The sequence below is a fragment of the Leptonotus elevatus genome, chromosome 10 (assembly GCF_054856555.1).
Source record: "Leptonotus elevatus isolate MCC_2025b chromosome 10, RoL_Lele_1.0, whole genome shotgun sequence".
Lineage (NCBI taxonomy): Eukaryota > Metazoa > Chordata > Actinopteri > Syngnathiformes > Syngnathidae > Leptonotus > Leptonotus elevatus.
Genome location: NC_141248.1, coordinates 7,937,870 through 8,060,489, shown reverse-complemented (window position 1 = coordinate 8,060,489; position 122,620 = coordinate 7,937,870). Strand labels below are relative to the sequence as shown.

Sequence of the window (122,620 nt, the reverse complement as noted above, 5' to 3'; positions counted from 1 at the left end):
TTTTTATAAAGAGCCTGTATTTCAGCCTCCCTGCACCACTGGTCACTTGTCTTAAAACCATACTACAAGCGCATCTCAGAAAATTTTGATTTTTAGTAGAATGGGTCATTCATTTCAGAAGTTTATCCAAGTAAAAAAAACTAAAACTTACATTACTGTACAATAAAAAAAATCATTCAAGGCATAGTAAAATATTACGCATTTTTTCCAACTTCTAAGAAATTGTTATATTTAAAATCTTTTTGAAAATCATAGTAGCCCCTTCAGACCGGCATTTTTTCTGCTGGGCAAAATTTCTTTCTTTCTTTCTTTCTTTTTATTTATTTTTTGCTGATTTTGACTTTTTTCTCCACATAAGAACAACATGGAAATTTTATGTTTTTAGTTGTTATACAGTGGACGCCAGAATAATATGGCTGTAACGTGTTGTAAAATTACCAAGCTTATATGCAACATCTTAATATTCCGATTTTGATTGGTTGGTTAAGATCCAATCATGAACCAGAAGTATTGACATCATCCAAATTATGCTTTTTATTGGTTTAGACACACAAATATGTCATGTTCACTGCAACCATCTATGGGTCTGAAGGGGTTAACATTTCTTTTGTTGGTGAATTTTTGGTTCAGTTTGAAAAATAAAATTACAGAATACAATGTCACCATTCATCATTAGCTAGTGGACACCTTAAAAAGCAAAGGCTCACAGTGATTACATCTAAACCAGTCTCTCCCAATGGGACACATACAGCAGGTTTCCGCTCACCGCAAAATATTCTGTTTATTTGACCCGGAACTGATACTTTTTAGGCTGTGCCAAGGGTTAAAATCTAAGAGAGATCTCCAGGTACGAAAACTCAATTGCTGCTTCAAATTTGCCGTTTGCCAGTGAACGTTTATGTTCCTTAAATTGCTTCGGAATACTTCCTGGCAGCATCTTAACTAGCAGATTAACTCATTCACTGCCATTGATGGCTATAAACGTCAAAAATTAATTTGAACTATTTCTATTAGTTTACATTTTTTTTCCACTTTTGTTAACAAGAGTATGAAAACCTAGATTTTTTTTTATTATACATTTAGAACAGATGTAAAATTTGTGCTTAATCGTGAGTTAACTTTTGAAGTCATGCGATTAATTACAATTGTATTTTTTTTTATCGCCTGACGAGATCATTATTAAAAATTAAGGGCGTCGGTCGATTATAATTTTAATCGTAATTAATCGCATGACTTCAAAAGTTAACTCACGATTAAGCACAAATTTTATATCTGTATTCTAAATGTACATTTTTTTTTTTTAGGTTTTCATACTCTTGTTAACAAAAGTAGAAAAAAATGGTAAACTAAGAGAAATAGTTAAAATGATTTTTTGACGTTGGATCAGTGGAGTGTGCTGGTTCTGGTTTGGATGAACAGAGCTGGTATGTGTAGAAGTTTCAGCAGTGGCTTGACCTTTCTCTGGGTCTCATTAGGCTCCTTGTCTGAGACAAGGAAGCATGGAGAAGGAGGCAGAGGAAATGAAGGACACAAAGTCACCGTTGCCCTCCATCCCTTTACATTGTCACCTAGAAAGACCTCAGAGAACATGCCTGTGACATGCATGTCTGTCAAAGGGGCCCCCTAACTAGGAAATACCTATTTAAACACACCGGGGATTTCGGATTAACGGTATGAGGGCAAAGAGTCCGTTAGTCTATCAGAGTGAACGTTTCCTCTCACAGTTTGACACATGCCGAATGCAACACCTGGGTGAGGCAAAACAGACCTTGCTGCCTTTGATTTCCAGACGTAAAAACAAAGTTGTCATATTTAACTATCGGGCAATACATTTGCTCTATGTAGGTACTGCATGTGTGTATGTGTGTTTCGGCAGAACCACTGTTTTCCGTGTTCTATTGTGTTTTTCATCAACAATGACATTGTACAAGTTTGTTCAGTTTTTATCACAAATTTAGAATTTTTCGAAAAATCAAGCGCACACAGGTAAAGACTCGGTCAACATTTTCAAAAAACTTTCAGGTGAATAAGGAAATTCTTCAAGTCCAAATAGATATTCTTTATGTATTTTTATGTTTATGCCAAATTTGAATAGGTCAGCTTAGAGACATTTTGGGTGTTTACAGTTTGCATTGAGACCAAACACAAGATGAGTGTTTCTGGCAGTGCGATTCCATCTTTAGTCAATGCAGTTTGAGCGGTCGGGCGCAAAAGCATCCATGGCGGTGTGGATGACGTGCTTGGAGCAGTGTGGCGCACACCGAAATGATATATTTACTAATAATGAATATATCTGTGGAGACTGTAGTCAAGTCTTATTTTACAATTTTAACAATGTGCAGAATTTTCACGAGTTACTTCGTGTTAAAAATTAGATAGCTCTTAATATGAAAAGAAAAATGAATTAAGCTGTCACCAACGCCCTACAAATGCAACTATGCCGTTAAGTGGCAGAAAAATGATCAACACAAATCAATATCACACTCGTTTTTTGTGTGTGTGTTTTTTACAGTACAGTAGCTCTTTTTATTTTAAATCTATTTTTATGAATTATTAGGAAATTACTGTATCAATGACTAAAAGATGTAGCCATATTTCTGTTAGTTTAACATTTTTGCACTTTTATGTTAACAAGAGTATCCAAAGTATTTTTTTACATTTTATTGTACATTTAGAACAGATATAAAATTTGCGATTAATTGTGGTTTAGTCATGCGATAAATTATGATTTAAATTTTTTTTTTACTGACTGAATTCTTGCAATCACTTGATGATGCTAACTTTATTTTGATAATATTATGCTTCAGCAAAAAAGGCTTCTTTTTTTTATGTTACAATTTAGGGTGAGGTTTGTTGGACAGGTGCATAACATTACTCATTAGACACTATTAGCTCAACACACTCAAAGTAATCATCTGAGCAAAAAGCACATAACTACCTAAGAAGTTTTCTCTTTTGGGTTTCACAGTGATGAATACTGATTTTGTTGAAGGGTGAATAAATAACACCATGAGCAAGAGTTTGTATTGGAAAGTGTTGCTGCATGTGTCACTAGTCATTAGCCGCTTCCTCCTCTTTGCAACCGAAGGCCACATGACCCTCGTAAACATGACAAACAGCCTGTCTTGAGATACCTCCTCAGGTTAACTCCCAAAAACTTATATTTGCACTATAACGAATATGTTTTATTGTTGAATCAATTCAAATTGACATAGACTTACCGTAACTTCTCAAAATCATGTTACTTAACTCAGTGAAAGGACTTCCTCGTTAAATTAGTATTTAAAAGCTCTTCTGCCATCTTACAGTCATGAATTGGGTTTTTAAGACGTCTCAATGGCATAGCGGCACACCGCTTAGCAAACACATGACGTTGATTAATGCACAGCAAGGATGGTTTTACGGGGTTCACTGTAATGCCACACCAGAAGTTGGAGAGCATTAACTCTGCTTGTTTGACTTTAATGGAACCGAGGGAGAAGGGAGACTCACGGGTGCAAGCATCCACTTCTCTTCCAACATTTTTTCCCCTTCCTTACAAAAGTCGTACATTTCCCCTCCATATCCTGACTTTTATAGTTTATAGTTTAGAGTTTCCATGCATTGCTTTACACAGAAAAAAAAATCTCATTGGTACGTAGGAGTCAGTAAAGATGCATACATTTAAAGTGCATTACTTAATGCTGCCGTTATGTCTGCCGCACCTTGTACATAACCAATCATATATGGTTCAATTAGAAGATGAAGATTGATTCATAAAGGACTGCATGAAGCTGCATATCGCTGCCGTCGGCAGGAATCATCACATTCCAGGAAACAAAAAAAAAAAGTATTTCTTTGTTGGACCTTTGTTCATTGGGCCATTAACTGGGGCCTGACCAATAGTATAGGTTTGTGCAAAAATATGAAATCGACAACATTTTAACTTTAGGATGACGACGCCAGTGGTATGAATATGAATATAAATATAAAGTATTGGTTGGTTTCTTCATTGTTTTCATCCACGACTGGATGAAAAAGTTAAAACCATCATAGCAAAACATCTACTGGTAACCTAAAAAGCGCTATAAGTACATAGGCAGAATTTCAGATGATGGATGATTAATGAACATCTTTTCATCTGTAGAATGTAATTTCCCGTCTCGTCTGTCTGGTGAACTTTTGAACCCGCCACTGTGAGCTGATGATGGCTGGTCCGTTTGCAGCGCTAATAAAAAATTAGTAGATGCTTATGTTGGAGGATCAAATAATTTTTTTCTGGAATCTTTTTCGTTTCAAGTCTGTAACTCCGCTCTGCGACTGAGTTGATCTGCACACATACATTCAGTCGCTTTAACTAAAGAGCGTCTCTTATAAAGAAATTGGCACGGCTCAAGGCGTAAATGTGCGCAGAGGCGTGTTAGACCGAGTAATTTCACACACATTAGCAAGCCAAAAAACGGTGTATTGCTGTTGTGGGCTTGAACACAGCTTAGACCATCCGGTGCTCTCCTTTCCAACAAATTGTCATCTCGTCAGAACACATGCAAATCAGAATTTCCCAATGCACCATCAATGAAAATAGAGCCCATATCTTTTTTGCCCATCTGAATGCAAGACTGGATGTCTGATCTATCTTTTTCGGACGCATCTATTGCAGGGGTGTCCAAACTTTTTCCTTTGGGGGCCTTATACAGAATAATCTAAGGATGCCAGGGCCACTTTGACATTATCTGATATTATTAAACAAGCTTATACTAATTAGTCATAATAACTCAATCAATTATGTACTATAATATTTTTTTATTTTTTTTGGGATACATTTTTGATTCGGATTTTTTTTGTTATTTTTAAACAAGACAAAAAGTTTGGGATTTTCATGATTTTAGGGTGGTCAACACCACTGTATCCCACTAGAATAGATCCGCCCCAGCCCTGAGCCAATCTCCACATTCAGAATCAAAGGTAATTGGTAATAGAACAAACATTTTTAAAGCAGTGTTTACTCGAGGATCTTAATGTGATATGTCTACAAATCAGACTTTGATACAGACAGCGGAAAGTGGAGGAAAACATTTTTGCTTCTAAAACTAAAATATCTGACTTCATTAATTAAATTACGAAGATAAATATTTCTATTTTACTTTTAAATAGTTTCTTTGCATAGCTAGAAAAGCAGGTGGGCCGCAAATATGATCTACTGTATGTTTCAGAAGCTACAGCATGATGGTAGGTAGTCATTCACATCTGAATTCACTTTAATGGTAAAGTCAAATGAGTAACATATTGCTGGCGTGGGTTGAAACCTCATAAGTCAAATCTATACTTTAGGTCTGTCCATACGTGTGGGTGTTATTTTTACAAAATACTGGCCAATCGAACGGTTTGAAAATGTCTTGCTCTCTTTGATGATGCAATGTTGATCATATAACAATCATGACGTCTTTGGGGTCTCCTGAAAAATGACTATTCTGGAGGTACGAGGTTTTGGCCCGACGCCAGGGATATGCAATAAAAACAAAGTAGTAGCACTCTGACCTGATCCAGTGAGTTGTGGCAGACGCTCATTAGGGCTCACATAAGGTGCGGTGTCACTATGACTCGTAAAAAAACACGACCACAGCTGTGGTTACTGGTTGTATATACAATAGTGTTGTGCAAGGGGGTGGTTGGTGTACTGAGTTTACTAGGATTTTGGTTTGCCAGTGTAGCGTGTCCCGGTTGGGTGCCCGCTGGCAGATAAATAGATAATCAGCACTTACAGTACACTGTGATGGGAACGTACTCTAACCATCAGTTACTGTAATTTGATTATGTTTATAATGCATGATGAAAAGACTGGAGTAGCGGTAGGTGTCTCGAACATCATGACCTTTGTAAACTCTCTCCCACACACACTACATAACTACATCCACAGCATTGCTCAGCGACCACATTTTTGAAATCCTTAAAGTTTGTGGTTTCCTAACACAAATACTCCTACACTTGTTGCCGACTGAAGATTGTGACTTACACCGAGGTCCTTGTTACTCATCTGTCTCTATACTTTAGATGTGTCCAGTCAGAATTTGTACAAACTTAGTCACAGAATGATTTGTGTATCCTAAATAGTGATTCAAGGGTTGAATACAAATGGGATTTTTAGTACGATCACTACAATTGTGTTTGACACCTGAGTCATTATTTGCTGCTCATGAGTCAGCAGCTGTGACCAAATTTATACAATGTGCCTATTGTATGAACTACCTCATCTCCATGCTTTAATGAGATCTAAGAAAGTGTTGTGTGAATTATAATTATAATATGATTATTTTTACATTTGAATAACAGCGACTATGTTTTGTGGATACAGTGTGAATGCATATAATGACAACACTCAGTTGACTAATAATTATTTTAGAAATGTGAGTTATTTTTTGTACGCATGTTTTATATTTATACCAAGCGCTGAAAAAAATATTCATCACCTACAATTTAGATTAATTTTTATTCATATTATATTTATTTAGTTACACTGTCAAATAAACCGCCATATAACAGAATTTTACTTTTCTATTTGACTGTTTTTCTGTATTTAAAAAATATTTAATTTACAAAAAATTAACTGATTTGACATGTCAAATGTAAAATAACATGAAATCCCTGTAACTGTAATAACACACTATATTTCTGTTCGTAATTTTACACATTTGTCAACTTTAAAACCCTAAAAAACAAATGAAAAAAGTATCTATATTTACTGAGAAATTAACAGTAAAAATTGTAATTTTATCATAATTTTTTGTGAATTGGCTATTTTTTTAAAAGTGAAAATTACTTTAATTTCTGTAATGTCCTATAGATGGTAGCATTCATTGTGTTAACATGTATTTTGAAAGAACATCTAATGAGATATACACTGTGAAAAAATAAAATAAACGTAAAAAAACTGTAATTTTCCAGCAGTTGGGGCGCCAGAAAAATACTGTGAAAGAACAGAAAATTACTTTCTCGTAAAAAAGCAACAAAAAAACTGTGTTTTTACGAGAAAGTAATTTTCTGTTATTTCACAGTATGTTTTTGGCCGCCCCAGTTGCCGGGAAATTACCATATTTTTAAAGATTTTTTTTTACAGTGTACAAGTCATTATACTCCACTCCACTAATCCTGCCAAGTGCCATTTACCTACTCCCTGTGCTAAATAATGAAAGTCATCCCATGAGGTTTCAATTCATCTGTGTTGCATCATGCCTTGGCATCTGGGACCATTTGTTTGTGACATTTGAAGCTTTCCAATGAGCGGATGGAACCTGAGAGCCCGTTCTATTCCCATGAGTTCAGGATGTGCATCATCTCCCCTGCTCCACCATGCCGCTGTGCACAAACCAAAGCAGATGTTATTGAGTGTGCATTTGTAAATATTGTCTTTAGTGAGCAGTCTATAGATGGAGGCGCTCAGATGCACAAATATTGTTCTTTATATTAAACTGCATTTTGACCCTCCAATGCCCTCTAGAGACGCAATAAAGACAGAAGAGAAAATGCCCTCCATATCTAATTTGAAGTCAGATCTGCTGCCAAGTGATGAATAATGGGAGATGAGCAAAAACGTTTTTGGTTTGTTTTTAGCTGAAAGCTGCCTTCTTTCTAATGAAGATAAAACAGGCATGCTGACTCGAGTCTGCTCGGATGCAAATCATTACCTTAGCTAATTACTAGATTAATCAGCAAAAAGGCATACAGTACCTTCAAGGCATTTTTCTTTTTAAACTGGTAGAAGGTTAGTATAAAAATGTTGTCATGCCTGGACAGATTTTGTGTTCATTCTGGCACATTTTGTTCTTTCTTGTGCTCACACTTGTCTTAACTCAGCACACATTCATAGATGTGTTATGTTCCATTCAACTATGTCGCTCCTCTCTAATAAGTAGTAATTTATTGACTGATCATGGAGCTTTTCTTTTTCTGAGGCATGGCCAAAACACTTTTATTTATTTTTTTAGCCGATCAGGGATATGCAAAGAGCCTTGTTCAGACTGCCAGCCAAAATCCGATTTTTAGCCCACCCAGATTTAACCTGGATGGCTCTTTTGTAGTTTAAACAGTCACAAAGCACATGAAATTCAATTTTTACCACATTTGGGATGTAGTTTCATATCACCTTTGGACAGGATGCGTCTCAGTCTGAACAGCTCCAAACACACTGGTTAATTTGACTGCCCATGACGTCACTCTATGCGACGCAAGACTAAATGTACCAGATCAGAGAACGGCAATCGGACTGTGGAGTGGTACAAAATCGAGCATACCGAGGAAATTGAAAACAGCAGTATCTGGACAGAGGAGGAAAAGCATTGCCTTAACAGTCTGTGGGGAGAACAAGCACAAGGGCATGTATTGACATCTCCATGTTTGTCCTTGTTGTTGTTGCCACTGTTGCAATTATATGACGTCAAACCGTACACACGCTGGATGACGCCTCCCTCCCGACGTTGCTGCTGCAGCAACCTGTCAGATGGGTCAATAATGTGGCCCAGTCTCACCAGTGCCAGATCCCATTAGGACACTTGCTCAAAAACAGTGTGGACAGTCAGCCCTAAAATCCATCAAAGTCCAAAGTCACGCACAAACGTCCACACAGCTACACATTTTGCTAGATAGAAGAATGCGTTTGCGCCATTGTGGGATGGAACGCAGCCAACTCCTGTCCATTCGAAGCGGCTCCTCTCATTAATTCATCTAAATACAGCAAAGAGCTACACTACTGCCTATTCGACACGGCGGAAGATAAGTGAGTGGCAAGTGCATATTGCTGGCATTGGGCCAAAACTTTGTAGCTCCAAAATTGTCACTTTTCAGGGGAACCCCAAAACGGTTTGTTAAACCATTAGCATTGCATCATTAAAGAGAAAAAGCCATTTTCAACGCTTTAGATTGGTCAATAATTCACAAAAACGACACCCACATGTGTGGACTGACTAAAAGTATAGATTTGTGAGAAGAACACTAAAAAGGCTATATGAAATTGACCAAATTTGAAGAAGATTTCGAATATGAGGTGAGCTCAGCTGAGATGGTTCCTTCGCCTACATGAAGCCCCAAAGAGGAGTGAAAGATTCATTATTCATTAACGGAATCGAAACACAAGCAAGCGCAGTGATCATCTGTGTCGCAATAACAGCCCATCTACGATACAACATTTCTCATTAGCCCCCTTCCCACAGCTGGAGGAACGGACTAAAAAAGATAGTCAGCGTTCACTCTCTAATTGGTTCCTTTGGTACTCCACATTCCCTGCTTGGAATGCAGAGCTGGGCCGTAAGATCGGGGCCTTGCTTTGCTCTGCCATGCTGGGTTGGTGCGTGTTTGTGTTTGGAGATTGTGGGGTGTTGTTGATTGTACTTCTTTAATGATAAATTCCCTTTGTGGAAGCCCTTAAGTGAGGTCTGTAGCTTTTCTACATGAAATGGCCTAGTCTTTGCGTTGTCTTGAATGGACCTCAAGTTTCTGAGCCAAGCACACTCAAGTGGGGACGTCAGAGCTGGCACGGGTCCATTTTTGTTTTAAAAATAATATTGATTGATTGGTACAGATTTTAGATGTTGTGTTGGGTCAGCCCTTTCCGTTTGGGTCTTGTAGTATGCATCCGCAAGCCAACATAATCTCAGCCACCAGATCTTTTCTGTGAAAGGGCCGCCCTCAATCCTCATGGCGTCTCCCATCTCTCTGGTCTGTGTTATGCCGCATGAATCCTCACTTAAGTGACACGGGGATCCCTTTATAGCCCGACGTGCAGGCCAAGCCTCTACCTCTCATGTTACACAGGGTGGCGACTGCTCTGTCTGCGATGACCCAAGGGCAGATGCAAAGCTATGCGTTGAGTTGTGAGGGAGGTTTTGTTCCAGTTATGGCTGTTTGAAAACATTCAAAAAGAAAGAGGAGCCTTTGCAGGCACTTCCTGTTTTATATGCTTTCTGGATCCATTTCAAACAACGCTTTACTTGTATGACTTGACTACACATCTGATATGGGTGGTGATGTTTGTCCAATCTGAATTCAGCTTCTGTGTGCCGCTATTCCAATCAAATCTACCCAGAATCCATTGTGCTGGTGGACGTTACTTGTCTCTTGTGTTTGTTTACAGAGATAGTTGACTATAAACATTGTGTAGAGGCAGTTGATGTTGGATCAGATTAGGATTTACACGGTCAGGATTTTTAGTCTGATTACCGATCAGCGAGTTTGAAAAAAATGCCAACCAATCACTGATTCGAAGATATGGAGGATTATCTATTAAAACAAAACTTTTATGTTTACTGTACAATCTATCGCTGCCATTTTCAGGGGATAGGGACTGCCCCGGCCAACCAATAGCGAAAGCCCACATATCGTTGATGTCAATTGAAATACGTGGAAAAAAAATCTTCCAAAATATGTTGATTAACATTAAATATAACGTAATGTCTTATGTCATTAACCGATCGGTAAAAATGAAGACATTACAGACGATCACCGATTTTGCATAAAATGCTAAATATCCTTTGATCCCGATCCAGATCATTATAAATCAGATATCACTTTAATCATTATACGCACAACACATTCAATCACACCCCCCCCCCCCCCACAAAATCTGATAAGTGACAAGCAATTTGTGAATGAGCCAAAACCGTTACCGTTGGTGCAAAACAAACAAAATGTCAAGTGTAAAGATGACATAGTATAGTATAGCTGATATTATTTCATAAATTCACAAGCAGATAACTGAGGGACTATGAGGTTACATACTTGTGTGTGACCTGCTTGGTCAAACTGAATCCATGAGGAAGAGATAAGATTCAAACCATCCCAACAAAAGACTTTTAATAACTGAATAGCTATCTTCCAGGACCTCAGCAATAACAGTAACGCCAAGGTTAGGTCTCCAGTGTGATAGTCGGTACGCAATAGTCAATTCCTACTCAATCTGGATTTCCAATACAACTGTTCAAAAAAAGAATAATAAAAAAACGTCTTTACTATATGTGCATCAACAATTCAGATAGCAAAATTGTCTAAACTTTCATTTTTGGTTTTCATCTTACCATATGTCATAAAAAAAAAATAGAATTGTCTTGAATAACCCAAAATTTTGCAATTATTATTGAGACAAAATGCTCAAATATTCATTCTATAGCAGTGTGGTATTAAAAGAGGGACCAATCATAGCCATCTTCAGTAAATCAAATACCCCTATTCTCCATCATAGCACAACAAAGGATTTCCCAGCAGTCACTTGGTATTCTGTGCGGATAACTTGCGTGAAGACGTTGGGACCCGCAGCAAGGAGGGGGTCTTTTCATATCAGGCGTGGTTTTACATCTGTCTGCCTTTTGTTTTGAAGACCACAGATTAATCTCCACGCAGGCAGCTTTTGTCTTGAAAGCAATTAAGGCAGATAACATCAACTCATGAGATATCGGTGTTTGATGTCAGTTATAAACAGGGATATAATTGAAGTCTCCAGAGACATGCAAGTAATTAACAGGGTATAACAAGTCTAAACAACGTGTGACCGCATGGGAAACATGCTCGGATCGTGATCGGTTTTATTAACACAGGGAAAGGAATCACAAATACTTTGCTTAAGTATTGACATTTTGGTGACAGTGTCAACTTCTGGGACTAATTTTAATTTAATAAAGGAATTAGGAAATTATTTTTAGGAAATTAGCTACATGAAAAAAAAAAGCAGAATATATGCTCAAATGGAGGATTAATTGCATTCGAAGAAGGTGGGAAGATTCAATCAGTTCCAATCTCAAAGCTTTCGAGGCAAATGTAACCAACATAGAGGGCTGATTTTGATGAAATGTTTGTTGTTCTGGTTCACGCAGTCAGTACAAAGGGCATTATGTTACGTGAGGTTACTTGTTTCAAATAACAAAATTCATCTTATAATAAATAAAGAGATAAATATGTTACAATTGTGCAAATTATATTTTGCCATTCACGGTGTGTCTCTCTATTGAGTATGACCAGATTGAAGCCAGTCAGAGATCCGAGTTGCAAAATCGAAAAACCAAAAGGAACCTCGACTTCACAAACTGGCTTCAATCGGATGTCACTCGACAATGTGCAAACAATTAATCGGGATCAGCCATCTTTGTTGTTTACATTTGCCTCGAACTCTTTGCGGCCAAAACTTCCAACCTGCCTCAAATGCATTAGTCTGCCATTTGGACATATATTCCTCGGTATTGCTATACGTTGCAAGCATTATTAAGTGCTTAGTTCATTTGACATCAAATATAGGTTATTGAGTATTTTAGGGGTCCTAAAAAATGTCCGGTTGCCCGTGTGCTGAAGTATAGTGATCCGGACGTCATGTGACTATTCCCCAAGGAGGCTCAATATCAAACACTGCTGTTCACTGACATTCTGAAAGGATTTAAAAGAGGGAACTACTGTTATAGTATTCAGCCCACACTAGAAATGTTCATAAGAGCTGCTCTGATGACTGAATGATTCATCATCAAGTAATCATCAAACTAATCAACTCCAAATTTTCAAGGAACTCCAAGCAAGAGTAGCTATCAGATTGAAAACAGAGTATCTTTTGTAAAGTTGCGTATTACTTGTTGTTTTTGTTTGTTTCATCTTACATATTATTTGAAGATTATCTACACCATGCTCTTAAAGTTATTAGTGATGTAAGAAAAATAAACATAATAACAAGAGAGGTGTTCTGGATATATGGATGTTTTTCTTGTTCCTTTATGTAATAACTTAATTTTGCAATTGCAGTTCATAAGTAATAATGATAAACTGCTACCTAAATGGCAAAAGTTCAACCCATTTGTACTTTCCCGAAACTACTTTTAAATCTGGAAGCAGGAAAAAAAAGAGTCTAAAAAGCTCTTTATAATGTCTTTTGAGTGAGTTCTGAGAGTCCACTGTATTTATTTTTCCAAACCAAAATGAAATATTTGCTTCCCAAAGAACTATTTCCGGATTGAATTCGATGACTCACAGGTTGTCAAGATACAGAAATGACACAAGCGATAGTACACGGTCTTCATAGTTTGTACCCTTCTAATATGCAAATACAAAAAAGAATCAAACCAAAACCTGTCAATCACTAACAGAAGAAAACAGCTGTCACATGATCCCACCAGCTCGCCTCCTCATCAGAGTGTGCTGGCATCACTCACACACTGACATAATGTTTTAGTGAACCTGAAAGAAATCCCTAACAATAAAGCTATACATGAAACATATGTTTGGCTTGTGCCTCTGGAGCCTTAATCCCATAGACTGACAGTATTACAAGACCTGTGTGAAGAGAACACCAGCCAATATTCACTTTTCCCCATTATTTGCAGCGTCATCTCATCTGTTACAAAAAAAAAAAAGAAAAGCTTGATGAAGCAAGCCATATTGATAAAAGTCCAATCTGATGCCTAAATGTGGCCCATTGGGTGAATGTTTAATTTTAAAAATACAAAAAACAAAACAGGCAATCATTGTGTGACATGTGACGTTACATGATTGTTTTTTTCTTCTTCTCCTGAGTATGTGACGTAAATTAACGAAATAGGGTAAATTTGTAAGCCAACTGGGATTATTATGATTTTTTTTTTTTTGCGCTTTTGTACTTTGTACGAGTGGTGGGAAAATGAAGCTTCATGAAGCACTTGTAATATTTTTTGACTCCTCTAGATGCCACTCTTGGTTGAAAGATGCAGTGGAAATTTAATCAATTTCCTTTGCACGAGCCTTTATATTTAAACCAAGAGCACCATCTAGGGGAGTCAAAAAATATCACAAGTGCTTCATGAAGCTTCATTTTCCCATCACTACTTTGTACATTTCAGAACGTGTACTTTTGATTCACTACTTCTATCTTTACCAGATATTTAGAGTGTGTCTACTATTGCCACCTCTCTATACAGTCAATGCACATTCAAGACTGAGGCAGTGGCGTAACACCATGCTGAGAGGCCCCGGTGCAATTATTTTTTTTTACTCCAGTGGGAGGGGGACACTAGATTTTGCTAATGGCCTGGACTCAAACTACGTCTATCACATCTCTTCCAATAGCTTTAACGTCATGTTGTTTTTTTTGCATGCCGTTTTTTTTTTAGTTTGCAAAGCATAACGGCAACTTTTTTTCCAACTCACATCACGTCGAGGCGCATCGTGACTGACAGATGCCGAAGTCAAGTGATTAAATGATGATTTCCAACATCGTATTTACAAAATAACTCTGGCCGTTTATTTCCCCGTTTTCTTTGTTTCTTTCTTTGTTTCCTTGTTTCTTTCTTTGTTTCTTCTTCGTAAAGCGTCGTTAATCTAATCAATTATCTTCTAAAATGGTACAATCTTGCTGTAGTGTGCGGTAGCTTGTACTAGTAGACAAACGTGTAAAACAAACTTGGCTTTTTGAAGATAGAAAATGGACGGATAGCAAATGGAAGGACTTGCAGCCCTCAAAGTATTCACGGATTTGCAGCGAACATTTTTTTACGGGGTTAGTAGACCACTGCTCATATATTTTACTAGCAAACATACAATAACGAAGAAGTGTCAAATTACAACATCATGTTTCAAATCACATTAACGAGCCAAATAATTACCGTCCACTCCAACGGCACATACACAGACTACGCTATTAGTTCCATATGAGCTCAATATAGAGCGGAATGTGTAAAAAATAGGGACAGTCTAAGAGTCCCTCAGTCTAGAAGAGCTTAACATGGCTTATTAGAAAACTGCGAGCAATCGCCACCAAAATTCACATGCACATCTGGACTATGTCCACTCCGAAAATATTAAAACAATCGCCACAGTATTTTGAATTTTATAGGCTTTAAGCTTTTTCTTCTACACAGACATTCACTGCAGAGAAAAAGCTTAATGTGGCTTAATGTACGAGCAATCGGCAATCAAAATTCACGCGATTGGTCGTACTTTTCTAACAAGCCGTGTAAAGTTTTTATTTTTTTATTTTTTTAAAACTAAGCCACGTTAAGCTTTTTCTCCAATGAACGTAAAAAAAATTGTCGGTTTTACCTTTAAGTATCTTTTAACGAATTATATAGGGATAGGATTTCTTGCAGGGACAGCACAGTTTGTTTGTGGTTAGCACGTTTGGCTCAGAGTTGAGAGGACCCGGCTTCGAATTGCTGAATATTTTCTATATTTTCTTTCTCTCCTCATCACAGCATTTTCTAATTATCAGATTCTCAGACAGATGGATGACATTATATACTGTAATCGACTTCTCTTGAACACATGCAACACAGAAAGAGCATGTCTGGACTTGCGATGAAAGGAGACATCAGTCAGTATCTGCCTAGCTTCTTTAAATACCACCCATCCACAATGCTAATGGGGTGCCTGGCTGGTGTAGGGGATGATGGAATACAAGTCTTCCGTTCAGGGTCAGTGCTGGTTGTCAGATATTCAGCTGGGTTATTGAGCCTTGGCAGGACATGCCTGTAGGACAATGAGGTGATTATCATGGCGCTGCAGTACCAATGATGCCATGTTGCTTGAGTTGATATCAAATGCCAAGATCTCTGAATCATCTAAGGAACAGGTGGTTAATTCTTATCATTGGCACACACATGTCTGCGGCATGCTTATTATTAAATGTTTGAGGTCAAAGTAATTTAATTACAGATCTCTACTGTCGGCCTTGACATTTTCTACTTGCTAATTCAGAAATTGCTTGGGCATCTGTTACAATGCAACCCTTTGAAATATTTTGTCGGGGACCATGTTGTTGGTATGGTTTCTCGAAAACATAAACGTTTCATTGCCTCATTTTAATATTACATATGCAAAACAAATTGATGGATAACTATTTGAAATCAGCAGTCAAGGATAATTGTTCAACTGTTGTTCAAGTTACTGTAAAAATTAGTTTGGTAACCAGGGATGGTGCAGAGGTGATTCAAAACTGTATCTACTTTTATTAATAAGCTACATGAGATTTTATCATTTTGATAAGCATGTTGATATAGTTTGTTTTAGATGGTTCGACTACCACCATAGCGACTAGGGATATCCCGATCCGATTTTTAGTATCAGCTCCCGATGCAGCACTTTTCAGTATGAGAGAAAATCAGATTCGATGTGATTGGACCGATTCAGTTTCACATGTTTTTGTGGCGTTGACGGGCTTTATGGCTGCCATAAGTCATAACACAACACCAACATTACTTTTCATTACAACAAAATAGTCAAACAGAAACATGCAATTGCTGTAAGCAAGCGGTTTCTCATGGAGGAATCGGCAAAGCCTATTTTAATACTATCGGAGGCAATTCTAGGATCAGAGGTTAAGGGTTGCTATAAAGGGGGTTGGATGGGAGTAAGCAGCAACACGATTGAGGAGCAAACATTTAAACTAGTAATAAAAATAATGTGTTGGTGCTGAGTGGTAAAATGTAAGAAACTTTTCACATATCCTGGTGAAATTAATGAACACTTTCACTCGACTAGACACGAGGACGACGCACTCTGCTCGTTTGCGCTTGTAAGCAAAAGCAAAGGGGAGAGGGGTCGAGGTGGATCAAACCATTTTCAGTCAAATGGGGGGTGTATTGTATTTTTGTTGTTTAAATATTACTTTTAAACTCTATGGTTTATATTTATTATAGCTATGCGTTTCTAGCTTGTCAAAAAGAACACACAGTAAAAATATATCTATATATACATTTTGGGGGTGCTATTGTTCACTTGCTGAAGCACCCGCCAAATATGGGCTAAATACGCATCTGAATACTACCAATTGGATTGGTCACTTACGAGAGAATCATCTGGACCAGTTGGAGATTTACAAGCACAAGGCGGAAAGCCACAGCAGCAAACACTTGTTGAGGAATTTAAAGAAGAAAAAAGCTTCCTTGAAATTATGACAAGTCCAAGACAATAACACAGAGGACTGTCAAGTTCATTGCTTTAATGACCAACCACTGCCTTTGGTTGTCTAATGGACATTTTGGAGCCAACTTCCTTCTCGCTAGCAGAACTATACAACAATCTTTTCAATCCGTGTATGATTCATTCCACTCCTTAGGGTTGAAGTTAAAAATAAATAAAAATAATTGGAGCGATTGGGAAATCTAGGGTGGTGTTAGATATAATTAAATCTTAAGTAGAGACATTCATGCTTCCGGTGTTGTGGAAAATGATTGAGGAAGACCACTTTCTGTTCCAGTGTGACTGTTGCCCAATGGAGCTCGGTTTCAAAACAAACAAACCAAGCCCACTTAAAATTTCTTGACTATCGCTATATTGCTTCCATTTTCAGTTCCTATAGGTGAGCAAGACTACCAATATCTGTGTCCATAGTGTAAAAGAGGTGACTTTTGATGTGGATTTTTTTTTTTAAATAAAATAAACACCGGTATGGAGAGCTAATGAGCACAGAATAACAAAACATGGGGTCTGTCTCACGCCTGCATACCGCTGCGATGGCAATCATTCCATAAATTATATGAATTGGATCTTGTATCTTAGTTTACCTTCAATAAGGTATCTGTTGAAATAAATGATCTTATAACTTATAAAAGTTTAGTATTCTAAAAGCTCTCTAGGGGTAATGAACCTTCTGTTGCAACAAAGCCAATGTCAACAGTTCACTAAGGTACAAATATTTATACGTGGCTGCAATTGAATATTTACTCGTAGTTGTTAGGTTGTGAATGCACATAATAACAGCGCCCCAGATTTACTGGTTTGATGGTTAAAGGTGTTATCATTGCCGCTCAGATAAAAGCTTGAAGCATCACACACACAATCTCCGGTTACCATAGCAACTTGACAATTAAAACGAGCCTGAGCTGAAAGGCAACATCAACATGGCTCAGATTTAACGCAAGAAAATAGGCGTGCCAGACACCCTTCAGCCTCACCCAACTGCTGAAGGCTTACTTGGTCGGGACTCTAGACACTTACTGCAGGGTGGTCACCATGGATACCACATACTCAGCATCCATGTCTTCACTATGCGAAGGCCATGATGCCTCAGGAATGCAACTCAAAGCATCCAAAATAAAAACATTGACCCTTGGCTGATGAACTGCCTCAAGATCAATATCAATATAGATTTATCTTTGAATGCGATGAACATTTATTGGCAAAACACTGATGATTTGACTTGGATAATATGTGGTATATATGTTAGTTTATAAGTTTTCCCACATGAATTTGCACGCAAACATAACACCAAAAACCGCAGTCGAACCTCAGAGTGACTTTCAAATTCAAAACACAAAGTTTGATCTGCCCTCTTCTCCCCTCTCTTTTATCAGCTATTCTGTTTGTTTGCTTCATCCCCTGGGAGAGAAAGTGCTTGGATGGAGAAACTCATTCATTTCATCTTGCTGTCAGTCTAGATCAAATCGTTTTCTTACTTGCCAGCTCATCCAACCGTTCATGGACCAGTATTGCTTAAAAATATTTGACTGCTTTTGTTATTTTAAATCCCTGGAAACCATTCTAAATAATCAAGAAAGACAACAACAACAAAAACACATACCAGACCTTAACGAAGTCTACTACAGCTACTGTATACTGTACAATAAATGTATTGCAAAGTTACATTTACTGTATATGTGTATGTTTATATGACGTGATGATTTTGTTACATGAATAGATAGCTGTATTCGCAGTATTTTTCAATTGTTTAATTGTAATCTCTCCCAGTGGTACAGTCCAATGACAATTTAACAATCACCTGGGCATAAATAGAGGTCTTAAAATCTTTGGGAAGGAGAGTGTTGTTTGGATGTTGGTGCATGTTAAAATAAAATAAATCCTTTTTCTACAGACATTTTTCTGTTCCATTGCCAGAAGCATGGGCGGCACGAGCCAAATTGTTACATGCTTGGTAGAGGTAAGTAGTCACATTTGTGTGAAATTAATTTAAAAAAAACTGAAGCATGCTCATCTACAAACAAGTAAAATATTTGCTCCCTAAAACTAATTGCAGCTCTTTTTGTGCTTCTGTAAATAATACACCAGCTACCCAATGACAGCCACATTTCCTTGTCAATAGACTGCCAGTGTCCTCTAGATGCTTGTGATGTAAATAACGACACAGTAGGAAACCTGGAGGTTGAAGGTACAGGTAGTGTTCCACTGACAATGCATGTGCATGTTTGTGTGTATGTCCTAGGTGGGGGGCCTTTATTTGCATGGCTGCACATAAGAAAAGGGGAGCTTGAGGAAAGAGTGAGAAGACGTGGGTCAAAGGGACAAAGAAGGAAATTCATCAAGTCGGCAGCGGGCTTACGACCTCTGGTGACGTTTGTTTGCTTGACCCCAAAATGGCTGGAATTGTTAGCTATGTGAAAAGATCACAATAAGTATTTTTGTTGTTGTTATTTTCATGAGAAGAGCATAGACCACGGTACATGATTTTTCATCAGTGCTACACACTTCCTAACCCGATGTATGACAAAAATGCTACGTTTAGATACTGTATGGACAAACGTGACAAATGTGCTCCTAATATATTTCCTTTTTTTATAATTTTACATGTATAAAATATCAATCATCCGAACCCAACAAAAAAGGGTTTGAAACAGACATTTAAAGCAAACAACAAAATAACCAAAAAGTTTTTGTTCCCTCAGTGCAAGGGCTGAAAATTCCCATTCAAAGATGGCAGAAAACTGAACAGAAAACCAACATTAATTGCAAGAACTCATTGTGTACATTTTTTCCCCTCCACATTTCCTGCGTTTTCTCATAAAACAAAATAAAACTAAAACAGCTATATTGAATGTTCATCAGCATTTTTTTAAGGATTTGGGTTTTTAGGAGAGGGGGGGGGGCATGCAGCATTCCTGTCATAGACCAAGAAAGACCTTGTTACATCAATTTAGGAATGGACTCACTAAAGATTTGCATTCAGCATTTTTCTCCCTCAGTTTTGTTAAAATTGCTCAGTGAATAATGCATAAAAATGAAATGAAATGAAAAAGATGAAAAAAAAATGTTCCCCTCTTTTTTTCTCTGAGATGAAAAAAATATCTGATTGATCTGGACTGACCTGGTGACCTACGTATAATAATATATATTATTTCAAGAGATAACCATCAAAACATGTAAATTAATAACACTACTGAATACATGACGGGGAAGGAAATTCCAACATTTTTACATGTAAAGCAGAGTCTCCTAGTACTGTCCATTCAAAAATTGATTTAAAGTCCCAGTAATATTATGTGTTATCAAACCTCACAAAATGTAATAAAGCTGGAGAATACCTGTTAACTGCACATCAAGAACAATGATGAAGTGATTACAAGTCATTGTGGCAAATGACATGTAAACCTCGGTAACTCATTTGGCATTCACTTTAATCTCTCATCTTTCGGCAGCGCTCCAATATCCAGAACTCCATCAGCGAGGTGAATCCACTGCTGAGATAGAGGGATTATCTGATCACCTGTTCATGCTGTATTCCCTTATCATCTAAACTACACAACTGCAGGTCTCACTTGCAGGCGCTGCATTGTTTCTCTCCCCGTTATCATTTTTGCATTTCATCCTCACCTGCTTAGCATCTTCCAATTACTTACAAATTGAGGGACACTAATGCTATATTTGCATGTCCCTTCAGGTATTTCTCAAGGGAAACCCTGATGCAATGGTAAATGAGAGTCTCCATGGAAGTAATTGTTAGCTTAGAGTCCCTTCTCTGCTGCAACAAAGGATTCTTTAATCCTTTCTTATTCAATGCATATGTACCCTGCCTGGAGACTTTTACGGACTTCTTCCTGATGTGTTCTTATTATTGTACCTAAAATCATGGCAATTTAAGGCAGACAGGCGAAAGTCTTTAAGTAGTGTTAAGGATAAATTGCTTTTATTCCTAGTCTGTTTATAATAGTGGAGTGACCTTTATTTTGAATCGACAGTGCTATCAAAAAAGGAGGGCTGGATGGTTCAACCTGAATTCTGAAGTGTTTTCTTGATGCATCAAAGTTATTAAAAATGGCAGATTTTTTCAGTTGCTTTAGGATAGTCTGACATTGTGCTGGAATAAAGGATGGAAGTCACATTCCAGCAATTGCAGAGCAGGAATATATTGTACCATCTGCCATCTGCAAATTTTGGGGAATAAAAAAAACAAAAACATTTCTCTTATGTGCACCTTGGTTTTATAAGAGGAAAAGGATTTGGGCATCTGTGGGGGGTTGGGAATACTGTGGGATCCAGCACTTCAATGCGCCAAATTGAAAATATGATTTCCTACAGCAATGCCATCCAGAGTGCCGAAGCACACGATAGTGTGCCGTGAGAGATTATTCGGGGAGCCGTAGGACATCATCCAATTTCATTAATTTGTCGTAAAAGCATTATTTGTTAATAATAAATAACTAATTGTTCATCAATCAAAGCCAGTGACAAATAGTGACAGGCAGAGCAGTTAATTCCTCTTCCATTAGATGGGAACAATAAACCTGCTATCATTCATATAACAGCCATGGCTTCCTGTGAGTATATTAACTTTGTTTTCAATTAAACAGCCCTAGATTTCACAGAGTGTAAATATAGATAATTATTATATCATACTATATATATCAGTATTCACACTAGATTTCTCTATCATAAAATAAGCACTTTGGCACAATAAAAGTTTGGGAATGTACTGTTCTAGGGTTGTAGTCAGTCATGGGTCATTAGAATCAGCATTGTCATTTTGTCCCCGATACAGCACCCCTGCTCAGATCCATCTGTGTTATTGAGTAACCCATCAATTATAAAATCACTTAAATCTGCCGGATTGTTGTTTTTCCCATTTCCTCCAGGGAGTCATGTCATTACATTCATGTATCATCATCACATTTTATTAATATAAATACATAAACCCTTCATATGTTACCAGTGCACCTTTCATCCGTTCATTGAATACAGTGTTCCCTCGCTATAACGCGATTCACTTTTCACGGCCTCGCTGTTTCGATGATTTTTTTTAGTGGAATTTTGCATGCATGTTTTTACAGTAATGTACCTATTTTATAATTTGTATGAAGGTTTGGACATTGAGAATGTTTAAACAAGATGAGAATGTTTAAACAAGAGAGAAATGTGAGAAAATGTAATTGCCTCGATGAGAAAAGTGTATAAACTGTGTGGTGAGGGGTTTTAGAGCCTTAAAACATTTATAATAAATGTAAAACATACAGCTAACTACTTCGCGGATTTCATTAAGTGCAGGTATTTTTGGGAACCTAACCCCAGCGGAAAACGAAACGAAACGGGAACACTGTAAAAAAACAGTAAAATGCATAAAGTCTGTGACTGCGTTTACATGCAGGCAATAACCCGTTTAAAACCCAAATATTGGCAATATTTGGGTTTTGGGTAAACACACGCAATAACCCGAATATGCTCTTATTCGGGTTTTTAAAACCCCGAATAAGAACCCTGGGTTACTCCTTTCATAACCGGAATTCTTGCTCATATAAATTCGGAATACCTCGATGGATCGGGGCAATGTTTTTCGCTGTGCGCATGCTCGCTATTTTTCTTCTTCGTCTTCTTTGTTTTATTTGATTCGCAAGGAATCTTGGTCTATGTAATCACAACTTGTATGCGCAGCTCCGTCCTACTTGCTAAAGGAGCCTCCCTTGAATACATTGATTTCTCCGCTGCGTTTTCACATTATTTTGTGTCTCTACGGCGAAAACGCTACAGTTTGTGCCTATATACACATACAGTAAATACAAGTATATAAGTCTGTGCTTCTGGCGTGCAACCCATCGGAAATACTCAAGCCGGTGTCAACAAACATGACGCTCACAGCAAAGAATCACACTTCTGAAGCGAGGAGGAAACCGACTACTTTATTCTGGGTGGTGAGTGACATAAATAAAATGTCTTTTATTGAACATATAGTATGTTAAAAGCGTAAATGACATTATTTACGTAATTATGTTGTCCGTGCGTTGCGGTCCGAACAGGTTATTCCAATCGAGCACAAATGAGCATGTAAACGGGAGTAACTCTTTCCAACACGCATGTAAACGAATATTGACTGCATGTATGAGCAGTCATGTGTCATTTTCATACTAATCAATGATGATAAATACATCATTGCAAAGTGTGTAGAAAGTTTGGTGTTGAATGAAGTATCTTGCCCTTGTTTTGATCAAATCAAAGTCAATGTCATTTCAAGCAGTGCAACTGTGACAGGCCTGCTGTGTTAATACTCAACCGAGAAAGACTGAAGGGCATGACAGATGTTGTTTAGCAAAGTATGTGAGACCTTTCTGACACAGACCCTCACATTATCTGTTCATATATCATCTTAGTGGAGGGCAATATTCCATCACAATTAACAATATCAGGAATTACGAGTGCAGAAAAGCTAATGACTTGTCTCCTGGAGAACGGGCAAAACATCTGTCGGAGGGATGAACCTCAGTGGGATGACATCTGAACGTTTTTTTTCCCCAGATGTTTGCTGAACATGATTTACTTTCAAACATATGAGTAACCCCTCTTTATCTTCTTTCCAGTGGGAAAAAAATGATCCACACGCAACAATAAATTTTGAAAGTCAAGAATTATGTATGTTATACTGTATCTAATATATATATTGATACTGTGAAAGAATGGGTTCATATTTCATATTCATATTGTTCATATTTGTCATTATGGCATCCATATATATGAACGAATCAATTGTGAAACTCATTTCTCACTCATCATTGGCATTTGTTTGTTACTTGGTTTAATCAAGACTGCTTTTAATTGGAAAGTCGTGCAATTTTGTGCATTGTGTCTATATAAATGAACCCCACAAGTTTCATTCATTCATCCCCCAAACTGGAAACATAAGATGTGACATCTTCAAACTCAAAACTTACGTATATATTTTACCTACTCGTATGATTGACTGGTGACAAGTTCAGGATGCCAGCTGGACCACTCGATAGAGGATAAGCGGTACAGAAAATGAATGGATGGCGTTATGCATTTCATAAGTGCACGAAATGAAGCAATCATCAAAATTGAATAAATATTTACTGCAAATCAGCATGGCATTTGCTGTTGCCTTACAGAGACAAGTTTAGAAATATGTGGCTTTTTTTGCGTACCAGTCAGTTTCTTTTCTTCACTTTTATGTCTGCTATCCTTGAATAAATATCTCAAGGGCTTTGTTAGCAATAAGAGATGTGTGTTTCTTTACTTTCACTGATCTCTGATTCAAATCCCTACGACTAGCTGTTCTAAAGTAATTTGAATGGATTTGAGATAAAGGATTGGATAAATTCTGTGTTGGTCAATGCCAAATATGGATTCAACAATCGGATTACTTCACAGAATCCAGTCTTGAGTTTGTGTTCAAACCTTTTGGGAGGATTTGGATGCCTTAGAGTCTAAAAACAAGATTATTCTGACCCCAGCAGTTTGGTGGAACCTTGGTTGCTTACTTGAACCATATCTAATGCTCCTATATTTGTAATAATGACAGCCAACTCACTATTGCCTATATTTTTAGCAAGCGGATGCCGGGGGAAACAACAAACCTAACCTGGACGAATGGACGCTGCAATTAATTCCGTTCTTGCAGAATTCCTCACTGTTTCCTTGTTGAATGTTGAACAGCGAGAGGCGCTTCGTACATTTTTAGCTGGTAAAGATGTTTTTTTCCCCCTTTGACGAAAACAAAGACGACATTTTCATCCATGGCCGTGATTGGTCAAAACAAACATGTACAAGATGCAGCATGGTCCAATCAGCTCAAAGTATTGTACGGAATGTCCCGCCTTTTCCAAGCAACTCACCGTGGAGCAGTCCCAGATTGATATTGTGGAGAACTTCCTTGAGTGAATCACAATATCAATCTGGCTATTGCCAGGTTAGTAAAAGGGACCTTGAGCATGATTATTTGTCAAACCAAAACTGCATGTCTTTTCATAGTGTTGGCAGCTTTGGTCATTTCAATAAGTTGTACAATCCCGGCCTTGGTTTTTGTTGTACTGGCGCTGTGCAGTCTACAAACTGTGAGGCAGAGCAGCCCAGACATGTCAGACTCGACGTGAGTGCCTCCAGCAGTAGGCAAACAACAAAAGCAGCTCATAAATGCAAGGGTTTTCACAGAATTTGTAACACAATGATATTAATCCCCATGTTACTACTGTATTCTAGTGTTGTTTGCGCCTTTGGCAATGTGGAGTTTCTTGACATTCAGTTAGTTATATATGTGAGATATAAGCCAATTGAGATTTTAAAAAAAATAAATAAGCAAATGCGCAAGTCCTTGTAATATGATTTGCCTTGTCCTTAAGAGAAGAAAAAAAAGTGTCTGTATACTTGGAGTACATAACCACGTGCTGTGTGACTTTAGTTACTAAAATTACTGGGTGGTACCCCTATGAGTGTAGTATGATATCACCCCTCTCATACAGTACGTGTCGTGCAGACCTTTAAATATTGAAACTGTAGTCATGGCACCAGTATCCCATGAATCCGTGTAGAGGAAAGAAGGCAACGTCAGAATAGAAGGGAAACACTTCAGCATATTTCCTCTCTGGCTCCAGTGAGAATCGTAGACTTCCCTGTACTCGGTACAGGACACCAATACTGAAAGCTGAAATTGCTGCATTTGATGACAAAATGTTGTCAATTGGAATATATATTTGTTAGGCTGGTCAACTTCTATTAAAACATTTCAATTTACAAGTAAATCTCTTGAAATGTAAATGATGTTGTTTTTTTGCAGAATGGGTGAAACTGCTGGAGAGGAAGGGTGTATCCTGTCTGTCAGGATACAAAAGCTGAAGAGGCTTAAGTTAAAGGTTGCTGTGATTGCAGCTCAAGATAACTACAAACATCTCTTCTCCTCTCAGACCTGTTCAACTATTTACAGCATGCTTTGCTTGGGAGATTAGGCTTTTCTTCACCAGCCAAAGCTCTATTTCGAAACATATGCAAAGGAACGTTTTAAAGAATACATGAGCTTAAAAGACTTTACAGCACAAATAAAGCTTGTTACTAAGTTTAAAAAATGGGTATAAAAAATATAGCGTTATTTTTCTGCTTTTCCTCAATAAGGTGGCAATCACAGTGCACATACAGTAATTTCCAAACACATGCATGCAGGGCCTCATTTTCAGCCCTGGAATTTCAGGGTTCAACCGACCCACTTTAGTTCACGTTTTAATGAACTTACACAATTTTACAGTTAGTGTATCAATGCAAAATAGATGAGCGTTCCCTCCAACGATATTCATATTGCATTTGGTCAAAAATGTAATTTACAATTGAATGCTCTTACAAGAGCACGATCAGTGTTTGTTTGAACATAAATAAGTATGTGAACATAAAATGGGGGTGGGAAGACAAAAAGGAACCATTAAGCAAATGTACATTAAATGAGATAAGACATTTTACACTTAACAACAAACAAATTAAGTTAAACTACCAAGATTAAGGCAGCTAACACTGTACTTCCTTTTAGTACTCTTATTTTGAAATGTGTTCTCACCACTTCTAGTGCACTACTGAGCACGGTGGTTGACTGGTTAGCACGTCCGCCTCCCAGTGCAGAGGACGTGAGATCGAGTCCGGGCTTCGGCCTTCCTGGATGGAGTTTGCATGTTCTCCCCGTGCTTGCGTGGGTTTTCTCCGGGTACTCTGGTTTCCTCCCACATTCCAAATTCTCCATAGGTGTGATTGTGAGTGAATGGTTGTTTGTCTCTGTGTGCCCTGCGATTGGCTGGCAACCAGTTCAGTGTGTACCCCGCCTACCGCCTGAAGCCAGCTGGGATAGGCTCCAGCGCCCCCCGCGACCCTTGTGAGGACAAGCGGTTGAGAAGATGGATGGATGTTTGTACAGACAAGGTTTAATATAGTTACAGTGTTATTGTTTCGTTTCTATTCATGAATTAAAGTTTTGTTACTTTTGGTATTACGTTATTGTAACACCAAAAGTAGCAAACAAAGTAACAAAGGCAGTCATACAATATAATGGCCTATGTAAGGAACATTGGAGTTACAGTTGATTGACAATGAGATAGTCGAACTATGATGATGCTGATTTCAAAACGAATGTGTAGGCTGCTGCGTGAACTCGCGGCCCGAAAGGCCCACCTGGAATTGTCCCGCTCCTCCAGATGGCCCAGACCGGGCCTGCATGCATGAAGGCTATTTGAAGACTTGAATTGTTCGTAGGTGTAAATGCGAGTGTGAATGGTTGTTTGTCTTTATGTGCCTTGCAATTGGCTGGTAATCAGTGCAAGATGTACCTATAGTCAGCTGGGATAGGCTCCAGCTCACCTGCGACCCTAATATAATTGAATAGAACTTTATATCAACAATAATAATAATCAAGGGGGGGATGGGGGTCAGCATTTGAGAACAAAGAGCTATTGAGAATCTAAAAGTGGATTCCTCCAGGGCTGATGTCGTGGCTTGTGCTTTTATACATCTTGAAAATATTTACCTTTCACACAATGTCAACACTGATTCAGAGCAGCGGAGGGTCGAAATGAAGTCACCTGCTTCTCAAAATACCCATAATATTGTGCCCAGTACATTCATAATTTGAAATGACATCGCATGCGTCCACACGCGTACATGAGTTTGTTTATACAGCTTGTTCAAGACAGTATAAAGTCTTATTTCCCTTACTCATTGGATGTGTGAAAAGTGGAAGGAAATCAAAGCCATTTCCTTCATTTTGGCTGCCGCGGCTCGCAGTTCCCTCGGGTTAGTGGTCTGCGGGTGGGTACCGAGTGGCAGTAAGCCTGCAAAAGTGAATGAAGCCCCACCAGTTGCCAAGAACAACACAAGAAACTGTTACTCGAAGGCAGCGAGCACACTGTAAAAGTAAATGAAGGTGGTCCAAGTATGCTCAAACCAACAACAAGGAGTGGCACATCTGTTCTGAGTGATGACTGAGCCAGAAATTTTTAACCTCAGCTTCAACAATGTCTTGATACATTATTTGTTATTTCACCTTTTAAACACCTCAAAACAGTCATTGTCATTCAATCTTTGGATTAGACAGGGATGAAATGATTAAAATGCACTACTTATTCTACTAAAATGAGAAAAGTTTCTTGTATTGGAGTAATGAGTTGTGTTTTGCAGTGATGGAGATACGCCGCTTCTTTTCTCATTTAAATGCTAATAACTTTGAGGACATTGAGCTACAGAGTGAAGGTGAAATGGTTTGAGTCATTTTAGTTTGCAATGGAAGCCACTAACACACTCACAGGCTGCCCAACGGCCATAATGCGTCCCTACTACATTATGCCAACAGCCCAACGTTACATTGTGTCATAATTATTGGTGAAAAGGGATCATCGTGGCTCTTTTTCACCTGCGGGGAGTGTTTCCGTATGCTGATGGGGGCTTGGAATCATTGCAATGACTCTGAGAGTTGTAGATTTGTAATCATTTAATTACATGTGGTACAGTGTAACAAATTTCAGTAAAGATCGACAGTAAAAAAATACAGCAATATCTTCTTTTTTTTTGTTTGGTTGGTTTTTACAGTATTTAACTGTATACTGTACCACAATGTATTATGGATACAACAAAGTGCATTCTGGGTAAAAACAAAGTAGCGTAAGTTTCTGTTTAAGTACAAATTTTGGCTGGTAGAGGACCCTGTATTGTTACCAGAGCAGGGACAAGAATTCAGCGAATTGGTAAGTAATATTTTAGCGCGAAGGCAGCCTGCATCGTCTTCACATCGTATTTCTCTGATAAACAGTCAACATTACAGCTAGCTAACATTCATTTATGCACTTTCTGCAGAACGAGGGTTGATTTTACAATGAGGGCGGCATGGTGGATGACTGGTTAACACGTCCGCCTCCCAGTGCTGAGGGCGTGAGATCGAGTCCGGGCTTCGACCTTCCGGGGTGGAGTTTGCATGTTCTCCCTGTGCCTGCGTGGGTTTTCTCCTTAGGTGCTCCGGTCTCCTCCCACATTCCAAAGACATTCATGGCCAGTTAATTGAGCGCTGTGAGTTGTCCTTAGGTGTGATTGTGAGTCTGGATGGTTGTTTGTCTCTGCCCTGCAGTTGACTGGTAAATTCCTGTGAATTAGAATCCAAGAAACAGTTGTAAACTGGCTTACAGAGAATTTGCCAGTTATTTCTTGTCAACTCATTAAAGTGTACAGTATTAGCCAACCTTATGATCACTCATTTGCTTTGTAATGAGCACAGTGTTTTGATTAAATTATTTTAATGTAGCATATTAAATACAGAATGCAAAAACATTAGCCTGCTAGATGAGCCGTGCACTCGTCACTGGCGACGATGAACTTTCAGATCCACTTTGCATGTTAATTTCACATTCAAAGTGTGACATATTTTCCAAATGGATCTTTATGGAATTCTCGTCTCATGAAAACGTCATGATCCAGAAATTATGGCCACTCTCAGACTTTACTGTGTCACGCCTCTTTCGTGGTTGAGCACAAATTTCCAGGTTACACATGTTTGGTGTGTAGCAAGTTTGGATGGGAGAATCGATGCACCTTGAAAATGTGCAACACAGGCATGGGAAAAAAATAGCTAATTACTGTAATTGCAGTTGGCAATGATGTATAACGGCAGTGCACCATTCAAATTGTAGAGGTGTGTCTAATATTAATACTACTGTAATTTTCTTACCATATTTAGACTGACTAGTCTACTATAATAGAACCTAAAACCCGACATGTTTCAGCAGAGCACAAATACTCAAACAGCCTTTACTGAACCTTTCAGTTTCAAAATCTGGGATTTTGTGTCAGGTGATCTCTTGAACCTCATAATAATCAAAAATGCTGATTTAACACCTGCCATCCCTTCATGCCCTGCAGGCAGAAGCCCTTAAAAATCACAGTTCCCATCTCAGCAGGAATGCGCCTTTCTGTATGCAACATTAAAACAATCTCATGCGCCGCTTAGAAAGATGTCAGCAGTAGGGGTGGAACATGCACCGGCAAGATTTTTATCACAAATATCATCGCGCAAGCCCACTTAAAAGCATGGAGTGTTTCGGGGTAATGTACACAGCTCACCTTTGATTTGCATCAAGCAGAACGTGCATGCATGTGTCTCCACTGTATTTGCTGCCAAGGATGACAGTTGACAGTTCGGATCCTTTCAAAGGGCTTGAAAGGATCCGAAATGTGGAATGACATGTCTTTGTGGAATCTATAGACCTTTCCGCTGAAGAATTCCACCATTTAGCTCAAATAGAAAAGTTGTCCTGAATGCGCAAGATGTCAAGTCGCAGGAAGTGGACTGATTTCTTTTTGACAAAGTCACTTGGAAAAGAAAGTGTTCTTTATGCTGGGTCAGTTTGAAGATTGAGGACTTTGGAGCCCACATCCTGCCTACAAATAGAATAAATGATGAACAGGACAGCTTTCTTTGACCCTATTGAGGTGACAGCTGAACACCTGACAAACTTTTTCCACCTCAAATGGGCTTGATGGTGAATCGGCTGCATATTAAAGAACTGACTTGAACTTGAATAAGGTGCATGTAATCTGAATGAGAAAGGACATAGAATGGATTGTGATTAAAAACGGGACTTATTCTCTATGCACGTTTTGTGACCAGGTGTCCAATCATTGTGTGAATGAAAGAGCAAATTAAACGTTTTATCATCAATTTCAGTCTATCATCAAAATGAATGAAATTTCATGCCCTTTTCTAACCAATAAGTTACCCAGATAAGACGTCAAATTCATGATAAATTGAAGCAACATTCATTGCATTGTCCGTGCTATAATTCTGTAAAATTGACTTATAATAATGTCACACTTTGATAACCTTTTTAAAAATACAGTTCACAGAAGCTGTGTTTGTCTTTATATGGTGCAAATGGTGCACAGTGGCACATGTTCTCAAAACATTTAAAAGTACACTAGATTCAAGTGTGATACATATCATTTGCATACCAAACATTTTGCAGTACAGAGTATGACCCGCTACACTGCTTTTAGCAAAGAAAAAGAGATCAGATTTCCTTGGATCATGCCTTTGCGTTGTACGTGTGTGCAATGATCAAATGAGAATTAATGAGAGATTCAATAAGGAATTAGATCAAAAAGCAGTATCAATAATTGAATCAGAATCACTAAATTCTTATCAATTCTCATCCCTTGTTTTGAGAGAGCTTCAAATATGCCGGCACCCAAATGGGAAAAAAGGGACAGAGCAGTCAATGAAGCACTTTCATTTGTTCATTAAATGTGACAAACAGTCAAACACACAAATACAAAATGAGTACACTTGTAAGGAGCAAGGAGCGCACAGCGAACTCAAAATTTGATAAACTGCCAACATAAACTGGAATTAAAGATCCTGTCACTTCAACACGCACATCACATGTCCAGTCAATTCTTGTTAAAAGGCGTCACACACCCACAGTTGACAAATATTAACGGCATCCCCTGATCTTAACCAAAGAGGGCAAAACTAAAAAAATTAATTAAAAAATAAAACATCAGGGAAATAATACAACACCCTGAGAAGGGTCTACAAATGTTGGAATCACATTAATATTATGGTGTATCTGCATATCTCTCTCTCTCTCTCTCTCTCTCTCTCTCTCTCTCTCTCTCTCTCTCTCTCTCTCTCTCTCTCTCTCTCTCTTTCTCTCTCTCTCTCTCTCTCCCTCTCTCTCTTTCTCTCTCTCACATTCCCTTTTATCTTTTAAACAAAACATAAAACATTTTATATTTCGTATGTATATTTTTTTTTAATGAAAAACGTAACAAAAATAGTGTTTTATTTTGATGAGCAATTTAACTGATCATATCATTTCGATTTCTTTCAAATGGGGAACATTTATTTGATAAATGAGTAATTTAAATTTCAAGCATAGGCATGGAAATTTTTTAACTTGTAAGTCAAGATACCACAAGACAACGTTGCGTAAATCTTCATAATCAATAGTGTAGAGTAGGAGTGTCCACAAGTTTTCCTTCGTGGGCCACATACAAAAGGGGGCGGGGTGGGTGATTTGGGAAGTGCATATTTTAGTATTTTGTATGTGGATTACAATTTGATTGGTGGGACGTAAAATGTCCTAATTCTGGAATGACCCTACTATTAATCAGATTAGATCTTGCAGGTGCACCAATAAAGTGTGTCTGGTGAATGTGCAATTTCAATACAGTATTTATTGTTGTAATGTATTCCTTTCCTGTAACGCTTTCCAAATGGAGAAGTGTAAAATAAATGAATAAATAAATAAATGAATAAATAAATGTTTAATTTGATCGAAAAAACTGTGCGGAAGGATAGTACAGTAGAATCTCCCCCGGCAGGCTCAGGGGCGGCTCGCCTCGATGTTGCCCGCCCCGTGGGTGTGTTCACAGCAAGCCGGCCTCCGCATCCACCTGCTCCCGCCCTGCCTCTCTCCAGTCAGGAGTGGCCAACTTTTAGTGAGGAGCCCACGCTGCGTGTCTGGACCTCTTCCACCTCGGGGACTTAGTTTCACGCTGCTTCCCAGCCCACCAAGAGATGTGGATTGTGCTTCTCGCCTTCCGTGCACTGTCAAGGCTGAAGTGAACATTTTCTCATTGAATGTTTTATTTTATTCTCGTGCTAATCTAGCCACGCGGTGAGGACGCACAGGTAGTGTAACACTGTTGTTGTCTCTGAACAAGGACCGTTCAGAATCAACACCGGGATTTAAATATTATTGAGCTCAACTTTGACGCGGAAGTGATCGATATTGGATTTGTTTTCAATGACTGGCAACAATGGCTTTGAAGTTTGGCCTTTAATCTAGACGCTGACAACCAGGTGGGTGTTGTTTTCCTTGTTATAATGCTGTTTTGACTACAGATGCAAATGTAATATTATTCTCTGCCAATGACTATTTGACTACCTCCTGTATATAGTTCCAGTTTGTGCGAAATCGTATTTCAATACTGCTAGACCACTAACTCAGTGTACTAATGAAATACTGTACTGTAGATTTTCAGTTTAACTTGTGCTCCAATACCTCACCAGACTGTTTACTGTTCTGTCGACCATGTGTAGCCAAGACTGCCAGTCTGTCACACACACACACACACACACGCGCGTCTCAGTCTTGATCCCACCCTTACTGTTTTCATTCTCACCCTTTCACATTTGAATGTGATTATAGAGGAATATAAAACATTTAACCTGGTAGGGATTTATGAGGAGTGAGTCCATGGTAGATTGAATTGTTTGTACATAATGTGGCTGCTTTCAATAGGCATACAAAGATAATCAATTATTGCTTACGTGGCTGAAAGGTTTTGTTTTCAGATGTGCTCAAAATTCTACTTATGGTGAATTCAAATATATAAAATACTAAATGGGAGTAGATATGTTATTGTTGGCCTTTTAGTACACAGTTAAGGGATTACCTCGGAAATAGTTCTATACTCCTCATTGTCATTTGTTCTCAGTGGCTTGTTTGATTTCATCTGCTGGTGTGAATGACTTTGCTTCTGTCTCAGAATAAACAACTGGCTTGTTAACAAATTGTCAGTAAAAAGCAGGGGTTTAAACAGCTGGTTTCGATCATGAATCCACTCTGGCGAGGCAATTTGGTAGCCTTTTTATGTCTTTGCAGACTTTTGAAAAATTCTAATGTAAATTGTGTGTGGCAGAAGATCATTGTGTAGTCATCAGATTTACCGTTTTGAGTTCAGCGACTTGAGGTCACCATTTCATTCATCAGACATCACAAATGACAGATATTTGTCCCAAATATGTTGTTCTCTGGTGGCATCATTAATTAACCAAATTTATCATTATTTTTGACAACCACTGTATTGTTCGTTTGCAATATGTGATTTTCTGTTGTGCCATACATACATTCTGTTGTCCGCTGAGAGCATGAGGACGTGTTATAACATGGCATGAGGTGAAACCATAATTTGAACTATTACTTTTCAATTATGTTATTAGATTGGAATGTGCATTTGTTTTGTGGAGATGGAAAACCAACAGACATGCAATCAATTTATACCAAATGTAAATGTGCAACAAATCTCCAAAAGCTTGGCTCAGTTCCATCAACATTCATGTTCTGTGAGAGACATCCAGTTAAAGTTCAGGAATCTGCAACGATGAGCCCCCTGAGAGCCACAGAGTTGACATTTCACATCAATTAATAAACAAAAACAGGGAAATACTGTTAGATTTCTGTCTGTTTTTTTCCTGATGAGCTCAATTTTGTTCCTGCAGATATTTATTTTTATTTTTTGGTTGAATCACTGATTGTGTGCTACTGGAAGTTGATCGGCCATGCAGCTGCACAGTCTGTGGACAGTCCACACCCTCCTGGCGCTGTGCAGCTTCACTCTGGGGAACCCAATGAGCAACGACCCACTGGCTGCACCTCGCGTCTTTGTCTCCTTCAAAGGTAAGGCCTGATCATGTTTAATTGCAATTATTTATTTTTCTGCAGTGTTTCCATCTGCTGCAGACCATTATTGTTGTAGAGGTTTGCAAAGCTGAATGCTACTGACAATAGGCTCGATGCGTCATTTCTAGCACCCTCAACAAAACACTGACCATATTGATATGTAGGAATTTGAAATATAGGATGGATGTTTCCCACATGTATTCATACCCATTGTTAGTCTTCCTATTTTCCTTTTAATACAACAATTTTTGGACTCCTGTGCGCCTCTTTTGTCAAACCATGAGTTTGCAGTGATTGTAGTTAGGATAATGGAATTTAAAGCATCATTAGACTCTCGGGTTACAATGGTCTGAAAGGATGAATTTAAAGAGACGTGAGGATAAGCGGTTCAGATAATGGATGGATGATATAGATATTGAATTTGCTTTTGAATGTTATTCTATAAATAGTTGGGGCTCTATAGTGCCTAGTACCCACCCATGAAGGAAATCTTAAGTCATCTCAATATTTCTGAAAATGTGCCAGTCTTATGAAAACAATGGGGCTAATTGACAACAACTCCCAGTTTCCCAGCCAATGACAATGTTCCAGAGCAAACTACCCATTTTGAAGTGGTGGCCAAAGCACTGTCATGTGAAAGCCAAAAGGTAAGCAGAGCTGCATTGTGTTTTCTGGCATATTGTTAGACAACAGTGTTGGCTTCTGATAAAAAAGGGGAAAAAAAATCACTTATTTGATTGCTTGGTGAAAATGTTGGAAGGACTGGGAGGGGGCAGAGGATGTGTTTGTATAGTGATGTGTCCATGGGTCACAAAGATGCTTTCATTGTCTTGTTTTCCTCACTCTGGGCTCTGCTTCAACAAGTACAATCAAGTGAAAAAGGAGATGGCCAAAAACCAGCCGGAATGTGCAAACACTCGTTCAGAGAGATCCAGTTGTCAATCTAGCAAAAGCCGGACTTGCCATTGGCCCGGCAGTATAGGAGGTGAGATTGTAATGAGCCTGCAGCCCTAAAACGGCTTGATGTTAGCGAGACAAGGTCACTGCTATATTCTTGATACTTCTGGTATTGTAAGCATACATGTTAAATGTTTTAAATTGGCTAAAAGTTGTATATTATTATCTACTTTTGTTTGCTGGCCTTGTTTAGACCTTTAATCGTTAGTTGTCATAACCACCATAACACCACTGTATCTCTCTGAGTGTATTGGAGAAATAAGTTTCAGGCTGTTGTCTGTTAAAGACACATTTTACACTAATTTCAGACCACATTTGATCACATTTGTTCCACTTCCCTATACATTTTTAGGGAATAATATGGTCCGTTTAATAACTTGTTGGCCATTATGTGATCATTCCCTGGCCATGTGTATTTTATGGTCTGCGTTTGTGTGTTAGTGGCTGTACAGATTAGTTGAGCTGTATTCTGTAGGGGTCCGAGTTCGAGACCACATTATCAAGAGCAAATTGCCAGGATCAGTCAAGCAGAGCGACGTCCCTGAGGCCCGTCCAGCTCGGAGATCAAGCCTTTGATTAGCATCAAGAGAAAAGCTGAGGAAGCGAGCAGCGGTGCCCCTGTTTGCTTTGCTTTCCATTTCCCAGCGCTCCCTCCAACAAGTTGACTTAATTAAGTGGACCGGCACGGTTCATTGTTGAAGTCGTTTTCCTTCTTTAATCAAGAAGGATTTAACACATCGGTGAGCACATCCAAAGTCCAGCTTTTTTAATTTACTTTTTTTTTTAAATATAATTGTAGTCAGCTTTTTACACACAGTTTGTATATTTGTGTGTACACTTTTTCTCTCTGTGATTCATAGAGACCAGTTCATAATGGAAGTAGTTTAATGGATGCTTTAGAATTGGCACATCCTTAATGGATGAACTCAACTGAGATAATTTGCAGTCTGAGGCAGGCACTAGTCTTTGATTTTGGTTGGGGACAAAAAAAAAAGAGGCTGCACTGCCTTGCCTACCTGTTTGGCTCTCCAGTCGATATGAATTTCACCGTCTACTGAAGCTGCTTCTCTCAGAGGAATGCACCCCCTACATTCAATATCGTGACTATCTCCTTTAATTGCTTTTTGAGAGGCCCGTGTAGTCCTCACCTTGGCAAGCTGACTGCACTTTCTCTGATGCATTATGATGTTCACTTTTGGCTTTAGCTGTTTGGGATGATATTACAACTTAAGAAAATTGTAAAATAATAATAATAATGTTATAATATTATTAAAACAACAACAAATAATAATAATAATAATCATTTTTATTATATTAAATTTCTGCTTTAAAGCATTGCTTACGGTTAACTAATTCCGCTGAAAAGGCTGGGGAGGTAATTTCTATAATTTCTTCTTTTATGTGTTTCTTTTAAAGCAGTAAATGGTATTAAATGACTTTGATATGGCTTCTGGTTGTGCACTCAGTTTTCATGACAGGGCAATCAGTGCATGTAGATGGCGATGTTGTAAAACGAATGTGAAACTGTTCTGAGAATCTATTTTTGAAAATGTATCTTCTCTGAGGTCGAAGCTTTAGACGCAGAACTTTGTCCAAGCTTATCACGTCTTTTGCGCTAGTAAACTGAGGAGAAAGGGCAGAGTTAGCAAGAAGTCTGCCAGTTTAGGCAGGAAAGGTGTAATCAATGTCAGATGAGAAACCTGTTTTCATTGAAAGAGGTGCAGGAGTGAAACAAATCTACCCCCAGGTAGTCAGTTGACATTTTCAGATTAGTTTAGACAAGACTGCTGTCATCAGCAAGTCCAGAGAGACATACTGTTTTTTATGAAGAAAGTCAGTGTGGAACTTTTAGAAATCTGCCAGATTGAGTGAATACTGAAATCAATTTGGTTTTGTTAGTCTGTAAGGCAATCTATTAATTAAAAATATTAATTGTTTGGATGACTCTACATTTTTGTAACTTAAAGGAGCATATCACTGACGTTGGGCCGAAACCTAGTATGTAAAATTTGCAAAATTTACTATTTTACAAATCTATACTGTACTATTGGTCAGCCAGCCAACACATGTGGGTGTAAATTTAACAAATTACAAACTGATCTAAAGTGTTGAAGATGGCTTACTCTCTTTGATAATGCAGTGTTAATGGTTGAACAAACATGGGGGTTTGGGGGTGAAAATTAAAAATAGACTCAAGGTTGTTTTTTCCCCAAAATTTTGTGCGCAGCGGGATTGGTTTAAAAACCATGTCAGTTGTAACTCAAGGTTCCACTGTACATTAGTCTGCTGCAATAAAGCATTAACGTGAAAGGATTGTGTGAGAGCAGTGGGCCTCTCTAAGACTCAAGTCATGCAAGTACCTTTGTAACTTAAAGCCTTTAAAATGTCAGTTTTTCCCTCTAGCGCTACACTCGCTCGAAAGAGACTAAAAACAGAACCTTTTCTGGATGGATTAGTACCCTGGTCAGTCGAGCTTGGCCATGTTTTACAAATACATTGTTGCTTTTGGCCTGCATTACCTCTCAACAGATTTGACCTCGTGCATCGGGTATATACAAAGCTAAGTCCATGATTATGGCTCTATTTCAGTCCTTTCATCTTGGCTGCAACACTTTACTTCACTCAGAGTGACACTTGCAGACATCTGGGCAAAATCTCTTTGAGATAACTTGAGATAGTTGAAGTGTAAGTGGCCTCACAATACTTTTGGTTAATTAGGACCACCTCACATTTCTGCAACCAACTTAGACCGGACCATCGCAAAAAAATTACAGTTGGGAGCAAATTAGGGTTCATTGTCTTGCTCAAGGACACTTCGGCATGGTCACAAGGAATGAAGATCAAACCCACAACCTGTGGTTGGGAGACGACCACTCTACCATTTAGCCATGCCGCCTCATATGAAGAAAAGGAAATACTCTATACTGTATACTAGTAAGCATGATGGTTTTCCAACACCTCCTCTCCCTTTAGGATAAAATCAAGGCCAAATCCATTGGGACAACAGAATATGGGTCACCTTTGCCACAATGCACAAGCTCATCCTTTGCTTTTGCAAAGTTGTTTTTCCAAATACAACTCGTCTGCATACACTACAGTAAATGGCCGACAGCTTGTTCCTATTTTCATTCCCTGGCAAATTATTTGGGTGTGAACATAGATGTGTTGCGTTGCAGTGTCAGAACCCACCACCCCCAACGAGGGAGTTCAGTTTTGTGTTCATGCTGGCTAGTTGTATCCTTCCACTTGGCGACAAAACTACACATACAGCATTAACTGTATTGCCTGAGATAAACATGAGACTGCACACCCAGACACTGTTTGTTGCAGCCGGAGATTTGAACCACTGCAAGCAGATAGATTTCAAGAAAAGATCTGCAAGTCAGTGAATTTGAGAATGCCGAAAAGTGGGGGTTGATTTTGACTGTATTTTGGTAGTTAATACCCGGCGAGGAAGATGAGAGCTGAAAGTAAGTTTATATTAAGTGCATAGGTTGTTGTCAACAGTTCACTGTCAGTTCATCTTTGGGAGTGTCTGTTTACTACCGTTTCGTCACTTAAACTAGTAAATGTTTAAAGGGTTATCACCATTGTTCACACAATGCATTCCAGTTTCTACTTTCTATGCACTCCACAATTGGCGTATTATCTTTGATCACAGCTAAGATGATCATAACTCACTCTTCTTCTAAAAGTCAATATGATGGTGTTTGTGTTTATCTAGGTTATTAGTGTTTTACAACCTAATTCAAGGTCCTAATAACTTCTTACCATTTTCTTCTTCTCTGAAATCCTAATTTCCCCCAATACTGTAAACATGCACCACTTTTACACTAGCGCTGATTTTACAGCTGTCAGACCACATGTAGAAGGCCACAACACCACTACTCCTGTAATGGGCCTTTGTGTAGCAGGGCTTTCTAAATAAAAAAAAGAACAATCATTGATCAGAGCTCACCTTTTATTGTGCATGTACAGGAAGTCAAGTTGTAGCAAAGTAAAAATGATGTTCTACTGTTATCTACCCATAGACACAAAACATTTGCACCATAATTAAATAGTCAATTCAGATAGAAAGTAGTGACGTAGGAGTTTAAGTATAAACACATCTTGGTACAGTGCAGCTTTCACTTTGCTGTGCTCAAGATGTAAAGGCTAGCTGGCAAGAAGCTTAGTACAAAACCAAAAGCAGTGAGTGTAGGCCCCTATTTAAGTCTGTGAGTTGAGGTAGGTTGTTAATTTTTGATTATTAGTCACTTCTTACTTGTGTGTGGGTGTGTGTCTGTGTTTTCGAGTGAGAAAACCAACAGAAGCTCCCTTGTGGTAGAGTTTGTGCTACATTGAAATCCAGACTGGGTGGAGTGATGGTGAGGTGGCAGGTGAGGAATTGGAGATTGACTATCTGCATGTCTGTGAGCACCTTTAACCCAACACTTGACCCCTGCTTAGGAAATGACTGATGGACCCAATTTGTCAATGTTAAGCCTTGATTTACCTTATGTGTTCAATAATTATCAATCCATAACTTTTATAAAAGTGTATAATGACATTTGAAATTTGGTATAATGGGATTCAAAATGAACTGCATCTTCATCACATTTGGCAACGTTGTAAAGGACCCTATTCCTATCGCCTCCCTTCACCTCATCAGCCACATGTTGATATCCACCAAAAGTCTTTCATCACATGTTCAGCTTGAATCCATCCATGAAAAATAAGGACGCACAGCCTCAATTCAACAGCATTCGACAGCATTTAGCTCTTGCTTCTGCCTCCCACATTTTGCAAAGCAACAACCTCTGGAATTAGTTTTTTCCCCCCTCCATAATTGCAATAATTCTTCAGTTCATGAATTGAATCGTATTTAATTGCTATAGCTAAGGACATTAAGTTTAAAAGGGAATCTATTGCTGCTTAGGTGGTCCTATGTATGATTAAGAAGAAGAAAAGTAGAATCAGTGATTATCTAACACCTGGTAACTGGGTATATTACACGTGTGCAGGATAGGTGATAAAAAGATAGCAAGTAATACGGTTCTATTACATCCCCATTTCAGACTAAAGTCAAAGTGACAGAATACCATCAGTGCAAGCTAAACCCTCTTGGAATTCTCGGTATAATAAAGCAGTTAAGGCTCTTTAACCTTTCACACTGGAACTGTAAATTCACATAATCACATTGTTTGGAATTCCTGGCATGGCAGTGTGACTTTTTCAGCATTTAGCTGTGCTTTGCGGTGTCTTTTGAGTGTACACCTGTACAGCATCTTGATTCAGGTTACAGGCTCTATCTGTGGCCAGCCTCCATGAAACTGAGACCGGCTCTCCAATAGACTGAGGACATAGTGTCGTCTGTCAGTCTTGTGTTTCATGGATATGTTGTTGTATCTGTTGCCTTACACGAACCACTCCTCACTATGGTCTTAAAACACAAGATTAGATGAATCATTTTCTCCCTGCCAGGGTAGTACTGTATCTTCTTTTGGGCACTTATATTTAAAACATGGACATTATCTTCAGAATGCAATCAAAAAATAAAAAACAAAAAGAAACGTGGGTGCATTAAATGATTCCATATGTTAAACACACATAAAACTGAACAGGGTTCTTTCTTAAAATGAAAAAAAGCTTGCCCTGCCAAATCTGCAGATGATTTCTGTCAAGCTTGGGAGACTTGTCAGTTTTATGAAAATTTTTATGAATATACAGAAAACGCTTCTTTGTTCAGCCCATCAGACTGCATCTCAAAGGGATCTCAGCAAGCAGCAGAAATACAAATCTGTTTTCTGGATTAAAATTAAAATTTAAATAAAGACGTCATATAAGATTATCAGTCCACAACTAATATTATAAAACATTATATCCATATATATATATATATATATATATATATATATATATATATATATATATATATATATATATATATATATATATATATATATATATATCAGGGATGTGATTTTTCCGCTAATTCGCGGAATTCCGCTTTTTTATCTCCAAAAATAAAATGTTACAATTTTTTAAGTGGTAAAAAATCCGATTTCGTCTCTCGACAGCTTTCCATTTTAGTGTTTCCGTAACTGAAATGAAACTGATCTTGCGATTGGCTGAAGTCTCCGTGTTGACCAATAAACGCGCTTGTTATAAAGGCATAGGCGTATGCCATTGTTTGTTGACCAATAAACGCGCTTGTTATAAAGGCATAGGAGTATGCCATTGTTCATTTCTCAGATGTTTTTGCCGGGTGTTTAAAGAAAGATGTCCGTGATCGAACGCAAAGATGCTCCGCGAGTTAAGGAAATTGACAAGATCGTAAAAAACAAGTTTCGATGGGACTGGTTAGAGAAGGATATACAAATGTTGGAAAGAAGACTGTGACGAATTTGTTCAGTGACTTTATTCGGAAGATCGATCGTGCCGGGAAAGCGCTTTGCATTTGGTGCCATGATACCATTGACTATGGTGGGAGAGGTTTCAAAGCTCTTGAAAGTCACGCAAAGAGCAAAAAACACGTGAAAGAACTCCAGTCAAGAACAACAAATTATTCCATCGCTGGAAGTTTCGGTGCCCAAACGAAAACTCCAAAACTTTACGGCCTCCATCCCTTATTGACATCACAATCGGAAGCGGTAATAGAGAGACGTGATCCACCCCAACAACCTGTACCAGTTGTTGACAGAGTCGTGAATTTTGAGGTCGGTGGTAAACTTTTCAAATTAATCGAAATCAAATGATTGACTAAGATCATCTCTGTAACTGCATACATCAAGACAGTCAACATATTGAAACCTGAAAAGTGCAAACATGCAGCATTCATTTGAGTTTGTGTCAATGATTAACCATGTTAAATATTTATGGCCATTTTTATTACGTTATAAAATTTTCGAAAATATTATAACGTAATAAAAATGGCCATAAATATTTAACATGGTTAATCATTGACACAAACTCAAATGAATGCTGCATGTTTGCACTTTTCAGGTTTCAATATGTTGACTGTCTTGATGTATGCAGTTACAGAGATGATCTTAGTCAATCATGCATTCGACGAATGCATGATTGTATGTTTTTGTTATGCATTATGTATTAAATTAAGAATGATTGATTAAATGATTTATTGCATGGTAAATATATATGATGATATTCTCAGTGATAGTTTTTAAAAGCAAAGGCAGTCCAATGTTTTTGAATGTGACTGATTTTGAGTTGACTAAAACTGCAATTTTATATGGGATAGTTCAATATACATTGAAAATTTATGCTGTTGTTTTGTCTATTTCTTTGTCATCTGAGTGCATTGAAAGTACTTAAAAACACGGAAAACCCATGAGCTCTGGACCTAGCTGAGTGCCCGCGGCCCCGAGACCCCCGGCTAAATTTTCAGATAATTTCACTTTGGTCAAATCACATCCCTGATATATATATATATATATATATATTTGCAAATAGTTTCACGTTTCTGATGTTTTCTCGTGTCTTCCCTGCGAAATTATTACGGCAGGACAGGATTTCAAGCTCGTCTCTTTTGATTGAAGTCTTACACCTCTCTCTCTCTTTTTGCGCTCATGACATGCGCAGTACAAGAACACTTCAGTACATAAAACTAAAATACAAAACCAAACGTAATAATTCACAAAACAATTATTAGTCAATTGCAAGTAAATAAAAATAAACATTGGCAAACAATGTGTTACACCACCATAAGATCCTTGGGTGCAATACAATGCATGCACTTTGATGTGATTGTGGCTTTGAAATGCTGATTTGGAGATTTCCCGATTCCTTCCTTCTGCTTGTTTTTGGAGTAGGTGTTAATTATAATGTGTGACTTTAGTTAGCATCCATTGAGACTTGTCCGCAGCCAGTGGTGACCCCCTGGAAGGCTGTTTTTGTCAGTGACCCATCCTCTTTCACTCCGTCCCCTGGCGGTGCCTCCTTGTGATTGGTGACGAAGTGAAACGGGAACTCTGGCGTGCAATTCCCCTTGTTGTTTTTTTGGCCTCACCCACACACTATTACCAAATGAAGGACCTAAAGCTGCAGGGTCGTTTGTGTAGGTTTGGGTGTTATTCAGAGAAGTTCATTCACACTCTGGGAGACCTGGGGGTGGCCATCAAACTGGCATCTGGGTTTTTTTTTTCAATGAATGTGGTGCAAAGCCTCCCGCTGGACCTACTCCGTGAATCTTATAGATTCCCCAGTCATGATCAAAGAGCACATTGTGAAGCTGTGAAGAGAGGACAGCAGGTTAGAATAGAGGTGAAAAATGAGCTCTTTACATTGAGGGGAAAATGTCAGAAGTAGCAGTTTAAATACAATAACCTATTCTGGCATTGTGCTGAACAGAAAATGGGTGATGCGTTGCAAGTGACAGAGGATTATGAGTATTAGAGGGAGTGTTGATTAAAATATTTGGCAATACCCTTATGTTGCTCAATTTGTTTAGTCACACCTTCCGATTGTCTTGTTTCCCTGCTTGTTTGAGCAAGATGCATAAGCTCTACAGCTATAGAACCCTCATTGTTTTGTAAATCTTTGAGTGAGAGGCTACTACTAAATCCATGTTTGACTTCCCAATTGCTTGTTTTTCTACTTAGCCATTCAATGGAAAGGTAATGAATACTTTATTGCCGGTTTGCCATGTGACTTTCAGCGGGTATATTTAATATCCCCCCCAGGAAAGTCCTGTGGTGTTTCCCAGAGTTTCCAAGTAGCCTGCTTTGCATTTCCTCTCTGAAAGACAAACGGCCTGAAGTCCAAGATGAACTGCTCTGACCGAGGGAGGCAGAGACAGAGAAATATTCACAGAGAAACGAGGCACGCAGGTTACGGACCACTTGTGTCCCCCCCCATTCTAGGAGACAATCCAAAGTCTCTCCCCTGTGCTACAGTTTGGATCCAGTTTCACTCTCTCACTCTTCATCCATTTTGACACACATTACTTTTTTTTTTTTAACCTAGCAAGAGGGGTCACTAAGGAGTTGCTGAGTTCCATTGGATGGGACTTTTGTTGGGAATACATTGAATCTGACACATTTCTTTAACCTTAACTATGCACCAAGCCCATCTGCTGTTACTTAGACTGTCATATGCTCGTTTTATTATTATTTTTTTTTTTATCTATGTCCCTTTCACAGCTACAATAACTGTCCTAATCCTACTTTAGGTCCAATGCCTGATTGTGTCACTCCTGACTCCTCTTTTTGATGGTCTGTTAGACATAGCACAACTGTGACAAGTGTTATTTTAACGCCCACAATTAAACTAAGAAGTTACCTCCCAATCCCATCACAGTGTGTGACCACATAAATATTCTAGCACCCAACTGTGTTGGGTTGGAAGCTGTTTTGAGAGGCCTCGCCAATCTGTTCTTTCTATCAGTCACGTAAACTTGCGTTGCTTCTGCTTCAAATAAAGCATGGCTTGCCAACCAACCATATACTTCCTTTCAAGTTTGGCTTTGAGTGACAGCTAAAGCTAGCCAATGACAATCGGGATGGGGGGTGAGGGCGGTCAGATGCACGTCCTTTGACACACAAATCTACTTCCCGGTTAGCCAGCGTGCGCTCGGCCGCGGGCCGAATGACCGCCCATGTCATATTTATGTAGCAAGCTGCAGATGCCGCTGCCTTTTTGTGGATTAAAAAAAGTTATGCAAAGCGACGTATTGTAATGGGAGACACCACACGTCAAACCTTGATCCAGGGTGACAGTTGACGTCGCGAAGCGCGTGACGTTTTCTGGCTCAAGGCGGCAAGCTTGACTAGTCCTCAGGTGATTTTCGACTTCCAACATCAACACAACGCCACATCAAAATTATATTTAATTGCCAATTAAAGACGCTAAGAAAGTTAATTAGTCTGTTCATTAGTTTGTCATTGTATGATACCGCACAAGTCTCCGGCCTTAGGAACTTAGCGTTAGCCACTAACGGGAGCATCGATACTGTCGGACATTTCAAACTCCATGAGTCCATGAATGCATTAACCATTATTAATTGCAAATATCTAAACAGTGTAGGCTTTAGCTTTCGATCAATCTATAAAAGCTGGCATACATTAAGAAGAATGATCGGTGTGAAATCATTTTTTTAACTTTATTATAATGGTCCATATAGTCTGTTTACAATACCTAATCATCTACTAGGCTTCAATCCTCCATTCTAGTTTTTTACTTTCTTTTAAAGTAGGCTAATATAAAATAATTTACCAGTTTTATTGCAGACAAAACTTGTTACAGTAAAATATTTTGCAGCTATATGTTATAAGTCAATCTTTACGTGATCTGAAACTATGCTATTCAAATTGAGACAATTTTAGACAGAAAATATTTCTGAGCACTTATGCAGTTGTCACAAAGCCATTGTTCAGCCTGAAGAACATTTTTATCTAGGTTGAAGAATTCCCCCCCCCCCCCCCCCCCCTGCCCTCCCAAAAAATTAATACCCCCCCTGTAATTTCTTTCTGCAGCCGGGTCTGGTCACATGCCTGGACCCTGTGGTGAACAATGACTTTTCAATGCGGACAATCCATCAAGAATGAAAAAATAGCTGGTAGAAGGCAGGGAAATGAGCTTGAGTGAATACGGCGATCTTGATGTTTTTCTAAATGTGGAAGAGGCATTGAGAAAAGATAATTGATTGGAAGTAATGAGCTCTGAGAGATAAATGATGGTAAGGTGAGATGTGACACGTCTAATGACACGTTATGGGGATAGAATGGCTAAAAGGTTTAACTCTTCAGTAGGTCTGCTGAGGCTGCAGGCCCACCGAAAAGCTCACTCATGTTTGTCCACAATCTCTAAGGCATTCGTGTCCAGAAAATGATCCGGGGACCAATTGCGGCAAATTCGAAGTGGCTCTTGCATCCTTCCATTTTTCTCTATGCAGCCCTCAAGCAAAAAAGTTTGGACACCCTTGCTCTAAGTCGTGTTCAGACAGATTGCTGTGTGCTAGTGTATATGGAAATATCAAACCATTATATTCGGCCACTTTGTGCCAGCAACTTCACCTTTTTTTTCTTCTTAAAAAAAAATTAATTTGAATGTATTTTTATGGTTAAATGGTCTGATTATTTTCTGGAGGCTTACTGTGAATGTAGGAAATCAAAGAAAATTAAATCAGCATAGTGTCACAGTCCACTTGGGGTCCATTAATATGAGATGCATATAATCACAGCTATTCCATTAAGGTAAAGTTATAATTTTTTCATGTACGTAGTTAAGATGTAGCCGGAGGAGGATCGAGTTCTGACATGCTTTAAAATAACAGCCAGGCCAGCAGGATTAGTATCGATGCAGCAACAAGCCTTTCACTCCTGGGGCTAAACTAACCTCTGTCTCCTCATTGCTTTTTATTTTAACACATCCCTGATCTCTCTTAGCAACATGAACTGGCAGCTTGGCAATGGCCTCTTGAGGTGTTGAGGAAATTCACTTTCATCAGAGGGCAAGTCTGAACCATCTATGAATAGAGCTGTCATGAATGTGGATCAGGATTCGAGTTATGTGGGAGCCAATGGGAGCCAAGCTCCCACAAAGTGCACCCGAGCCCCTGAAAAGCCACCAAGAAGGGCCCCCGAGCCCCCTATAAAGAGAGACAATCAGGGCTCCCGTAGTTCTAGTATTTATAACTTGAACCCTGTTTTGAATACATTTGATTTTACCCCTTTCAAACAGTGTTCCTCTTAATTTATAACCTGATCCCTGCTGTGAATGCATCTGATTTTTACACGTCAAATAGTATTCCTGTCATTTAATCTTCATCATCTCATCTTATCTTACATAATACTACTGTTTGTTTACTCTGCTGGGTGCTTCCATGGGCTAATATTTTACTATTTTTATTTTTTTATTCACAGAGATCTTTAGTATCAGTATTAAGTTGATAAAATATTAGTGTAACATTGAGGCTGAAAAGTAATTATTTTTCCAATGGCATTTTTAATGCAATTGAGGAAGTGTCCCTTTTAAATTGTTACATCATTTAATCTGCAACTGATACTTAGAGTGATATAAATAGCAGGTAACTGTATATTGTTGCAAAGTTCTGACAAAATAAGTGACAGTTGTTTGTTTTTAATTTCAGTAATGAACAGACAAAATATTACACAGACCCTAAAAATGCGTGTTTGGATAAGTATTTGGTTGTTGCTTAAACTGATTGGGCTTTTTGCATTGGAGGAAGTGTGCATTGTAGGACCGCAGCCCTTCTCTTTTGTGGTCATCTATTTCTGGCATCCGTGTTGATTAATTAACTTTGTCAAGATAATCTAGCTGGTTTACCACAAACTCTGTTTTGACTTGCTGTCAATTAAAATGTTTTTGAGAAACATCATGCAATTGGGTGGTAGCTTTTGTTTACAGCCGTCTATTGCCTCCAGGATTGAAGGGGAAGTGAATAGTCAGCAGCAACCATGCACGCACAAGGCGTATGCTAGCATTCAAAACTGATTAATTTATTTTTGAAAAATGCCAACAACAGTCTTCTTAAAATTAAAACATTAGATTAAGCTAAAATATTGTATTTCGGAAATTTAGTATCAATGACCTGTTTGTCTCACCCACGTCCTTGGTTGTAAAATAAATGCCATTTAATAAGAGCACACAGTTATCAGGTGTTTTTTTTTTTCTTTGAATACACTCCCCATTAAGGATGTTGTATTGTCACTGTTTTGCCATTGCAACTCAAACCAAGCCTAAAATGTATCGTCTAACTACATATACAGAAGGAATACTCGTTAAAATCATTTATTGCCTTTTTGTAATTTTTGATTAACAAAAGATGTGTGATCTCTGGTTGTTATCAGAAATCTGTTGAAAAAAACTTTCTCAGGTCTGTAGCTTGTTATCCCCTGTTGGAATCGCTCATGCAGAGGTCACAGTGTGGGATATTCAACCTGTCAGTCAAATATCAAGTCTGACACGTGTGTCTTGCCGTTTTGAATTGAAAGTCAAGTGTGGAGAGGCTGACTGGTCATTAAAATTTTGATTTTGTCATACTTCAGTACATTTCCTCAGCTGTCAAACTGTCTACGTCGGTTACCCTGAGTGGTTGTCACCTCAGGCACAACTGAGATTAGACAAGTGTTTTCCTCTAGTTTAATGAGGAGAACAATGGTGATGGGAAACGCTAGATGGGTGGGGGATACAGATGGCATTGTTTTTGCTTCCCTAAATTATTTTACAGAATTACCTCTGGTAGGGGTGTGCAGTATTTAATTGGTAGACAGCTTAGAGTATGTTGCTTTTTTTAAATAGTTGGTGTAGTGTTCACACCAACAACAGTACAATCGCATGTTTCTGAACTGTGCACATCTGCAAAAATACCAAAAGAAAGAAAACTCCACCCTTGCGTGCAGTTAGATTGTTCTTTGCTCTAGAGTTGGGCATTAAAATAGGGCCCTCCCTGTTTTACAGTAGCCATTTAACAAACATTTGGTGGTTTGAAGGAAACAGAATGGTGTACTGACACATGTGTCTTCTCACATTCTTCTGCATACTTGTTTTCAAGGCTGTGTCCTCTCTAGGGCTTAGTATGTTCCATTAATATCTACTCATGTGTTACCTTCTTACTCCATTTTGTCTGATATTGATCAAACTTGAAAGTGGAGCCCTTAAGTGAATGCGTAAAGCTTGCTGGTGATTGACAGTTGCTATTTCAACTTGAGATTCAAGGTTACTTACATTACTTCTGTGGGAAGCAGAGCAGCAGGGCAAAGCAGTAAAAAGTGATGAAAAAGACTTGTTTTGTCTCTTAAGCTTTTGACTTGGCAGCGCAAGGTTGGTCTGAGACACGCAGTGTCCATCTATAAAGCAAAACAGCTCTAAAAAAACAAACACGTTAGGAACTGATTTAAGCATGAAACCAACTAATGCTGTCAGCAAAGCTAAAAATAACCTCACTGCAGCAGTAAAATGTTGTCAGAATGATGAAATGACCATTTTGATTTTGTGTCTCATCAAGACGGTGTATGATGCTGCAGTCTCGGGATAGACCGATTATCGGCTGGGCCATTATCTGCGCCAATAGTCAACATTTTGACAAATATCAGCGTCAGACGTTTTTAAAAATCTGACAGCCGATAATAAATGAAATTTAACCTGTGTTGACTTGAGGGAACTATTTATTAAAATTTTCTGTTAACTTCATAAGAGATGCTGCTGACCCTGGAAACGCAGACGTTTTTGTTGGAAATTACAACAAAAATAAGTGAAAATTTAACATTTTAGGTATTTTGAATTTTTCATTTACGTTTTGAAGATATGCTGGTGACCTTGGGAGCTTTTTTATTTTTATTTTTTATTTTTTTTATAAATACAAAGATATCTATCGTCTGAGATATATAAATAAAAAATCAACATCTTGCAAATATGAAAAGTTTTTCAATAAACAGACTTAAAGACATTTTGACAAAGTCAGGTTTGGAGTTGATATTTTCAAAAATTTGACACCAATATTTTCCTGTTTAGTAAAAGTGAATATCGGCTTCAAATATCCTTGACTACTAATAATTGTTATCTGTATCGGCCCTGAAAAAACGTATTGGTCTATCTATACTGTAGTTTCTCCAAACTAACTGTTGAAGTTGAGTTTGACTTTAAAAACTTTTTACACACATCCTAATAACTGAGTTGTTATTATATTTTCTCTATGTATTTTGACAGCTATGTTTCCATTTAACTTGTTGAAATACAGGGTGTCTACAAAATACTGTCAGATTTTAAACAGATATAACATGTACAAGCTGGTCTTCTAAATGAAGCCCTGTCAAAAGTCAAATCCATCATGTCGCTCACTTAGTTTTAAGATTGCATGTGTGTATTTGGATGGCAGCAATTTCATGTTCAAAATGGATCCCACTATTATGGAGAAATGCAGTTTGGTAGGAAATTGGAGAAGCCGTTCTTGATTTAGAAAGCATATTGCCTGAATTAGGAAAGACAATATGCGCTTATAGTGGGCTACGAAAATACCTTTTTTTCCCCCATTTATTTTTCCTTTCAGACATATTATTACAACATCCTTCAACATAGAATTTATTAGATCACAAAATCCGAAAGGAAAAAAAGGCTGACGGGTGAAGCCATGGCTTATTAAACCAGTCCCCAGTATTTAAGACGCATCAATCGTCAAGACCTTGATTGGCTTTTGAAGAAAAATAATACGGGTTGGTTTGGCGTCCAGTTGTCATCATTGCCAAAGCAAGCACTAAATGATCTGTAGCACATACTGTATATTGCCTTCTTTTTCTTCTCTTCTACCTGATAAATAATATGCTAAACAGACTGCTTTCATATAAAAAGCACTTAAATACAATTTACAATAATCAAACCTATATTGAACACCAATGGCTACTATGATAAGGGCTAAGAGTATTGCTTTCGGTAAGCAGCCCAATCTCTCCCTAAAGCTCTAAGAAACATTTCATGCGTATAGAATTACTTTGTTGTTACTTTGTTTTGTTACATTTGTATCCATTACATGACAATGTTAAACAATGTAAAGTTGTTTGTAAGCAATTTATGCGTGCGTATGTGTCCGTGTCTATATGTGTGCAATGGCATGCTATGCATATTAGCTGTACAGGGATGAGCCCAAGTACGCATGCCATTGCCCTGAAGAGCACACACACAAACACAATCCACAACACATCTCTTTCTCACTCACTCGGTCTTATTCTTACTCTATCCATCTCCTGCAGTTATCAGGCTGATTCTATCAGTCTGTTAGTTGCACAGAGATTAACAGTGACAAACTGGGATGAGTAAATCGGCTTGGCAAACTCACTGACCCGACATCACCACCATCCTCTTCCCACCCTCAACAACTATATCCATTGACTCCCTTCAACCACCTTACATAGGTACAGAGGGTTGCCTGCAAAACACAATTATTGTTTGAAAAATACTGCTAAACAAATTAGACTCACTCTTAAATCATATTGGTATTTTAATGTTTTAGTAAGTGTTTACCATCTTAAGGCAATGTGGTTAGGGAGTATTGGCATATATCAAGACATAGTGTTTAATTAATGTCTGCTTTTAGAATAACCCCATTAGTAGGGCTGGATTTACACTACAATTCAATTGTTGTTGTTGGGTTTTTTTTTGCTCTAAAGTGGCATGATTCAGTTATGCACAATGGAAAACTAAGTAAAAATCCTGAATGGAATCAACTATCCTCTGATCAGAAGGTCTTTTCCCAATGTGTAAAATCTGATACAGGCATGAGAAGGGTCGGATCAAGACATAGAGGCAAGCTAGGCGTTCAAAACATGCAGATTGATGACGTATAAGCCTACATGTGCGTCTACACAACCAAAAAACAAACAAATCAAACATCTGTAAATAAATCTAAATGACAGAAAAAGCTTGGACAATCAAATATCGTCTAAATATGGTACTGTAGAGGTGTGCCAATCATTAAATGGGCAAAATAATTACAGACGGAAGCAAGTGGAGCAGTGTCAAATTTACCCTTATTTACACTAAACCAGCGAGGAGAAGAGTCAGCCCAAGCCAACTAATCAGCAGGTGAATTTTAATATTTGTACTATCGCTTAATTCCATGCTGTCACTGCCTGGTGTTGATGATTTTGGAGCTTCAGTTCCCCGAATGCACAGACATATGAAAAAGTTTGGGCACCCCTAATCATTTTCAAGATTTTCTTTTATAAATTATTGGTTGTTCGGATCAGCACTTTCAGACAAATATATCATATAGCAGACGGTTACAGTGATACTTGAGAAGTGAAATGAAGTTTATTGGATTTACAGAAAGTGTGCAATAATTACTTAAACAAAATTAGGCGGGTGTATAAGTTTTACCGAACAACGAGTGATTTATTAAGGACCATTTTGAAAATGATTAGGGGTGCCCAGAATTTTTATGTGACTGTAAACACTATGGCTATGTTACTCTTGGAAACATACATGTAATTAAAAAACACACTTGATCAAAAGTGCCACTTGGATCTAGAGTGCAAATCCAACTTAATAGAGCTATTAAATGCCTCTGGTCAGGTGGGGACAACCCCTCCCATTAGATTGATTATTTACTTCTTTCAAGAACCAATTATCTTGTTCTGCCTCAGAAACAGGATAAGAGCTGAGAGTCTTAGAATGCCTTTAAAAACAACCGTGATTTAGGAACAGCAAGCTTATACCATCACAGTACATAGAATTAATGGCTTTTGCTTTGCTGTTTTTTGTTGTTGTTGTGACCTCAGCATAGGCAGCCTGCAGTGTTGTTGAACAGTGGCGTGTGTACACAAGAGGTTAATGCTGTGACCCTCAGGGTGATGCAGCCCAGTTTGGACTTCCCTTAGTTGAGTGTTCCAGAGAGGCAGTAGCAGCCAGAAACACAAAGCTGTTTGTAGAAGACTAATCACATTTATTTCAGATGAATGCCCGTTGAATAGAGACAGAAAGTGATGAGGCAAAACGTAGTGACTGTGCTGACATATACTTTGAAATTTGGGATTTGTCTTCTAATCCTACTTCCTGTCTGGGTAAGTCTGGATATCCGAGGCACATGCAAACTCAACTGTCTCCCATTGTTGTGAACATTGAGTTAACAAAGAGCTTTCCCAAATTTTTTTTGCTTACTTTGTTTTGGTTTAGAATGAGATACCAATGTAGCAGGACTAACTAACCTTTTCATTCTGGTTACAACCCAGTTGTTTAGAGAGAGCAGAAGACCGCTCCACTGTATAACAATTAGAAGAATATATATTTTAACTCCTGCGACTTATATATTCTAATGAGCTGTAAGAGAAACTACACATTTAGTAGAACTAAAAACTTGAATAAGAGCATATTCGGCGCGTGTTTACATGGCCTTACAAAACCCGAATATTGCCAAAATGTGGGTTTTAAAAGGGTTATTGCCTGCATGTAAACGTAGTCACTGTCAAGTGCGCTGGGCAGTAGGAGATGGAAGTGGGCCAGTACTAGTAAGATGTGAGGGTTGTGACTTGAAGGGGGATATAATTGTTGTTCACCATTTGTGTACCGTAGATAATTCTCAAGTTGCCTAAATTAAGTGGTCAATTATGAACTTTTTTTTTCTTTTTTGGAAGTTTGCACTTTAGTGGCGCTTTGTCTGGCTTTTTCTAGTGATGGTTGTTGGCTGGATAACGTTGATGTGAGCTAGCTGTGTGGCCTAGTGAGTTAATTACTACTGAACCAAGTTGTAAACAAAACACAAGTATTGGTCTTGCTGCAACACTGTTGCATTTGGAAATTAATGGGAGCGTAGCACTCTGCTTCTCCGAACATTCACACTCTCATTTTTGTGCAGTTTTGTACCCAAAATTATAACTAAAGTTAGCTTGCGTAGCATTGTCAAAAGCACAGTAGCAGAAAAAGAAATAATGAACACTTCGTTGAGCCCCCAAGTTCTCATGTAATGGAAACATTATCCATTAAACCAGTAAATGGGTTGAGCTTTAGTCGTAACCCACGGGACATATTTGTACTCTACAGCCTCCTATGTTCAGCTTTCAGCTGCAGAAAGTGGATAAACAATGAACCTGAAAGCTACACTGCGCTGCTAACTAGTACACAGTCAATAACACTGAATAAATATGGGTTAGTCATATTATAGGCTACATATTGTGTAATGTACAGTATACATACATATACTGGTACTCAAAAAAAAAAAAAAAAGATACTTGTATTTTTTGGGGTTGTGATTTTTCTTTGATATATATATATACACAGTCTTAGTTTTGTCTCGGTCTCAACCTTCAAAAGTCTTGGTCTCAACTCGGTCTAGAATTCCAAAAGTGCTTGTCTTGCTTCGGTCTCAATACTCTATAGTCTGAATAATGTCTTGGTCTCGGTTGGTGTGGTCTTGACTATAACACTACCCTAAAGGAACATATAAAAACCCAACCCCTTCAAAGAAAGGATCCTGTTCTCATCAGCACCTCTCTGGACCAACTATCACTTGATCAATAATAAAAGATGATTCACTCTACATTCCTTTTAATACTACCAACTTATTATTATTGTACTACTTGTGCTCCCGCTAAGAACAGAAGGATCTGTCTTGAGGTGGCACCTCACAGGGTGGGGGAGCAGCATGAGCATAGTGGTTGGAAGAAACCTGGACCAGAGCCACAATGGCTGCTGTCACAATCTGTCCTGCTTTCCTGTCATTTTCATGAAGGGGCTGGAACAACAGAACTCCCACATTGTGACCCCACACTGCTTCAACAAATAAGGCATGCATAGCTATGCAGCATGGCAGTGGGCGCCACATCCAAAGGTTGCTGTATCCTGTGTTTTAAATCTTCCACTGACTTGTCAGGATGCACCTGAGGCAGCAATTGTCTCATATTTGGAGCCCCCTCATTTAGCTAAAATTGGTAGTTATATCAAAGAAAGAACAATTGGGTTCTTCTTGTAACTAATTGTTTAACTGCTGATTTTACTTTAAAACAACAGACTTTTATCAAAATGACGACAATGACAACAAAAAACTCCACCGGCCTCTACTGGCTTTTATGGCTTTTATTTGCCATGGAAATTAATCCCCCCAAATTGACATTTTTAATAGCTTTTTAGTATTTTTTATAGTTTTGTTTTTGATTACGTGTTAAGTATTTTTCAAGTTACAACATTCCCCCAGTGACTGATTTCAAGAAGAGATTGTGGCAACATTCCACACTGGGAAAGAGGGGTTTCCATCTTCATTACAGCAAAACTGTCCTAAAGTCATCTGTGTCTATTTCCGAGATGCCGGGCTGGGATGTGGAGTGTGACTTTCTCTTGAGTGTGTCCAGAATGTGGGGATTATTTTTTGACAAGAGTCAAAGGGACCTTCCAAGATAAACTATATTGCTCATTTGGGCAGCGCTTAAGTTCTTCATGTCTTCTCACAGTCCCTCTGCTATCATTCCTTACTTTGTCTCTTTCTGGTACACAAAATTCTTTGATGCAGTGTCAGATGTACTGTATGGTTACTATAGTATCAGTATTAAAATTAATTTACCATGCAAACTGTAGTGAGAAAATCTGAACATATGAATGTGGATGGACAGTACCGGTGATTTATGGTTTATTGGGTGCCGTAATTCATGGTCTAAAAGCATGTGAATCTCTGCCGATCTGAAACCCATTGGTTTGGAATTATTAGAAGGCCTGAGAGGATTCAAACTCGTGTTCATTGAGACAGTCACATTTTGTCAATCAGTGTCCTTCAGCACTGTCTATTCGCTGTCATTCTGAGTAGGCTATTCTGTAATGCCACTTTACCTCAGGCAATCCCTGTTTCCTGATTCCACTCAGGCTGAGGAGAGATAACCCTGACCCGGAGCTAATCCCAGATTAAACCAGAACATAAAGCACTGCCACTGCTTCCCAGTGAACTGTGATCTGATCATGTCTCCTGGCTCAGGCTACAGTAACCCCGCTGACCAGCATTCATGAGAACCAGCTTGTGCTGGGAATTCTATTATTTGGATCAATCAAGAAAATAGTGTACATTATTAGACATAGTCAAGCAATCAGTTGTTGGCAGATTCTCATGCAATTCATAACACAAATTGAGTGGAAGATGATGATGGCTGGAAGAATTGCCATGTGAAATGGGACATGGCCATTATATACGGAGCTGGAGACGGTTAATAAAACCATCAGTTAAAACACAAGCCTGCTTGTGCAGATGTGTGCTATTAAAGGAAAAGTCTCTTGGGGTGGTCGCCTTCCCTGCAAGTTCTCTGCATTCCACATCCACATAACTCTCAAATAGTCACAGGGGAGACCCCGAGATTCTGAATCTGAATCTAACAATTAATTAATAAAGATGTTATCGTTGTCAGTCAAACCAGATGATCTCATCTGAAGAATCAGCAGGCTTTAGCGAGTGTTGCTTGGGCATGTGCATGTGTGTGCACATGAACAGTAAAAAATATTTGGCCCTTCCTGATGCATGATTCTTTGTCATATTTAGTATGAATGTTTCAGATCATCAAAGCAATGTTTATATCTCACATTTCTAAGTAAATATAAGACAAAAACAAACAAACTGAAAAAGTATTTGCCCCTGAGTCATGATATATACGTTTTGTAAACCCCTTTGGAATGCCGTAGATTTTTAATTTATGTTACTTTTCTTAAGAATAATAGAGCAAGCATTGACCAAAAGTGCTTAAAAAAAATATGCCCAGATAACCATCCGGGCCAGGTGCCCTGCCATTAGGCATACTGTCTGTACACTGTACAGACACCGTACAGCTAAAAAAAACAACAACAACAAATAAGAAATGCCGTAGATTTTTGTCTAAATAAATCAGAAGTAAAGCGAGAAACTGTCAAAACTCTCCATTCAATAGCTGACACTTGGAACAGTAAGTCACAGAAGGCAAAAAAATAATCATAACCAGGGATATTAATTGATAAAAATTTAGTGATTCTGATTTCATTATTGATGAGGGCTTAATTGGTCATGCCTGGTGACTGAGACACAATGTTGACATAATAGAAGAGCTAAGGTGTGTTACTGTCTTGGACACTTCATTAATGTAGAAACTGAGCTAACGCAATACCCGACATCAAAATAAAGATATCAACGATAGAAGGATGTCCTGTGGTAACGATATGTGCAGGGTTTTATAAATACTAGGAACCACAACTAAATTACAACTTTAGGAGTGTAGTGCTCTATTTGCTAAATGTAATTTACTGATGACACAATTGTCTCAATAATTGTAGTGGTTGGATACTGCACTGATTTCTGAGAATTAGATTACTGTACACAAATTGGCATTTTCATGCCATTTTGTTTCGGTGCTTTTACAACATACTTGAAAACTGAGCCACATATCACCAGGTCCTCCTGAACCCATACTCTTTCACCCATTTTTGCCTGTCTGTCAGCATTCAGGGCTTGGCAGGCAATGGCGGCGTTTAGGTGATGGTAGCCAGAAGCCCTCTGATAAGGCCATCTTTTCGCATGAGAGCTCATCAGAGCTGACAGCGAATACAAATTGGTGCCATTAGCAAAGGAGTGACAGGGGATTGGCGAGGGATGGGGCTTACGGTGAATCCTAATTATAGAGCGGGTGAGTACCCCGGGTCGGCACGAGAGCGTCAGGACAGCAAGGGGTATGGTGGTAACGAGGTGCTTTTGGTGATAAACAAGAAGTGTCATCCCTCAAATGGACACACAGCTTAACAGTGCAATTCAGGACCATATGGGTCAGGAGTAGTAGTTATTGAAGAGGGTTAGTGATATGTTAGCGCTCGTATAGCTTACCCATTATGAAGTTTCATATGTAACTAAGAGACATGAGGTTACACCATGTGAAAGAGCTCACAGTAACATAATCTAAACAGGCCATAGTAAAGTAGCTTGACTTTGTTGTGTTTCTTTAACAACTTATGCTATTGATAGGTGCTAAAAATACACATATATATTTTTTATTATTTTAGACATAATACATATTAACTCAGGACCTGAGTGTGGCCAAACCATAAACATTTCAACTGTACAAGGAGGGTGATGAAAATATCAGCAAGCTGCTGAGAACACATCATTAACAAATCCTATTTTCCTGTCATGACTGGTGTGGTGGCTCATCTCAGGATGTTTTGCTATTTGTTGTGTGTTATTTGATGAATGTCTCCTATCTGATGTGACACATTGGCTTTAATTATTCTCCAGTCATGAGTGTCACGAAGCTGCAGAAAACAGGTGTTGTGATTAGATGCTGTTCCTTTTCATTTACTAGCAAACGTAACCTCAAACACAGAAATTGCATACTTTAACGATGGTGTCATCTCCTTTATTGCCTTTGAAGTGTCCAATTGACACAAAGCTAAACAACCTATGTCTGGCACAAGCACACATAGTGCAGAAGGATGTGTTTAGTATGGTGTGGGAACATACTGTGGCTTCACTGATTAGATTTCAAATTTTGTGACGAAAAGCAGCCACATCCAGTGGCTACACACTGAATACAAAAGCGTGTTAACTAATCTTCCTGATGGTGTGTTCACTGATAGCCATTATACTGTATTAGGTATTTCCTTATCTTGCCAATACTGGGTATCACTGTGAGAAGCTTGAGCTGAATAGATAACGGGGGAAACCACAACTCCTTAAGATATAAGCTGCTGGACAGGAACCAATTTTGACTGTCTACAATCATGGCCATGTCAGGGACGGTGCTACACCGGGGCCCTAACCCTGTCATAAATCGGTGTAGCCCCAGTTAAGCCTCTCCAGCATTTTCAAGAGCCAAGGCAGATCTTCTTTGGGTAAAAATTAAAATGTTAGAACTATACACAGCTCGGCTTGTACCAGTTAGGAAGTAGCAACATGCTACATGCTACAAGGGCTTTTTGAGACGATAGATTTGTTATCCTGTTTTTCCCCACTCTTTAACACTGACAATATTTTGGGGGAAATCCTGACTCCCTTTGATGTGTGAGAACACAACACTGTTCCCACCCCTCTTAATCACCCTAATTATTGCTCCTGCCCTTCTACAATCCTATCTAACACTCCTTTAACTGTTGGAAATGGCCTCAGGACACAGCTTAGGTAGACCAACATGCGTGAGATGTTCTAGGACGTCAGCTTAAGACTTGAGCAAGTGATTGCTCCACACTTGGTATCACTCATCATTGTTCCCTCCAGTCCGTATCAAAGCAACAGACCGCTTACTTTTGATATCCCTCATCATGAAACTCTAGTTGTTCCATATCAGCCTTCACGAAGAAAATACATTGCTCGGTCATAGGCAGTGGTGTGTGATTTTATTTCCGTATTTGAAACCTGATCACTCTGTTCTAGACTACCCATATCACTGTCTTGTAGAGAATGTGAGATGCTTGGCTGCATGCCTGCCCCACCCTCCATACACTTGTGTGTTTTGCTCCTATTTTCTTTAGCTGAACTTAAAAAAAATACCACTTTTTCTATGTACACATACACAGAAGGACTATATCACTTTATTGTTCACATATCTGTTTAAATCTGCGTAAGCAAGCACTTCTCCTTTTCCAAAATAATCCATCTACATGAGATAGATGTGGGATATCAAGATGCTGATTGGATAGCATGATTGTTGTTACACAGGTGTGCCATACAGGCTGTACATTTAAAGATAATTACAATACAGAATTCTAGAGAGAATCCACTACTTCTCTAATCAACCAATCGGTTGCACTTCTTTTTAAAGATATATATTCTTTTTACTTTTACATAATGACCCATTTCTTATTTGCAGCATTTGACTTAAACCCACTACATATTCAAGACTCATCTTTCTAAACTGTCGCCTTTGCGTCTAGAGATGGTGTGTGAAAGAACTCTTGTCTGTGTTCAGCAGACAGAGCAATTTAGATTTTTTTTTTTTACCTGAGGACAGAGCTCATGTTCCTATCTGCTATCTGCCCACCTGCACACCACACAAGCACCAGTGTACAGGTGCATGACTTAAAGTCAAGATGTTACTGAGTGCAAGTATCTTATTCCCTCCCTGGTTTACTTTCACTATTAATGGCACTATTGCTAGTCCACAGAGTGGTTTGGTCCTTTCCTGAGTCAAAGCCGCCCTTGTAGACCCAACAAAGTTAACCAAAACGTACACACAGAATGAAGTCAAGATGACAACATATTCAAAACCATATTTATTCACACTCACACACTTCACAAAGAATTGTACGTGCAAACCATCTACCTGTTCTAACCAGCTCTTATCCAAAAGCATGTTTTGAACACCCTTCATCATCGACATATACGTGCATCTCAAATTTACTGTATAAGGGACGTGACACTCCCCTGATACGGTACTGGTCTAGTAACCTGTGTGTACATGTTGCTGAAGGGAAGTGTTATCAAAACAAAATGATCTTGAGGAGTACATCTGAGGTAACAGTTTTGGGTCCGCCCTTTACTAGACTCATCACTTTTCATATACACGTCATCCGTTTTTAGTATGTATGCATTTTCAAAAATGTCCTCTTTTAGACCAGTTTTCTAATGTCCACCCATTAGGTTCCAAAGTAATACTGTCATGTACACAAAGTGTAACAAAACAACACTGGCTTTATTAATATTTTATTTTAAAATGTTTTGTATTAATAGACCCTTTATGAAAGTATCCAAAGCCACTTTTAAATCCTTGTCAAACAAGGCATGACAAGTCCAGTACTGCTTTCTGCTGGTTAAAATTACAGTCCTGACTTTACTGCATAAAAATAAATGATGTCAGTGTTTATGTTTATAGAGCAGTAGAGTGACATCTAATCGCAAGTGGTCACTAGAGGCACAAGTTTAGTCATACTCCGATGCCAGGCGTGAGCTAACGTGTCCACTTGTAATCGGATCACCTGGGAGGCACATTAATGTCAGGTCCGAACATTGCCAGAGACTTAACTTAAGCTCCAAGTTATTCAATGTAATGAAAGAGTAAAGTTTCCCTCACACGCTCAGCTTTTCTCAACTGCGCCATCACCTCATACAGTAGGTGTTTAATTCCTGTAGCTATTGACTGGATTTATGAAATAGAGGACAATCTTGACATACTATCCAGTAAATTTAGAACACAACATATATTGTATCAATCAGATGATCATGAGCTTGGGTTACACGTTTGTTCTGTATGGTGTACAGGGAGTTTTTGCTATGTACTCCCCAGCTAACAGAAGATCACATCCAGCTACAAAAAATATAATGAAGAGTTGCTGAAAACCTGCTTCAGGAAGGACTTTGACTGGGATGGGTGTGCATGCGCAATATGTGTCTGGCCATTTTGTTCGTGTTATACACACAGAGACAAACAAACACGGCAGCTCAACTGGGTGTGTGGGGAGTCGTCATTCAACTTAAGTCTCCAACACAAATAATCACAGGGTCAGGCCACATGTTGTAGTTCCGCTGCACACAGCTTTGACAGCTGTCCATCTCTTGGCTGACGTAAACATTTCCTTGGTGGGCACTCCTATCAAGTTAAACCTCCCAAATATAGCAATTTTAAAATGTTTGCTAAAGTGCAGTGGTCTTTATTTTCAGACCTAATGGAGTTGAAATGAATGTTTCCCAATTTCAAGCTTGTAATGCAAAATACATAATAAGTCTTTCAAAACTTGTGAAAGTCATAGTTGAGAAGATCATAGCTTTTAATAAACTTAATTGTGTACAGTATACGTTACCTACCACTACGCTTGTAGCATCTCTGATGCATCCCATGATTCAAGAAAATAACTGACACATAATCCTCTGGTTTCCTTCCAGCACATTTTGGCGTTTAAATCAAGAAAACTGGATTCTGGGTATCCTCAAAATGTCATCCTGTCTTGTCTGTAGAATGGAACCGAAACAGAAGTAGGAATGTCCCCCAGTTGACGAGGGACGTGTATTTCTGTCCAAAACTATGCAAACCCTAACCACTAATGCCTCTCCCCTATTGATTGTAGAGGGTGTGTTTGCCCATGGTGTGGCATGGCCTCCCTGCTTTGCTTGTAGGAGGTTGCTGAACCCAGAAGACCGTATCAAACAAACACTCCAGCAACTAGCTGTTGGAAAATTGGGTTACTCTTGACATGAGAGGACGTGTTTAATTGCATTGTGTTACCAAATGCACACTCCAAGCTGACCTTCACAAAAGATTGTTCAATAGAAATGAAGACGTCTAAACCCACCATCAAAACTGTATGCACGTGACGTTTACATGGGCTTTCCAGTAAATGAACACAATATGATGTGTAACTGTTGAGCTATGATTTATCCACGTCCCTTTCATGAGCAGTGAATCTCTGGTCTTAAACTTGATCCTCTCCTCCTCGCATAATGGCTGTGTCATGCCTCTGATGCTACCTCTAAAGATGGCATATTTGTGGGTCAGCTTCAACTCTCCATTGCACGTTATTACCTTCCCACACACACAAAAATGAGTATAACGAGCCATTGAAAACCTTTGATGAAAGACTTTCCAGATCTTCTAATCTACACAGGTGGTATTAAGCCATCAACACCTTGTGACAGTCTCTCAGTAGCACTTCTTCCTGTGTGGGGTTAAGTTACATCATTGCTCATAACTCCAAACGGATAAATAGGAGAGTCGCAAAAAACGTTGAGTTGCACAAAGTCAGAGTATAATGCTTTTGTTCCTCTATACAGAGCTGAGATCTACTGGTACTGCTCATCATTTTGCCTACCTCCTCAACACATCTGACTACCGGATCTTGCGGATGGACGAGGATTATGACCGCATGTACATTGGTAGCAAGGATCACATCCTGTCTCTGGATCTCCATGACATCAACAAGGATCCTCATATTGTAAGAACTGCTTTTCGCGCACACATTCCCACCCTTATATTCGCCGTTACACTGAAATGAAGTGGTGTTACTTCAACTCTTACTGCTGCCCTCAGAGCAAAATATTCTGCTCCAGTACACCAGCAGAAGCTGTTTGGGTTAGCTCAAATCCACTTTTCCTGGCATTCACTTTTCCTGTTGTATAGTGAGTTATTAAAAGGTTTTTATTGGGTTAGGACAATTCCTGTAGGACTAATATTAGCCTTGGTGGACGTCCATTGCAAATTTAGACTGAAATGCCCATAAATACAAGTGGTGTGTAACTGCTTGCAAATATTAACTGTCTTCCTGCTCATAGATCCACTGGCCAGTGTCTGAACGAAGAAAGATGGAATGCCTCGTAAGTGGGAAAGACGCCAATGTAAGTATCCCTCTTGACAGCAAACCTGTAGTCCCAGCACAAGTCATTAGATTTACATTATATCCACAGCCTTTTTTATATATGCATTTAGTTGAAAGTTTGCAATTGCCCCAAATATAATTTTATACATTTGGCTGTAATTCTCAACTCATACTTATTCAATCTCAACAGCTGCAGCTGTAACAAAGTGCTGTGCAAAAAAACAATACCAATAATACAATCACAAATAGCCAATCAAAATACACCATTGTTCACTTCACATTGGTACTTTGTATACAGGAGGTGCAGAGTTGTATTCCCTCTTGTTGCACATGGGGTTTGACGCGTGAAACAACACACGCCTCCAGTAAAAGTCACGGCCAAAAACACAAAACGGTCCAAAATAGGTCCACACAGCATACTATGAACATAAAAGGAATACTTGACTCATTGAGCCATTTTCAGCAGTAAAAAGTTAATATTTTGTCCAGAATGAATTTGATAACTTAATTATTTTTCATGTAGAATTAATACCTTTAAAAATAATGTTTCCACTTGCTGTCAACTGAAAATGACACCTCACCCGTGGTGAGGAAACGGACAGTCATAGCTCAGTTTGCTGACCAAAGCCACAAAACAGGTGAGCCATGATTATTTTTAATTATTTTTTTAAGGTATTAAGTGTATGCAAAAAAATAATGTAGTTATCAAATTCATTCTGGACAAAATACTAACTTTTTACTGCTGAAAATGGCTCAATGAGTCAAGTATCTCTTTAAATGACAAAAATAGTGCAAAAGGACAGAGGTGCCCTTTCACTTTAGTAATATGATGAAGAACATTAAAATGACGCACAACTTGGGCTATGGAGACACTAGAGACAATAAATCGTCTCACCTGTTTTCTGAGTTTGGTCATATAACATTTGCAAGCTGAGCCGTGATGGGCTGTTACCTGACCCCTGAGCAACTATGATGTTGTTTTCTGTCAACAGCAAGTGGCAAAATGGCTGCCTCCTGAGAAGGATGACAATGTTGGATTTTGCTGCTTAATTCATATTCCACAAACCCAATATTAATCAGTGCTTAGATTAGTGGGGGTGCATTTAACGTATTGTTGTAAAGAATTTTTGGGGGGTTGACTTCCTCTTTGATATATACGACACAATTGTGGTCTGTTCTTAATCTCTTCAGGAAGAATGTGCCAACTTCATCCGTCTAATTGAGCCATGGAATAGGACACAGCTGTATGTCTGTGGGACAGGCGCTTACAATCCAGTTTGTACCTTTGTCAATCGGGGGCGTAAATCTCAGGTAAGAATTTACTCGTCCAAGTTAAAAAACAAAACAAACATTCTGCACTCATCGTGGGCAGTTTGTTTTTCTTTTATATATTTATATACTCTCTACCCACATCGTGCTAGGGTACTTATATTATAGCTAATTTTTTTCCAACACTATTAAGCCTGATTTTGGTACCAGTAAGCGGGCACGACAGATTTACTCACACCCAGCTGCTGTCCCAAATGAGCTGTTAAAGCCACTCTGTTTAGCCTCAGCCTTTAATGGTGTACCACTTGAATTTCCTAAACCAAGCCAAGAATCATAACCTCCCTGTTCCTTTGCATTAAAACCTCACTCTTGTTTAAGTATTGTACTTGTTTCCCAATGATGACCATGGGAATTCAATAAAAAGGACATATTGGATGCAATTGACTACTGGACTCTATCCCCTGAGATTCGATTAGAACCTGTGCAGAGAACGTGCAGCAGCAAGTGTTGCTTTTATGAGTTCCTTATCGCATCTGGTTTCTATTCTACCTTTTAACAAAGGTTTTCCATCTTTTCGGTCACCAATCTATCAATCTTTTCACCACACCATGCAGAACTTCTGGCAAACTCCACTATGGGAGAACTTGTGTAAAATAATTGGAAGTGGGAGCTTCCATTAACGTGTGTGTCACTGAAAAGTTCCTGGTTTTGTCCGTTAAAGAGAAGGTTGTTTTCCTTGTCAAGTTGTACACATATTTCGGCATTACCGTGAGCATAATTTTCAGCCAAATGAGGAATTCAAATATTATCACAACATTGCCAAGATGCACATAAGAAAACTTTGTTCTCAATATTTGTTGTCATTCTTTATTTATTATTATTTGTTCATTCGTTTGTTTGTTTTTCCAAATTTCTATACAGGCTGTGCCTTGTAATTAAGAAACAATTGCAAACAAATCTTCAAACGTATCCTTTTGTAATGCAAATCTATACCGGTAGTTGCCATTTATTAAACTGAAAGCCTCAAAACTTTTTCGAAGTTCCCCATCCCTTTCCATTTTAGTGGCATAACACCCAGACTGTGTTGCTATCTCCTGTTTTAGACGTCCATGTATCTACAGATGGCCCAGGCCAGAGGAAGGGCAAACCGTGCAGCTGAACCCAACACTGTGCATGAGACACTTGGACTAAAGGTGTGATGTCGGCCCTGTTTGCACCGCAGGCCTGCATACTACTTTGGATCATAATCACAAGCTGCATGTGCCATTTCTTTGTTCCTGGCCATCACGTGTTCAACTTTTCAACCCCTAGCATGCGTTTTGACTATTTTGTGCACTTTGTTTTATTTGTGTTCTAATTTTAACATATATTTCTTATGCTAACCTCATGATTTCATTCCTATCCATACTATGTAGCCATCGATTCCTTCTCCCACATGCCCCTCAACCTTCAACAGGAATATTGTGCAGTCTCTTCCACAGAGGCAGCAGGTTTCGTCAGCATCTTACGCTCTCCCACAGCAGGCTGTATTAGCCAAGAGCAAACACCAGTCATCTGTAGCCATAACTGGCTGTGCAGCTAAGGAAATAAAAGAGCTGCATATTTGAACATCTTCTCCAAGCACTTTAAATAATTGACCAGTGGCTTGAGTGAAAAGGTTTTCTTGTTATATTATTTGTAGGAGATTGTAGCATATACTGTACAGCATGATGGTAAAAATAATTAGAGCATGTGTCCTTGTAGAACCCCCTTTTTTTTTTATGTCAACATGTGGCATGATTAAGAGAGAGCTTCCAGCATGCTCTTGTTTGCACGAGTGGTGATTTTAATCAAATTTGAGTTGGAATATGTAGAGGGGTGTGCGGGATTAGTGAGTTTAGCATGGTGCCGCAGTCGTTCCTCCACTTTGGTACTGATGGACCATGACAGACATCTCCGTCCCTACAGTGAATTGAAATGAGGATTGGACGTGATTTGCTGGTCTTCGAGGCGAAGCCATATGACATGCCATTGCATGCCTCTGATTCAATTATTCCCACTCATAAATGTCTAATAATGGCTTTACAGTGCTGGCATGCTGGGATGTAGTGGGCATCCATCAAGCAACCGCTATCTTGGTCTTGTTTTTACTGTGCTGGATTACAGGTGTCAAGCATAGACCTGTATCTGAGGCATATTTGGCATAGTCTCCATTGTGCTGAGAAAAGCAGCACATAGCACATTCTTCTGCATTACAGTAGCTTTAAGATGGATTTGAAATTCCTCCTTCGCCCCGCATTGCTTTTTTTTTTGTGTGAATGCACACTCATTATTCTAATACACCATCCCCCACCAGGTCCCACCGGAGTTAGAGGGCGCCTCATTTTCCCTACACAAGGGAATCACTGTGACAAGATCAAAAGTGCTGAATTTATTGCCATCTCCTTCTGATTTTTCAATTGCAGGAAGACATTTTCCATTTGGAGCCTGGCAAAGTGGAGTCTGGGAAAGGAAAGTGCTCCTACGACCCCAAGCTCAACAGTGTTTCAGCTTTAATTAGTGAGTGGCTATGATACTATTATCGTTATCATTATTATTCATTATCATTATATAGTATTATATACTAGTGTTTCATTTGTTTAAAGGTCTGGTGCATTAGTATATTATTATTATTATTATTATTATTATTATTAGGGATGTTCGATACCACTTTTTTTTTTCAGTCCGATACCGATACGACACTCACATCTTGAGTAGTCACCAAAACCGATACCAAATACAGATACCAATACTACATAACATTCCCCCCCAAAATGACAGCTAATTTTAAAGAAAGACCTATATATTCCAGTATAGTATTTTTCCTTAAGAAAAAAAAAATAAAAAATTGAAATTAATGGCAAATTTCTAGTTCCTGATCATAAAACACAAGAGGGCGGCCGATACTGGTACCAATACCTTAAAATAAGGTTGGTACCTGGTATCGGTACTCACCCATCCCTTATTATTATTATTAGTAGTAGTAGTAGTAGTAGTAGTAGTAGTAGTAGTAGTAGTAGTATTATATAAAATACAGTTGACCTCTCATACTCGCGGTTCGGCACCCGTGGATTTGCAAAACAAATTCTCCAATTTTTTCTCTCTTCACTATTATACATTTTTTCGGTGTCTTTTTTGTGTGGGTTTTATCCAGGATTTTTTTTCTCCATATCCTAAGCCAAGACTGTACAATCATTATTCATATCAGTGACAAAGTGTCCACCTTCAGTGATACCCACCTCCTGCGCATGCATCAATTTTGAAGATATCCCTGTATTAATCAATGAGAAATGATCAATGATCAAAGCTCAATATTACACAAAAGTGTGTGGCGGATCGGTGGGATATCCGGGATCTATACCTTATAATGCAATCAAAATGGAAAGTACCTTTACCTACCTGGATCTGCACTAAAATATTTTGGGTTTTACATTGGCCAATGCCCTACCGCTCCTAAAAGTATTGATGCTAAAATGACATATAGTCTGTTGTTGTTCCATCCACAAAGGTGGTCCAAGGTCATATCCAGACCTCATACTTGACATGTAAGGGGTAAATGGCTGTCGCAGTTTTCTTTCGTGACTGCCAACTGAGCTGCATTTCATCTAAGATGGATTTAGAGCTCATTTTCACTAGTTTTGTTCTATTCATTTTTTTCTTTTTTTCCTTTCGGACACATTATTACAGGTTACATCGATCACATAATATCACATTTGCAACATTGACATCCGAAAGAAGGGCTGACGGGTAGAAACCATGGCTTAGTTGGCATCATACAAGAGGTAATGTTTTCAAGCTGAGAGCCAAGGAATTGAGTCTAGTTAGCTGTTCGCCACATTACACATTAGATCATCCGTCAACGTTTAAAAATACATTGTGTCGCAGAGAACTGGGACATTGAATGTAAAGCGGGGCAGAGATCTTTGTTTCCTCTGCACCACCTCCTGCTGTCGCACCTGCTCTCCATTGGGGCCCACACAGCAGCTGGAGGACAATCACCTTGCATTCCCGTGGCATAATAAGGCTGCCGTATACAGTACAACCATCTGTCCGCACACATGCATGTGCTTATATTTTATGTCTTAATAATGGTTAAAGGCTTGTTGAAGAGGTTTCTAATTAACTGTTTCTACAAGTAATGGTTTAACTGTCATATATGTTCTTAATTAATTGTTATGGGTTTTCCAAAAAGTACCTTGTAAGCCGGTAATAGGATACACATGTACGTACGCACACACACTAAAACTGCCTATAATGCAATCAAAATGGAAAGAAAGAAACAGTGGAATATTAAATATACTTCTGTAAATGCTCCAACACATTAAATATTTTATGTTGTGAAATTAATTTGCAACAGTATGTCCTACTTACCCACCGCAATTGAAAGAAAAACAATGCGCTTTTGCCTTACTTTACTTTGAGTTTCTTACCTCTTGTAGTGACCTCATCTAAGGCATACTACTTAAAGTGAACATTCCGTATTTTATGGTAATTTTCAGTGGCTCTGAAGTATCAGTCACACCAGTCAGAAAATGCATTAGAAGAAAGAAACATACACTAAGTAAGTCGCTAGAATATAATTACATTTTTGAGGGAAATTTATTTTACAAAATAAATAAATAGTATAAATAGTAAATCCATGTTGTGGCGAATGCCGTATGCTAAAGAAGGTGGCAGTAATGCACCAAAAGTACTTGTTTGCTACGAGAGCACGATTTAGGGGAACTGGGATTTTGGGTGCAAGTCCGAGCCGCGCAGCCAGCTAGACTATGAAAAGAAGTGTGATTTATAGTCTAAAAAATATTCTAATTATATGCTTGACTTGTCATTTGTTGTTGTCCGCAATCTTTGTGTAAATATCCATTCAAAAAATATATTACTGTAAAATATTTATACTGTACATTTTGTGCCAAATGTGATGACATTTTACTAAACTGAATTATTTATTTTTCAGATGGTGAACTGTATGCTGGAGTCTATGTCGACTTCATGGGAACGGACTCAGCCATTTTCCGGACTTTGGGGTCAAAGACAGCCATGCGAACCGATCAGTACAACTCCAGATGGTTGAATGGTAAATGTCTTACTTCTTCGAGACATTACCATTAAATCGACAACTCTTCCCTCAGCAAGTGATAAGCAGGAAATGCATTCAGTGTATAAAATATGTCAGCCTCTTCTACCCACAGATCCTACTTTCGTCCATGTGCACCTCATCCCTGACAGCGCAGAAAGAAATGACGACAAGCTGTATTTCTTCTTCCGGGAGACATCGTCTGAGATGGGCCACAGTCCTTCCACCCAATCCCGCATTGGACGCATCTGTCTGGTGTGTACACTATGCAGTGTGTTTGTTTGGGGGTGTAAACATAATGAAGAAAACCAGCATCTATATGAAAACAGTCCCAAGAGTCGCCCACCGTGTTGAAGTGTTTATGTGCTCAACTCGTATTTGGCCAACACTGATGTGCTGGAATCCACATGTGTCTTTAACCTTCCTGTCTACAATGCATCCCTCTGTCTGTTAGGCTGGCCTTTGCCCTCTCACCTTTTGACCTAACGATCTTTTCGGTCTGATCGTCCTACAGCACTTTCAGTGTAAAAACAAAAACAAAAAACAGTTAAAAGTAACAGAGTTATGATTCATTAGTGTATTTTTTCCAAAAAAGTCTGCATGCTTAACAAAATACTAAGTGAACGGACTAAATGGACTCTACAACATCCTTTTTATGGTGCCTTTTGTCCCATTATTGGGAGATGGGGTTTTGTCATTCCTACTTCATCACGCATATGGACATTCTTTCTGCAACCCTCTGGCCTTCTAAACTGCACTCCATCTGCAGCCTATACAATAATTATTCATACAATTATATGATGAAAATGTCAAAAAGTGTAATCCCTTAAAATTGACTGAGGACATTTTATCTCACTCACGCTATATGTTAGGGATGTCCAAACTTTTTCATCCAAGCGCTATATACAGAAACCTCGAAAGCTGCAAAAGCCGCTTTTATTTTTATTTTTACCGGTCACTTTAATTTAATTTAACATGCCAAAAGTAGTTAATCAAGCAATTGTAAAGTTTGTACATGCTAGTTATTTTAAAAATTTACATAGTAAAATGTGATAACTCAAGGCAAATAATTTATGATTTTTCAAGATATTGGGGTGGCTGGGCCATGTATCGCATTAGAATAGAGCCACCCCTGCACTCTACTGAATTCACCATTATTCACCACACTGTTATGAAGGGAAATGCTGTTACTATTTGACTTGTAAGTAGTTAAATTGCAAATTTGCATATCTAGAAAAGCTCTTCTGCAATATATAAAACACATTTATTAATAGTAGTGGTTGTCCACATCAACCACACACACCGCCCACCCATAGGATGTGAGTGTTGCATCCTTTCTTCCCCAACCACACTTCTCATGCTGCTCACATCCTCCTTTTTTGTTTTTTTTCCCACTGGCATTAGTCCATGTCCATGTCAAATGTCAATAACTTTTTGGTATATGCCATAATGGCCCCCGGGCCATAGTTTGGACACCACTGCTGTAGATTGTCAAAGGTGTCATTTAAAATCATATGCAATCAGTAAACTTATTTAACAAAAAATCTTGTACTACAACAATATTACTCCATACGTAATACGTAAGTATTGAGCAACTTTATATTCAATAGGATATTTGTGTTAGAAATGTGTGTATTGTTTTTAAGGATGATTGCTGTCTAAATCCACAACAGTCTTAGTTTGCGTTTTACTCCACCACAGATGGAAAAGTATAAATACTAGGAGACTGTGTTTATCCTCCCAACCCCCATCCTCCGTTAAGCTTCCTCATAATGCAAACCAACATGTTGAGTTTTGTGTGGGAGACTCCACCTGTGGTTTGTTTATAGTCGAGTAGGAAGATGAGTAGGCGGATAGGATGTGCTTGTGGCCAAACCATGGCAAAACGTTTTTCTCACTTTTTTTTTTTCTCCACAGAATGATGATGGCGGTCATTGCTGTCTCGTCAACAAGTGGAGCACCTTCCTGAAGGCCCGGCTCATCTGCTCGGTGCCAGGGGCAGATGGAATGGAGACACACTTTGATGAACTCCGTGAGTACAAAAATGCACTGTTTGCATCATCAATTAACTAATTTACTCCCAGAAAAGTGTAAAGACGTTCTATTTTAAATGTTTTTTTGGTTTGTTTTGTTATGCTAGCGCATGACAGTAGGCTTTGATGCAGCCTCTCAACTGCAAAGAACGGTTGCAGGAATGTTAGTTATTACACAAACGGTCAGCAGGTGGCAGCAGAGCAAAAGAGATCAACCAGGGCCATGTTGAAAAAAGCTAATTTACAAACAATTCTAAATAGATTTGTGAATAATGATGAAACTATATTCTAATGCTAATTGCTGTAAAACGAAAATAGATAGAAATATACTTTTTTTATGATGAAATAAGAGACTCTAATCTTTCTTTTGGTTAGTTCCATGTTTATAGCAATAGAACACACTATTCTATGGGCCTTTCAAAATCAGTCAAAATCCAGTAAAACAGCCAGGAGTGAAGGGGATTGCTTCAGTGAAAATGGCAGGGAGTGAATGAGTTAACATTGCTATCAACACTTTAATACTTTACTAAATGAAGACGTATTTCCCTCCATCTCCATTTCAAATCATTTTAGATCAAATTTCAAGTCAGGACCAGAATTTTAACATATCACCTCAAATGTAATACAAATACACTTTCTAAAAGTGAAATCCGCGAGGAACTTTTGTGACTAACTATACTTTAAATCTAGCATTTCATGCAGTTAATCATTTTGACAGCAAGTATCAAATTGCTCAGAATAAAAGACAAAATGACCAGATTTATTCAAAGCATATTTATTTCCAAGTATCTGTCAAGTACGATCACATCTGATATGCTAAAAGGAAACCTATAGGTTCTGTTTCTACACCAGCACCTGCCAAGTGTCCTACATTCATACACACTAACGCACATGTGCTGGATCTTTGGCCCACATTGTTGCTTTCTTCTTCCTTTCCATTTTACGACCCAGCAAGGGTACTGTAATAAGACACAGAACCGTCCCAACCTCCCCCCGCCATATCATTTCCTTTCAAGATGTCTTGCGCAAGTCGCTCTTGCTTTTTTTTTTCTTTTTAAAGTTTGTGTGGAGAAGGGGAATGATGGTCTGCAGATCAGATCACCAAAGAGGAATGTGTGTGACTGTGAGAATAGGCTCTCTGGGGAAGGGGGCTGTGTGTCTCTCACTCGAAGCACGCAGTGACTGAGGACTGATGCACGAGATCACTAATGCTCTTGAACTAATGTCAAGAATGAAAAGTGCCATGCTCAAGGTGTCTGATTAGAGTTTAGGTCACTTTATCATGATGCCCCACTTCTTGCTTTCATCTTGACCCAGCTGCAGTCCCAAAAAGCATAGCATTGCTTTTTTATAGGTGACAATTATTTCAAGCCCTTTGAACAACTGTAAAGGTGACTCTGACTTGAGAAATGTGTGACACGTCTGTTAGCGCACAAAATAATGACTCATCTGTCTTTTTACAAATGGCGCTCTGATTTTGGTGACATACTGTTTGAAACTGCTTCTTCCCCTTGCAAATCATTATATAAGGATCTGGATAAAGGTTTGTGCAATGATTGTGGTAATCATCCATGTAATAGACTCCTGTGCAGTATCTGTCAAACTTCATTAGATCAAGGGCAGCAGTTTGAAGTGCACTCTCTGGACTTGAACTTTTAACGGGGATGTCAGCCCAAGAATTTTCTTTACAATAATATGTTTTATGCAGCCCCAAGTCTAAACACGGTATGCTGATTAATATTGTGTTTGTGGAATATGAGTTAAGCCGCAAAATCCACCCGTTCTTATCCACCTAAGAGGCTTGCCATTTTGCTACTTGCTGTCGACTGAAAATGACATCACAGTTGCTCAGGATTCAGGCAATGACCAATCACGGCTCAGCTTCACAGAACAACGTGATTGGTTGCTACGTCTGTCAAAGGCAGTCTATTACAATAGCGACACTAACTTTGCTATTTGTAAACCATTTTTCATGCTAACCAGGTCTGAACTATTTACAGTGTTTGACTTTGTCACAGTTGTTTTTTTTTTTTGTAAAATGCTTTATAAAGAAAGTTGAGTTGACTTGAGTGTAGGGCTATAAGGGCTTTTTCCCCAGGAATGATCTCACATTTCATTCACGTCCCGAGAGGAATGCAACACTGTACAGACACCCCAATGAGGATGAAAACAGGACATTTGCAGTTCAGATTTGAGGGCAGTGTTCAAACACCCTCCATACATCATTCTGTTTGCTTAGCGCTCTCACACTTAAATTTCCCATGCCGCTCTACAGTATGTGTGACCAGGATTATAAAAGTTTGGGATCTTTCATTATAGTTAGTTTGTATTGCATTTTGACTATTATTATTATTATTCAGTAAGTTTTAATGTGTGTTTTTAGTGTGGCTTTGTTAGTTGTTGTTTTTTTGGTAGAATTTATATTTTCGAAAATGCTTCATTTTAATTAGCTTTTTGTTAGTTTTAGTATTAGTTTATTTATTTTAACATGGACTATGTAGTAATGTAGGATAAGATAATTAAAAAATCAACAAGTATTGTGTAAGTAAAACAAACCATTCTCATATGTGACTGATCGACCTTCTTTTGTACTACCTGTACAGAAATACCTAAATAAATACATTTAAAATAAACTCTGAAAGCGTGTCAAAGATGAAAACGAAGAACATTTTTGCAATGCATAATTATAGTTAGAGTTAGTTTTATAAACTTAAAACATAGTTTCAGTTATTGTTTTTTTAAGCACTAATTTTTATTTCATTTTGTTCACAAAATATATTTTTTTCAACTTTATTTTTAATTATGTGCTAGTTTTCATGAACTATACACTAATAGTCTTGTGCAGGACAAGTGCTTTTCTCCTTTTCTGGCATGTTGTTGGATCTCTTAAAAGTCATGTGTTTAGTACATTTCAATCACATGCTTGTCACCTGTGTCTATATTGGGGTGCCATTTTCCAGCACAACAAAGATTGCACAGTGCAGACTCGGTTTTGTAAATGTAACCTGTTTCTATTTGATGCCATTCCAAAAAGCAACGAGAGTCATACTCTGTAGCTTTCCTTAAAAAAAGAAAAAAAAACTTATTTACTTCCTTTAAATGGCGTTCATCTAAATTTGGTATTTGGGAAATATCAAAGCTCTGTATGAAAAGTAGGTTTGAGATTCCTTTACATTCTTTCTTTCTTTTAAAAATATTTTGTTAATGACATTTTGACGCGCAACATCCTCCCACATCCCAAAAAGATGTATGTTAGGTTCATTGAACACTCTACCGTTATCTAGTGTGAATAACAGTTGTTGTTCTTTGGGGGGGGGGGGGGGGGGGGGTTTGTGCCCTGCAATTGACCAGTCCAGGGTGTACATAAGCCGCCTTTTGCCCAAAATCAGCTGGGACTTGCTCCAGTTTACCTGCAACTCTGAGGACTAACGCTAAAGAAAATGGATGGATGGATTGATTTCTACATAAGCCTACATTATTTGTTTAAACTCCTGTTTAAGTGTCACACGACCCACCTGACCTTTTATGGCTATTTTGGCTTCTTGTGGGATTTTGGAGATTTTCAAAGTGTGAAGGCACAATCCCACTTTTGTCTAAAGCTAACAATCGGTAGCATGTTTCTTCCACAAAGATGAAAGTTCAGCATCTTTTGCGGATGACGTCCTTTTCTGGGAGGGTGGCTCTCAACAAAGGTTAACAGAAACCTGTGTAAATATTTTAAATGAGTATGCTGTTGCACTCGTTTTTTCTCTTTACAATGAAGTAATGTGACCCCTTTCTTTTGTTTTTCAGGTGATGTTTACATACAGCCAACACAGGACACCAAAAATCCTGTTATATACGGAGTCTTTTCTGTCTCTGGGTTCGTTTCCTATGTACACAGTACAAATGAATCGAATCATAATTCATGCTGTTCAGCTTTGCTGAAAATATTTTCTTTCCCTTCCTTGTCACAGTTCTGTCTTCAAAGGCTCGGCCGTTTGTGTCTACTCCATGGCTGACATCCGCATGGTCTTCAATGGACCCTTTGCCCACAAAGAAGGTCCCAATTATCAGTGGGTGGCCTACACTGGGAAGATCCCCTACCCCCGCCCAGGCACAGTAAGGCTCACCTATAGAAGGTCTAACCCTGCATGGACCCCACACATGAATCCCACAGCAAGCTGGCATAACATTGATTTTTCTTTACCCTAAACCACAAATAGAAAGTGTTACCAAAACGCAGCATCAGCACAACTAAACTTAGTATTTCTTTAAGACAGGTCTTTATGTGTGTTTTTCTTTACCTGAACATGCTGAATGTTGTTGATTCTGGTCTTTCTGCAGTGCCCTGGAGGTACATTCACCCCCAACATGAAGTCTACCAAAGACTATCCGGATGAAGTGATAAACTTCATGAGGAATCACCCTGCCATGTACAATTCAGTCTACCCAGTACACAAGCGCCCCCTAGTGGTTCGGACTAACGTGGATTATGAGTTCACCACCGTTGCAGTGGACCAGGTGACTGCTGCGGATGGCAACTATGAAGTGCTTTTCTTGGGAACTGGTGAGTTGGGACCTGTTTTTCTTTTTACCTTGACACAAATACGTGGTAGCATCACTTTTATGTTCACAAAACACTTAAGTGGCTTTAGTAAGAACAAAATTGAAATTAAAAATTAGTGTAAATGGAGGGGTATTCGCTTTAATCATTTACCACAAAAATAAATGCATTTTTGCTTTTTCTGCTGTTGAGAAACCTGCTAGTTTGACCTATTAAAGTTGTTTGGAACTCATTGTGTTCACAAAAACAACTGGAGTTTTACCTGGAGGGCAACGTCAGATTAACACCAGGGAGGTGAGGACCTCCTTAATGACAACAGACACTGCATAGTAAGCAGCCCCCACATTGTGCATTCCGCCACTTCCCAACTGGCGTCTTTGTTCATCTGTGCATTATGGAGAGGAAACGAATGGCTTTATATGTGATGGCGGGCCTGCTGCAGGAATGTGTTGGCTTTCAGCTGCTGTCAAACACAACCATTCAGCCCACCATTGAAGACTCCCTGCACACAAGTCATAACAATAAATTATGTATCCTGCTCACAGGAACGCCAACGGAAATCAAGGAGGCTCTATGTCTTATGAAGTAGGAGGAGGACACCAAAAGTTTGTTTTAGAGCAATTGTGGCTAAAGTTTTTATATCAAGGGTCACACAGAGAAATTCAAGAATGCGGTGGCCATTTTGTCACTCTTCACATTAAATGTGCTAAAACCAATCAATCAGTCAGTGCAAGGAAGGTAAAGCTTTTCGAAGCATTCATATATTTTTTGGTATGAAGTATACAATAATATAATTCTCACTTGTAATGGCTATTTATTTTATTTTATAGGGTAAGTCAACCCCCCAAAAATTATTTGATTTGATGTGAATTTTTATTTCGAACATGCATTAGAAAAATAATTAAAAAAAAGAAAAAAAAGAATGAAAATAAAAATTGTGAAGCCAAAAACTAAACAGCAAAGAATGAGAAGAAGAAAAAAAATTAAGCAAACAAGAAACATAACTTAACATCCTATGAAACAACAAGAGATAGAAAGTTAGACATGCATGTTCGAAAAGGAGTAGGAAGAAGTATAAACTTTTATGTTCCTACCCTTTTATCTCCCATTTCGACAGCAAAATGTCAAAATATTTTTTCAACTAAATTTAACATACAACACAGTATACTATTAAGCTATATAGTAAAATATTAGACTTAATGAGGATTAATACACTTGGTATTCATAATAAATAATATACCATGTATACTTGACTTTTACGTATATTATAATGATAATGATAACAATAATAACAACAGCAATAATACAAATTATTCTTATTACCACCATTATAGTTCAACCAGTGTTTCCCACAATATTGCCATTATTTCTACAACTGTTTATTCTCAAAAACACGTATTTTATTTTCCTTACAATAATAAGTTATATGCAGCCCCACTAGTCTAAAACCAGCATTCTGATTAAAATAAAAAATTTTGAATATGAATAAAGCATGTAAATCCACCCGTTTTTATCCATCATGGGGGCGGCCATTGGCCGCTGGCCTTCAACAGAAAATGATATCACAGTTGATCGATGCTCAGGTAACGGCCAATCATGGCTCACCTGTTTTCTGAAGCTGAGCCATGACCTAAGCCCTGAGCAACTGTGATGACATTTTCAGTCGACAGCAAGTGGCAGAATCGCTGCCCGCCCCCCTGTGTTTAGACTTGTGGGGGCCCACACAACATATTACCGTTAAGAACCTTAACCTTACTTAATCTTGGATCGACCACTGCACTGTCTGGAACTAGTAGTACCGCAATGCCCACCATGTGTCTGCCTTATTAGTGTAGCGCCAACCAGTGTCAAACATCACTTCAATGTAGATAAGCATTGCAAGCACAGGCTTAATGTTACTGTTAAAAGTTTCTGTATTTCTCGAGTATGGGGCAGACATTGGACACCCCTGTTTTAATAGAAGCAGTGAACCATGCGATTTGGGGCAAAGCTGGACCACACTGCCATGGAGCTCTCCTCAGAATTTAAGTGAGGGGCCATCTATTTCTGCCAGTAATATTGGTTATTGATTATTTCTCTTTGGGGGATTATAATTAGTATAACAAATTAAACACTTAAAAATTCGTAATAGAGTAGCGCACTTTAGTTGATTTGCACCACATTCCAAATGACCCAATCAAACTGCTGTTGACATGCGTGTTTGTGTTTGTTTGCTCCACAGACAAGGGAACAGTTCAGAAAGTTATCGTTCTTCCCAAAGACGACCTGCAAACTGAGGAGTTGGTACTGGAGGAGGTTGAGGTCTTCAAGGTCAGCATTTGTTTTGTTTTTCCTCTTACTGTTTCACATTTTCACATAAATGTTCAATAATTATTCCTTGGCTTGCCCTCATAGTTCCTTTGGTTGACAATTTCCATAGTAGATAGAAAAACAACTTAATTGATACATTTTCTTTTTTCTTTTTAAGGTACCAACACCAATTACAACAATGAAGGTTTCCTCTAAAAGGGTAAGCATGTTGTCTGTGCAACGGATGTGTTTAGGTGTAGAGTAATTGAATTTTTTTATTTAATTAATTTAAATGATGAAAAGATATATTTACTGTGTTTCATCTTTGTGTTTGTTTTAATACAACAAGACATGTAACACGTGCATCTGGGGGAAAACACAATATTCAGTGTTGAAAGGCGCTCAAATTTAATATAAAATTATTTTAAATGTGTGAAATTATTGATATTCCAAAGAGGTATCTGTCTGACTTTTTCTTAGTAAAGAGATCATTTAGATGTGTCTAAAGTTTACATTAACTCAGTCACTGCCATTGACGGCTATAGACGTCAAAAATTCATTTGAACTATTTCTATTAGTTTCACATTTTTTCCCACTTTTGTTAAAGATATAACATTTGTGATTAATCTTGAGTTTAAATAATTAAGTAATCAAACAAAAAAATTAAATATTAATAAAAAATTAGAGGCATCAGACGATAATTTTTTTTAATTGTAATTAATTGCATGACTTCAATAGTCAAATTTTATATCTGTTCTAAACGTACAATACATTTTTTTCTAGGTTTTCATACTAAAAACAAAAGTGGAAAAAAGTGGGGGGGAAATGTGAAACTAATAGAAATAGTTCAAATGAATTTTTTACGTCTATAGCCGTCAATGGCAGTGAATGAGTTAAAAAGGTATTGGTCTTGCTTGAATTAGTTCATCATCTGCTATTGTAACACACGGAATATATTTGATCAAACTGCGTGTGGGAGAATCACAAGAATCTTGTAAGAACATTTTCTTTCCACCTCGCTCTCGTTCTCCCAACAGCAACAGCTGTATGTGTCATCTGCGGTCGGGCTGACCCAGCTAGCGCTCCACCGCTGCGATGTTTACGGGGAAGCGTGTGCTGACTGCTGCTTGGCCAGAGACCCCTACTGCGCCTGGGACGGCAAGTCGTGCTCCCGTTACTCCGCTTCCCAGAAAAGGTGAGCACCAGCACTGCCCTTAGCACGCAAACGTAAAGTGTCAATATCGACTGAAGATGACATCACAGTTGCTCGGGGCTCAGGTAACAAGCAGTCACAGCTCACCTGTTTTCTAGGTGAGCTGTGATTGGTTGTTACCTGAGCCCTGAGCAGTTGACAGCAAGTGGAAAAATGGCTGCCCCTGAGATGGATAAAAATGGCTGGATTTTGCTGCATAACTCATATTCCACCAGTGTAATATTAATCAGAATGTCATGTTTAGACTAGTGAGACCACATATAACATATTATTGTCAAGAAATGTTTAAGGTTGACTTTCCCTTTAAGCCATTGCTTCCCAACCTTTTTTTTCCGCCGGGGACCATTATTGCTAGTATGAATTTTACTATAACAATACTCACCGGCATGTATTCTTTATCCTCTGCGAAGAACAATTCTTACTGCTGCACTAAGAAGCCGAGAGAGTTGTTGAAACTCCAGTGCAATATATCTGTATATATATGTTTCTGTTTTAATTATTTTTAACATTATTTAATTATCATCACTGTACGTTTTGTTGTTGTTTTTTATGGGAGGCTGGAACTGATTAATGTTATTTCCATGGGGGGGAAAGGGATTGCGGATGTGATTGTTTCGAGTTACGGGCATGGTCACAAAATGAATTGTACTTTTTAGGATTCTGACCTGCCTCCTTTTAAGCCTATTATGATATGACTGTATTTTAATGTTTGTCATTATGATGGTACTTGATGGTAGTATTTTCTGAATTGGTACAGTATTTGTTTTAAAAAGACAGAGAACAGCTGTCTTAGAAAATAACAATTGCAATAAATTGGCAATTTTCAGCTCATGAGGTAAAAAGTACATTTGTGGTGGTATGTGACACGATGACACTGGTTTGTGGTTTTATGCCTTTTGGAATTTGGCATGTCTGTTGTTTGTTGAATGCTCTGAATGGCTTCCAGTTGCTTTATGCCGTTTTTTTCTCTCTCTCTTAATTGCGCAACACTGGTCGGACCCCTTTAGACGTAGCCGGAGACAGGACGTCAAGTACGGGAACCCAATTCGCCAGTGTCGCGGCTTCAACTCCAACGGTGAGGTGCTTGTTCTTCACGCCATCCCCAAGTTCATGTTTCAGCTTTTGGTGACGCTATTTGTTTACTAACCAGCTCAAGAGTGTGGCAGCAACTGTATGTCTCTGGCACTTAAAACTGTTCATGGGTACTCATTGTAATGGGCCCTAATGGTTGCATTGTGTCAGGTTTATGCTAATCTGTGGAAGCCAAGTGCTTTGATTTGCCACTCCTAAGATTTTGGGTGAAGGGAGCTCATGGTAATGAGTGTTTTGTTGCCATGGTAACCCTTCTCTCCTTTTGCCCTGCAGCTAACAAGAATACTCTAGAGATGGTACAGTATGGGGTGGAGGGAAGCAGTACCTTCCTGGAGTGTCAGGCCCGCTCCCCGCATGCCATCATCAAATGGCATCTGCAGCGAGATAACAGCGACCGCAGGAAGGAGGTGAGATGCAAGAAAATGTGTTTTCTCAAACATGCCGATGTTAGCGAGCGCATGGCATTTTTCCATTTGTCTATTGGAAAGCTCTCAATTTAGTGATAAATAATTCCATTTGAAGAATATCATAATACAATACAGGTCTAAAGCTGCCTGATTGATGATTTCCTTTTCACTTCACTCCTCGTCTATATTTTTTCTCTGAGGCACTCCATCTCTTTTTAGGTATGCAAAATACTTGAAAGGTCATAATATACATACTGTGAACCCTTGGACTCCAAATAGCCACTTTTCTCTGAGGTTATTCAACCTTCAATATGCTCATATTTGATTCCCACGGGAAATCATAAAAATGAATCTGTTTTAGGAGGCAACATTTTGAATGCAACAGGACTGTGGATTATGTAACGTTCCTATGATTATTATACTGGACAAAGTGGCAGTTTAAAAAAAAAAAAAAAGTGGAATGCCCAAGTTGAGCATCTGTGGTTTATGGTTAATGGTGATTGATGAACAGGGAGAGTTGCCTTTTCATCAAATCTGGCTTTCTTCGCCTTGAATTCAGAATGTGTGTTCTTGTATTCCTCATCTCCATGTAGCTTAAGGAAGTGTTCCTTTAGTTTTGCTTGATGGCTAGTTGTGCCGGACTAGAGTTGCTCAACTTGGCATTGCAAATCATGCAGTTAGGACGCTGACTCCCGTCACACAACTCAATTCGATAGAGCACTTTAAAACAACTACCGTCATTTTCTTAAGATGAAATTAAGGGCAGCAGGTACAAATGAAAACAGCAGAGGCCCCAGAATTGAACCTTACGGAACACCAGATGATCTTTTTTTTTCTTGACATGGTTAGCATGAATGAATTACAATAATAGAGAAATCACCCGACGTACCATCACAACAGCAATAACACAAGTTGACTACTGAGCGCACCAAATTCCCTGCAGCACAGATAGGCCAAGCAATGTAGCGTGATGGCCAAGCGGGTCATATCATCACGAATCATGAGTCGTGTCGTGTGTGTGTGTGTCTTGACCTCCACCGAACCCATGAGACTGACTCACCGAACCCAGGTTAAAGAACCCACTAAACTAGAAGATGAAATAGAAAAAGCTTGTCTAATTGTTGGGTTTGCAGTTGCAACCTCTTCGTCAACGTTATTCAGTAAATGACTTGGGAGACACATTATTTAATTCAATTCAACTCAAAAAAAAAATGTCATTCTTTAAAAGAAGAAGAAACTAAAGGGGACAGAAAGAAGAAAAACATATAATATCAACAGAGCCAATAGCAGCGTCTCTGTTTTAGTACGGCAACAGGGTCGCGTCTTAATTGGCTTTCGCTCCGTTTCATTCGTCCCTGTTGACCACATAATGTTCATAAGGATTTGCCATCAGAAATATTACACAGGTTTAACAGGCCAGTTTATTTCAACTTCTGCTTTTGAAGTTACAGTTTTTTCTCTCTACTTGTGTATAATACGGTTCCTCAATTTGCTGGTATCCTTTATTATCAGAGTGAATAATATGAATAAATAAAAATTCAAACAAACAAAAAAAGTGTAAATGTGTTTAAATCCAGGTTAAAAATGTTATTTTCCGAAATATACGAGTACCCATACCAGGGTATCGACAATCGGCCTTATTTCATGGTATCAGTAGCAGTAGCCCTATGGAAATAGAAATTAGAAGAATCTAAATTTCCCTTTATTCTCATGCGATTTTAAGGAAAAATTATATATTGTGGACATACTGTATAGGTCTTTCTTTTCAATTTTTATGTGTATATTTTATATTAAGTACTAGTGGTATCTGTGAATATTACCTTGTTTGTGCACTCTACACACTTTTAGTAATTTTAGTAAGATTTTTTTTCTTTGCATTGCTTTGCAATCTTTTCAACTCTGTAACTACTTCTAAATGTTGTACTATTAATTACAGAATGTGAAGTGTGACGTTGTGTATGAAATTTGCTATAAATCGGTAATTCTATTTTTTGTTTTGCAACCCCTGGGCACTAGTAAAAATCGAAATAATGGGGAAAAAAAGTTTGTCCTCAAGCCCCCTGTATCATAACCCATCTCAATTTGGGACCCCTTTTTTGGGGGGGGGCAAAAAAAAGAAAATTGTATTATTCATGTGATTTTCACAGTATTTTGTTTCTCCGTGTAGATGCGTTCTGATGGCCGGATCTTAAAAACAGAGCAAGGTCTGCTCCTGCGATCTCTGCAACCCTCCGACTCCGGCATGTACCAGTGCACCGCCACAGAAAAGAACTTCAAGCACACCCTCGTCAAGCTGCAGTTGGTGGTTCTGTCAAGCCGCGCCGTCAATAACGCCCTGGTAGAAAGCGGAGGAGGCCTGCTGCCATCTTCTCTCCACTCCAGCACCCAGTGGACTCCCAGCGCAGGCCAATACAAGGACCTGCTGACCATTCTCAGCCAGCCGGAGATGAGCCTCATCAATCAGTATTGCCAGGACTACTGGCAGTTCGGAGACCCCATGCAAGGTGCCCTTAAGGTCAAAGACCTGAAAGAGTTCAAGGAGCAGAAGAAGCCTCGCAATCGCCGGCATCACGGAGAGGCAGCGGAGGAGGAAGAGCGGGAGGATGTAGAGACATGAGGAGGCCACCCTCGAACCCCCCTTTCCTGAAAACTGGGAGACACTCACACAAACCAGAAAAAAAAAAAACAACAACATCCATTGTTTGAAACTGTAACACATATGCTACGTCAGTATTTATTGTAGGTTGTATATAGTAGGCCTTTCATTCTGTGGATTTATTTGTACTTAAAAGAAAACGGGCTCTTTGTGTATAGGTAACTTTGGGGCAAATATTGTTGTCGTTAATTTTATTCTTGCTGTTACTGTCATTACCAAACTCATCTGTCGTACAACAATGGAGACAGTTTGTGCTATTGAGTGCGTAAGCTGTGTGGAGCCCAGCTATGAAGCTCTGCGTGTGACAGGGAAAATGTATTGCTGATAAGCGGTGACGGGGTCGCTCTTGTTTCTTGACTGTTTTGACGCCGTACCAGGACATCTGCAGGAACGCCTGGTGCACAACCCCGACATGGATGCATGTGGACTGACGCTTATGGGACCGTGGATATGAATATTCACACTGTTTTAATCAGAAGATACACGGAAAATGTTGTTGTTTTTTTTAATCTGCTGCGAGTCACTCCTACGTGATCGATACAGTAGATTAAAATAAATAACGTAATGGTGGGGCTTTACCAAATACAAACTTCATATATACTGAGACTGCGGTGCAATATAGAGTCAAGACTTTGTACAAAGGGCATTCTTTTAATTTTAAGGGCCGACAGGTGGGGCCAAGTGCAACAACAAGCACAATTGTGGGCATCTGTGAATACTGTAAAAAAAAGAAAGAAGAAAAAACAAGGTTAGGTTGGCAATAGGTTCATACACCTTTTTCTCTTCTGTCTTCAGACATCCATGTTTGGAAAGGAAATTTCCATTTACTGTACACACAAGTGAGCATTGTAACAATGTTGTGACACTAACCAAATATTGGGAAGCTGGCTTTCTTTGTGTGCATGAAAATGTATTTGTACTGCATTGCTGATAAGATGTATGTGGTCTGTTTTATTTTGTATGTTCTCCGCCCTAAAGGAATGAATAATAGGATGTGAGAATCATTGCTACTGCAGTACAGTTGATAGAACAGTAAATGTGCTGCAACTCCAAACATACTGTAATAAAAAAAAAAAATACTGGCGATTCAAGATTTTAAGACTTTACTTCCATATGTGGATGAATCCACGATCTGTAAATGACTGAGTTCCTATAAATAGTTATGTGACAGTCCTAAAGTGTTAAACAAATTTTTTTTTGAAAAATAAAACATATGCAGTATTTAATTTAGACAAATTAGGCCTTTAACACTTTTGTCACTTAAAGTTTGGCTCAAGAAAAGTAATCCAGCAAAAATGAGAAGAAAGAAGGTTGTTTTAGGTTAGGCAGATTTTAGAGGAAAAAAAAGAAACAAAATGAAATGAGGTGATGTTATTGTAATGACCTAAATGTGTAAATTACTTGTACCATCCCGTTCCATTGTTGTTGCTAACTAATAAATTAAAGCTCTATATTTTCTAAGAATGGAATGCTTCCCCAACTCATTGTGATGAACTTGATAATAGATGTTTTCTATGTTCTGCCCTCAACTCTCTGGAATAAAGTTGTATCTGTTCAAGTGTTAAGTATGCACCTTTGTGTAAAATACTCACCACATTTGCAGATAAGCAACTCAAGTGCAGATCTACTTCCTTGTCTTTACATGATTGTTGTTAGGTGGGGGGGGGGGGGGGGGGGTAAGAAGACATTGTTTTGACTGACAATCATAAATTCAACAATGGCAAAATCATGACAACAATAAATGTGAAATTCAAGAATAGACTAAAAAAAAGCATTTTGTTGTATAATCTATTCATCCGTTATCTAAACAACTAATATACAAATAAATATTACAGTATTTCTTAGCATAAAGCCAGCACACAAAGGAATTGAACTTCAGTGATGAGAACGTCACACAAAGAGTCTGATGACAAGCCTGCAAGTGTCGAGAGTCATCCTGCATCACACTGGATCTTATCTGTGTTATCGTCCATCAGAAACGCAACCACAAGATGCATTCAATCCAGTAACTTGGACTTCAATTACAATACGAAAATCAAGCAGCACAGACACATTGCATCTCGATGTCCTGAGAGACATTGTCCCTGCGACATTATGCCGAGCCACAGAGTGTCACAGACACAGATGTGGAATTTGTCGGCGATTTATCGCCAAGTCCAATCTTAGGCCCAGTGCTTCGGTCATAGAGATGTGGGTCACTGTCAGTCACAATGATTGTGTGCAAGACACTTCATTCATTGTTGAAGCAGAAACATGATCTATTCAAAGTATGTACAATGCGTACTGTGTGTACAGTGTGAGTGTACATACAGTCCCTTCCAAAAGTATTGAAACGGCAAAGTCAATTCCTTTGTTTTATTTTATGCCAAAAACATTTGGGTTCATTCATCAAAACAAGAATATGCGACAAAAGTTGAGAATTCCAGTTTTGATTTCATAGATGTGTTGAACAACTCGGGACAGAGCACCTTTTGTTTGAAGCCACACACCTTTCAAGGGAGCAAAAGTAATGGAACAGACATGATTAAATGAACTTAGAATGAATAGCATTTAATAATAATATGAATTCATTAGATTTATATAGCACTTTTTTGGACACTCAAAGACGCATCACAGTGGTTGCATTATTCGTGCGCTCACACATTCACACTGTGGTGGCGGTAAGCTACTTAACTCATTCACTGCCATAAATTCATTAAAAAAAAAAGATTATTAAAAATGTGGGTTGACAGGCGGTTACAATTTGTAATCGTAATTAATCGCATGACTTCACGAGTTAACTCACGATTAATCACAAATTGTGTGTCTGTTCTAAATGTAAAATAAAAAATTATAGGTTTTCATACTCTTGTTAACAAAAGTGGAATAAAATGTTGAACTAATAAAAATTGTTCAAATGAATTTGGGACGTTTATAGCCGTCAATGGTAGGGAATGAATAATAATAATAAAAAAAGATTATTAAAAATTCGGGGCGTCAGGCGGTTAAAATCTTTAATCGTAATTAATCACAAATTGTATAACTGTTCTAAATGTACAATAAAAAAAATATGTTTTCATACTCTTGTTAACAAAAGTGGGGAAAAAAGCTAAACTAATAGAAATAGTTCAAATCATTTTTTGACATTTATAGCCGTCAATGGCAGTGAATGAGTTAAGTAGCCAAAGCTGCCCTGGGGCAGGCTGACGGAAGCGTGGCTGCCAGTGTGCGCCTACGGCCCCGCCGACCACCACCAAACATGTGTGAGGAGCACTAGAGACAATGTGTGTGAAGTGCCTTGCCCAAGGACACAACGACACATGACTTGGGGAGAGTAGGGATCGAACAGCCAACCTTCTGGTTATTGGACGACCGGCTCTACAACCTGAGCCAAGACCACCGCAGCAGCTTCCAGTTTTCAGATTCTGAATATTTATTGTCATTGTCACAAGGGAACAAGGAAACTTCGTTTGGAGAATCCATACAGCAGAGTTGCTAAAGTGCAAAATCCCACAAAATAAATACTACGGGTGCGTCAAAAAATCTATTCTCATAAGAATCGCGATTCTCATTTAGTACGATTCAGGTTTTTTTTAATACTTTTTTTTTCAGCCTGTTTTTCAGAATATTTTTTTTGACAGAAAAAAATATTCAGTCAAACAGAAAATAAATATTCAGAAAAATTGAAAAATTAAAACAAAAAATACTCAAAAAAAACAAAGCTCCCTAAAAAAAATAGTCAGAAAAACAGGAGTTTTTTTTTTTTTTTCAAGTGAATGCAATATGCTTCCGTATGGTGTCATAATCCTTATGTGCAATAACTGCATCAAGTCAATGACTTCACCAGACTGTTGCAGTTTTTATTTGAAACCATTTGCCAGGAATTTCCTACAGCTTTCAGTTTTGTTTTATTTCTCTGTTTCGGGGAGGTTTCTCATTTTGGTCTCCTTCAGGAGATAAAATGCATTCTCTATTGGATTTAGGTCCGGTGATTAACTTGGCCAGTTTAAGACCTTCCATTTTTTCCTTTCTTGTGTTTCTGATGCATTTTTCTGTAAATTGCTTGACAAAATGTTTTTTTAAGACTTCAGATTAAACCATGTCTCACATCAAAATATTGCTTTTGAGTTTCATGATGTGAGGCCATAACTTTATCTGATAAAAAATAAATAAAAAGTGCGTTAGCGCAATCATGTGGCATCTATAGGCAATTTCAAAGCTTTTAGTGTGGGCATCATTTACTGGTGGATTTTTGCTATTTGAGGCAAGGCTCGGTCCCTATTCAATGCAAAATTTGGAGTGCAAGTAGTGGGGGGTGGGGGGGGGGTCACTGAGATGTGCAGATTTACCTCATTCACAGTCAATCAATAGAGAGCAACTCAAAGCAAGCCAATTAAACGAGCTTTGAAATAATATTCTCATTATTTGTATTAATTTCTTTGTTGATATTTGTGTTGTTTTTAAGTGCAATTTTGGCATTTACGCATGTGGGTTGTTTCATGTGTTCTGTGAATGTAAACACAGCTGAATGAGACATTTGCATGCAAATAAAAACAAACAGAATAACAACATTTGGTGGATACAGTTATTAAAACAAAATTAGTCAGTGGGACCTGCAATGTAAATCCACATTATGATAAGGAACCAAGATTGTTTGAAGAAAAAAAAACGCAGTTTAGAGAGCGGCTGCTGTGGAAAACAGAGCTGACACTAGAGGGAGCCATCAGCATATGTAAGACAAACCATTTGTCTCAAAAAATGAGCAGACATGAAGTAAGAATTGGGCTTTGGCTGGTTGTGCTGTCTCAAACAAGTGGGCACCATGCCAAGGACTGATCATAGTACGTGCATATGTTCAGCTGCTAAAAGATTGTGTATGGCAAATTGAATCAATGCAGACATATGGAATGCTAGTCACCATTTACATGTACTAAACTTTCTTTGAATTATTATTAGAAAACCGCATGGGTTGTCTTGGTTATCTATTCTTGCAAGAACGAGAGAAGTCAACAAGGTGCAATTTACATATAATTTTTTTTAAATCGCAATACCTTTTAATCGGAAATTACATCCACTGAAAGAGACTTCACAGGAAAAACTCGAGAAGGCATCACAGAGATCAAATGAATTATATTTTATTACCACCAACGTCATCAATTGAATCAATAGGAACATTACAGAACCCACAAATGCAAAATCGGACCGACAGGTGACGACTGGTCCTGGCAAACGTCACAACCACAAAAAATACACCTGTGAATGTGTGGCAAATGACCAGACATGGAATACTACAGTGAGGAGTGTCATGAGGAGAAAGCATGACTTCAAACAGTGTAACAGTGTTCAAACAGTATTTACTGGCTCTATCATCGTAACCAACAGGATGGCCTACGTCACATCATCTAAACATACGAACATCTCTGAAATTTAACGTATATTAAAAACACCAAAATAAATAATGGAATCATCGTAAGCACAAATAGTGAATATGTTAAACTTCGGCAGCAAATCACTGATATGATTAATTTGGAATTTCCTTTTTTTTTTATTATCGAAAATACATTTCCTCACACACGCACGCACGCACGCACACGCACACAGTGTTTAGATTCCGCCTAAAAAAAAGTCTGGCAATGGGAAAACTTACAAATATGTGGGCATACATTGCTCTTCCTGGTCGTCATAAGTAGCATATTAAGTCTAGATTTACTGTAAAATCCCGTGAATAATACACATTTTCAGCATTTTCTTTTCTTTTTATCCCCAAACGAAGTGGGGGCAAAACAGGGGGCTTAATAAGAAACAAAAAATATTCACATTGTTTAGATGTTTACCAGAACCTAGGCAGTATAGGGATTGTACAAAAATACATATTAAATTGAATCACTGATTTATTATCCATTTCATACACAACATAACTCAATTATAATACAATATTCAAAGGTTTGAGATTTAAAAGAAAAGTAAAGAAATGAAAAATAATAGCTTACTAAAATTACACTACAAGTGGGTACAGTGCAAGGACAATATTTTCTAAAACATGATTCAAAATAAATACCTTGAAAGACCTTTAACCTCATTGGTATGGGGAAAAAAAACATAGGTTTTTACCTAGATTTAAAAGCATTTACACTTTATTGGTAGGTTTTGAATCTTTATTAATATTATTCACTGTGATAATAAAGGATACCAGCAAATTGCGGACCGTATTTCAGTATACACAAATACAGAGGGGGGAAATGTTTTTAAAGATACAGTGTGTAATAAGTAACCACCAGATGTCGCTATAGCATGAAATGCAGCTGAAGCGCATGCATTTAGACACACTACGGTGGCTCAGAGAGACCACAATCAGCAAGCCTACCACCAATTCTTATTTTGCGTGAGCAAACGAATATCTCGGTAAGCGACTTGGCAGCCGTTGTGAAGCTGGATTTAGTCAGAGCAGCTAACAAGAGCGGCTAGCGGGAGTTAGTCGGAGCCATAGGTTGTAGTGGCTAACAAGAGAGGCTAGCAGGAGAAGCTAGTAAAAAAACACACAAAAAACTAGTAAAAGCAGAAGATAACAAGTAATCTATATTTCATAAGCCCGAATGGGAGCCCGAATCACGGGACTCGACGACGACCACCTGCAGGCCCCAGCTATGGAAGGTAAGTGGTAGTCGACGCTAGATGCAAGCACCATCAGAGCTATATATATATAAATATATATTAGGGGTGTGAATTGCCTAGTACCCGGCGATTCGATTAGTATCACGATTCACAGGTCACAATTCGATTCGATACGATGCCGATTAATCCCGATACGAATCTATAAATTGATTATTGCAATTTTTTTTAAACTCAAATTTAGAAAATACCTATCAGTAAACTTGTACATGTACACTGTAAGATTTGGATGAAAATGTATTTATTTATCTGAAAATTCAGGCTTATAACTGAGCCACTGCATTTAACAAACAGGTTGCAGTCTGTTTCATGTCTGAACAGCACTGAAATAAAATATTAAGGCTTAATGTTCCATTAATATGACATTCTTTCATGCTTAATGTGTGAATCCTAACCCTTAGTAAGACGTTTTGTTGAATATTCCCATAAAAAATTGATGTTTTAAAATCGATTCGGCCACATATCGAATTGATTCGAGAATTGCGCGCTGTAATATTTTTTCTAACACCCCTAATATATATATATATAATATATATATATATATATATATATATATATATATATATATGTACGTTGGTGTAAGAAAACATATATATTTTTGCAAATTATTGAAATCAATAGTCGGTTGTTTGTTGAATTAACCATTAGTTTACCAATAGATGGCACAAAAGATTATATGCTGTGGCTTTATGGATGATTTTGCCGGTGCGTTACACGGGTGTGTGTTAGTCAAAGGAATTTTCAGTAATTGTTTATGCTTTCACTGTATTTTACAGCGGGCATTACAAAGTGTTCATTTGTTGTTGAAACATACAGTATTAATCTACTTTGTTTCACTTGAACAATGCAGTGCAAATTCTTCCAATGAGACCTTCCACCTTTTGCTTATATTATGCTGTTTTGTTACACACACACACACGCACGCACGCACGCACACGCGCGCAGTATCTGCAGCCTGTCAAGTATTGCTCAATATTCTTTAGAATTTCTTCTGTGGCTCATAATTAATGCTCAAAGGGGCCACTGACTAGAATGGGTAAATATTGATTATGACGGTTTATCCACTAGATGTTATAAGTCAGCTAAATACTGTACATGACTGATCAGGTTTAAAAAAAAATGAACGTTCATAAAAGTGAATGTCAAGTAGTTTGCCATGGTATTTGTAATGATGCATATCTTTCCATGAAAGACGTATGCGGTCGGTTAATGTATACAGTAATTATAGCATAGGAGTATAAAGGCTCAGACTGCGATGTAGCAAAAACAATAGCTCTTTGAAATGTGATCAATTGTGGTGTCATTAAGTCTATTGTGGTGCTTTGAACAGAACAAAACATAAAAAAGAAGCTACAAATGAATTGAAATGCATAGCACTGCCATGAGATGAAAACATTTCACAAGACGAACATGAACATAGAAGTAGGACACAAAATAACAGCACAGAGTAAAGGACACTCTTAAAACAATTTAAACACGCTTCGTATCAAGTGTCAAGTTGGAGCCAGTGCATCTTTATCCGCCAAGTGGCTTTGTACAGTGAATATAAAAGGTCTACACATCTCTGTTCATATACTAGGTTTTGTGATGTAAAAAAAAGATGAGACCAAGAGGAAACATTTCAAAACTTTTTTTCCACCACTAATGTAACTTATGTGTACAACTTAATTGAAAAGAACAAAAATCAAGAGGGGAAGTTAACTGAAATAAGGTTGTGATCTGACTCTCACCCCCCCCCCCCCCAAAAAAAAAATTCACATGACAAAAACCTAGCATTTAAGCAGGGGTGTGTAGACTTTATATGTCACTGTAAATGCAAAATGAACAGCAAAAAGTGAGAATGCATGCTGTTTTAGCTACTTCTACAAAGTTCTCTATGTACAAAATGTCTCTATGAGGTTCTTTCCTGAGCAAGGAGTAAACAAAGGACCAAACACGTTTGCTCTTCTGTGCTTATGTGTGAGGTCACACCGGGGCCAAATACTTGGCCATGTTAGCGTTGTGTAATGGATCATTCCATGCCAAATCACCCCAAAAAATAAATTCAACAACACAAAATCTCAAATTTGAGGTCAATCGGAGCAGGGGTTTGGGAGCTACAGCCCACCGAATTATAATATTTTCAGAAAAAGCGGGCGTGGGCTAAAATGAATTCTCGCGGTATTCGTGAATTCACAAACTCCGCATAATACATCTTGTACCGAGCACGTTGATTTTCACAGTGGTTCGGATCGGACCAATCACAGAGTGACATTGTGTTTGGGCCATGATATGCAGCTGTGACGAAAGCAGGAAGTGCCGATGCCGGAGGAAACTAACAAACTTAACATGGACGAATGGACGCTGCAATTAATTCTGTTCTTGCAGAATTACTCACCGTTTCCTTGTTAAATGTTGAACAGCGAGAGGCGCTTCATGCATTTTTAGCTGGTAAAGATGTTCGTGCGCCAGCCATCCCATGACGAGAACGAAGATGATATCATCTTGGTCAAAACAAAAGTGCACAAGATGCCAAAGTATTGTACAGAACGTCCCTCCTTTTCCTAGCAAAATCACCGTGGAGCAGTCCTAGATTGATACTGTGGAGAACTGCCTTGACTGAATCACAATATCAATCTGGCAATTGCCAGGTAAGGTGTGGGCACCTTCGTTTGAACCCTTATATCTCAAGATCTTCACAAAACATATTATTGTTGGAAAGGGGAATCAAGGATTTAAAATCTCCAGTCAAAGATTGGTGCAAATTTAAGTATCCTTTTGACCTTAAAATTGATCACGTGACTTCAACAAAACTTTTCATGTGTAATTTCTCACGTGTTCTCTAAAACATATAAAAAGGTTTCAGAGACTAAAGAATAAATGACCTCTGAAACTTGTATATATTTTAGAGAACATGTGAGAGATAACATTTCATGAAAATTTTTGTTAAGGTCATGGGCAACCAAAACAAAAGGTCAAACGTTTACTAAAATCTTCTAAATGATTGCATCCTTGTTGAATTCCCTTTCCAACAATACAGTAACTGATTTGTGATGATTAACCCAGTCAGACGTTCCTGAGATATAAGGAAGGTGGCCACGCCTCTTTTTGTTGAAGATGTCAAAATTTGACAGGCCTTACCTCCCAAACCAATGCTTCGATCAACCTAAAATTTGAGGTTTCGTGTTGTGTCATCACTATCAACAAGTGCAGGAAATGTTATTAAAATCAACCGATTGGAGGATTTGGCATGGAATGACCCAAACGTGCAGCAACTGTTATTGGATATGACAGGACAACCTCCCTTTTTAGGGCCAGGGAGTGATTTTCAAGTCTACGCTTTTCTCCGATTTAAAGAACAAATACTGGCAGAAAGACATTTCCCAAGTCAGCTTTTAAAAAAGGAAATCAAATTCTTAAATCCTTCCTCTTCTTCACTGGGACACATATGAGAAAGAAGTCTTTGTTAAGCCGCCGCTTGACAGCAAATCTGTTCTTCCCCTTAAAACTCAAGTAAATATTTCATAGACTCTGTCGCACACTGTGGGCTAGTAAAAGAAGATGCAATTCATTTAAATTGAATGCTAATGCTATGCGGTTCAATCAGGAAAGGTAGCACACAGCCTCCAGATGATAATAACGCTGCAAGTAATAGAGAAGCAGAGTCAGTGTGTCACCATGCTAGCAGCTAATGTACAGTGTGCAGGAGTGGGCGGGTCTGCAGAGGTCACAGCAGAACGAGCAGGGGGGCGGGGGGGGGGGGGGGGGTGGTGTCTTAGCCCTGCTCATCCCCCTCATCAGCGCCTACATGAAGCCGAGCCACAGAATCTCCATTGCAACCAGATGTGGGCTCTGCTTCCTGCTCTGCCGGTGGCTCTGCCCCATCTACGACTTCTAGAGCTGGCGTGTCTATCTCTGTGACCACTTCGTGTGGCGTGGCAGCAGCAGTTGAAGGTGCGGATGGGTCCGCGGCAACCTCGGGAGCTGCGGGGTCTGCCGTGGCGCTGGCTGCTGGACCGGAGGCCTTGGTGTTACTTTGCTCAGTCGCTCTCAGTCTCTTCATGATGGTGGTGACCCGCACAGCTTTCTGTGGGAGGAGTATTTGGAAAGCAAGCTAAAAATATAATAATTGAACTTGACGCCTCCAAATGAGGATATGGACGCTTAGCTGTTCATGTTACAAATAGAGAACGTTTTTTTCTTCTTCTTTTTTTACTCATGTTAGTGCCATCCCTCTGAGATTGCTGAGCTGGCCATATCAAAAACCGCCACTGGCCGCAGAACAGATTTGAACTCGCCCGCTCAGAACCATAAGACGGAAATGCCACTTATCCATTCTTCAAAGAAGCACAAATAGCCTTGAATTGTGTCATAATCCATAATGTTCTTCAATATCAGGCTTTTTTTTGGGTCTACTGGTCGTAAGTGTCCTTCATCATACCACTATTGTTCCATACCACACTGCTTATCAGCCCAACCTAACTACTATTTCAGAAAGTGGTGCAATTAGTGTGAAAACACCTTCAGCATAATTGTGGCTAGTGTTTACTCAGTTACATTATTCGTATTTTATCTTATTTCTAGTTATTTGCTGAGGACGAGTTTGGAGAGTGAAAATCCGCACATTCGTGACGAAAATCCGCATATTTGCCAAAGTTGAAAAATGTCAACTTTTTCCGCATTTCGCCTCGCGGTAGCCAATCGGCTTCGAGTATGGCCTACGTCACACACAGCGTCCTGTCTGTTGTCACCCAGAGCGCAACAACACGTGTATTTACTTGCTGTTGAACTGTACCGAGGTAGCAGCAGTGTCCATGCCAAAGTTATTTAGCGCAACTGCGAGCCGCCAGATTGCCACTAAAAAAACGGGAGTGCTATCACGTACCTCAAAAGAAAATAGTGCCCCGGCTGTATAGTCCCAGGAAAGAAATGGAAGTCGTCGGCGGTGCTCTCTTTTTGTTGACTCTAGAGTCGTTCATCAAGGGACGCGCCTCTTCCTCTCCGGTGTGCTCGAATGCAAGAATGAACGGCAATCGTTCCAAAAAACTACGCTGGCGAAGGGAGCGTTCCGGATCGCCTTTTCGGTTTTGGTGTGAATGTAGCATAACTGTTAAGCGAATGTCATTGCTCTGTCCTTGTGACGTGGAGTGACAATAAACTAGATTCCATTCCATTCCTTCCATTTTTTGTCAATATTCTTCTAACCAATGAGCTCTTAAAGTTTGAAAAAAAAGAAGCCATCTGACCAAGCACACGCGGGACTTACCTTCCATTTTGCTCGAGCAAAGTTCTTCTCGATTTGTGCACATACGTTTTCCTTGATGTTTTTATCTGACGCCGCGCCACCAGAGATCCTGTTTTATAAAAAAATGGGGACAAAGAACACAAGTTTGTTATTATTCGATTGCTATGCTTGTGTTTACAAAATGATTCATGTGGTCTACGCCACCTACCATTCATGGTTTATAGCCTCCTGGGCTGTCAGTCTCTGGTCTTGATCCACCTCCATAAGGCGTGCAACCAGACACTTAGCTGTCAGAGGGAAATGAATGGAAACTTCAACAAAGTGTTTATTCACCTGATGGATGACAGGAATACTGTTGGAATGTTTTGCCTTTACTTCAAAATTATGCTCACATGGAGTGGTGTCATTATGTTTTGCCTCTTCAGCATAAAAATACCTGAATCTGAGATCTCATCCCAGTATGGCGAGTCAAACTCATAATCGCCTGCAAGGATCTTTCGGAAGAGGTTCTTGTCATGATTTTCATAATCATCTTCATCACTCTCATCATAGAAAGGAGGGTTGCCCGACAATCTAGGAGCAATAAACACACCGATGCCATTTTTTCCTCATTATGTGTTGTCTCTCTTATTCAAAAAAAAGAAAACGATTTGGAAACAAAAGTATGCTTGACCTAACTGAATTTAAGTGGCGCTCTGCAATTCAATACAATTATAAATATTCAGATTTAGCCTACCTTAGAGTTAATGCTTAATCATTATAACTTTCACAGTCTCTCACAAGTAATTAGCATAATGACTCACAGAATGTACATTATGACACCTGTTGCCCAGCAGTCCACAGGTCGACCATATCGCTGTCTGCCGACCACCTCTGGAGCTGCAGAGGAACAAAGAAACCCGGTTAGGTTAAAACAAAACCAAAAAAAAACATTTCTCTGTACTGTCCTATTGGCCTCATGGTGCGCTCACCCAAATACTCTGGTGTCCCACAGGGGTCTTTGATTAATCCATTCTCCAGCTTGGCAAGATGGAAGTCACTGATGACTATTTTTGAGTGCTTCAGGCGGTTGTAGTAAACCAAATTCTCCAACTATGCCCATTAGAAAGAGTGAATGTAATACACATGTTAAAAGTAGTTGTCAAGAATAATTCAAAAGCTCTGAAGTGTAATGATTTACTAATCAACTGGAATGGATGTCACTTTGTCTTCGAGTTAAGGGTCAATGGTATGTAAATTCTTATATTAAGTATTACGGACAGAGATACGCAATACGTATTTTAACTCATTCACTGCCATTGACGGCTATAGACGTCGAAAATTCATTTGAACCATTTCTATTCCCACTTTTGTTAACAAGAGTGTGAAAAAAATGATTGTAAATTTAGAACAGATAAAAATTTGTGATTAATCGTGAGTTAACTACTGGAGTCATGCGATTAATTACAATTTAACAAATTAATCGCCTGACGCCCCTTTTTTTTATCGCGTCAGGCGATTAATTTTTTAAAATTGTAATTAAACACAAGACTTCAATAATTAACTCACGGTTAATCACAAATTTCATATCTGTTCTAAATGTACAATAAAAAAAAGTTTTTTAGGTTTTCATACTCGTGGAAAAAGTGTAAAGTAAAACTAATAAAAATTGTTAAAATGAATTTTTGACGTCTATAGCCGTCATTAATAATATTTCTTCTCATGGACAATCAGTATTGAGCATAACAGTGCACGTGTACATTCTTTTCTCTAATAGTAAAAAAATAATCCATTGGATTTTCAAGAAATGAAATGTGTTGGATTTTTTCTGATGCTTTGATGCGAATGCGTTTAATGTAGAGGAGAAGCTCTTGAAAAGAGTCGCGTGTTACCTTGAGATTTCTGTGAACAATGTGCAAAGAGTGAAGGTAAGCGACAGCTTCCAAGACCTGCCGCACCACATTGCTGGTATCCCGCTCAGAGTAATAACCTTGATCCAGGATCCAGTCAAAGACTTCTCTGCCTGTTGCACTGAGGGAGGAGATCAAGTCACTTATACTGTTACACGTTGTCCATCTGTGGTGTACTGTATCGACCACTGTCTTAATGTATACAGTATACTGTAAATATTAAACTTGAAAAGCTGGTGGATCACCATAAACAGTTGTAAAGTATGTGGCACTGTCATGAAGTTGCTACTTATGTGTAAGGTATATGATCAACACAGCAGGCCAGAATGACTGCAATGATACAAAGATGTTGTCCTTCCTTCAAGCTTACAGTTCAAGAAAGAGCAAGTATTCCTTTTTAGTCTCAAAGACGTCCACCAGCTGGAGAATATTGGGATGCTTCACCCTGAGGAGACCAACAGTCAGGATGAGAAACTCTGATCAAACACACAACAGTAATATTTTACGCAACCAAAAAAAAAAGAAACAAATCCAATATATAATTCATTTGGCAAATTAGTGAAGGCAGCCCACCATACATAATAATATCACAAATAAAACCCTTTGAGAGAAACTTGTGGAATTGGAATGACAGTGATTAGCAGTGAGCATGTGAGCATTAGTAAAAATCAGCAGCATTAAAAAGGGAAGCTTGTCAGGAGCCGGTGTGTGGTTTCCCCTAGTGATGAACGATATTACATTAAGACTTGAATGAGAGTCTCTTCTACTCGTTAATTGTGTTTCCCAGCAATTACATTATTTGTTACAGTTGACAATAATGAAGTGCCTACTGACGATGAAGCTGTAAAAAAAAAAAACCTGAGCAAGTGAGAGAAACTACAGAGTGGAAGTTGGCACTGGAGCTGAACGATATATATCATTATCGTAATGTTATTGAGATAGGAACATTCAAGAAATGAATACTGCATAATCAACGACATGTAATTTTTAGAAACACTTTTTAATACATCGGGCCAGGCATAGTTAACTAGCAAGAGTTCCTGGCAAATGATCTAAAAAAGTTGCACTGTAGCTAATGTAAGGTCGATATGTGAAATTGATACACTGCAGCGCACAAGAACACCTGTCAACATTTCTTGCATTCACTTGTGCTGTCTTTTTACATCTCTAAAATAATCGGACTGTTCTTTCAACTCCCAACAGTTGCACTATAAAGCATTTGTTATTTGTTCAACAGAAAAATGTTTGAAGATGTTTGACATTGTATTAGTAGTTCAGGATTTTCACGCTACTAAGATGTACTCCAAAACAATCAGCATTTATTTTCCAAAAACACAACAAAAAGGCAAACAAGACACATGGAACAAGAACTGAGCTACTACATCAGAAGAAGCCCCAAAAACAATACCACAAATGGGAACAAGACCAGACAGCAACAGAAGCACAACACAACCAACCAACAAGGACTGAAAGAAACAAGACAACATGAAACAAAAACACAGATCAACAGTTTGAACTATACATAACTCAATTAATTGCAAGACTCCAGAGAGAATACTACACATATAATATGTAATTTGTTACAATGTGTCCAATCTTTTGAGTGGTAGTTAACTTCTTTGCTAGTATGACAGTATGCCCAGATAATGCTAATATGAGATTCAAAGACAGAGATTGCATGTTTACAAAGCGATGCTTAGTTTAAATAAAATAACTCACATCTTTAAAATGAGGATTTCATTTTTTGCAGCTTTGCGCACCTTCCTTCCATCCTTCTTCAGGAACTTTTTGCATGTGTACATTCTCATCGTATTTCTGTCCTTGGCCCTGAAGATCTCACAGAACTCCTCCCTGGAGAAAAAAAATAGCATTTCAAGGAGATGTGGATATATGGATGAAAGTGGTACAGTGGAACTTCTAAAGTTGAATGCCTCTGAAATCGTACAAATTCAATTTGGTCCTAAATTTTAGGCAACGTGACTTTATTTAATGTATGTGTTTGCTGAGGTGTTTTTTTTTTCTTCCTCAAACCATGTATGTGCTTTCAAAACTGTAATATGGCAAATGCATGAACCTGAAACAAATTATTTACATTTGAATGATTTGCCATATAGGAAGGAAATCCAAACAAAGCCAGTCAGAACGCAGAGGTTCCACTTCATCGTTATACATTGAGTTGTAAGAAATACAGAAAAAAAAGTTGGTCGATATTTACAGTACTCACGATTTAACAATTTGACCCATGTCATACTTGTCTGTCACGTCTGAAGGACTGTGATAATCCTTCTTTTCACCAAATGTTAAACAGCCAAATGGCATAGCCACTCCTGACCTGTGGGGACAAATAGACAAGAGACAAAAAGAGAAAGAGGGGAATAAAGAGATACATTTTCCATCTTTATCATGGGAAGAATTTCCTACACTAATTTTGTCTCATATTGAGTCGCAGAAATTTCAGTTGGTAAATGACTTGGCACAAAGTGGTGCCTGCTGTCACATAGTAATAAAAATAACTCTGGGGGAAGCAATAGCAGCTTAAATAACTCATACTGAAAATGATATTCACATTACAATAACATATCCTGTTCAGGTCTGCGGGTTCACTGGGGTTTATATAATTGACTGGGTGAGAGGTGGCATGCACCCTGGACTGCTCACTATTCAATAACGGTTAAATATGATATTTGCGTATGTAAACAAACACAATTTGGGTGCCACTTTGGTGCATTGTTTTCCAACCATTTCTCTGACATACTGTAGAATCATGGTGTAGTCTTTGAAAGACTTCATCTTGATGAGCATTGATGGCTGTTGTAAACTTAGGTTTTGTCATGTGAGTAATCAAGTGTAGGTATTTAACAGACTGTCCTTTTCATATATAACTTTGTATTGTTGGTGCTTTGGTCTTCAGAAGTTTTGCCACCAGACTCATATTTCAGTGGCATGGCAATGTCTCGTACATGTATTTTTGTCTAGCATGAACTATAAAAAAAAAGAAAAAAAAGTCAATCATAAATAGAATGGTGATCATGATCATGCTAGTAAAATGTACTCTTTTTTCACATTAGGGGTTGCATTGTTAGGACTCCCCATTTATAACTTTCCATCTGAAAGAAAGGCCATCTTGGACTCAAATGGAAAATTATGAATTAATGGGTGGTTGTTGTATATCAGGGCTGGGACGAAATATCGTTTGGCAATACATCCGCAGTATCGATCCATTAAGTGATTATCGATACTTTTTACTCGCTGTGTGTAGCACACCGTGTGGTAAAATACTGTAAAAGGAATTGTGAAATAGTTTCTTATGAAAAGGCATGGCTTGGACATTTGCATTAACCACTACCAGCAAGCTTGAAGCATTCTCATGCCTCATTCTCTGTGTTATCAATTCGATGGATTGACCAATCAATGTCTGGAAGTGCTTTCTTACTCAGTTGGCCACGTATCTTCAACAGTGAATCACAGTGGAGCATTTAAAATTTACGAGAGTTCAAATGAATTGTGATAAAGATGCTGCTTCTGTTTAGCAAAGACAGCTCCGTCCAGATTAGGGAAACGTATGAGAAAGATGTGAGTCAAAACCTGCTGTGGGGTCATTTGTATGCACTCTTATCAATACATTTAAATGATTAGGTGCCCGGGATTGATTCTCCTGCTGCTATGCTATAATATGGAATTACATCCTCAGGTAATTGTCAATATCATTACTGTAATGTGAGCAGTTATAAAAATTAAAAATAAATAAAAAACTCGCTCAGCGTAATGCTTCAACATCAGCAAGTTTTGGAAAACATTCATTTAATGTTTACTTTTCAAATACATATTTTTCTCCCGCCCCCTGCCTCCACACTGACTTTCTGACTCAGCAACTCACTGAACTGCTGACTACTAGAAGCCATTGCTGATTTACTGAAGTGAAGTTAAACAGTGCTGAGCGTCAGCATTTACCAACTACATTTTATACAAACCTTCTGCCATGAGTAAGATGAAGAGCCTTCCTTTATATCAGTGTGTACGGAAACAACACAAATAAAACATTTTGCCCGCAAAAGGTCATAGTAAATTTCACCTAAACAACTCTGACGTTTTGCTTCCATTTGAGTTTTTTTTCAAAAACAAGTGTGGTGCGTTGCAACAAAGGTTGACTTTTTGGTTCAAAAAATATTATGGATCAGTAAACAGAACCACAAATGAATCTAACCTTCTATTTTCTTTTATTTTTTACACCATTTATCCAGTTCCAGGTTGTCTTAGAAGCAGAGTACACCACTCATTCGCAGAGCATTTTTGAATGGGACATTGCCAGTCAATTGATTCCACGCCACTGTTTAGTGATGCGGTATTGTGATTTGGTATTTTTGCAGACGCAGGCAGTTTGGAACGCACATTTGACACCGTTGTGGGCGTGAACACATTCGACTTGCATCACAGCCAAATGAAGCGGCTCCTCAGATTCCCTTTAAAATTGCTGATCAGTGAAAGGCGTAGTCCTTGACATGGCAGTGGAGCTAATCGGGAGATCATTTACACTCTAAAAACTGTTGGGTCAAAAATAACCCAACTATGGGTCAAAAATGGACCGATCCTCTACTTGGGTCAATTTGACCCAACTTTGAGTCAAGATATGAGGCTTTTCGTGTAAAACAACTCATAGATATTGGTCAGATCCTTCACTTGGGTCAAAAAATTGGGTAATTTTGTATAAAACAACCCAGAAAGTTGGCTCAAATTGACCCATAATGTGGATCGGTCTATTTTCGATCAATAATTGGGTTACTTTTGACCCAACTGTTTTTAGAGTGTAACTGTGGCTAAAGCCAAACAGTGGCAGTTGTAAAAAAAATATATATATATATATATATTTTTTTTTACTGTCTGGACATGTATTTGGCACCTCTGATTGGGTGTGAAGCTGTTGTCACATGTCACTGATTCTGTTCATACGCAACCTCCTTACATAATGCCTGTAAATGCATTTCCCTTGCTTTTTTTCTGAGTCTTTTGTGGTAGTATCAGAGACAGAGGTGTCACTTCCTGTGTGTAAGAGTTTCTGAAATACCAATAAACAAAACAAAATAACATCACACCATATGCTTCCATAGTTTTTTACAGGCTGTTTGTGTGAAACAGGCTAACCTCCATGCTCAAAACCTCACTGGATATTAAGCAACATCCTGCATGATCGTTCTCCCTTTTTTTTTTTTTTTTTAAATTGATGTTGATGTAAATGTTGTGTCTCTTAAGTGTTTCACTGCACTAATTAGAGCTGCGCTAACCAGAAGCAGCAAAGGACAGCAGTGATGAAGAACGCATAATGAGGGGAAAGGTGCCGGACATCACGCAGGAAGTCAAAGAGGAGATGGAAAGTGAAACAAATAAGCAAGCTGCTTGGATCCAAATAAAGATAGTGTTGTATAAGAGTGGCCATGCATACACAATTGATTGAATTATTAATAACAGTCTTCATGTCTACAGTGTGTGTCACAAGGCCCGCGGTTCATGTTTGACTTGTATTGAGAATCTTTGTATCCCGAAGCGCTTGCTTTTACGGTGTACAGGGTGCGCAGACATGGCAGCTCTGGCAAGTAGAGAAATAATTATCAAGCTTCTACTTTCACCCGTCCTCTAATCGCCTGCTATTGTGCTGCATAGCTTATCTCTCAGATTCACAATTCACAGATTCACAATTCTCATTTGTTTGCCAGGCATCAATCAGACATGGAATGCTCATTTTAGGATCTTAATCAATTTGCTACCTGCTGTTGTCACACATATTTTAGTCTCATTGAGAGAAATGAAAGCCTCACCTTGATCACTGAGCTGCTAATAGGCAAGTCACAACCTGTCCTTAGAAACAGTTTTCTAAAGTGTATCTATAATAAGAACGGGCCAAAAAAAGACTAAGCAGGTTGCAGTTCCATACATCAACCAGCCCCCTGGCACTATTCTCCTTACCCGCTACCCACCTGAATATTCTCGTTCTCCTTCAGAGCAGGGAAGCAAAAGCACAGCCTCATTAGAAGCAGAACACTTGAAATCGTATTTATGTTATTGCAAAGCCAGTGAACAGCACCTCAGAGCTTGCCTGCAATAAAACCCGGGAACAGCAACATGCTTATTTCTGCTTTAAACAAGCTTCACACCTGGAAAATTGTTGATTCAATCGTGTAGCCTGCCCACCAGATGTAAACAAGTATGTGAGTTTTACACCGAAAATGGCGGCATAATCTTAACAATTTATCTCTGTGAATTACAGGCTAAAACATATTTTGTTTAAGTTTGCCTGAATTGCACGAATGCATCCTGAATAAGAAATTCAGCGGTTTTGTTCTATCAATTATTAAACTGATTTAGGAAGCTGACACTGATTATGGTGCTTGCATTGATTTGCCAGAGGCAAAGTTTCATTTCCTTAATTTACATTCTGGAACATGTTTACAGTACAGAATTTTATTCCTTAACCCCAAAGCTTCATACATCAATTTTCTAATGCTTATAATAATGTACAAAAATGACTGTTGAATTTTGAATGAATGTTGATCACTGTATTCTATATAGACTAAAAAACGATTTACTCACACTTACGTAAATTTCTATTGTTTAAATAACCTATCATGCATGTTTTGCGGTTGGCAGGAAGTCACAATACACATTAACAAAAAACATGCAAGAACAGAGAGATCATGCAAACTCCACACAGAAAGGTTCAACTCGAGATTCAACCTGGATCCTTAAACTGGCAGACCACGCAAATCATTTGGCCACTACGTTGTCTGTAAAAACAAAAAAACAAAAACAAACCCATTCATTATGTTTTAAAATACATTAAATGGTTAGTGACAGCTGTGACAGGCTCCAGCATGTCCGCAACCCTTGTGAGGACAGGCAGTTCAGATATCGATGGATGGATGGATGGATGGATGGATGGATGGATGGATGGATGGATGGATGGATTGATGGATGTATGGATGGATGGCAATGCTATTTAAACTGCAGGATCAACAAACATGTCTTTTGTTGTCTACATTAGGAGGTGTACTGTAAGTTTGGAACTATGCTATTCAACTTCAGTCCCTCTGTGCTGCTTGTGTGAACAGAAATGTTAATTGCCCTCATAAAATCAACATTACATGAAAGATGACAATCTAAATGCTGCTGTAAATAAAGCTGACACGTTTTAAATGTCAAGAGCACATTGATTGAAAGGCTCCCTCAATTGCTGACTTTGCCAATTATGAGCTGTAAATTTAATAGAGTGCATTAAGGAAGCGGAGAAGCTGTAAACTAATAACATCAACAACAACAAAAGAAAAAAAAAAGAATGCCTCTTCAGTATATAAACTGTAAACAAGATCAAGCAGCGACCTCCAGCGAATTAGACTGACTATCTGACATGCTGACTTATATGCACTTTGACATGGATTGAATAATTGTGTTGCACCATTTGTCTGTAAAATAGTCTCCTTTAATATAACTACAATCACCAGGAAACCTTGTTTCATGGTGTGTAGGTGGTTATACACATGATCAAATTCAATTTAATGCCAGGCATGTTTTTTCAAGTTCGTTACAGTTTGAAGTCCTTCCCTGCAGCGACTGCCGCTGGCTTGGATATTCTCTGATGTAAAGAAGCTCGTTTCACTATCAGAATCAGGAGTGATTCGTATGCTTTAAAGTTGTTGCTTGGAGCATGTATAATCCTCACATTGTAAACTCTCGTGCTCGGGTTACTGACAGCGAGTGCAGCCCTGAGGTCAACAGCAAATCTCCGCAAGCTTACATGGGGAAAGTTTTCACAGCTACCAATTAGCATACTAATTGTCACTTAGCATTGAGTATAATTAAAGGTGCATTGCTGCACCCATCAGCTTTTATCTTCCCTTTATAGTAGAGTGGGGTCCGCACACTCCACAGATTCTTTTGGGGGGGGGGGGGGGGGGGGTGACGTCATGCATGTGATATGTGGCGTTGTGCTAACATTAGCCTGTGGTGTTAGCTAGCGTACGACACTGCACGGATGAGCTGCTAAGTTCGTTCCACAGCTGGGATGCTGCAGTTACGCTTTTGGCCAGAGGTGGCAGTAAAAAAAGTGACAAACAGCACCAATATCCTTTAAGCATGGGCTGATATTAAATTCTGATGCAAAGTGACCTTTTTGGGTATCCTGCACTGTATACCAGTCGCCACTGGAGAAATCTCACCCCCAATGCAATATACTCTCTGACACATTGCACAAAAATTAGGATGGCTGCTTGCAAGATTTTGGATTCTGTTGAATTATTAACTTTGTTTTTCAGTTTCAATTTATATTTTAGCCGTTTTGGATTTAGTTATAGCTGTGTAGCTCAATGAATAGAATTGTCTATTGTATTCTTATCTGTCTCTTTCGCCTGAGAAGAAAAGGGCAACGGGTTTCTCTTCCACTGTTATCTAGAAGGGAGTGTAGTCTAGTGCCGGTCTCAGTCGGTTGAAGAATCCAAGGACAGGCTGATGTATTATTGTTTTTCTCTAATCTGATTTATACCTATGGGAACTTGCTGAACTTGCTGATGGGAGGAGACTTTTCGTATTCACCCACTTTTCAATAAATAATGATGTGCAGGAGGAGGAGGAGCACACTTTTGAACAGAACACTGTTTGGGTGACTTTATTTGTGTGATCAGAAGCTTCTGTTATAATGATACCTTTGCAAAGGGACTTCTTCACCAGAATCTCACCATTCAGTTAATTGAACACGCAAAGAGTAGAATACAAATATTGTCTACTCTAACAAATGGTGATCCCCGACGCTGAATTATAACGAATGGTGATCCCCGACGCTGAATTATAACGAATGGTGATCCCCGACGCTGAATTCTAACGGATGGTGGTATTTTGACGGCTTGCGAGCTGCGGCGTTTCCTGACGGGCGGAACTTCTAGGCCTAAATAAATAAAGTACGGTAAGTGGAGACTTTTATCCACGTAGGGAGGTTCTGTCTGTTTGGGACCGCTGCAACTGGTTTTTCGTCTTCCAAATTGTCTAAATTTTTACATGAGGTCTGTGTGAACAAGTTGTAGTTTGATGTCGTTATAGAGTTGGGATAATTCCTACGATATTGAACTGGACACGTCGTGGGGTGGTGCATTTTTTAGTGACGTAAATGCAGACCTAGAGAAAAAGCTTTTTTTGTGCAGGATGAAGTAGTGGTTTTTGTTGTTGTTTTGTTTTGTTTTCGTCTCGCTACGAAGAACCCTTAGACCATAATATATATTGAATAAAAGGGTTGCCGGATGACGTAAGAAGTCTTTCTTCTACTAAGGATCGCGAAGATTATGGTATGCGCTCTGCTTTTTTAACAGTTTGGCCGATTGGGGACTAATATCGATATTTGCTCATGACTCTTATTGAGAACGTCCATTTACACGTAATATGTTTTTTTGAAAAAGCGCCTGTTTGAAATTGAACAGTATTGAGGGGTCCAGGTTGATTACAGCGATAATTGGATTTTGTGTCACTGTATTTGCAATCGAGAGATTACGTGATTTAGTTTAAATTTTGGCGCTCCTACGTTTGTAGTTTTGAGGTCAGGATTACCGTATGAATTACTTTTGTTCTACGGTTTAATTCGATAGCGCGTGACGAGTTATTTTGAAAATGAGCGCCTTGCAAAAATTTTGCAATATATGGAGAACGGTTTAGCTCAACGGGATTGGATAACCGCTGTGTATAAACGAGAGGTCACGTGATTCTTATGTGTGTCTGTTGTGTGGCCATATGTGTTAACCTATTGAACTATTATACTAAAAGTGAGACGTCACTGTATTGATAAATATTAATACTACTTGCGTAGAATATAAACCGAAAGTAAAAAATAGCCTACAAAAATGGAGGGCGATTTCGACCCGGATACAGAATGGTTTGTCCTGAATGCGCTTCCGGTTCATAGTCGGAACTTGTGAGTCGCAGCCATGCGGAAAATAAAAAAACGTCGATGAAAAATGAAAAAACAAACTATGGATCGATTGTATGAAAAGCCGTCGCTGGACAAAATGGTACGAGGGACTTTTGTATTTTCTTTGATAGATGCTGGTGATGATATAGTGTCTGATTTTGGTGCTAAAGTAACTTCCCCTCCGAAATGAGTTAACCCGTTTACTGAAATCACCGTACAAAACTGCGGTTTAAATGCCATAAGATTTGTAGACAACGAATTGATAGAATAAAACCGTTTATTATTTTATAATGATTAAAGAGTGTGAGCGTATGAATTTGAGTGTGTGACCTAGCTTCTAAAAGGTGGGGGCTATTATTGTGATTGTGAGTGAGAAATGTGCATATGGGGATTTTGTTTGTTTTTCTTCAATATCTTTAACTAAGTTTGGTGTTGTTTTTGTGTGAGATGAGACTGGTGTGATAGTGCCGTTTGTTTTCAAATGGGAATGTGGTAAAATAGGTTTTGCGATGTATAATGTTAAGATCCCCCCCCCCCCCCCCCGTTTCTAGGTTAGAAGAAAAGGAGGGGGCTGTGGGTTAGAGCATAATGTGTCCTCGTAATGGGACTTTTTCTCTTTTCTAGGTAAGAGAGGAATGATAAACAATAAAATAAATAAGTAATAGTATTTGAAAGATATTGAGTTTTTGTAGAAGAATATTAAATTAGTGGGGTTTTTTTTGGGGTTTTTTTAGTGACTGAATTGATAGTCTTTTACACTATAATAATTGATGAAGATGGTTAATTTGTTAACTTTCCCTTTTCGGGACAAATGAATAAAGAATAATGATAAAATAATAGTATTTTGTGTTGAGCTGTATTGATAATGATTTTTAATATTTGTTTTTTCTCTGAGTGTGTCATTTCAGAAACTGATGTTTAAGTTTCAAGGCAGATGAGGGTTTGATGGTCTTCACGGATTACAAACTGCGAACGGGATGCGCCCCAGCTGCTGATACGTTGTATTTGCAAGTATTGCTAGTAGCTATTTTGAAGGGTATTTTAAAAAAAAAGAAAAAAAAAGGGCTGTTTTTTACGAAACATTTTTGAGAAAGCAGGAAGTGAACTGTCTTGCTATGATCCCATTTCCTCAGTCTGGCATTGTAGTGCATTGGATCAGCCGGGTGCATTCGTTGGTCGAGGTGAGCGCCTGGAAGGACCGAAAATGTGTCATCGGGTCCACATTGCAGTCGGCGTCTGAATGGACGTGGCAGAGATCAAAGGTCAAAAGCCGCAGAGCACAGTCTTCTCCTCCTGTGCCTACAAAAAACATGATGCTCAACTTCCACAATGCCCAGTGACTGTGTACAAGCCTCATTACAGAGATGTCTCCTCTCATCGCTGATGCCTGAACTTTGTCTGACACAGCCCTGAACATTGACTTTTGAAAGCTGGTGGTCTGACTAGGATGCGACCCTTCAATCAGTGAAATGCTGCACGGTATATGCAAGGCATTTTTAATGTGTTGAATGGGGAACTGTGATCTATAGCAAGGTATTTCAGGAAATTGAAAGCGACATATGTGAATTTGAAATGAGGGATTGAGAAAATTTATTTCAATCTATAGCCTACTAAATTTTTGCCTATATGTTTGGGAGAATCAGTTTCTGAATTGGTACAATGGGAATTTTATTAATATGATATGATACGATATACTTTTATTTTTCCCGTGAGGAACTTTTTCCTGGACTTTGTCCAGCTGCAGCTACAATATAGAAAAAATAATAGAATAAAATGAGTGGTAATAAGTAAAAGACTAACTAAGAAGTTTTCACAGTGGTATATATTATTAATATATATATTATCTAAGTATATGTTTTATATACATAATATTGAACCATGCATCTTATCGTACTGAGTTGATGCTATTTAATAAATAATAGCGAGTTTGATGGTTAATTTTAGATTATTATTTTTTCACAGCACTGTGATTTATGAATCCCAGAAATAGTTTTTGTGCTGTGTTTTTTACGAGCCCCACTAATCTGTAAAAGAGGTGAGGTTGATTAGCAGTTTGCTCTTTCGTTTACCTCATAGCCTGATTTAGAGGGTTGAGTTATTTACGACGTCTTTTGAGTTATGAGGTCTCTATTTTATCCTCCCTTTATCTTGACGTGTTTGAAAAAATCAGTGGATCTTTGTCAAAAGGAGGGAGTTTATGTTTAAGAAATTAACCAATGTAGACAAATTAGTAGATTAAAATATGAAAAGGTTTTGAAGTGATAATCCACAGTTTGAATATGAAGAAATCTACCAGAGGAAATCGAGCGGAGCAAAGTAAGTCTGAAGCAAGCAAGGACAATAATGCATATTCGCCGGATGAAGGTAATTATATTATATTATATCTTTTATCTCAGAAACAATTGAAAAATGTAATTTTGGAGCCCAGTGTTTGCAAAAGAGTATAGATAATATGAATATATGTGTTTTTTCCAGCATGTCACGATTAGGCCAGTCATGGGATTCTGGGAAGAGAATATATGATATGCTAGTAAAATGATTCCTTTCAGGATGGTGAAAGGCACAGTTATGCAAATTTAGAACAAATTTAGTCGTGGTAAAAAATTACCTATTATTGAACAAAACCTATTTGAAAAATAAATATTTACAAGCTCTGTCTTATATTAATGAATGAGCGAATGTCATTCAACTCAATCAAAGGCTGGGCTCTATTTCAATGTCACAAAAATAGATCTTTTCCTGTTCCAACAGCACAGGACCTACAGATCTTAACCAAATAACATTTACTAATCCCAACTAACAAAAACTATCAGGGTTTTTCCTCCAAATAAAATTTATGTGGGTTTATGAGAAGACTAAAAACATATTCCGCTCTCAGGTTGATGACGGAAAGGAGAGACGAAATTCCACAACTGGTCTACAAGGCTGCCGGCTATCTCATCAACTGATGATCATCAATCTTATCACCTCCGACCTGGGAGCCACGTCAGCTGACCCAGTGTTCGGTTCTGGAGCGGCCGTTTGGACATCGTTTTGACATCATTCAACAGATCAAGTCAAGTGCCTTTTCCTGGGCAATCATCACGAGAATCACATTTGCAGGCAATCTATTCTGGGGTTCTGCAAAAAGATGACAACGTCATCTTCTCATTCAACAAAGAACTTCATCACGAGATGGCTTCAAAGAACACATATCCGTCTGCCGATACATTGCGACACTTTTTAATGAACAACATTTTATGTTAAGCCTCACATATGTTATGCTTATTCCACTAAAAATCTTTTAAATGAATCAAATTGTTTTTTAATGTCATATGATTGCTAAACTATCTCCTCTCCTGCTAAAGGGATGTTTTAATGATAATTATTTCCACCACACAACTATTGAATTTTTTTTTTTAATGTGTTGAGCTCTCATGAGCTCAAATGAGGGAATGTTGAATTATTAACATTGTTTTTCAGTTTCAATTTATATTTTAGCCGTTTTGGATTTAGTTATAGCTGTGTAGCTCAATGAATAGAATTGTCTATTGTATTCTTATCTGTCTCTTTCGCCTGAGAAGAAAAGGGCAACGGGTTTCTCTTCCACTGTTATCTAGAAGGGAGTGTAGTCTAGTGCCGGTCTCAGTCGGTTGAAGAATCCAAGGACAGGCTGATGTATTATTGTTTTTCTCTAATCTGATTTATACCTATGGGAACTTGCTGAACTTGCTGATGGGAGGAGACTTTTCATATTCACCCACTTTTCAATAAATAATGATGTGCAGGAGGAGGAGGAGCACACTTTTGAACAGAACACTGTTTGGGTGACTTCATTTGTGTGATCAGAAGCTTCTGTTATAATGATACCTTTGCAAAGGGACTTGTTCACCAGAATCTCACCATTCAGTTAACTGAACACGCAAAGAGTAGAATACAAATATTGTCTACTCTAACAATTCACATTAAGATAAACCAGCTTGTACCAAATGTATTTACAAATTGCAGCAGATTGGGGAAGCTGCGTTTGTGGGTCTGTTTATATGCAAGCAAACAGTTGTTGGCAACCTTGCTGATAGCATTCCACCCATGCAAGTCACAAAACAGTGTGACTTAAATGCTTATGTTTAGTACCAACTCCGTCGCCATGGTAACACTTACAATTAGCAGATACGGCCTCTTTTCCACAGGAGACTTCATATTCTTTCAGAAAATGAGTTGATGATGTCAACTTTGCCTGCTGCTGTCCACTTATCTAACTCGAGTGAGAGCAAATGTCCTACTGTGAGAACAGATCCAGTAGAAGCAGTTCTGCATATGGCCTTAAGGAACCCTGAGAAATACATGGATCGTCCATGTGGAATCAACTAACAAAATAATCATTTTTGATTGTTTCTGTGAAACACAAAGAAACCTAAACAACACCAAAGCCATTCTATAGTTGGTGGCAGAAAGGCAGATAAAGTATTTTTAGACAAATGCTATGTTTTTTTGGTCTATATGAGCTAACTGATTCTTTCATAGTAAACTATTAATATTATCTGTGTGCTTCATATAGAGAAACTGCACCAGACAGTTTTCATATCAAGTTTGGAGAATGTATGCGCTTTGGGAGACGGGTAATAATGATAGTTTGATGCATATCACAAATATTATTATTTAGGTCCATTAGCTGCAGTAAAAACTCAAACGATTCACACTTTAAAGGAGACATGTGGATTTTCCTTTGTTTATAAACAAAAAGGCATGTCTCTTTAGTGCCTATCTACCCATCAAGTGTGAAATTAAACAGCCCAGTAAATCTTTTATCAACCTATTCAGTGGCAGCTAGTGGAATATTCGTCAAGGATAGACTCAGACTTGACTTTCAGTAATCAAATCAATCACTAAAACAGCTTTTTACCAGCTGTAAAACATATCCAGACTGAAGGACTACATGCTCCAAGCAGGCCAGGAGAAATTTCTCCACAATTTAATCTCCAGTAGACCTGATTATTGTAACTGTCCTTTAGCAAAAAAGTAGTATAACTGAAGTATACTTTATGAAGTATACTCAAGTATAACTACTGCATAGGTATATAAAGTATACATAAGTATATAAAGTATACATATGTACTTGTAGTGTACTAGAAAGTACACTCATTTAATACGTGCGCATACTAAGACGGAAGCATTCCTCAAACAAATCTCGCACACACAGAAGCATTTCAAGACTTGCGTGTGTCCAAAAGAAGACGCTGAGGACGTTTAACAGCCGTAATGTATATGCCAAGTCTGGAGTGGCGCTGTAGCGCAGCCACAGGGAGTTAACGGAAAGCGTAGAAGAAGAATAAGCGAAGAAAACTGACACTTAAAAAAAAAAAACTTTATTGCAATCTACAGAACAAACATGGCTTTGCATGTATCAAAACAACATGAAAGAGACGAACACAGGAAAAGTGATTATGGCGGGTGATTCAAGTACAACACCGCTTGTTGACCGTGGGAATAAAGAAGCAAAGTATTTTGCTGCAAAAGCATAAGCAAGCTAAGGAGGCTGCGCAAAACCACTACGACACGGCTATCCGCCATTGTTGTTGACAGACTGACGGTTCGCGACAGTCGCGCGAGAATTGCCGCATACGTCATCAATCTGATACAATGCGTCGTCATCAAGCTGCGACCATTACGTCATACCTGGAGGAGTATCCTGCATGTGGTGTCCAGACGGACGCATACGGCCGCATTTTGAAATCTTTCCACTCTGGAGCCCGGTTTCAAAAGTGATCGGTTTCAAGCTCCGAAACCGCGCCGTCATGTGGACGAACGGCTTGAACGGTAAGAAACTTGTGAGGATACGTTGAAACTGGCTTTCGTGTGGACGGGCCTAAATTGGAACAAATTTAAAAAATTTAAATATACTATAACTATACTCATTCAATATACTTCTAGCTTATTTGTATACTTCTAGTCCACAGTTTAATTTACAGGCTCATACTAGAAGTGTCCTACAAGTACTGTATACTTAAGCATACTGAAGTTTATAAACTATACAGTAAAAGCCAACAAAGTATAGGCCTACTGCCTCAGTTTTTGTATATAAATATATTGAAAAAATTATGCTCATGGTATACTTGAATAAACTTTTTTTTTTTGCTTCTTACTGGACTCTCTCAAAAGAACATCAAACAGCAGCAGCTCATTCAAAATGCTTAAGTTCGGGTTCTGGCCAAAACCAAGAGATCAGAACATATTATTCCAGTCCTAAAGGCTTTACACTGGCTCCCAGTCAGCTGCACAATACTACATTTTAAAATTCTGCTACTGGTTTATAAATCATTGGATAGTTTTTGTCCTTAAAGAAATACTGATTGAATGTAAATGGTAAACGGTACTTCATATATATGGCGCTTTCCACCTTACAAGGCACTTTACATTCATCCACTCAAGACGCAGCATCAGGAGCAACTGGGGGTTCAATAGCTTGCTCAAGGATACTTCGACGTGGTCACAATGGCATGCGATCAAACACACAACCTCTGGGTTGCACGATGACCACTCTACCACTCAGCATGGTTCTGAAATCTGCTGACTTGGGTCAATTAGTAGAGCCCAGAATTCAAAATAAACATGGTGAAGCTGCATTTAGCTGTTATGCGGCATACAAATAGAAAAAGCTGCCAACAGAAGTGAATTCAGTCCTGAGTGGAAAGGCTTTTAAATCCAGGTTAAAAACGTGCTTTTTTTCTCTCTCTCTTTTTAATTACTTAAGAAGGTGGGTGGGTTTGGATAGATAGATAGATAGATGGATGGATGGATGGATGGATGGATGGATGGATGGATGGATGGATGGATGGATGGATGGATGGATGGATAGATAGATAGATAGATAGATAGATAGATAGATAGATAGATAGATAGATAGATAGATAGATAGATAGATGGATGGATGGATGGATGGATGGATGGATGGATGGATGGATGGATGGATGGATGGATGGATGGATGGATAGATAGATAGATAGATAGATAGATAGATAGATAGATAGATAGATAGATAGATAGATAGATAGATAGATAGATAGATAGATAGATAGATAGATAGATAGATAGATAGATAAAAAGACAATTTCCTCTTGAGTTAAAGTTCAGTACATTCAAGTTATGTTTCCATTTACACTACAACTTGTTCTGTTCTGCGACATTGGCTCAAATGAAATATAACTCTGCGGGCACAATGAAGCCAATTTTAACTGACTGACTCATCTAAAGCAAACAAGTGGCTCCAGCACAAGAACACTAAAAGCCCATGGGGTTGGTCCGCTGATGCATGCTTGGCCTTTCTCATATAAACTAATGGGGCTCGAAGAGTAGACTCGGCACACTACAAAAATCTTCTATCTAGCACAAAGCTAGACTCCAGCTTCTTTTCCACCCACGTGAATGAGGAAATGTAATCTCAGAGGCCTTTCTCCAGTCAATAGTAGCAGTCTGTACCTAAAAATACTTCCCTCTGTTTTTCTGCCTCGTGTCGGCAGTGATGCAGTTAATCTGTTTTGTTGTAATGTGGTGTTTGGCGCTGCTCAATAACGACAGCACCGAACATGCTCAGAGAACAAGCCGGGCGTAGCGGCGTCACGCCAGCTACGAGGAACATGTGACAGGAGGTCACTGTGGTAGGAGGTGGTGAGCTGCATGACTGTGGTGTGAAATATTTTCACGAATGGAGCATCCGCCAACAAGTTCTGATGCTTGCACTTTGCTCATCTAAAATGGAACGTCACTATGCGTTTGAACCGGAAGGCATGTCTATGTGATTTGATTTAATAAAACTACCAATTATATCCTTGCATCCCCGGATCTGGTTCACATTGTCATAAGAACTATGCCACTACAAGGTATTCATGTTTTAATAATTGTCATGCAAACCAGATTGTCTATTTAGCTTCATTTAAAATCGGAATTGGTTCCCCTTCACACCTCAAGAGCTAATCTGACCGTTCTCTGTGACTGTTGGTTGCCTTGGTTACAAAATCATTTGAGTGTTGCATAGCAGTACTGTACTGTTTTCCGTTCTATGCAATTGACATCGAGGGGGGTGGGTTCATGTTTTATACTGCACAAATGTAGGGCACAATTTTTTTCACTGTTGTTGTTTATGTCTTGAAAGCGAAATGAAAGAAACCACGTGGATCCTTCCTCAATAATGTATAAAACGTATTCCCTGATCGCTCTTTGTTTTCCACTGATGAATATTTGAAAAAGATCTCCAAAGCATGACCAATAAAAATATCATAAAGGATAGTATCTCCCAGTTTTCAGTCATCTAATGAACGGCACTTGAGTTATACTATACTATACTTACTGCTACAATAGCACACAATGATGGAGGTGGTGGGGGGGTTGCACACTGCTAAAGAGCGATAGAGATATTAAAAAAGAAAGAAAGAAAGAAAAATATTTCCCCCGGTGGCCTCTCTCGGTCATAAACAAAAACAGATACATTATTTCAGAACAAGCGTGTGCTAACATGGCTTAATGTTCAATATTGACTTGCGACTAAAAAAAAAATGAAAGGCAGTTTATGTGACCAAACTGAAAAGTCATACAGGTGTCACCACATTGTCCTTGTTGACTGCTCTTTACAACAACAAAGTGTTTCACCCTCGGAAATGAGCAACTTTCCATCTACAAAATATATCTCCCCATTATGTAATTATCCCCCCCACTTCAATATTTTCAGGATGTCGCCGGCGCTTCATTAAGTTCTGATTCATAGGTCAACATCAAGCACACTAGAACATGATGGGACGCCATCGATTGGAGTCGTGCACGGCTGCTTGTCATGCAACTTTAATAGAAGTAGATTTCAGCTGTCCTTCAATGACCAGTGCAGCATGTCACAAGGCACAAACACTGACAGGAGCATCAAATCCCGTGACTATCACACAACCAAAGAAATTTCTGTTGGAAACGAAAAGTCATTTTAAAGCTACCAGTACTATATACATGTGATTGACGCTATTATTATTTGTCCACTTAGGGTTGCCTTCCTCACATTCTACTGTACTGTAGTATTTTTGCCTATCTGGGACTTGAATGCATGTGACGAAGGGCCTGGACTTTGTGTAAATTTTGACTTAGAACGACGGCCTGGTGCATATTGTAAATGGATTAATGGGCTGCTCCCTCTTAATTGTGGGCCAGTCTCTTAGGGTAAAATGGAGGAAAATAATAATCGATAAATAGCACCGCATTGACCCCAAAAGACGCCAGCCCACCGGGCATCTGCCCCGTTGACCAGCCAGTCCACCCGGTTGTTGACTGCATATTTAGTGACTGTTAAATTCAGTTCACTTCAATTAGTTTTTAGAGCAAGATTGTTAGATTATATTTTCTAAGGCTTTAAGTTTTCCTTACTTTTATAATAATAATAATAATAATAATAATAATAATAATAATAATAATTACTATTATTATTATTATTATTATTATTATTATTATTATTATTATTATTATTATTGTTATTATTATTATTATTATTATTATTATTATTATTATTATTATTATTATCATTATTATTATTATTATCATTATTATACATGGAGTATTTGTCGAGTGCAAGATAAAAAAATATGATTATTAAGTATTGTCTAATAAAGTAAAATAATAAAATAAACTATATTTCTGAAAGGACTATTAAACCTTCTTTCTTATGTGTAAACGTACATGAATACCATAAATACACGGAAAATTAACCCTGAAAGCTCATGTATGATATTGCTTGACAAAGGTGAAAACGAAGGACATATTCACATTGGTAATAGTTTGATAGTTTTTTTTCTAAAGCATTTTCATTTTTATTTCATTTTGTGTGCAAAAATGCTCCCCCCCCCCCCCATTTTAGATTTAGTCATTTTGTTAGTCTTAGTCAACTATTACAACCTTGATATGTGATTTATTGTGTTACATTTGTTCAATAAAGCGATTGAAAGTGTATTGGTGGTCGTGTAATCCTTCTGTGGGTGGAGGACTAAAGTTTGTTCTAACTAGCGATGGTAGGCTTTATTATATTAGCTAATGCAGTTGCGCAATTTAAAACTAGCTGTGCTTTGCAACATGCACATTGCACTTTATCTTCTTTTAATGACAAATTATCCTAAACTTTGAAATGATCTGCTTTTATGCACTCTTTCCTCCCACCATGTATTTATTGCTCTGCACATAACAGCTCATGTTGAAAAATAAGCACTGCAAAATCTGACGATAAAGCTATGTTGGTATATCCGACAATATGTAATTATAATTAAAAAAATATGCTATGTAAGTTTGATTAAAAAAAAAAGAAAAAGAAAAAGAAGAAGAAGACACAAATAGTGAATTACAATATAGCAAGAGACAATTGTATTTCATAGACTTGACCATTCCTAACTAAAATGTAAAATGAGAACAGCACCGGTTTGGCCGATTATGCGTCAATTTGGAAGACAGAATATCAACTTTTGAAAAAAGGTCATCAGGATTTTTTCCCCCAAATTATTACTCTTTAGGCACGAAAAAAAATCACCTTCATTTTTTTTTTAACATACATTTTTCAAGTAGTTGGTGACATGTCCACAAGGGTGGATAACGTGCATTTGAGTAACTGATGAAATATGTTTGTAAGAAAAGAATAATTAACAAAAAATAATGTATAAACACTATAGAAAATGTCTGTTTGATTTTTAACATTGCGTTCACATGTTTTTAATATATTTCAAAACTACTAGTCCTACATGTATTGCAAAAACATTTACCCAAAGAAAAATGAACTTTTTATGAAGTACAGATAGTAATTTTCTTTTTTCTGGCAACCGTTCATCATCATCATCATCACTTGAGTCAAATGGTCGACTATCCAGTAGATTTTGCTAGCATGTTCTGCACCTGACCACTACAAAACATAAGGACCAGGATCCTTACTCTCATGTGAGAACTAAAATCCGTACCCCGCCTACTGCCCGAAGCCAGCTGGGATAGGCTCCAGCGCCCCCCGCGACCCTTGCAGATTAACTATTTTGGATATTTTAACCCTGGAATCAAAGGAATATACACTTATTCTTTCCTTGCACGTCACATCTGAACTTCTGTCGGCCATCATGTTGTTGGTCTTTTTTTTTTTTTTCATTTACAAACGTTGACCACTGGATGGCAGTGTATGTCAAGACTACACTAGTGTCCACTGGAGTGGCTAATGGCCAACAGTGGCAAAAAGATACAATTATATAAGAGTCTTAATAGATGTCCTTTGTAGTAACCACCATCCTTAAAAGTGGTCATTAGATTACTGCTAACATCTAAATAATGAAAACTTTTTTTTTCACAAAATGGAGGACAGAATGAAAAATACCGAGAGGCCAGCCAGAGTCACACTGTAATAGCAACAATGCTCATCATAGGATGGCCATCACTACACACTACAGTGGGACCAGATCAAGTCAACTGTAGCTCTGCATCCATTTTCATTAACAGTGAACTTATAGAGGAACGTGCCTACAGTCTCGGCATGAATCAATGCCAAGGTGAAATATTAATCAATTTCCATTTAGAATTCCCCTTCAAACATTCTATTTGTGGATGATAGGCAGGATGGCCCTTTGAAGCTCCATGATGCCGTGAGTAACACTTGCACTATGGAGAAGACTTGCGGGCAGACGATCCCCTTTGCCGGATTGCTCGACACTTGCAATAAATGATACTTCAAACAATTGAGACCCACTTGATGAATCAGTCTCAAATTGTATTTCTGTGTAAAGAAAATAACAGGCAGTGAAGGTGTCATGGGGGGGTCACAAAGGGGCACTTAATTATTTATTTTTGCCTGTATCAGCAGAAGCCTGATTGCTCATTTGACATGTTCATAATTCCTTTCACCTTGTCTAAGATCTCACTTCCAGCTAGAGAAAAACAGCAAGCGAGATGCTGCCAAGATCATGCTTCACTGCTGTTCTTTTAATGATGAGCGGTGTTGTGTTTGCACCGAACATAACTTTTGGGATTATGGTCAACCTTTGTTTCATTCGACCAAAACAAACTCTCCCAAATATTTGTGAGTAAAATACTTTTTATATCCACTGTAATTGGCCTGCAATGGATGTGACATTCTGAATGACTGCCCTTTCCACAGTTTCAAACAACTCTTGACCACACAGAATTGTGATACAAACTGTTCCATCTGTTGTGTCACTATCACTCTGTTTGAATATCTTCTTCTTTTTGTTGTGCATTTCGTTGCATTCTATTTGGAATATGTGTCGCGTCAGCGGAGTAAGCACATAAAATTAATAAAACACAACCTCAACATGAAGGGTAAGACTTGATTATTTTTCATTACTAAGTAAATAGTGTAATCACACTGGGTGTCAACATGGCGTCTTTTGGCTTCCGTGTATTACTGCAGTGTTTTGATGTGAACATTCAGCTTAGTTCCCTCAGTACTCACAGAGTGCCAATAGTTTGCAGCACGGGTCTTGCACGGGACTCCTAACGGCTGACGACTCACTAAGGTCCCATTATATTTTTAATCAGTACTGTATACAAATATTAAAAATGCATTCAGGAATGGCACTGAATATACTGCATTTGAAACTAAGGTAAGCTGGGGGGCACCTGTATGTTTAATACTGAAGGAAAAGCAGAGAGTGATTATCTATTTTGGAAGGAGAGTCATTCCACTTTGACTGATAACATCCTCTTTAGCTTTCCTCTTTCACCAGTATTTTTTAAGCTTGATCCTCATTTGCCAAGCAACACTCCCATTTCCATGATACCCCACCATTCCGACAACGTGCCGAATTAAGAGCACATGAAGCAGCTCTCCCCCCCGGGATCTGATTTCATACAAATTGCTGACTATTTGGTCATCTTCCACCCATTCATCAGCTGCTGCTAGTGCCACGGCCCACCTTGGGCCCACTGCAAGTGTCCACCTCTTATAGGGTTAAACAAATCATTACACATGGCTCATTGGTGCCCCAATATGACTCCCACACCGTAGGGCTGTATGATAATGGCTGAATGACTTCAACTCCAAGTGGAAGTGGAAAGTTCCCATTGCGCATACTGTACAACATGTGTATGAATAGTCTACTGCTTGTCCAATAGTAGCACAAAACAGGAAAACTTTATTTTTTTATTGTATATATATTTTTACTTTATAGCAATGCAGATGGTGGCTATGGTTACAGTGTAAGGGAGTAAGTGTACGAATATGCACTGTCCCCAAGCTAATTCCGTCTTTGCAGAGAACATGAACGGTCAGGCAGATTAGTGTCAGTGTGGCACAGGCAGCGATAGTAAACGTGTCATCTCCTGCATATAGCCACTTTCCTGCAATCTTCACAAACTCACGTCTATTCAAACCACAATGCATGACTTCCAAGAAGTACATTAAATGTAAAAATAAATAAATGAAATGTGCCCCGAGTGTCTAAAATAAATACAACATATCAAAGTCCTAATCAAGTTCCCCTTTTGATTAATATTATATTATTAGATAAGCTCTATAAAGTGTCTGTCTGAAAAGCATTGTAATTACTGTACAGTAATTTGTTAAGTGAAATGTAGGACACTATATGGATGCTAGTATAGCACCGTCTCCTCATATGTTAAACTTGACAAACTTATTCAAGCGATAATGACAGCAATTGCAATTGCAGCATCAGCCGCAATGGACGGAACCAGCGCAAGTGGAGCCAAGCCAGGTGCACACTGATGAAAACTATGAAATACTCTTGAGGTAAGGTGTTTAATCAAAACTCTTTATCGTGAAATCAAAGACGTTATGTATTAAGGTGGCTGGGTTGCATTCTGCTCAGAGCGCATCGCGTGCGTTCTCAACAAATTTGCATCGGTGTTAAAACAAAAAAAAACAAAAAAGAAAAAGCTAGATAGACAAAAAAAAAAAAGGCATTTCCACTGCGTTTTTAAAATTATACATAATGCATAATAGGCTACAGCCTAATTTGGAACCAACTTACCTTGACACCAAATTCCGTCTCGAAACGGTCTTGAGTTAAAAGTCGAGTTTTTCCTCGCAAAAATGTTTCTGTGTTCTAAATATGAGTGCGTATAGTGAAAGTTCTAAAGCAAAATATGTGCTATAGTAGTGTATAGTGCACCATCTGTTGTGCCGCTGTGCGTCGAGCAGGGTGGAGGAGCGAAGAGGAGGGAGGGAGGGAGGGAGGGTGTGCGTGTGTTTGTGTGTGCTCACAGCGAGCACACGCAGGGCGACGACGTCACCTCAACAACACTTACTGTACATTTGGACTTGTTTAGAAGCACAACCACGCAAACTGTACCATAATGGATGTCATCATGAGATTATTATCAGTGTACCGTGAAATTAATTGATAAACAATTCTGTCTTTCCTGGAGAAAGACAAACTAAGAAATAAGCTATGCTGCATCACCAGTCATAATGTTCATTAATTTGTTGATGTGTTTGATGATAGAAATTCAACATTTAATTTCAGTATATTTTATTCGACTATAACTTTATTTCTCCTCTCAAAAATATTCACAGTAACAAATTTCTGTAAAATCTACAGTAAAACAATACAGCATGATCTTGTTTTTTAATTTCACATTATTTAACTGTATACAGCAATGCATTATGGATAAAACAAAGTGCATTGTGGGTAAAAACAAAGTACGATAATTTGCTGTATAATTAGCAGTCAAATACTTTAAATTTTACAGCAACTTTTCGGCATGTATATATGTGGATTATTGGTAAATACTATAAAGATTGTCGGGTTTTGGCGGGTATTTCTATATCTAGTATTCACTGACGTCACGGGATTGCGAGTCCGCTCCTCATGATGGGTCAACTTTCCAACTGACTCAGCTGTGTTTGTATTGAGTGTACACTGAATGTTTTTTTGTTATTGATGAATGTCACCCCCAGTTTCCTCAATCGTTACTTGTATAAGCAAGACATATGCGGAAGATTTAGCTCAACACTCCATGGAAGCGGTACACGTTGAAACGTTTGATAAGTGGAATCGATTAGATTACAAACATTTGCCGATGTTACTGCCGGGTCTAGATGGGAACGTATGCTCTGAGGTAGGATGGCATTCTTGCGTCTTCTCTACTTTCGTTTTTTGTTGGTTGCTATGTTCATTGATCATTTGTGAATTCGAGAAGAATCTCGGGTTATTTTTAAACCAAGCCAGTTTCTAGCTACTCGCGCTAGCATGTTACAACAAAAACAACATTATTCATCACTTATTTTCGTACACTTTAACAATAATTTCAACTTTTGGGCTGCTAGGAAAGGGAAATAAGATACTTTAAGGAGGCTATTTGGAATCAAAATCAAAATCGGAACATCTTGACCACCA

General features: G+C 38.4%; 2 protein-coding genes across 3 annotated transcripts; one reads left to right on the top strand and one right to left on the bottom strand.

The window, feature by feature from the left end:
• The first annotated feature begins 32,347 nt into the window (after window positions 1-32,347).
• On the top strand, window positions 32,348-85,143 carry sema3fb (sema domain, immunoglobulin domain (Ig), short basic domain, secreted, (semaphorin) 3Fb). 2 transcript variants are annotated; one of them, XM_086086602.1, is made up of 19 exons: window positions 32,348-32,740; window positions 34,163-34,340; window positions 62,440-62,600; window positions 62,938-63,000; window positions 64,173-64,292; window positions 65,354-65,443; window positions 66,695-66,788; window positions 69,223-69,342; window positions 69,458-69,597; window positions 71,260-71,374; window positions 75,168-75,237; window positions 75,332-75,476; window positions 75,702-75,924; window positions 78,143-78,231; window positions 78,389-78,430; window positions 79,248-79,407; window positions 80,418-80,498; window positions 80,789-80,922; window positions 83,090-85,143. In XM_086086602.1, exons 2-19 carry the CDS (start codon window positions 34,223-34,225, stop codon window positions 83,537-83,539), a joined length of 2,415 nt encoding a protein of 804 aa, XP_085942728.1. In that variant the 5' UTR covers window positions 32,348-32,740; window positions 34,163-34,222; the 3' UTR covers window positions 83,540-85,143. The 2 variants fall into 2 exon arrangements, with proteins under 2 accessions (XP_085942728.1, XP_085942729.1); XM_086086603.1 differs by lacking the exon at window positions 65,354-65,443.
• Window positions 85,144-88,676: 3,533 nt separating this feature from the next.
• camkvb (CaM kinase-like vesicle-associated b) lies at window positions 88,677-121,431 on the bottom strand. The gene is made up of 11 exons (XM_086087746.1): window positions 121,253-121,431; window positions 99,564-99,671; window positions 99,059-99,190; window positions 97,710-97,784; window positions 97,322-97,460; window positions 96,422-96,542; window positions 96,254-96,329; window positions 95,887-96,023; window positions 95,659-95,737; window positions 95,472-95,559; window positions 88,677-94,292 (listed from the first exon to the last, which is right to left on the bottom strand). Exons 2-11 carry the CDS (start codon window positions 99,656-99,658, stop codon window positions 93,981-93,983), a joined length of 1,254 nt encoding a protein of 417 aa, XP_085943872.1. The 5' UTR covers window positions 99,659-99,671; window positions 121,253-121,431; the 3' UTR covers window positions 88,677-93,980.
• Between the last annotated feature and the right edge of the window lie 1,189 nt (window positions 121,432-122,620).

Bases quoted from the DNA above. Each gene is read 5' to 3' on its own strand.
- sema3fb (XM_086086602.1), top strand. From the start codon at position 34,223: ATGCAGCTGCACAGTCTGTGGACAGTCCACACCCTCCTGGCGCTGTGC. The intron at 62,601-62,937 runs GTAAGAACTGCT...TCCTGCTCATAG, and splicing joins TCAACAAGGATCCTCATATT to ATCCACTGGCCAGTGTCTGA. The intron at 64,293-65,353 runs GTAAGAATTTAC...CTCCTGTTTTAG, and splicing joins ATCGGGGGCGTAAATCTCAG to ACGTCCATGTATCTACAGAT.
- camkvb (XM_086087746.1), bottom strand. From the start codon at position 99,658: ATGCCATTTGGCTGTTTAACATTTGGTGAAAAGAAGGATTATCACAGT. The intron at 96,543-97,321 runs GTAACACGCGAC...TAATGGGCATAG, and splicing joins TTGTTCACAGAAATCTCAAG to TTGGAGAATTTGGTTTACTA. The intron at 95,560-95,658 runs GTAGGTGGCGTA...TTTATAAAACAG, and splicing joins GAGGCTATAAACCATGAATG to GATCTCTGGTGGCGCGGCGT.